Source organism: Macaca mulatta, chromosome 1, assembly GCF_049350105.2.
Source record: "Macaca mulatta isolate MMU2019108-1 chromosome 1, T2T-MMU8v2.0, whole genome shotgun sequence".
In the NCBI taxonomy this organism is placed as follows: domain Eukaryota; kingdom Metazoa; phylum Chordata; class Mammalia; order Primates; family Cercopithecidae; genus Macaca; species Macaca mulatta.
In genome coordinates this window covers 97,891,149-98,035,327 of record NC_133406.1, presented here as the reverse complement: position 1 = coordinate 98,035,327, position 144,179 = coordinate 97,891,149, and positions in this window count along the sequence as shown.

Below are 144,179 nucleotides of genomic sequence, written 5' to 3'. Positions count from 1 at the left end.
AAAGGAAATATCCTCCGATAACAAAGAGAACGAAGCTTTCTGAGAAACTTCTTTGTGTTCTGTGAAATCATCTCACAGAATTACAGCTTTCCCCTCAAGAAGCCTTTCGCTAAGACAGTTTTTGTGGAATTGGCAAAGTCATATTTGGAAGCCCATAGAGTGCTATGGTGAAAAAGGAAATATCCTCAGATGAAATCTGGAAAGAAGCTTTCTGAGAAACTGCTTAGTGTTCTGTAAATTCATCTCACAGAGTTACATCTGTATTTCGTGGATGTATTTGCTAGCCTTATTTCTGTGGAATCTGAGAACAGATAATTCGGATCCCTTTGAAGACTATAGGGCCAAAGGAAATATCCTCCGATCACAAAGAGAAAGAAGCTTTCTTAGAAACTTCTTTGTGTTCTGTGAAATCATCTCACAGAGTTACAGCATTCCCCTCAAGAAGCCTTTCGCTAAGACAGTTCTTGTGGAATTGACAAAGTCATATTTGGAAGCCCATAGAGGGCTATGGTGAAAAAGGAAATATCCTCAGATGAAATCAGGAAAGAAGCTTTCTGAGAAACTGCTTAGTGTTCTGTTAATTCATCTCACAGAGTTACATCTGTATTTCGTGGATCTCTTTGCTAGCCTTATTTCTGTGGAATCTGAGAACAGATATTTCAGATCCCTTTGAAGGCTATAGGGCCAAAGGTAATATCCTCCGATAACAAAGAAAAAGAAGCTTTCTGGGAAACTTCTTTGTGTTCTGTGAAATCATCTCACAGAGTTACAGCTTTTCCCTCAAGAAACCTTTCGCTAAGACAGTTCTTGTGGAATTGGCAAAGTGATATTTGGAAGCCCATAGAGGGCTATGGTGAAAAAGGAAATATCCTCAGATGAAATCTGGAAAGAAGCTTTCTGAGAAACTGCTTAGTGTTCTGTTAATTCATCTCACAGAGTTACATCTGTATTTCGTGGATCTCTTTGCTAGCCTTATTTCTGTGGAATCTGAGAACAGATATTTCGGATCCCTTTGAAGACTATAGGGCCAAAGGAAATATCCTCAGATAACAAAGAGAAAGAAGCTTTCTGAGAAACTTCTTTGTGTTCTGTGAAATCATCTCACAGAGTTACAGCTTTCCCCTCAAGAAGTCTTTCGCTAAGACAGTTCTTGTGGAATTGGCAAAGTCATATTTGGAAACCCGTAGAGTGCTATGGTGAAAAAGGAAATATCCTCAGATGAAATCTGGGAACAAGCTTTCTGAGAAACTGCTTAGAGTTCTGTTAATTCTTCTCACAGAGTTACATCTGTATTTCGTGGATCTCTTTGCTAGCCTTATTTCTGTGGAATCTGAGAACAGATATTTCGGATCCCTTTGAAGACTATAGGGCCAAAGGAAATAGCCTCCCATAACAAAGAGAAAGAAGCTTTCTGAGAAACTTCTTTGTGTTCTGTGAAATCATCTCACATAGTTACAGCTTTCCCCTCAAGAAGCCTTTCGCTAAGACAGTTCTTGTGGAATTGGCAAAGTGATATTTGGAAGCCCATAGAGGGCTACGGTGAAAAAGGAAATATCCTCAGATGAAATCTGGAAAGAAGCTTTCTGAGAAACTGCTTAGTGTTCTGTTAATTCATCTCACAGAGTTACATCTGTATTTCGTGGATCTCTTTGCTAGCCTTATTTCTGTGGAATCTGAGAACAGATATTTCGGATCCCTTTGATGACTATAGGGCCAAAGGAAATATCCTCCGATAACAAAGAGAAAGAAGCTTTCTGAGAAACTTCTTTGTGTTCTGCGAAATCATCTCACAGAGTTACAGCTTTCCGCTCAAGAAGCCTTTCGCTAAAACAGTTCTTGTGGAATTGGAAAAGTGATATTTGGAAGCCCGTAGAGGGCTATGGTGAAACAGGAAATAGCCTCAGATGAAATCTGGAAAGGAGCTGTCTGAGAAACTGCTCTGTGATGTCTGACTTCCACTCACAGAGTTACATCTGTATTTCGTGGATCTCTTTGCTAGCCTTATTTCTGTGGAATCTGAGAACAGATATTTCGGATCCTTTGAAGACTATAGCGCCAAAGGAAATATCCTCTGATAACAAAGAGAAAGAAGCTTTCTGAGAAACTTCTTTGTGTTCTGTGAAATCATCTCACAGAGTTAGAGCTTTCCCTTCAAGAAGCCTTTCGCTAAGACAGTTCTTGTGGCATTGGCAAAGTGATATTTGGAAGCCCATAGAGGGCTATGGTGAAAAAGGAAATATCCTCATATGAAATCTAGAAAGAAGCTTTCTGAGAAACTGCTTAGTGTTCTGTTTATTCATCTCACAGAGTTACATCTGTATTTCGTGGATCTCTTTGCTAGCCTTATTTCTGTGGAATCTGAGAACAGATATTTCGGATCCCTTTGAAGACTATAGGGCCAAAGGAAATATCCTCCGATAACAAAGAGAAAGAAGCTTTCTGAGAAACTTCTTTGTGTTCTGTGAAATCATCTCACAGAGTTACAGCTTTCCCCTCAAGAAGCCTTTCGCTAAGACAGTTCTTGTGGAATTGGTAAAGTCAAATTTGGAAGCCCATAGAGTGCTATGGTGAAAAAGGAAATATCCTCAGATGAAATCTGGAAATAAGCTTTCTGAGAAACTGCTTAGTGTTCTGTAAATTCATCTCACAGAGTTACATCTGTATTTCGTGGATCTCTTTGCTAGCCTTATTTCTGTGGAATCTGAGAACAGATATTTCGGATCCCTTTGAAGACTATAGGGCCAAAGGAAATATCCTCCGATAACAAAGAGAAAGAAGCTTTCTGAGAAACTTCTTTGTGTTCTGTGAAATCATCTCACAGAGTTACAGCTTTCCCCTCAAGAAGCCTTTCGCTAAGATAGTTCTTGTGGAATTGGCAAAGTGATATTTGGAAGCCCATAGAGGGCTATGGTGAAAAAGGAAATATCCTCAGATGAAATCTGGAAAGAAGCTTCTGAGAAACTGCTCTGTGATGTGTGACTTCCACTCACAGAGTTACATCTGTATTTCGTGGATCTCTTTGCTAGCCTTATTTCTGTGGAATCTGAGAACAGATATTTCGGATCCCTTTGAATACTATAGGGCGAAAGGAAATATCCTCCGATAACAAAGAGAAAGAAGCTTTCTGAGAAACTTCTTTGTGTTCTGTGAAATCATCACACAGAGTTACAGCTTTCCCCTCAAGAAGCCTTTCGCTAAGACAGTTCTTGTGGAATTGGCAAAGTGATATTTGGAAGCCCTTAGAGGGCTATGGTGAAAAAGGAAATATCTTCAGATGAAATCTGGAAAGAAGCTTTCTGAGAAACTGCTTTGTGTTCTGTTAATTCATCTCACAGAGTTTCATCTGCATTTCGTTGATCTCTTTGCTAGCCTTATTTCTGTGGAATCTGAGAACAGATATTTCGGATCCCTTTGAAGACTATAGGGCCAAAGGAAATATCCTCCGATAACAAAGAGAAAGAAGCTTTCTGAGAAACTTCTTTGTGTTCTGTGAAATCATCTCACAGAGTTACAGCTTTCCCCTCAAGAAGCCTTTCGCTAAGACAGTTCTTCTGGAATTGGCAAAGTCATATTTGGAAGCCCATAGAGTGCTATGGTGAAAAAGGAAATATCCTCAGATGAAATCTGGAAACAAGCTTTCTGAGAAACTGCTTAGTCTTCTGTAAATTCATCTCACAGAGTTACATCTGTATTTCGTGGATCTCTTTGCTAGCCTTATTTCTGTGGAATCTGAGAACAGATATTTCTGATCCCTTTGAAGACTATAGGGCCAAAGGAAATAGCCTCCGATAACAAAGAGAAAGAAGCTTTCTGAGAAACTTCTTTGTGTTCTGTGAAATCATCTCGCAGAGTTACAGCTTTCCCCTCAAGAAGCCTTTCGCTAAGACAGTTCTTTTGGTATTGGCAAAGTGATATTTGGAAGCCCTTAGAGGGCTATGGTGAAAAAGGAAATATCCTCAGATGAAATCTGGAAAGAAGCTTTCTGAGAAACTGCTTAGTGTTCTGTTAATTCATCTCACAGAGTTACATCTGTATTTCGTGGATCTCTTTGCTAGCCTTATTTCTGTGGAATCTGAGAACAGATATTTCGGATCCCTTTGAAGACTATAGGGCCAAAGGAAATATCCTCCGATAACAAAGAGAAAGAAGCTTTCTGAGAAACTTCTTTGTATTCTGTGAAATCATCTCACAGAGTTACAGCTTTCCCCTCAAGAAGCCTTTCGCTAAGACAGTTCTTGTGGAATTGGCAAAGTGATATTTGGAAGCCCTTAGAGGGCTATGGTGAAAAAGGAAATATCCTCAGATGAAATCTGGAGAGAAGCTTTCTGAGAAACTGCTTAGTGTTCTGTTAATTCATCTCACAGAGTTACATCTGTATTTCGTGGATCCCTTTGCTAGCCTTATTTCTGTGGAATCTGAGAACAGATATTTCGGATCCCTTTGAAGACTATAGGGCCAAAGGAAATATCCTCCGATAACAAAGAGAAAGAAGCTTTCTGAGAAACTTCTTTGTGTTCTGTGAAATCATCTCACAGAGTTACAGCTTTCCCCTCAAGAAGCCTTTCGCTAAGACAGTTCTTGTGGAATTGGCAAAGTGATATTTGGAAGCCCTTAGAGGGCTATGGTGAAAAAGGAAATATCCTCAGATGAAATCTGGAAAGAAGCTTTCTGAGAAACTGCTTAGTGTTCTGTTAATTCATCTCAAAGAGTTATATCTGTATTTCGTGGATCTCTTTGCTAGCCTTATTTCTGTGGAATTTGAGAACAGATATTTCGGATCCCTTTGAAGACTATAGGGCCAAAGGAAATATCCTCCGATAACAAAGAGAAAGAAGCTTTCTGAGAAACTTCTTTGTGTTCTGTGAAATCACCTCACAGAGTTACAGCTTTCCCCTCAAGAAGCCTTTCGGTAAGACAGTTCTTGTGGAATTGGCAAAGTGATATTTGGAAGGCCTTAGAGGGCTATGGTGAAAAAGGAAATATCTTCAGATGAAATCTGGAAAGAAGCTTTCTGAGAAACTGCTTAGTGTTCTGTTAATTCGTCTCACAGAGTTTCATCTGCATTTCGTGTATCTCTTTGCTAGCCTTATTTCTGTGGAATCTGAGAACAGATATTTCGGATCCCTTTGACGACTATAGGGCCAAAGGAAATATCCTCCGATAACAAAGAGAAAGAAGCTTTCTGAGAAACTTCTTTGTGTTCTGTGAAATCATCTCACAGAGTTACAGCTTTCCCCTCAAGAAGCCTTTCGCTAAGACAGTCTTGTGGAATTGGCAAAGTGATATTTGGAAGCCCGCAGAGGGCTATGGTGAAAAAGGAAATATCCTCAGAAGAAATCTGGAAAGAAGCTCTGAGAAACTGCTCTGTGATGTGTGACTTCCACTCACGGAGTTACATCTGTATTTCGTGGATCTCTTTGCTAGCCTTATTTCTGTGGAATCTGAGAACAGATATTTCGGATCCCTTTGAAGACTATAGGGCCAAAGGAAATATCCTCCGATAACAAAGAGAAAGAAGCTTTCTGAGAAACTTCTGTGTGTTCTGTGAAATCATCTCACAGAGTTACAGCTTTCCCCTCAAGAAGCCTTTCGCTAAGACAGTTCTGTGGCATTGGCAAAGTGATATTTGGAAGCCCATAGAGGGCTATGGTGAAAAAGGAAATATCCTCAGATGAAATCTGGAAACAAGCTTTCTGAGAAACTGCTTAGTGTTCTGTTAATTCATCTCACAGAGTTACATCTGTATTTCGTGGATCTCTTTGCTAGCCTTATTTCTGTGGAATCTGAGAACAGATATTTCGGATCCTTTAAAGACTATAGGGCCAAAGGAAATATCCTCTGATGACAAAGAGAAAGAAGCTTTCTGAGAAATTTCTTTGTGTTCTGTGAAATCATCTCACAGAGTTACAGCTTTCCCTTCAAGAAGCCTTTCGCTAAGACAGTTCTTGTGGCATTGGCAAAGTGATATTTGGAAGCCCATAGAGGGCTATGGTGAAAAAGGAAATATCCTCAGATGAAATCTGGGAAGAAGCTCTCTGAGAAACTGCTTAGTGTTCTGTTAATTCATCTCACAGAGTTACATCTGTATTTCGTGGATCTCTTTGCTAGCCTTATTTCTGTGGAATCTGAGAACAGATATTTCGGATCCCTTTGAAGACTATAGGGCCAAAGGAAATATCCTCCGATAACAAAGAGAAAGAAGCTTTCTGAGAAACTTCTTTGTGTTCTGTGAAATCATCTCACAGAGTTACAGCTTTCCCCTCAAGAAGCCTTTCGCTAAGACAGTTCTTGTGGAATTGGCAAAGTGATATTTGGAAGCCCTTAGAGGTCTATGGTGAAAAAGGAAATATCTTCAGATGAAATCTGGAAAGAAGCTTTCTGAGAAACTGCTTTGTGTTCTGTTAATTCATCTCACAGAGTTTCATCTGCATTTCGTGGATCTCTTTGCTAGCCTTATTTCTGTGGAATCTGAGAACAGATATTTCGGATCCCTTTGACGACTATAGGGCCAAAGGAAATATCCTCCGATAACAAAGAGAAAGAAGCTTTCTGAGAAACTTCTTTGTGTTCTGTGAAATCATCTCACAGAGTTACAGCTTTCCCCTCAAGAAGCCTTTCGCTAAGACAGTCTTGTGGAATTGGAAAAGTGATATTTGGAAGCCTGCAGAGGGCTATGGTGAAAAAGGAAATATCCTCAGAAGAAATCTGGAAAGAAGCTTTCTGAGAAACTGCTCTGTGATGTGTGACTTCCACTCACAGAGTTACATCTGTATTTCGTGGATCTCTTTGCTAGCCTTATTTCTGTGGAATCTGAGAACAGATATTTCGGATCCCTTTGAAGACTATAGGGCCAAAGGAAATATCCTCCGATAACAAAGAGAAAGAAGCTTTCTGAGAAACTTCTGTGTGTTCTGTGAAATCATCTCACAGAGTTACAGCTTTCCCCTCAAGAAGCCTTTCGCTAAGACAGTTCTGTGGCATTGGCAAAGTGATATTTGGAAGCCCATAGAGGGCTATGGTGAAAAAGGAAATATCCTCAGATGAAATCTGGAAAGAAGCTTTCTGAGAAACTGCTTAGTGTTCTGTTAATTCATCTCACAGAGTTACATCTGTATTTCGTGGATCTCTTTGCTAGCCTTATTTCTGTGGAATCCGAGAACAGATATTTCGGATCCCTTTGAAGACTATAGGGCCAAAGGAAATATCCTCCGATAACAAAGAGAAAGAAGGTTTCGGAGAAACTTCTTTGTGTTCTGTGAAATCATCTCACAGAGTTACAGCTTTCCCCTCAAGAAGGCTTTCGCTAAGACAGTTCTTGTGGAATTGGCAAAGTCATATTTGGAAGCCTATAGAGTGCTATGGTGAAAAAGGAAATATCCTCAGATGAAATCTGGAAACAAGCTTTCTGAGAAACTGCTTAGTGTTCTGTAAATTCATCTCACAGAGTTACATCTGTATTTCGTGGATCTCTTTGCTAGCCTTATTTCTGTGGAATCTGAGAACAGATATTTCGGATCCCTTTGAAGACTATAGGGCCAAAGGAAATATCCTCCGATAACAAAGAGAAAGAAGCTTTCTGAGAAACTTCTTTGTGTTCTGTGAAATCATCTCACAGAGTTACAGCTTTCCCCTCAAGAAGCCTTTCGCTAAGACAGTCTTCTGGAATTGGCAAAGGGATATTTGGAAGCCCGTAGAGGGCTATGGTGAAAAAGGAAATATCCTCAGATGAAATCTGGAAAGCAGCTTTCTGAGAAACTGCTTAGTGTTCTGTTAATTCATCTCACAGAGTTACATCTGTATTTCGTGGATCTCTTTGCTAGCCTTATTTCTGTGGAATCTGAGAACAGATATTTCGGATCCTTTGAAGACTATAGGGCCAAAGGAAATATCCTCTGATGACAAAGAGAAAGAAGCTTTCTGAGAAATTTCTTTGTGTTCTGTGAAATCATCTCACAGAGTTACAGCTTTCCCTTCAAGAAGCCTTTCGCTAAGACAGTTCTTGTGGCATTGGCAAAGTGATATTTGGAAGCCCATAGAGGTCTATGGTGAAAAAGGAAATATCCTCAGATGAAATCTGGGAAGAAGCTCTCTGAGAAACTGCTTAGTGTTCTGTTAATTCATCTCACAGAGTTACATCTGTATTTCGTGGCTCTCTTTGCTAGCCTTATTTCTGTGGAATCTGAGAACAGATATTTCGGATCCCTTTGAAGACTATAGGGCCAAAGGAAATATCCTCCGATAACAAAGAGAAAGAAGCTTTCTGAGAAACTTCTTTGTGTTCTGTGAAATCATCTCACAGAGTTACAGCTTTCCCCCCAAGAAGCCTTTCGCTAAGACAGTTCTTGTGGAATTGGTAAAGTCATATTTGGAAGCCCATAGAGTGCTATGGTGAAAAAGGAAATATCCTCAGATGAAATCTGGAAACAAGCTTTCTGAGAAACTGCTTAGTGTTCTGTAAATTCATCTCACAGAGTTACATCTGCATTTCGTGGATCTCTTTGCTAGCCTTATTTCTGTGGAATCTGAGAACAGATATTTCGGATCCCTTTGAAGACTATAGGGCCAAAGGAAATATCCTCCGATAACAAAGAGAAAGAAGCTTTCTGAGAAACTTCTTTGTGTTCTGTGAAATCATCTCACAGAGTTACAGCTTTCCCCTCAAGAAGCCTTTCGCTAAGACAGTTCTTGTGGAATTGGCAAAGTGATATTTGGAAGCCCTTAGAGGTCTGTGGTGAAAAAGGAAATATCTTCAGATGAAATCTGGAAAGAAGCTTTCTGAGAAACTGCTTTGTGTTCTGTTAATTCATCTCACAGAGTTTCATCTGCATTTCGTGGATCTCTTTGCTAGCCTTATTTCTGTGGAATCTGAGAACAGATATTTCGGATCCCTTTGACGACTATAGGGCCAAAGGAAATATCCTCCGATAACAAAGAGAAAGAAGCTTTCTGAGAAACCTCTTTGTGTTCTGTGAAATCATCTCACAGAGTTACAGCTTTCCCCTCAAGAAGCCTTTCGCTAAGACAGTCTTGTGGAATTGGAAAAGTGATATTTGGAAGCCTGCAGAGGGCAATGGTGAAAAAGGAAATATCCTCAGAAGAAATCTGGAAAGAAGCTTTCTGAGAAACTGCTCTGTGATGTGTGACTTCCACTCACAGAGTTACATCTGTATTTCGTGGATCTCTTTGCTAGCCTTATTTCTGTGGAATCTGAGAACAGATATTTCGGATCCCTTTGAAGACTATAGGGCCAAAGGAAATATCCTCCGATAACAAAGAGAAAGAAGCTTTCTGAGAAACTTCTGTGTGTTCTGTGAAATCATCTCACAGAGTTACAACTTTCCCCTCAAGAAGCCTTTCGCTAAGACAGTTCTTGTGGCATTGGCAAAGTGATATTTGGAAGTCCATAGAGGGCTATGGTGAAAAAGGAAATATCCTCAGATGAAATCTGGAAACAAGCTTTCTGAGAAACTGCTTAGTGTTCTGTAAATTCATCTCACAGAGTTACATCTGTATTTCGTGGATCTCTTTGCTAGCTTTATTTCTGTGGAATCTGAGAACAGATATTTCGGATCCCTTTGAAGACTATAGGGCCAAATGAAATATCCTCCGATAACAAAGAGAAAGAAGCTTTCTGAGAAACTTCTTTGTGTTCTGTGAAATCATCTCACAGAGTTACAGCTTTCCCCTCAAGAAGCCTTTCGCTAAGACAGTTCTTCTGGAATTGGCAAAGTCATATTTGGAAGCCCATAGAGTGCTATGGTGAAAAAGGAAATATCCTCAGATGAAATCTGGAAACAAGCTTTCTGAGAAACTGCTTAGTCTTCTGTAAATTCATCTCACAGAGTTACATCTGTATTTCGTGGATCTCTTTGCTAGCCTTATTTCTGTGGAATCTGAGAACAGATATTTCTGATCCCTTTGAAGACTATAGGGCCAAAGGAAATAGCCTCCGATAACAAAGAGAAAGAAGCTTTCTGAGAAACTTCTTTGTGTTCTGTGAAATCATCTCGCAGAGTTACAGCTTTCCCCTCAAGAAGCCTTTCGCTAAGACAGTTCTTTTGGTATTGGCAAAGTGATATTTGGAAGCCCTTAGAGGGCTATGGTGAAAAAGGAAATATCCTCAGATGAAATCTGGAAAGAAGCTTTCTGAGAAACTGCTTAGTGTTCTGTTAATTCATCTCACAGAGTTACATCTGTATTTCGTGGATCTCTTTGCTAGCCTTATTTCTGTGGAATCTGAGAACAGATATTTCGGATCCCTTTGAAGACTATAGGGCCAAAGGAAATATCCTCCGATAACAAAGAGAAAGAAGCTTTCTGAGAAACTTCTTTGTATTCTGTGAAATCATCTCACAGAGTTACAGCTTTCCCCTCAAGAAGCCTTTCGCTAAGACAGTTCTTGTGGAATTGGCAAAGTGATATTTGGAAGCCCTTAGAGGGCTATGGTGAAAAAGGAAATATCCTCAGATGAAATCTGGAGAGAAGCTTTCTGAGAAACTGCTTAGTGTTCTGTTAATTCATCTCACAGAGTTACATCTGTATTTCGTGGATTTCTTTGCTAGCCTTATTTCTGTGGAATCTGAGAACAGATATTTCGGATCCCTTTGAAGACTATAGGGCCAAAGGAAATATCCTCCGATAACAAAGAGAAAGAAGCTTTCTGAGAAACTTCTTTGTGTTCTGTGAAATCATCTCACAGAGTTACAGCTTTCCCCTCAAGAAGCCTTTCGCTAAGACAGTTCTTGTGGAATTGGCAAAGTGATATTTGGAAGCCCTTAGAGGGCTATGGTGAAAAAGGAAATATCCTCAGATGAAATCTGGAAAGAAGCTTTCTGAGAAACTGCTTAGTGTTCTGTCAATTCATCTCAAAGAGTCATATCTGTATTTCGTGGATCTCTTTGCTAGCCTTATTTCTGTGGAATTTGAGAACAGATATTTCGGATCCCTTTGAAGACTATAGGGCCAAAGGAAATATCCTCCGATAACAAAGAGAAAGAAGCTTTCTGAGAAACTTCTTTGTGTTCTGTGAAATCATCTCACAGAGTTACAGCTTTCCCCTCAAGAAGCCTTTCGCTAAGACAGTTCTTGTGGAATTGGCAAAGTGATATTTGGAAGCCCTTAGAGGGCTATGGTGAAAAAGGAAATATCTTCAGATGAAATCTGGAAACAAGCTTTCTGAGAAACTGCTTTGTGTTCTGTTAATTCGTCTCACAGAGTTTCATCTGCATTTCGTGGATCTCTTTGCTAGCCTTATTTCTGTGGAATCTGAGAACAGATATTTCGGATCCCTTTGACGACTATAGGGCCAAAGGAAATATCCTCCGATAACAAAGAGAAAGAAGCTTTCTCAGAAACTTCTTTGTGTTCTGTGAAATCATCTCACAGAGTTACAGCTTTCCCCTCAAGAAGCCTTTCGCTAAGACAGTCTTGTGGAATTGGCAAAGTGATATTTGGAAGCCCGCAGAGGGCTATGGTGAAAAAGGAAATATCCTCAGAAGAAATCTGGAAAGAAGCTTTCTGAGAAACTGCTCTGTGATGTGTGACTTCCACTCACGGAGTTACATCTGTATTTCGTGGATCTCTTTGCTAGCCTTATTTCTGTGGAATCTGAGAACAGATATTTCGGATCCCTTTGACGACTATAGGGCCAAAGGAAATATCCTCCGATAACAAAGAGAAAGAAGCTTTCGGAGAAACTTCTGTGTGTTCTGTGAAATCATCTCACAGAGTTACAGCTTTCCCCTCAAGAAGCCTTTCGCTAAGACAGTTCTGTGGCATTGGCAAAGTGATATTTGGAAGCCCATAGAGGGCTATGGTGAAAAAGGAAATATCCTCAGATGAAATCTGGAAACAAGCTTTCTGAGAAACTGCTTAGTGTTCTGTTAATTCATCTCACAGAGTTACATCTGTATTTCGTGGATCTCTTTGCTAGCCTTATTTCTGTGGAATCTGAGAACAGATATTTCGGATCCTTTGAAGACTATAGGGCCAAAGGAAATATCCTCTGATGACAAAGAGAAAGAAGCTTTCTGAGAAATTTCTTTGTGTTCTGTGAAATCATCTCACAGAGTTACAGCTTTCCCTTCAAGAAGCCTTTCGCTAAGACAGTTCTTGTGGCATTGGCAAAGTGATATTTGGAAGCCCATAGAGGGCTATGGTGAAAAAGGAAATATCCTCAGATGAAATCTGGGAAGAAGCTCTCTGAGAAACTGCTTAGTGTTCTGTTAATTCATCTCACAGAGTTACATCTGTATTTCGTGGATCTCTTTGCTAGCCTTATTTCTGTGGAATCTGAGAACAGATATTTCGGATCCCTTTGAAGACTATAGGGCCAAAGGAAATATCCTCCGATAACAAAGAGAAAGAAGCTTTCTGAGAAACTTCTTTGTGTTCTGTGAAATCATCTCACAGAGTTACAGCTTTCCCCTCAAGAAGCCTTTCGCTAAGACAGTTCTTGTGGAATTGGCAAAGTGATATTTGGAAGCCCTTAGAGGTCTATGGTGAAAAAGGAAATATCTTCAGATGAAATCTGGAAAGAAGCTTTCTGAGAAACTGCTTTGTGTTCTGTTAATTCATCTCACAGAGTTTCATCTGCATTTCGTGGATCTCTTTGCTAGCCTTATTTCTGTGGAATCTGAGAACAGATATTTCGGATCCCTTTGACGACTATAGGGCCAAAGGAAATATCCTCCGATAACAAAGAGAAAGAAGCTTTCTGAGAAACTTCTTTGTGTTCTGTGAAATCATCTCACAGAGTTACAGCTTTCCCCTCAAGAAGCCTTTCGCTAAGACAGTCTTGTGGAATTGGAAAAGTGATATTTGGAAGCCTGCAGAGGGCTATGGTGAAAAAGGAAATATCCTCAGAAGAAATCTGGAAAGAAGCTTTCTGAGAAACTGCTCTGTGATGTGTGACTTCCACTCACAGAGTTACATCTGTATTTCGTGGATCTCTTTGCTAGCCTTATTTCTGTGGAATCTGAGAACAGATATTTCGGATCCCTTTGAAGACTATAGGGCCAAAGGAAATATCCTTCGATAACAAAGAGAAAGAAGCTTTCTGAGAAACTTCTGTGTGTTCTGTGAAATCATCTCACAGAGTTACAGCTTTCCCCTCAAGAAGCCTTTCGCTAAGACAGTTCTGTGGCATTGGCAAAGTGATATTTGGAAGCCCATAGAGTGCTATGGTGAAAAAGGAAATATCCTCAGATGAAATCTGGAAACAAGCTTTCTGAGAAACTGCTTAGTGTTCTGTAAATTCATCTCACAGAGTTACATCTGTATTTCGTGGATCTCTTTGCTAGCCTTATTTCTGTGGAATCTGAGAACAGATATTTCGGATCCCTTTGAAGACTATAGGGCCAAAGGAAATATCCTCCGATAACAAAGAGAAAGAAGCTTTCTGAGAAACTTCTTTGTGTTCTGTGAAATCATCTCACAGGGTTACAGCTTTCCCCTCAAGAAGCCTTTCGCTAAGACAGTCTTCTGGAATTGGCAAAGGGATATTTGGAAGCCCGTAGAGGGCTATGGTGAAAAAGGAAATATCCTCAGATGAAATCTGGAAAGCAGCTTTCTGAGAAACTGCTTAGTGTTCTGTTAATTCATCTCACAGAGTTACATCTGTATTTCGTGGATCTCTTTGCTAGCCTTATTTCTGTGGAATCTGAGAACAGATATTTCGGATCCTTTGAAGACTATAGGGCCAAAGGAAATATCCTCTGATGACAAAGAGAAAGAAGCTTTCTGAGAAATTTCTTTGTGTTCTGTGAAATCATCTCACAGAGTTACAGCTTTCCCTTCAAGAAGCCTTTCGCTAAGACAGTTCTTGTGGCATTGGCAAAGTGATATTTGGAAGCCCATAGAGGTCTATGGTGAAAAAGGAAATATCCTCAGATGAAATCTGGGAAGAAGCTCTCTGAGAAACTGCTTAGTGTTCTGTTAATTCATCTCACAGAGTTACATCTGTTTTTCGTGGCTCTCTTTGCTAGCCTTATTTCTGTGGAATCTGAGAACAGATATTTCGGATCCCTTTGAAGACTATAGGGCCAAAGGAAATATCCTCCGATAACAAAGAGAAAGAAGCTTTCTGAGAAACTTCTTTGTGTTCTGTGAAATCATCTCACAGAGTTACAGCTTTCCCCTCAAGAAGCCTTTCGCTAAGACAGTTCTTGTGGAATTGGCAAAGTCATATTTGGAAGCCCATAGAGTGCTATGGTGAAAAAGGAAATATCCTCAGATGAAATCTGGAAAGAAGCTTTCTGAGAAACTGCTTAGTGTTCTGTAAATTCATCTCACAGAGTTACATCTGTATTTCGTGGATCTCTTTGCTAGCCTTATTTCTGTGGAATCTGAGAACAGATATTTCGGATCCCTTTGAAGACTATAGGGCCAAAGGAAATAGCCTCCGATAACAAAGAGAAAGAAGCTTTCTGAGAAACTTCTTTGTATTCTGTGAAATCATCTCACAGAGTTACAGCTTTCCCCTCAAGAAGCCTTTCGCTAAGACAGTTCTTGTGGAATTGGCAAAGTGATATTTGGAAGCCCTTAGAGGGCTATGGTGAAAAAGGAAATATCCTCAGATGAAATCTGGAAAGAAGCTTTCTGAGAAACTGCTTAGTGTTCTGTTAATTCATCTCACAGAGTTTCATCTGCATTTCGTGGATCTCTTTGCTAGCCTTATTTCTGTGGAATCTGAGAACAGATATTTCGGATCCCTTTGAAGACTATAGGGCCAAAGGAAATATCCTCCGATAACAAAGAGAAAGAAGCTTTCTGAGAAACTTCTTTGTGTTCTGTGAAATCATCTCACAGAGTTACAGCTTTCCCCTCAAGAAGCCTTTCGCTAAGACAGTTCTTGTGGCACTGGCAAAGTGATATTTGGAAGTCCATAGAGGGCTATGGTGAAAAAGGAAATATCCTCAGATGAAATCTGGAAAGAAGCTTTCTGAGAAACTGCTTACTGTTCTGTTAATTCATCTCACAGAGTTACATCTGTAAATCGTGGATCTCTTTGCTAGCCTTATTTCTGTGGAATCTGAGAACAGATATTTCGGATCCCTTTGAAGACTATAGGGCCAAAGGAAATATCCTCCGATAACAAAGAGAAAGAAGCTTTCTGAGAAACTTCTTTGTGTTCTGGGAAATCATCTCACAGAGTTACAGCTTTCCCCTCAAGAAGCCTTTCGCTAAGACAGTTCTTGTGGAATTGGCAAAGTCATATTTGGAAGCCCATAGAGTGCTATGGTGAAAAAGGAAATATCCTCAGATGAAATCTGGAAACAAGCTTTCTGAGAAACTGCTTAGTGTTCTGTAAATTCATCTCACAGAGTTACATCTGTATTTCGTGGATCTCTTTGCTAGCTTTATTTCTGTGGAATCTGAGAACAGATATTTCGGATCCCTTTGAAGACTATAGGGCCAAAGGAAATATCCTCCGATAACAAAGAGAAAGAAGCTTTCTGAGAAAGTTCTTTGTGTTCTGTGAAATCATCTCACAGAGTTAAAGCTTTCCCCTCAAGAAGCCTTTCGCTAAGACAGTTCTTGTGGAATTGGCAAAGTGATACTTGGAAGCCCTTAGAGGGCTATGGTGAAAAAGGAAATATCCTCAGATGAAATCTGGAAAGAAGTTTTCTGAGAAACTGCTTAGTGTTCTGTTAATTCATCACACAGAGTTACATCTGTATTTCGTGGATCTCTTTGCTAGCCTTATTTCTGTGGAATCTGAAAACAGATATTTCGGATACCTTTGAAGACTATAGGGCCAAAGGAAATAGCCTCCGATAACAAAGAGAAAGAAGCTTTCTGAGAAACTTCTTTGTGTTCTGTGAAATCATCTCACAGAGTTACAGCTTTCCGCTCAAGAAGCCTTTCGCTAAGACAGTTCTTGTGGAATTGGCAAAGTGATATTTGGAAGCCCATAGAGGGGTATGGTGAAAAAGGAAATAGCCTCAGATGAAATCTGGAATGAAGCTTTCTGAGAAACTGCTCTGTGATGTCTGACTTCCACTCACAGAGTTACATCTGTATTTCGTGGATCTCTTTGCTAGCCTTATTTCTGTGGAATCTGAGAACAGATATTTCGGATCCCTTTTAAGACTATAGGGCCAAAGGAACTATCCTCCGATAACATAGAGAAAGAAGCTTTCTGAGAAACTTCTTTGTGTTCTGTGAAATCATCTCACAGAGTTACAGCTTTCCCCTCAAGAAGCCTTTCGCTAAGACAGTTCTTGTGGAATTGGCAAAGTGATATTTGGAAGCCCATAGAGGGCTATGGTGAAAAAGGAAATATCCTCAGATGAAATCTGGAAACAAGCTTTCTGAGAAACTGCTTAGTGTTCTGTTAATTCATCTCACAGAGTTACATCCGTATTTCGTGGATCTCTTTGCTAGCCTTATTTCTGTGGAATATGAGAACAGATATTTCGGATCCCTTTGAAGACTATAGGGCCAAAGGAAATATCCTCCGATAACAAAGAGAAAGAAGCTTTCTGAGAAACTTCTTTGTGTTCTGTGAAATCATCTCACAGAGTTACAGCTTTCCCCTCAAGAAGCCTTTCGCTAAGACAGTTCTTGTGGAATTGGCAAAGTCATATTTGGAAGCCCATAGAGTGCTATGGTGAAAAAGGAAATATCCTCAGATGAAATCTGGAAACAAGCTTTCTGAGAAACTGCTTAGTGTTCTGTAAATTCATCTCACAGAGTTACATCTGTATTTCGTGGATCTCTTTGCTAGCCTTATTTCTGTGGAATCTGAGAACAGATATTTCGGATCCCTTTGAAGACTATAGGGCCAAAGGAAATAGCCTCCGATAACAAAGAGAAAGAAGCTTTCTGAGAAACTTCTTTGTATTCTGTGAAATCATCTCACAGAGTTACAGCTTTCCCCTCAAGAAGCCTTTCGCTAAGACAGTTCTTGTGGAATTGGCAAAGTGATATTTGGAAGCCCTTAGAGGGCTATGGTGAAAAAGGAAATATCCTCAGATGAAATCTGGAAAGAAGCTTTCTGAGAAACTGCTTAGTGTTCTGTTAATTCATCTCACAGAGTTTCATCTGCATTTCGTGGATCTCTTTGCTAGCCTTATTTCTGTGGAATCTGAGAACAGATATTTCGGATCCCTTTGAAGACTATAGGGCCAAAGGAAATATCCTCCGATAACAAAGAGAAAGAAGCTTTCTGAGAAACTTCTTTGTGTTCTGTTAATTCATCTCACAGAGTTACATCTTTCCCCCCAAGAAGCCTTTCGCTAAGACAGTTCTTGTGGAATTGGTAAAGTCATATTTGGAAGCCCATAGAGTCCTATGGTGAAAAAGGAAATATCCTCAGATGAAATCTGGAAAGAAGCTTTCTGAGAAACTGCTTAGTGTTCTGTAAATTCATCTCACGGAGTTACATGTGTATTTCGTGGATCTCTTTGCTAGCCTTATTTCTGTGGAATCTGAGAACAGATATTTCGGTTCCCTTTGAAGACTATAGGGCCAAAGGAAATATCCTCCGATAACAAAGAGAAAGAAGCTTTCTGAGAAACTTCTTTGTGTTCTGTGAAATCATCTCACAGAGTTACAGCTTTCCCCTCAAGAAGCCTTTTGCTAAGACAGTTCTTGTGGAATTGGCAAAGTGATATTTGGAAGCCCTTAGAGGGCTATGGTGAAAAAGGAAATATCTTCAGATGAAATCTGGAAAGAAGCTTTCTGAGAAACTGCTTTGTGTTCTGTTAATTCATCTCACAGAGTTTCATCTGCATTTCGTTGATCTCTTTGCTAGCCTTATTTCTGTGGAATCTGAGAACAGATATTTCGGATCCCTTTGACGACTATAGGGCCAAAGGAAATATCCTCCGATAACAAAGAGAAAGAAGCTTTCTGAGAAACTTCTTTGTGTTCTGTGAAATCATCTCACAGAGTTACAGCTTTCCCCTCAAGAAGCCTTTCGCTAAGACAGTCTTGTGGAATTGGAAAAGTGATATTTGGAAGCCCGCAGAGGGCTATGGTGAAAAAGGAAATATCCTCAGAAGAAATCTGGAAAGAAGCTTTCTGAGAAACTGCTCTGTGATGTGTGACTTCCACTCACAGAGTTACATCTGTATTTCGTAGATCTCTTTGCTAGCCTTATTTCTGTGGAATCTGAGAACAGATATTTCGGATCCCTTTGAAGACTATAGGGCCAAAGGAAATATCCTCCGATAACAAAGAGAAAGAAGCTTTCTGAGAAACTTCTGTGTGTTCTGTGAAATCATCTCACAGAGTTACAGCTTTCCCCTCAAGAAGCCTTTCGCTAAGACAGTTCTTGTGGCACTGGCAAAGTGATATTTGGAAGTCCATAGAGGGCTATGGTGAAAAAGGAAATATCCTCAGATGAAATCTGGAAAGAAGCTTTCTGAGAAGCTGCTTAGTGTTCTGTTAATTCATCTCACAGAGTTACATCTGTATTTCGTGGATCTCTTTGCTAGCCTTATTTCTGTGGAATCTGAGAACAGATATTTCGGATCCTTTGAAGACTATAGGGCCATAGGAAATATCCTGCGATAACAAGGAGAAAGAAGCTTTCTGAGAAACTTCTTTGTGTTCTGTGAAATCATCTCACAGAGTTACAGCTTTCCCCTCAAGAAGCCTTTCGCTAAGACAGTTCTTGTGGAATTGGCAAAGTGATATTTGGAAGCCCATAGAGGGCTATGGTGAAAAAGGAAATAGCCTCAGATGAAATCTGGAAAGAAGCTTTCTGAGAAACTGCTCTGTGATGTCTGACTTCCACTCACAGAGTTACATCTGTATTTCGTGGATCTCTTTGCTAGTCTTATTTCTGTGGAATCTGAGAACAGATATTTCGGATCCTTTGAAGACTATAGGGCCAAAGGAAATATCCTCTGATAACAAAGAGAAAGAAGCTTTCTGAGAATCTTCTTTGTGTTCTGTGAAATCATCTCATAGAGTTACAGCTTTCCCTTCAAGAAGCCTTTCGCTAAGACAGTTCTTGTGGCATTGGCAAAGTGATATTTGGAAGCCCATAAAGGGCTATGGTGAAAAAGGAAATATCCTCATATGAAATCTGGAAAGCAGCTTTCTGAGAAACTGCTTAGTGTTCTGTAAATTCATCTCACAGAGTTACATCTGTATTTCGTGGATCTCTTTGCTAGCCTTATTTCTGTGGAATCTGAGAACAGATATTTCGGATCCCTTTGAAGACTATACTGCCAAAGGAAGTATCCTCCGATAACAAAGAGAAAGAAGCTTTCTGAGAAACTTCTTTGTGTTCTGTGAAATCATCTCACAGAGTTACAGCTTTTCCCTCAAGAAGCCTTTCGCTAAGACAGTTCTTGTGGAATTGGCAAAGTGATATTTGGAAGCCCATAGAGGGCTATGGTGAAAAAGGAAATATCCTCAGATGAAATCTGGAAAGAAGCTTTCTGAGGAACTGCTTAGTGTTCTGTTAATTCATCTCACAGAGTTTCATCTGCATTTCGTGGATCTCTTTGCTAGCCTTATTTCTGTGGAATCTCAGAACAGATATTTCGGATCCCTTTGAAGACTATAGGGCCAAAGGAAATATCCTCCGATAACAAAGAGAAAGAAGCTATCTGAGAAACTTCTGTGTGTTCTGTGAAATCATCTCACAGAGTTACAGCTTTCCCCTCAAGAAGCCTTTCGCTAAGACAGTTCTTGTGGCACTGGCAAAGTGATATTTGGAAGTCCATAGAGGGCTATGGTGAAAAAGGAAATATCCTCAGATGAAATCTGGAAAGAAGCTTTCTGAGAAACTGCTTAGTGTTCTGTTAATTCATCTCACAGAGTTACATCTGTAAATCGTGGATCTCTTTGCTAGCCTTATTTCTGTGGAATCTGAGAACAGATATTTCGGATCCCTTTGAAGACTATAGGGCCAAAGGAAATATCCTCCGATAACAAAGAGAAAGAAGCTTTCTGAGAAACTTCTTTGTGTTCTGTGAAATCATCTCACAGAGTTACAGCTTTCCCCTCAAGAAGCCTTTCGCTAAGACAGTTCTTGTGGAATTGGCAAAGTCATATTTGGAAGCCCATAGAGTGCTATGGTGAAAAAGGAAATATCCTCAGATGAAATCTGGAAACAAGCTTTCTGAGAAACTGCTTAGTGTTCTGTAAATTCATCTCACAGAGTTACATCTGTATTTCGTGGATCTCTTTGCTAGCTTTATTTCTGTGGAATCTGAGAACAGATATTTCGGATCCCTTTGAAGACTATAGGGCCAAAGGAAATATCCTCCGATAACAAAGAGAAAGAAGCTTTCTGAGAAAGTTCTTTGTGTTCTGTGAAATCATCTCACAGAGTTAAAGCTTTCCCCTCAAGAAGCCTTTCGCTAAGACAGTTCTTGTGGAATTGGCAAAGTGATACTTGGAAGCCCTTAGAGGGCTATGGTGAAAAAGGAAATATCCTCAGTTGAAATCTGGAAAGAAGTTTTCTGAGAAACTGCTTAGTGTTCTGTTAATTCATCACACAGAGTTACATCTGTATTTCGTGGATCTCTTTGCTAGCCTTATTTCTGTGGAATCTGAAAACAGATATTTCGGATCCCTTTGAAGACTATAGGGCCAAAGGAAATAGCCTCCGATAACAAAGAGAAAGAAGCTTTCTGAGAAACTTCTTTGTGTTCTGTGAAATCATCTCACAGAGTTACAGCTTTCCGCTCAAGAAGCCTTTCGCTACGACAGTTCTTGTGGAATTGGCAAAGTGATATTTGGAAGCCCATAGAGGGGTATGGTGAAAAAGGAAATAGCCTCAGATGAAATCTGGAATGAAGCTTTCTGAGAAACTGCTCTGTGATGTCTGACTTCCACTCACAGAGTTACATCTGTATTTCGTGGATCTCTTTGCTAGCCTTATTTCTGTGGAATCTGAGAACAGATATTTCGGATCCCTTTGAAGACTATAGGGCCAAAGGAACTATCCTCCGATAACATAGAGAAAGAAGCTTTCTGAGAAACTTCTTTGTGTTCTGTGAAATCATCTCACAGAGTTACAGCTTTCCCCTCAAGAAGCCTTTCGCTAAGACAGTTTTTGTGGAATTGGCAAAGAGATATTTGGAAGCCCATAGAGGGCTATGGTGAAAAAGGAAATATCCTCACATGAAATCTGGAAAGAAGCTTTCTGAGAAACTGCTTAGTGTTCTGTTAATTCATCTCACAGAGTTACATCCGTATTTCGTGGATCTCTTTGCTAGCCTTATTTCTGTGGAATATGAGAACAGATATTTCGGATCCCTTTGAAGACTATAGGGCCAAAGGAAATATCCTCCGATAACAAAGAGAAAGAAGCTTTCTGAGAAACTTCTTTGTGTTCTGTGAAATCATCTCACAGAGTTACAGCTTTCCCCTCAAGAAGCCTTTCGCTAAGACAGTTCTTGTGGAATTGGCAAAGTCATATTTGGAAGCCCATAGAGTGCTATGGTGAAAAAGGAAATATCCTCAGATGAAATCTGGAAACAAGCTTTCTGAGAAACTGCTTAGTGTTCTGTAAATTCATCTCACAGAGTTACATCTGTATTTCGTGGATCTCTTTGCTAGCCTTATTTCTGTGGAATCTGAGAACAGATATTTCGGATCCCTTTGAAGACTATAGGGCCAAAGGAAATAGCCTCCGATAACAAAGAGAAAGAAACTTTCTGAGAAACTTCTTTGTATTCTGTGAAATCATCTCACAGAGTTACAGCTTTCCCCTCAAGAAGCCTTTCGCTAAGACAGTTCTTGTGGAATTGGCAAAGTGATATTTGGAAGCCCTTAGAGGGCTATGGTGAAAAAGGAAATATCCTCAGATGAAATCTGGAAAGAAGCTTTCTGAGAAACTGCTTAGTGTTCTGTTAATTCATCTCACAGAGTTTCATCTGCATTTCGTGGATCTCTTTGCTAGCCTTATTTCTGTGGAATCTGAGAACAGATATTTCGGTTCCCTTTGAAGACTATAGGGCCAAAGGAAATATCCTCCGATAACAAAGAGAAAGAAGCTTTCTGAGAAACTTCTTTGTGTTCTGTGAAATCATCTCACAGAGTTACAGCTTTCCCCTCAAGAAGCCTTTTGCTAAGACAGTTCTTGTGGAATTGGCAAAGTGATATTTGGAAGCCCTTAGAGGGCTATGGTGAAAAAGGAAATATCTTCAGATGAAATCTGGAAAGAAGCTTTCTGAGAAACTGCTTTGTGTTCTGTTAATTCATCTCACAGAGTTTCATCTGCATTTCGTTGATCTCTTTGCTAGCCTTATTTCTGTGGAATCTGAGAACAGATATTTCGGATCCCTTTGACGACTATAGGGCCAAAGGAAATATCCTCCGATAACAAAGAGAAAGAAGCTTTCTGAGAAACTTCTTTGTGTTCTGTGAAATCATCTCACAGAGTTACAGCTTTCCCCTCAAGAAGCCTTTCGCTAAGACAGTCTTGTGGAATTGGAAAAGTGATATTTGGAAGCCCGCAGAGGGCTATGGTGAAAAAGGAAATATCCTCAGAAGAAATCTGGAAAGAAGCTTTCTGAGAAACTGCTCTGTGATGTGTGACTTCCACTCACAGAGTTACATCTGTATTTCGTAGATCTCTTTGCTAGCCTTATTTCTGTGGAATCTGAGAACAGATATTTCGGATCCCTTTGAAGACTATAGGGCCAAAGGAAATATCCTCCGATAACAAAGAGAAAGAAGCTTTCTGAGAAACTTCTGTGTGTTCTGTGAAATCATCTCACAGAGTTACAGCTTTCCCCTAAAGAAGCCTTTCGCTAAGACAGTTCTTGTGGCACTGGCAAAGTGATATTTGGAAGTCCATAGAGGGCTATGGTGAAAAAGGAAATATCCTCAGATGAAATCTGGAAAGAAGCTTTCTGAGAAACTGCTTAGTGTTCTGTTAATTCATCTCACAGAGTTACATCTGTAAATCGTGGATCTCTTTGCTAGCCTTATTTCTGTGGAATCTGAGAACAGATATTTCGGATCCCTTTGAAGACTATAGGGCCAAAGGAAATATCCTCAGATAACAAAGAGAAAGAAGCTTTCTGAGAAACTTCTTTGTGTTCTGTGAAATCATCTCACAGAGTTACAGCTTTCCCCTCAAGAAGCCTTTCGCTAAGACAGTTCTTGTGGAATTGGCAAAGTCATATTTGGAAGCCCATAGAGTGCTATGGTGAAAAAGGAAATATCCTCAGATGAAATCTGGAAACAAGCTTTCTGAGAAACTGCTTAGTGTTCTGTAAATTCATCTCACAGAGTTACATCTGTATTTCGTGGATCTCTTTGCTAGCCTTATTTCTGTGGAATCTGAGAACAGATATTTCGGATCACTTTGAAGACTATAGGGCCAAAGGAAATATCCTCCGATAACAAAGAGAAAGAAGCTTTCTGAGAAAGTTCTTTGTGTTCTGTGAAATCAACTCACAGAGTTAAAGCTTTCCCCTCAAGAAGCCTTTCGCTAAGACAGTTCTTGTGGAATTGGCAAAGTGATACTTGGAAGCCCTTAGAGGGCTATGGTGAAAAAGGAAATATCCTCAGATGAAATCTGGAAAGAAGCTTTCTGAGAAGCTGCTTAGTGTTCTGTTAATTCATCTCACAGAGTTACATCTGTATTTCGTGGATCTCTTTGCTAGCCTTATTTCTGTGGAATCTGAGAACAGATATTTCGGATCCTTTGAAGACTATAGGGCCATAGGAAATATCCTGCGATAATAAGGAGAAAGAAGCTTTCTGAGAAACTTCTTTGTGTTCTGTGAAATCATCTCACAGAGTTACAGCTTTCCCCTCAAGAAGCCTTTCGCTAAGACAGTTCTTGTGGAATTGGCAAAGTGATATTTGGAAGCCCATAGAGGGCTATGGTGAAAAAGGAAATATCCTCAGATGAAATCTGGAAAGAAGCTTTCTGAGAAGCTGCTTAGTGTTCTGTTAATTCACTTCACAGAGTTACATCTGTATTTCGGGGATCTCTTTGCTAGCCTTATTTCTGTGGAATCTGAGAACAGATATTTCGGATCCCTTTGAAGACTATAGGGCCAAAGGAAATATCCTCCGATAACAAAGAGAAAGAAGCTTTCTGAGAAACTTCTTTGTGTTCTGTGAAATCATCTCACAGAGTTACAGCTTTCCCCTCAAGAAGTCTTTCGCTAAGACAGTTCTTGTGGAATTGGCAAAGTCATATTTGGAAGCCCATAGATGCTATGGTGAAAAAGGAAATATCCTCAGATGAAATCTGGAAACAAGCTTTCTGAGAAACTGCTTAGTGTTCTGTAAATTCATCTCACAGAGTTACATCTGTATTTCGTGGATCTCTTTGCTAGCCTTATTTCTGTGGAATCTGAGAACAGATATTTCGGACCCCTTTGAAGACTATAGGGCCAAAGGAAATATCCTCCGATAACAAAGAGAAAGAAGCTTTCTGAGAAAGTTCTTTGTGTTCTGTGAAATCATCTCACAGAGTTAAAGCTTTCCCCTCAAGAAGCCTTTCGCTAAGAGTTCTTGTGGAATTGGCAAAGTGATACTTGGAAGCCCTTAGAGGGCTATGGTGAAAAAGGAAATATCCTCAGATGAAATCTGGAAAGAAGATTTCTGAGAAACTGCTTAGTGTTCTGTTAATTCATCTCACAGAGTTACATCTGTATTTCGTGGATCTCTTTGCTAGCCTTATTTCTGTGGAATCTGAGAACAGATATTTCGGATCCCTTTGAAGACTATAGGGCCAAAGGAAATATCCTCCGATAACAAAGAGAAAGAAGGTTTCTGAGAAACTTCTTTGTGTTCTGTGAAATCATCTCACAGAGTTACAGCTTTCCCCTCAAGAAGCCTTTCGCTAAGACAGTTCTTGTGGAATTGGCAAAGTGATATTTGGAAGCCCTTAGAGGGCTATGGTGAAAAAGGAAATATCTTCAGATGAAATCTGGAAAGAAGCTTTCTGAGAAACTGCTTAGTGTTCTGTTAATTCATCTCACAGAGTTTCATCTGCATTTCGTGGATCTCTTTGCTAGCCTTATTTCTGTGGAATCTGAGAACAGATATTTCGGATCCCTTTGACGACTATAGGGCCAAAGGAAATATCCTCCGATAACAAAGAGAAAGAAGCTATCTGAGAAACTTCTTTTTGTTCTGTTAAATCATCTCACAGAGTTACAGCTTTCCCCTCAAGAAGCCTTTCGCTAAGACAGTCTTGTGGAATTGGCAAAGTGATATTTGGAAGCACGCAGAGGGCTATGGTGAAAAAGGAAATATCCTCAGAAGAAATCTGGAAAGAAGATTTCTGAGAAACTGCTCTGTGATTTGTGACTTCCACTCACAGAGTTACATCTGTATTTCGTGGATCTCTTTGCTAGCCTTATTTCTGTGGAATCTGAGAACAGATATTTCGGATCCCTTTGAAGACTATAGGGCCAAAGGAAATATCCTCCGATAACAAAGAGAAAGAAGCTTTCTGAGAAACTTCTCTGTGCTCTGTGAAATCATCTCACAGAGTTACAGCTTTCCCCTCAAGAAGCCTTTCGCTAAGACAGTTCTTGTGGAATTGGCAAAGTGATACTTGGAAGCCCTTAGAGGGCTATGGTGAAAAAGGAAATATCCTCAGATGAAATCTGGAAAGAAGTTTTCTGAGAAACTGCTTAGTGTTCTGTTAATTCATCTCACAGAGTTACATCTGTATTTCGTGGATCTCCTTGCTAGCCTTATTTCTGTGGAATCTGAGAACAGATATTTCGGATCCCTTTGAAGACTATAGGGCCAAAGGAAGTATCCTCCGATAACAAAGAGAAAGAAGCTTTCTGAGAAACTTCTTTGTGTTCTGTGAAATCATCTCACAGAGTTACAGCTTTTCCCTCAAGAAGCCTTTCGCTAAGACAGTTCTTGTGGAATTGGCAAAGTGATATTTGGAAGCCCATAGAGGGCTATGGTGAAAAAGGAAATATCCTCAGATGAAATCTGGAAAGAAGCTTTCTGAGGAACTGCTTAGTGTTCTGTTAATTCATCTCACAGAGTTACATCTGTATTTTGTGGATCTCTTTGCTAGCCTTCTTTCTGTGGAATCTGAGAACAGATATTTCGGATCCCTTTGAAGCCTATAGGGCCAAAGGAAATATCCTCCGATAACAAAGAGAAAGAAGCTTTCTGAGAAAGTTCTTTGTGTTCTGGAAATCATCTCACAGAGTTACAGCTTTCCCCTCAAGAAGTCTTTCGCTAAGACAGTTCTTGTGGAATTGGCAAAGTGATATTTGGAAGCCCATAGAGGGCTATGGTGAAAAAGGAAATTTCCTCAGATGAAATCTGGAAAGAAGCTTTCTGAGAAACTGCTTAGTGTTCTGTTAATTCATCTCACAGAGTTACATCTGTATTTCGTGGATCTCTTTGCTAGCCTTATATCTGAGGAATCTGAGAACAGATATTTCGGATCCCTTTTAAGACTATAGGGCCATAGGAAATATCCTCAGATAACAAAGAGAAAGAAGCTTTCTGAGAAACTTCTTTGTGTTCTGTGATATCATCTCACAGAGTTACAGCTTTCCCCTCAAGAAGTCTTTCGTTAAGACAGTTCTTGTGGAATTGGCAAAGTCATATTTGGAAGCCCATAGAGTGCTATGGTGAAAAAGGAAATATCCTCAGATGAAATCTGGAAACAAGCTTTCTGAGAAACTGCTTAGTGTTCTGTAAATTCATCTCACAGAGTTACACCTGCATTTCGTGGATCTCTTTGCTAGCCTTATTTCTGTGGAATCTGAGAACAGATATTTCGGATCCCTTTGAAGACTATAGGGCCAAAGGAAATATCCTCCGATAACAAAGAGAAAGAAGCTTTCTGAGAAAGTTCTTTGTGTTCTGTGAAATCATCTCACAGAGTTAAAGCTTTCCCCTCAAGAAGCCTTTCGCTAAGACAGTTCTTGTGGAATTGGCAAAGTGATACTTGGAAGCCCTTAGAGGGCTATGGTGAAAAAGGAAATATCCTCAGATGAAATCTGGAAAGAAGTTTTCTGAGAAACTGCTAAGTGTTCTGTTAATTCATCTCACAGAGTTACATCTGTATTTCGTGGATCTCTTTGCTAGCCTTATTTCTGTGGAATCTGAGAACAGATATTTCGGATCCCTTTGAAGACTATAGGGCCAAAGGAAATATCCTCCGATAACAAAGAGAAAGAAGCTTTCTGAGAAACTTCTTTGTGTTCTGTGAAATCATCTCACAGAGTTACAGCTTTCCCCTCAAGAAGCCTTTCGCTAAGACAGTTCTTGTGGAATTGGCAAAGTGATATTTGGAAGCCCATAGAGGGCTATGGTGAAAAAGGAAATATCCTCTGATGAAATCTGGAAAGAAGCTTTCTGAGAAACTGCTTACCGTTCTGTGAATTCATCTCACAGAGTTACATCTGTATTTCGTGGATCTCTTTGCTAGCCTTATTTCTGTGGAATCTGAGAACAGATATTTCGGATCCCTTTGAAGACTATAGGGCCAAAGGAAATATCCTCCGATAACAAAGAGAAAGAAGCTTTCTGAGAAACTTCTTTGTGTTCTGTGAAATCATCTCACAGAGTTACAGCTATCCGCTCAAGAAGCCTTTCGCTAAGACAGTTCTTGTGGAATTGGCAAAGTGATATTTGGAAGCCCATAGAGGGCTATGGTGAAAAAGGAAATAGCCTCAGATGAAATCTGGAAAGAAGCTTTCTGAGAAACTGCTCTGTGATGTCTGACTTCCACTCACAGAGTTACATCTGTATTTCGTGGATCTCTTTGCTAGCCTTATTTCTGTGGAATCTGAGAACAGATATTTCGGATCCTTTGAAGACTATAGGGCCAAAGGAAATATCCTCGATAACAAAGAGAAAGAAGCTTTCTGAGAAACTTCTTTGTGTTCTGTGAAATCATCTCACAGAGTTACAGCTTTCCCTTCAAGAAGCCTTTCGCTAAGACAGTTCTTGTGGCATTGGCAAACTGATATTTGGAAGCCCATAGAGGGCTATGGTGAAAAAGGAAATATCCTCATATGAAATCTAGAAAGAAGCTTTCTGAGAAACTGCTTAGTGTTCTGTTAATTCATCTCACAGAGTTACATCTGTATTTCGTGGATCTCTTTGCTAGCCTTATTTCTGTGGAATCTGAGAACAGATATTTCGGATCCCTTTGAAGACTATAGGGCCAAAGGAAATATCCTCCGATAACAAAGAGAAAGAAGCTTTCTGAGAAACTTCTTTGTGTTCTGTGAAATCATCTCACAGAGTTACAGCTTTCCCCTCAAGAAGCCTTTCGCTAAGACAGTTCTTGTGGAATTGGTAAAGTCATATTTGGAAGCCCATAGAGTGCAATGGTGAAAAAGGAAATATCCTCAGATGAAATCTGGAAATAAGCTTTCTGAGAAACTGCTTAGTGTTCTGTTAATTCATCTCACAGAGTTACATCTGTATTTCGTGGATCTCTTTGCTAGCCTTATTTCTGTGGAATCTGAGAACAGATATTTCGGATCCCTTTGAAGACTATAGGGCCAAAGGAAATAAACTGCGATAACAAAGAGAAAGATGCTTTCTGAGAAACTTCTTTGTGTTCTGTGAAATCATCTCACAGAGTTAAAGCTTTCCCCTCAAGAAGTCTTTCGCTAAGACAGTTCTTGTGGAATTGGCAAAGTGATATTTGGAAGCCCATAGAGGGCTATGGTGAAAAAGGAAATATCCTCAGATGAAATCTGGAAAGAAGCTTTCTGAGAAACTGCTTAGTGTTCTGTTAATTCATCTCACAGAGTTACATCTGTATTTCGTGGATCTCTTTGCTAGCCTTATTTCTGTGGAATCTGAGAACAGATATTTCGGATCCCTTTTAAGACTATAGGGCCATAGGAAATATCCTCAGATAACAAAGAGAAAGAAGCTTTCTGAGAAACTTCTTTGTGTTCTGTGATATCATCTCACAGAGTTACAGCTTTCTCCTGAAGAAGTCTTTCGCTAAGACAGTTCTTGTGGAATTGGCAAAGTCATATTTGGAAGCCCATAGAGTGCTATGGTGAAAAAGGAAATATCCTCAGATGAAATCTGGAAACAAGCTTTCTGAGAAACTGCTTAGTGTTCTGTAAATTCATCTCACAGAGTTACATCTGCATTTCGTGGATCTCTTTGCTAGCCTTATTTCTGTGGAATCTGAGAACAGATATTTCGGATCCCTTTGAAGACTATAGGGCCAAAGGAAATATCCTCCGATAACAAAGAGAAAGAAGCTTTCTGAGAAAGTTCTTTGTGTTCTGTGAAATCATCTCACAGAGTTAAAGCTTTCCCCTCAAGAAGCCTTTCGCTAAGACAGTTCTTGTGGAATTGGCAAAGTGATACTTGGAAGCCCTTAGAGGGCTATGGTGAAAAAGGAAATATCCTCAGATGAAATCTGGAAAGAAGTTTTCTGAGAAACTGCTAAGTGTTCTGTTAATTCATCTCACAGAGTTACATCTGTATTTCGTGGATCTCTTTGCTAGCCTTATTTCTGTGGAATCTGAGAACAGATATTTCGGATCCCTTTGAAGACTATAGGGCCAAAGGAAATAGCCTCCGATAACAAAGAGAAAGAAGCTTTCTGAGAAACTTCTTTGTGTTCTGTGAAATCATCTCACAGAGTTACAGCTTTCCCCTCAAGAAGCCTTTCGCTAAGACAGTTCTTGTGGAATTGGCAAAGTGATATTTGGAAGCCCATAGAGGGCTATGGTGAAAAAGGAAATATCCTCAGATGAAATCTGGAAAGAAGCTTTCTGAGAAACTGCTTACCGTTCTGTGAATTCATCTCACAGAGTTACATCTGTATTTCGTGGATCTCTTTGCTAGCCTAATTTCTGTGGAATCTGAGAACAGATATTTCGGATCCCTTTGAAGACTATAGGGCCAAAGGAAATATCCTCCGATAACAAAGAGAAAGAAGCTTTCTGAGAAACTTCTAAGTGTTCTGTGAAATCATCTCACAGAGTTACAGCTTTCCGCTCAAGAAGCCTTTCGCTAAGACAGTTCTTGTGGAATTGGCAAAGTGATATTTGGAAGCCCATAGAGGGCTATGGTGAAAAAGGAAATAGCCTCAGATGAAATCTGGAAAGAAGCTTTCTGAGAAACTGCTCTGTGATGTCTGACTTCCACTCACAGAGTTACATCTGTATTTCGTGGATCTCTTTGCTAGCCTTATTTCTGTGGAATCTGAGAACAGATATTTCGGATCCTTTGAAGACTATAGGGCCAAAGGAAATATCCTCGATAACAAAGAGAAAGAAGCTTTCTGAGAAACTTCTTTGTGTTCTGTGAAATCATCTCACATAGTTACAGCTTTCCCTTCAATAAGCCTTTCGCTAAGACAGTTCTTGTGGCATTGGCAAACTGATATTTGGAAGCCCATAGAGGGCTATGGTGAAAAAGGAAATATCCTCAGATGAAATCTAGAAAGAAGCTTTCTGAGAAACTGCTTAGTGTTCTGTTTATTCATCTCACAGAGTTACATCTGTATTTCGTGGATCTCTTTGCTAGCCTTATTTCTGTGGAATCTGAGAACAGATATTTCGGATCCCTTTGAAGACTATAGGGCCAAAGGAAATATCCTCCGATAACAAAGAGAAAGAAGCTTTCTGAGAAACTTCTTTGTGTTCTGTGAAATCATCTCACAGAGTTACAGCTTTCCCCTCAAGAAGCCTTTCGCTAAGACAGTTCTTGTGGAATTGGTAAAGTCATATTTGGAAGCCCATAGAGTGCAATGGTGAAAAAGGAAATATCCTCAGATGAAATCTGGAAATAAGCTTTCTGAGAAACTGCTTAGTGTTCTGTAAATTCATCTCACAGAGTTACATCTGTATTTCGTGGATCTCTTTGCTAGACTTATTTCTGTGGAATCTGAGAATAGATATTTCGGATCCCTTTGAAGACTATAGGGCCAAAGGAAATATCCTCCGATAACAAAGAGAAAGAAGCTTTCTGAGAAACTTCTTTGTGTTCTGTGAAATCATCTCACAGAGTTACAGGTTTCCCCTCAAGAAGCCTTTCGCTAAGATAGTTCTTGTGGAATTGGCAAAGTGATATTTGGAAGCCCATAGAGGGCTATGGTGAAAAAGGAAATATCCTCAGATGAAATCTGGAAAGAAGGTTTCTGATTAACTGCTTAGTGTTCTGTTAATTCATCTCACAGAGTTACATCTGTATTTCGTGGATCTCTTTGCTAGCCTTATTTCTGTGGAATCTGAGAACAGATATTTCGGATCCCTTTGAAGACTATACGGCCAAAGGAAATATCCTGCGATAACAAAGAGAAAGAAGCTTTCTGAGAAACTTCTTTGTGTTCTGTGAAATCATCTCACAGAGTTACAGCTTTCCCCTCAAGAAGCCTTTCGCTAAGACAGTTCTTGTGGAATTGGCAAAGTGATATTTGGAAGCCCATAGAGGGCTATGGTGAAAAAGGAAATATCCTCAGATGAAATCAGGAAAGAAGCTTTCTGAGAAACTGCTTAGTGTTCTGTTAATTCATCTCACAGAGTTACATCTGTATTTCGTGGATCTCTTTGCTAGCCTTATTTCTGTGGAATCTGAGAACAGATATTTCGGATCCCTTTGAAGACTATAGGGCCAAAGGTAATATCCTCCGATAACAAAGAGAAAGAAGCTTTCTGAGAAACTTCTTTGTGTTCTGTGAAATCATCTCACAGAGTTACAGCTTTTCCCTCAAGAAGCCTTTCGCTAAGACAGTTCTTGTGGAATTGGCAAAGTGATATTTGGAAGCCCATAGAGGGCTATGGTGAAAAAGGAAATATCCTCAGATGAAATCTGGAAAGAAGCTTTCTGAGGAACTGCTTAGTGTTCTGTTAATTCATCTCACAGAGTTACATCTGTATTTCGTGGATCTCTTTGCTAGCCTTATTTCTGTGGAATCTGAGAACAGATATTTCGGATCCCTTTGAAGACTATAGGGCCAAAGGAAATATCCTGCGATAACAAAGAGAAAGAAGCTTTCTGAGAAACTTCTTTGTGTTCTGTGAAATCATCTCACAGAGTTAAAGCTTTCCCCTCAAGAAGTCTTTCGCTAAGACAGTTCTTGTGGAATTGGCAAAGTGATATTTGGAAGCCCATAGAGGGCTATGGTGAAAAAGGAAATATCCTCAGATGAAATCTGGAAAGAAGCTTTCTGAGAAAATGCTTAGTGTTCTGTTAATTCATCTCACAGAGTTACATCTGTATTTCGTGGATCTCTTTGCTAGCCTTATTTCTGTGGAATCTGAGAACAGATATTTCGGATCCCTTTGAAGACTATAGGGCCAAAGGAAATATCCTCCGATAACAAAGAGAAAGAAGCTTTCTGAGAAACTTCTTTGTGTTCTGTGAAATCATCTCACAGAGTTACAGCTTTCCCCTCAAGAAGCCTTTCGCTAAGATAGTTCTTGTGGAATTGGCAAAGTGATATTTGGAAGCCCATAGAGGGCTATGGTGAAAAAGGAAATATCCTCAGATGAAATCTGGAAACAAGCTATCTGAGAAACTGCTTAGTGTTCTGTTAATTCATCTCACAGAGTTACATCTGTATTTCGTGGATCTCTTTGCTAGCCTTATTTCTGTGGAATCTGAGAACAGATATTTCGGATCCCTTTGAAGACTATAGGGCCAAAGGAAATATCCTCCGATAACAAAGAGAAAGAAGCTTTGTGAGAAACTTCTTTGTGTTCTGTGAAATCATCTCACAGAGTTACAGCTATCCGCTCAAGAAGCCTTTCGCTAAGACAGTTCTTGTGGAATTGGCAAAGTGATATTTGGAAGCCCATAGAGGGCTATGGTGAAAAAGGAAATAGCCTCAGATGAAATCTGGAAAGAACCTTTCTGAGAAACTGCTCTGTGATGTCTGACTTCCACTCACAGAGTTACATCTGTATTTCGTGGATCTCTTTGCTAGTCTTATTTCTGTGGAATCTGAGAACAGATATTTCGGATCCTTTGAAGACTATAGGGCCAAAGGAAATATCCTCTGATAACAAAGAGAAAGAAGCTTTCTGAGAATCTTCTTTGTGTTCTGTGAAATCATCTCATAGAGTTACAGCTTTCCCTTCAAGAAGCCTTTCGCTAAGACAGTTCTTGTGGCATTGGCAAAGTGATATTTGGAAGCCCATAGAGGGCTATGGTGAAAAAGGAAATATCCTCAGATGAAATCTGGAAAGCAGCTTTCTGAGAAACTGCTTAGTGTTCTGTAAATTCATCTCACAGAGTTACATCTGTATTTCGTGGATCTCTTTGCTAGCCTTATTTCTGTGGAATCTGAGAACAGATATTTCGGATCCCTTTGAAGACTATAGTGCCAAAGGAAATATCCTGCGATAACAAAGAGAACGAAGCTTTCTGAGAAACTTCTTTGTGTTCTGTGAAATCATCTCACAGAGTTACAGCTTTCCCCTCAAGAAGCCTTTCGCTAAGACAGTTCTTGTGCAATTGGCAAAGTGATATTTGGAAGCCCATAGAGGGCTATGGTGAAAAAGGAAATATCCTCAGATGAAATATGGAAAGAAGCTTTCTGAGAAACTGCTTAGTGTTCTGTTAATTCATCTCAAAGAGTTATATCTGTATTTCGTGGATCTCTTTGCTAGCCTTATTTCTGTGGAATCTGAGAACAGATATTTCGGATCCCTTTGAAGACTATAGGGCCAAAGGAAATATCCTGCGATAACAAAGAGAAAGAAGCTTTCTGAGAAACTTCTTTGTGTTCTGTGAAATCATCTCACAGAGTTACAGCTTTCCCCTCAAGAAGCCTTTCGCTAAGACAGTTCTTGTGGAATTGGCAAAGTGATATTTGGAAGCCCATAGAGGGCTATGGTGAAAAAGGAAATATCCTCAGATGAAATCAGGAAAGAAGCTTTCTGAGAAACTGCTTAGTGTTCTGTTAATTCATCTCACAGAGTTACATCTGTATTTCGTGGATCTCTTTGCTAGCCTTATTTCTGTGGAATGTGAGAACAGATATTTCGGATCCCTTTGAAGACTATAGGGCCAAAGGAACTATCCTCCGATAACAAAGAGAAAGAAGCTTTCTGAGAAACCACTTTGTGTTCTGTGAAATCATCTCACAGAGTTACAGCTTTTCCCTCAAGAAGCCTTTCGCTAAGACAGTTCTTGTGGAATTGGCAAAGTGATATTTGGAAGCCCATAGAGGGCTATGGTGAAAAAGGAAATATCCTCAGATGAAATCTGGAAAGAAGCTTTCTGAGGAACTGCTTAGTGTTCTGTTAATTCATCTCACAGAGTTACATCTGTATTTCGTGGATCTCTTTGCTAGCCTTATTTCTGTGGAATCTGAGAACAGATATTTCGGATCCCTTTGAAGACTATAGGGCCAAAGGAAATATCCTGCGATAACAAAGAGAAAGAAGCTTTCTGAGAAACTTCTTTGTGTTCTGTGAAATCATCTCACAGAGTTAAAGCTTTCCGCTCAAGAAGCCTTTCGCTAAGACAGTTCTTGTGGCATTGGCAAAGTGATATTTGGAAGCCCCTAGAGGGCTATGGTGAAAAAGGAAATAGCCTCAGATGAAATCTGGAAAGAAGCTTTCTGAGAAACTGCTCTGTGATGTCTGACTTCCACTCACAGAGTTACATCTGTATTTCGTGGATCTCTTTGCTAGTCTTATTTCTGTGGAATCTGAGAACAGATATTTCGGATCCTTTGAAGACTATAGGGCCAAAGGAAATATCCTCTGATAACAAAGAGAAAGAAGCTTTCTGAGAATCTTCTTTGTGTTCTGTGAAATCATCTCATAGAGTTTCAGCTTTCCCTTCAAGAAGCCTTTCGCTAAGACAGTTCTTGTGGCATTGGCAAAGTGATATTTGGAAGCCCATAGAGGGCTATGGTGAAAAAGGAAATATCCTCATATGAAATCTGGAAAGCAGCTTTCTGAGAAACTGCTTAGTGTTCTGTAAATTCATCTCACAGAGTTACATCTGTATTTCGTGGATCTCTTTGCTAGCCTTATTTCTGTGGAATCTGAGAACAGATATTTCGGATCCCTTTGAAGACTATAGTGCCAAAGGAAATATCCTGCGATAACAAAGAGAAAGAAGCTTTCTGAGAAACTTCTTTGTGTTCTGTGAAATCATCTCACAGAGTTACAGCTTTCCCCTCAAGAAGCCTTTCGCTAAGACAGTTCTTGTGCAATTGGCAAAGTGATATTTGGAAGCCCATAGAGGGCTATGGTGAAAAAGGAAATATCCTCAGATGAAATCTGGAAAGAAGCTTTCTGAGAAACTTCTTAGTGTTCTGTTAATTCATCTCAAAGAGTTATATCTGTATTTCGTGGATCTCTTTGCTAGCCTTATTTCTGTGGAATCTGAGAACAGATATTTCGGATCCCTTTGAAGACTATAGGGCCAAAGGAAATATCCTGCGATAACAAAGAGAAAGAAGCTTTCTGAGAAACTTCTTTGTGTTCTGTGAAATCATCTCACAGAGTTACAGCTTTCCCCTCAAGAAGCCTTTCGCTAAGACAGTTCTTGTGGAATTGGCAAAGTGATATTTGGAAGCCCATAGAGGGCTATGGTGAAAAAGGAAATATCCTCAGATGAAATCAGGAAAGAAGCTTTCTGAGAAACTGCTTAGTGTTCTGTTAATTCATCTCACAGAGTTACATCTGTATTTCGTGGATCTCTTTGCTAGCCTTATTTCTGTGGAATCTGAGAACAGATATTTCGGATCCCTTTGAAGACTATAGGGCCAAAGGAACTATCCTCCGATAACAAAGAGAAAGAAGCTTTCTGAGAAATCTCTTTGTGTTCTGTGAAATCATCTCACAGAGTTACAGCTTTTCCCTCAAGAAGCCTTTCGCTAAGACAGTTCTTGTGGAATTGGCAAAGTGATATTTGGAAGCCCATAGAGGGCTATGGTGAAAAAGGAAATATCCTAAGATGAAATCTGGAAAGAAGCTTTCTGAGGAACTGATTAGTGTTCTGTTAATTCATCTCACAGAGTTACATCTGTATTTCGTGGATCTCTTTGCTAGCCTTATTTCTGTGGAATCTGAGAACAGATATTTCGGATCCCTTTGAAGACTATAGGGCCAAAGGAAATATCCTGCGATAACAAAGAGAAAGAAGCTTTCTGAGAAACTTCTTTGTGTTCTGTGAAATCATCTCACAGAGTTACAGCATTCCCCTCAAGAAGCCTTTCGCTAAGACAGTTCTTGTGGCATTGGCAAAGTGATATTTGGAAGCCCATAGAGGGCTATGGTGAAAAAGGAAATAGCCTCAGATGAAATCTGGAAAGAAGCTTTCTGAGAAACTGCTTAGTGTTCTGTTAATTCATCTCACAGAGTTACATCTGTATTTCGTGGATCTCTTTGCTAGCCTTATTTCTGTGGAATCTGAGAACAGATATTTCGGATCCCTTTGAAGACTATAGGGCCAAAGGAAATATCCTCCGATAACAAAGAGAAAGAAGCTTTCTGAGAAACTTCTTTGTGTTCTGTGAAATCATCTCACAGAGTTACAGCTTTCCCCTCAAGAAGCCTTTCGCTAAGACAGTTCTTGTGGAATTGGCAAAGTCATATTTGGAAGCCCATAGAGTGCTATGGTGAAAAAGGAAATATCCTCAGATGAAATCTGGAAACAAGCTTTCTGAGAAACTGCTTAGTGTTCTGTATATTCATCTCACAGTGTTACATCTGTATTTCGTGGATCTCTTTGCTAGCCTTATTTCTGTGGAATCTGAGAACAGATATTTCGGATCCCTTTGAAGACTATAGGGCCAAAGGAAATATCCTCTGATAACAAAGAGAAAGAAGCTTTCTGAGAAAGTTCTTTGTGTTCTGTGAAATCATCTCACAGAGTTAAAGCTTTCCCCTCAAGAAGCCTTTCCTTAAGACAGTTCTTGTGGAATTGGCAAAGTGATACTTGGAAGCCCTTAGAGGGCTATGGTGAAAAAGGAAATATCCTCAGATGAAATCTGGAAAGAAGTTTTCTGGGAAACTGCTTAGTGTTCTGTTAATTCATCACACAGAGTTACATCTGTATTTCGTGGATCTCTTTGCTAGCCTTATTTCTGTGGAATCTGAAAACAGATATTTCGGATCCCTTTGAAGACTATAGGGCCTAAGGAAATAGCCTCCGATAACAAAGAGAAAGAAGCTTTCTGTGAAACTTCTTTGTGTTCTGTGAAATTATCTCACAGAGTTACAGCTTTCCCCTCAAGAAGCCTTTCGCTAAGAGAGTTCTTGTGGAATTGGCAAAGTGATATTTGGAAGCCCATAGAGGGCTATGGTGAAAAAGGAAATATCCTCAGATGAAATCTGGAAAGCAGCTTTCTGAGAAACTGCTTAGTGTTCTCGTAATTCATCTCACAGAGTTACATCTGTATTTCGTGGATCTCTTTGCTAGCCTTATTTCTGTGGAATCTGAGAACAGATATTTCGGATCCCTTTGAAGACTATAGGGCCAAAGGAAATATCCTGCGATAACAAAGAGAAAGAAGCTTTCTGAGAAACTTCTTTGTGTTCTGTGAAATCATCTCACAGAGTTACAGCTTTCCCCTCAAGAAGCCTTTCGCTAAGACAGATCTTGTGGAATTGGCAATGTGATATTTGGAAGCCCATAGAGTGCTATGGTGAAAAAGGAAATATCCTCAGATGAAATCAGGAAAGAAGCTTTCTGAGAAACTGCTTAGTGTTCTGTTAATTCATCTCACAGAGTTACATCTGTATTTCGTGGATCTCTTTGCTAGCCTTATTTCTGTGGAATCTGAGAACAGATATTTCGGATCCCTTTGAAGACTATAGGGCCAAAGGAAATATCCTCCGATAACAAAGAGAAAGAAGCTTTCTGAGAAACTTCTTTGTGTTCTGTGAAATCATCTCACAGAGTTACAGCTTTCCGCTCAAGAAGCCTTTCGATAAGACTGTTCTTGTGGCATTGGCAAAGTGATATTTGGAAGCCCCTAGAGGGCAATGGTGAAAAAGGAAATAGCCTCAGATGAAATCTGGAAAGAAGCTTTCTGAGAAACTGCTTAGTGTTCTGTTAATTCATCTCACAGAGTTACATCTGTATTTCGTGGATCTCTTTGCTAGCCTTATTTCTGTGGAATCTGAGAACAGATATTTCGGATCCCTTTGAAGACTATAGGGCCAAAGGAAATATCCTGCGATAACAAAGAGAAAGAAGCTTTCTGAGAAACTTCTTTGTGTTCTGTGAAATCATCTCACAGAGTTACAGCTTTCCCCTCAAGAAGCCTTTCGCTAAGACAGTTCTTGTGGAATTGGCAAAGTCATATTTGGAAGCCCATAGAGTGCTATGGTGAAAAAGGAAATATCCTCAGATGAAATCTGGAAACAAGCTTTCTGAGAAACTGCTTAGTGTTCTGTAAATTCATCTCACAGAGTTACATCTGTATTTCGTGGATCTCTTTGCTAGCCTTATTTCTGTGGAATCTGAGAACAGATATTTCAGATCCCTTTGAAGACTATAGGGCCAAAGGAAATATCCTCCGATAACAATGAGAAAGAAGCTTTCTGAGAAAGTTCTTTGTGTTCTGTGAAATCATCTAACAGAGTTAAAGCTTTCCCCTCAAGAAGCCTTTCGCTAAGACAGTTCTTGTGGAATTGGCAAAGTGATACTTGGAAGCCCTTAGAGGGCTATGGTGAAAAAGGAAATAACCTCAGATGAAATCTGGAAAGAAGTTTTCTGAGAAACTGCTTAGTGTTCTGTTAATTCATCACACAGAGTTACATCTGTATTTCGTGGATCTCTTTGCTAGCCTTATTTCTGTGGAATCTGAAAACAGATATTTCGGATCCCTGTGAAGACTATAGGGCCAAAGGAAATAGCCTCCGATAACAAAGAGAAAGAAGCTTTCTGAGAAACTTCTTTGTGTTCTGTGAAATCATCTCACAGAGTTACAGCTTTCCCCTCAAGAAGCCTTTCGCTAAGACAGTTCTTGTGGAATTGGCAAAGTGATATTTGGAAGCCCATAGAGGGCTATGGTGAAAAAGGAAATATCCTCAGATGAAATCTGGAAAGAAGCTTTCTGAGAAACTGCTTAGTGTTCTGTTAATTCATCTCACAGAGTTACATCTGTATTTCGTGGATCTCTTTGCCAGCCTTATTTCTGTGGAATCTGAGAACAGATATTTCGGATCCCTTTGAAGACTATAGGGCCAAAGGAAATATCCTCTGATAACAAAGAGAAAGAAGCTTTCTGAGAATCTTCTTTGTGTTCTGTGAAATCATCTCACAGAGTTACAGCTTTCCCTTCAAGGAGCCTTTCGCTAAGACAGTTCTTGTGGCATTGGCAAAGTGATATTTGGAAGCCCATAGAGGGCTATGGTGAAAAAGGAAATATCCTCATATGAAATCTGGAAAGAAGCTTTCTGAGAAACTGCTTAGTGTTCTGTTAATTCATCTCACAGAGTTACATCTGTATTTCGTGGATCTCTTTGCTAGCCTTATTTCTGTGGAATCTGAGAACAGATATTTCGGATCCCTTTGAAGACTATAGGGCCAAAGGAAATATCCTCCGATAACAAAGAGAAAGAAGCTTTCTGAGAAACTTCTTTGTGTTCTGTGAAATCATCTCACAGAGTTACAGCTTTCCCCTCAAGAAGCCTTTCGCTAAGACAGTTCTTGTGGAATTGGGAAAGTCATATTTGGAAGCCCATAGAGTGCTATGGTGAAAAAGGAAATAGCCTCAGATGAAATCTGGAAAGAAGCTTTCTGAGAAACTGCTCTGTGATGTCTGACTTCCACTCACAGAGTTACATCTGTATTTCGTGGATCTCTTTGCTAGTCTTATTTCTGTGGAATCTGAGAACAGATATTTCGGATCCTTTGAAGACTATAGGGCCAAAGGAAATATCCTCTGATAACAAAGAGAAAGAAGCTTTCTGAGAATCTTCTTTGTGTTCTGTGAAATCATCTCACAGAGTTACAGCTTTCCCTTCAAGAAGCCTTTCGCTAAGACAGTTCTTGTGGCATTGGCAAAGTGATATTTGGAAGCCCATAGAGGGCAATGGTGAAAAAGGAAATATCATCATATGAAATCTGGAAAGAAGCTTTCTGAGAAACTGCTTAGTGTTCTGTTAATTCATCTCACAGAGTTACATCTGTATTTCGTGGATCTCTTTGCTAGCCTTATTTCTGTGGAATCTGAGAACAGATATTTCGGATCCCTTTGAAGACTATAGGGCCAAAGGAAATATCCTCCGATAACAAAGAGAAAGAAGCTTTCTGAGAAACTTCTTTGTGTTCTGTGAAATCATCTCACAGAGTTACAGCTTTCCCCTCAAGAAGCCTTTCGCTAAGACAGTTCTTGTGGAATTGGGAAAGTCATATTTGGAAGCCCATAGAGTGCTATGGTGAAAAAGGAAATATCCTCAGATGAAATCTGGAAAGAAGCTTTCTGAGAAACTGCTTAGTGTTCGGTAAATTCATCTCACAGAGTTACATCTGTATTTCGTGAATCTCTTTGCTAGCCTTATTTCTGTGGAATCTGAGAACAGATATTTCGGATCCCTTTGAAGACTATAGGGCCAAAGGAAATATCCTCCGATAACAAAGAGAAAGAAGCTTTCTGAGAAACTTCTTTGTGTTCTGTGAAATCATCTCCCAGAGTTACAGCTTTCCCCTCAAGATGCCTTTCGCTAAGATAGTTCTTGTGGAATTGGCAAAGTGATATTTGGAAGCCCATAGAGGGCTATGGTGAAAAAGGAAATATCCTCAGATGAAATCTGGAAAGAAGCTTTCTGAGAAACTGCTTAGTGTTCTGTTAATTCATCTCACAGAGTTACATCTGTATTTCGTGGATCTCTTTGCTAGCCTTATTTCTGTGGAATCTGAGAACAGATATTTCGGATCCCTTTGAAGACTATAGGGCCTAAGGAACTATCCTCCGATAACAAAGAGAGAGAAGCTTTCTGAGAAAGTTCTTTGTGTTCTGTGAAATCATCTCACAGAGTTACAGCTTTCCCCTCAAGATGCCTTTCGCTAAGAGAGTTCTTGTGGAATTGGCAAAGTGATATTTGGAAGCCCATAGAGGGCTATGGTGAAAAAGGAAATATCCTCAGATGAAATCTGGATAGAAACTTTCTGAGGAAATGCTTAGTGTTCTGTTAATTCATCTCACAGAATTACATCTGTTTTTCGTGGATCTCTTTGCTAGCCTTATTTCTGTGGAATCTGAGAACAGATATTTCGGATCCCTTTGAAGCCTATAGGGCCAAAGGAACTATCCTCCGATAACAAAGAGAAAGAAGCTTTCTGAGAAAGTTCTTTGTGTTCTGTGAAATCATCTCACAGAGTTACAGCTTTCCCCTCAAGAAACCTTTCGCTAAGATAGTTCTTGTGGAATTCGCAAAGTGATATTTGGAAGCCCATAGAGGGATATGGTGAAAAAGGAAATATCCTCAGATGAAATCTGGAAAGAAGCTTTCTGAGAAACTGCTTAGTGTTCTGTTAATTCATCTCACAGAGTTACATCTGTATTTCGTGGATCTCTTTGCTAGCCTTATTTCTGTGGAATCTGAGAACAGATATTTCGGATCCCTTTGAAGACTATAGGGCCAAAGGAAATATCCTGCGATAACAAAGAGAAAGAAGCTTTCTGAGAAACTTCTTTGTGTTCTGTGAAATCATCTCACAGAGTTAAAGCTTTCCCCTCAAGAAGTCTTTCGCTAAGACAGTTCTTGTGGAATTGGCAAAGTCATATTTGGAATCCCATAGAGTGCTATGGTGAAAAAGGAAATATCCTCAGATGAAATCTGGAAACAAGCTTTCTGAGAAACTGCTTAGTGTTCTGTAAATTCATCTCACAGAGTTACATCTGTATTTCGTGGATCTCTTTGCTAGCCTTATTTCTGTGGAATCTGAGAACAGATATTTCGGATCCCTTTGAAGACTATAGGGCCAAAGGAAATATCCTCTGATAACAAAGAGAAAGAAGCTTTCTGAGAAAGTTCTTTGTGTTCTGTGAAATCATCTCACAGAGTTAAAGCTTTCCCCTCAAGAAGCCTTTCGCTAAGACAGTTCGTGTGGAATTGGCAAAGTGATACTTGGAAGCCCTTAGAGGGCTATGGTGAAAAAGGAAATATCCTCAGATGAAATCAGGAAAGAAGCTTTCTGAGAAACTGCTTAGTGTTCTGTTAATTCATCTCAAAGAGTTATATCTGTATTTCGTGGATCTCTTTGCTAGCGTTATTTCTGTGGAATCTGAGAACAGATATTTCGGATCCCTTTGAAGACTATAGGGCCAAAGGTAATATCCTCCGATAACAAAGAGAAAGAAGCTTTCTGAGAAACTTCTTTGTGTTGCGAAATCATCTCACAGAGTTACAGCTTTTCCCTCAAGAAGCCTTTCGCTAAGACAGTTCTTGTGGAATTGGCAAAGTCATATTTGGAAGCCCATAGAGTGCTATGGTGAAAAAGGAAATATCCTCAGATGAAATCTGGAAACAAGCTTTCTGAGAAACTGCTTAGTGTTCTGTAAATTCATCTCACAGAGTTACATCTGTATTTCGTGGATCTCTTTGCTAGCCTTATTTCTGTGGAATCTGAGAACAGATATTTCGGATCCTTTGAAGACTATAGGGCCAAAGGAAATATCCTCTGATAACAAAGAGAAAGAAGCTTTCTGAGAATCTTCTTTGTGTTCTATGAAATCATCTCACAGAGTTACAGCTTTCCCTTCAAGGAGCCTTTCGCTAAGACAGTTCTTGTGGCATTGGCAAAGTGATATTTGGAAGCCCATAGAGGGCTATGGTGAAAAAGGAAATATCCTCATATGAAATCTGGAAAGAAGCTTTCTGAGAGACTGCTTAGTGTTCTGTTAATTCATCTCACAGAGTTACATCTGTATTTCGTGGATCTCTTTGCTAGCCTTATTTCTGTGGAATCTGAGAACAGATATTTCGGATCCCTTTGAAGACTATAGGGCCAAAGGAAATATCCTCCGATAACAAAGAGAAAGAAGCTTTCTGAGAAACTTCTTTGTGTTCTGTGAAATCATCTCACAGAGTTACAGCTTTCCCCTCAAGAAGCCTTTCGCTAAGACAGTTCTTGTGGAATTGGGAAAGTCATATTTGGAAGCCCATAGAGTGCTATGGTGAAAAAGGAAATAGCCTCAGATGAAATCTGGAAAGAAGCTTTCTGAGAAACTGCTCTGTGATGTCTGACTTCCACTCACAGAGTTACATCTGTATTTCGTGGATCTCTTTGCTAGTCTTATTTCTGTGGAATCTGAGAACAGATATTTCGGATCCTTTGAAGACTATAGGGCCAAAGGAAATATCCTCTGATAACAAAGAGAAAGAAGCTTTCTGAGAATCTTCTTTGTGTTCTGTGAAATCATCTCACAGAGTTACAGCTTTCCCTTCAAGAAGCCTTTCGCTAAGACAGTTCTTGTGGCATTGGCAAAGTGATATTTGGAAGCCCATAGAGGGCAATGGTGAAAAAGGAAATATCCTCATATGAAATCTGGAAAGAAGCTTTCTGAGAAACTGCTTAGTGTTCTGTTAATTCATCTCACAGAGTTACATCTGTATTTCGTGGATCTCTTTGCTAGCCTTATTTCTGTGGAATCTGAGAACAGATATTTCGGATCCCTTTGAAGACTATAGGGCCAAAGGAAATATCCTCCGATAACAAAGAGAAAGAAGCTTTCTGAGAAACTTCTTTGTGTTCTGTGAAATCATCTCACAGAGTTACAGCTTTCCCCTCAAGAAGCCTTTCGCTAAGACAGTTCTTGTGGAATTGGGAAAGTCATATTTGGAAGCCCATAGAGTGCTATGGTGAAAAAGGAAATATCCTCAGATGAAATCTGGAAAGAAGCTTTCTGAGAAACTGCTTAGTGTTCGGTAAATTCATCTCACAGAGTTACATCTGTATTTCGTGAATCTCTTTGCTAGCCTTATTTCTGTGGAATCTGAGAACAGATATTTCGGATCCCTTTGAAGACTATAGGGCCAAAGGAAATATCCTCCGATAACAAAGAGAAAGAAGCTTTCTGAGAAACTTCTTTGTGTTCTGTGAAATCATCTCCCAGAGTTACAGCTTTCCCCTCAAGATGCCTTTCGCTAAGATAGTTCTTGTGGAATTGGCAAAGTGATATTTGGAAGCCCATAGAGGGCTATGGTGAAAAAGGAAATATCCTCAGATGAAATCTGGAAAGAAGCTTTCTGAGAAACTGCTTAGTGTTCTGTTAATTCATCTCACAGAGTTACATCTGTATTTCGTGGATCTCTTTGCTAGCCTTATTTCTTGGAATCTGAGAACAGATATTTCGGATCCCTTTGAAGACTATAGGGCCTAAGGAACTATCCTCCGATAACAAAGAGAGAGAAGCTTTCTGAGAAAGTTCTTTGTGTTCTGTGAAATCATCTCACAGAGTTACAGCTTTCCCCTCAAGATGCCTTTCGCTAAGAGAGTTCTTGTGGAATTGGCAAAGTGATATTTGGAAGCCCATAGAGGGCTATGGTGAAAAAGGAAATATCCTCAGATGAAATCTGGATAGAAACTTTCTGAGGAAATGCTTAGTGTTCTGTTAATTCATCTCACAGAATTACATCTGTTTTTCGTGGATCTCTTTGCTAGCCTTATTTCTGTGGAATCTGAGAACAGATATTTCGGATCCCTTTGAAGCCTATAGGGCCAAAGGAACTATCCTCCGATAACAAAGAGAAAGAAGCTTTCTGAGAAAGTTCTTTGTGTTCTGTGAAATCATCTCACAGAGTTACAGCTTTCCCCTCAAGAAACCTTTCGCTAAGATAGTTCTTGTGGAATTCGCAAAGTGATATTTGGAAGCCCATAGAGGGATATGGTGAAAAAGGAAATATCCTCAGATGAAATCTGGAAAGAAGCTTTCTGAGAAACTGCTTAGTGTTCTGTTAATTCATCTCACAGAGTTACATCTGTATTTCGTGGATCTCTTTGCTAGCCTTATTTCTGTGGAATCTGAGAACAGATATTTCGGATCCCTTTGAAGACTATAGGGCCAAAGGAAATATCCTGCGATAACAAAGAGAAAGAAGCTTTCTGAGAAACTTCTTTGTGTTCTGTGAAATCATCTCACAGAGTTAAAGCTTTCCCCTCAAGAAGTCTTTCGCTAAGACAGTTCTTGTGGAATTGGCAAAGTCATATTTGGAATCCCATAGAGTGCTATGGTGAAAAAGGAAATATCCTCAGATGAAATCTGGAAACAAGCTTTCTGAGAAACTGCTTAGTGTTCTGTAAATTCATCTCACAGAGTTACATCTGTATTTCGTGGATCTCTTTGCTAGCCTTATTTCTGTGGAATCTGAGAACAGATATTTCGGATCCCTTTGAAGACTATAGGGCCAAAGGAAATATCCTCTGATAACAAAGAGAAAGAAGCTTTCTGAGAAAGTTCTTTGTGTTCTGTGAAATCATCTCACAGAGTTAAAGCTTTCCCCTCAAGAAGCCTTTCGCTAAGACAGTTCGTGTGGAATTGGCAAAGTGATACTTGGAAGCCCTTAGAGGGCTATGGTGAAAAAGGAAATATCCTCAGATGAAATCAGGAAAGAAGCTTTCTGAGAAACTGCTTAGTGTTCTGTTAATTCATCTCAAAGAGTTATATCTGTATTTCGTGGATCTCTTTGCTAGCGTTATTTCTGTGGAATCTGAGAACAGATATTTCGGATCCCTTTGAAGACTATAGGGCCAAAGGTAATATCCTCCGATAACAAAGAGAAAGAAGCTTTCTGAGAAACTTCTTTGTGTTGCGAAATCATCTCACAGAGTTACAGCTTTTCCCTCAAGAAGCCTTTCGCTAAGACAGTTCTTGTGGAAATGGCAAAGTCATATTTGGAAGCCCATAGAGTGCTATGGTGAAAAAGGAAATATCCTCAGATGAAATCTGGAAACAAGCTTTCTGAGAAACTGCTTAGTGTTCTGTAAATTCATCTCACAGAGTTACATCTGTATTTCGTGGATCTCTTTGCTAGCCTTATTTCTGTGGAATCTGAGAACAGATATTTCGGATCCTTTGAAGACTATAGGGCCAAAGGAAATATCCTCTGATAACAAAGAGAAAGAAGCTTTCTGAGAATCTTCTTTGTGTTCTGTGAAATCATCTCACAGAGTTACAGCTTTCCCTTCAAGGAGCCTTTCGCTAAGACAGTTCTTGTGGCATTGGCAAAGTGATATTTGGAAGCCCATAGAGGGCTATGGTGAAAAAGGAAATATCCTCATATGAAATCTGGAAAGAAGCTTTCTGAGAGACTGCTTAGTGTTCTGTTAATTCATCTCACACAGTTACATCTGTATTTCGTGGATCTCTTGGCTAGCCTTATTTCTGTGGAATCTGAGAACAGATATTTCGGATCCCTTTGAAGACTATAGGGCCAAAGGAAATATCCTCCGATAACAAAGAGAAAGAAGCTTTCTGAGAAACTTCTTTGTGTTCTGTGAAATCATCTCACAGAGTTACAGCTTTCCCCTCAAGAAGCCTTTCGCTAAGACAGTTCTTGTGGAATTGGGAAAGTCATATTTGGAAGCCCATAGAGTGCTATGGTGAAAAAGGAAATAGCCTCAGATGAAATCTGGAAAGAAGCTTTCTGAGAAACTGCTCTGTGATGTCTGACTTCCACTCACAGAGTTACATCTGTATTTCGTGGATCTCTTTGCTAGTCTTATTTCTGTGGAATCTGAGAACAGATATTTCGGATCCTTTGAAGACTATAGGGCCAAAGGAAATATCCTCTGATAACAAAGAGAAAGAAGCTTTCTGAGAATCTTCTTTGTGTTCTGTGAAATCATCTCACAGAGTTACAGCTTTCCCTTCAAGAAGCCTTTCGCTAAGACAGTTCTTGTGGCATTGGCAAAGTGATATTTGGAAGCCCATAGAGGGCAATGGTGAAAAAGGAAATATCCTCATATGAAATCTGGAAAGAAGCTTTCTGAGAAACTGCTTAGTGTTCTGTTAATTCATCTCACAGAGTTACATCTGTATTTCGTGGATCTCTTTGCTAGCCTTATTTCTGTGGAATCTGAGAACAGATATTTCGGATCCCTTTGAAGACTATAGGGCCAAAGGAAATATCCTCCGATAACAAAGAGAAAGAAGCTTTCTGAGAAACTTCTTTGTGTTCTGTGAAATCATCTCACAGAGTTACAGCTTTCCCCTCAAGAAGCCTTTCGCTAAGACAGTTCTTGTGGAATTGGGAAAGTCATATTTGGAAGCCCATAGAGTGCTATGGTGAAAAAGGAAATATCCTCAGATGAAATCTGGAAAGAAGCTTTCTGAGAAACTGCTTAGTGTTCGGTAAATTCATCTCACAGAGTTACATCTGTATTTCGTGAATCTCTTTGCTAGCCTTATTTCTGTGGAATCTGAGAACAGATATTTCGGATCCCTTTGAAGACTATAGGGCCAAAGGAAATATCCTCCGATAACAAAGAGAAAGAAGCTTTCTGAGAAACTTCTTTGTGTTCTGTGAAATCATCTCCCAGAGTTACAGCTTTCCCCTCAAGATGCCTTTCGCTAAGATAGTTCTTGTGGAATTGGCAAAGTGATATTTGGAAGCCCATAGAGGGCTATGGTGAAAAAGGAAATATCCTCAGATGAAATCTGGAAAGAAGCTTTCTGAGAAACTGCTTAGTGTTCTGTTAATTCATCTCACAGAGTTACATCTGTATTTCGTGGATCTCTTTGCTAGCCTTATTTCTGTGGAATCTGAGAACAGATATTTCGGATCCCTTTGAAGACTATAGGGCCTAAGGAACTATCCTCCGATAACAAAGAGAGAGAAGCTTTCTGAGAAAGTTCTTTGTGTTCTGTGAAATCATCTCACAGAGTTACAGCTTTCACCTCAAGATGCCTTTCGCTAAGAGAGTTCTTGTGGAATTGGCAAAGTGATATTTGGAAGCCCATAGAGGGCTATGGTGAAAAAGGAAATATCCTCAGATGAAATCTGGATAGAAACTTTCTGAGGAAATGCTTAGTGTTCTGTTAATTCATCTCACAGAATTACATCTGTTTTTCGTGGATCTCTTTGCTAGCCTTATTTCTGTGGAATCTGAGAACAGATATTTCGGATCCCTTTGAAGCCTATAGGGCCAAAGGAACTATCCTCCGATAACAAAGAGAAAGAAGCTTTCTGAGAAAGTTCTTTGTGTTCTGTGAAATCATCTCACAGAGTTACAGCTTTCCCCTCAAGAAACCTTTCGCTAAGATAGTTCTTGTGGAATTCGCAAAGTGATATTTGGAAGCCCATAGAGGGATATGGTGAAAAAGGAAATATCCTCAGATGAAATCTGGAAAGAAGCTTTCTGAGAAACTGCTTAGTGTTCTGTTAATTCATCTCACAGAGTTACATCTGTATTTCGTGGATCTCTTTGCTAGCCTTATTTCTGTGGAATCTGAGAACAGATATTTCGGATCCCTTTGAAGACTATAGGGCCAAAGGAAATATCCTGCGATAACAAAGAGAAAGAAGCTTTCTGAGAAACGTCTTTGTGTTCTGTGAAATCATCTCACAGAGTTAAAGCTTTCCCCTCAAGAAGTCTTTCGCTAAGACAGTTCTTGTGGAATTGGCAAAGTCATATTTGGAATCCCATAGAGTGCTATGGTGAAAAAGGAAATATCCTCAGATGAAATCTGGAAACAAGCTTTCTGAGAAACTGCTTAGTGTTCTGTAAATTCATCTCACAGAGTTACATCTGTATTTCGTGGATCTCTTTGCTAGCCTTATTTCTGTGGAATCTGAGAACAGATATTTCGGATCCCTTTGAAGACTATAGGGCCAAAGGAAATATCCTCTGATAACAAAGAGAAAGAAGCTTTCTGAGAAAGTTCTTTGTGTTCTGTGAAATCATCTCACAGAGTTAAAGCTTTCCCCTCAAGAAGCCTTTCGCTAAGACAGTTCGTGTGGAATTGGCAAAGTGATACTTGGAAGCCCTTAGAGGGCTATGGTGAAAAAGGAAATATCCTCAGATGAAATCAGGAAAGAAGCTTTCTGAGAAACTGCTTAGTGTTCTGTTAATTCATCTCAAAGAGTTATATCTGTATTTCGTGGATCTCTTTGCTAGCGTTATTTCTGTGGAATCTGAGAACAGATATTTCGGATCCCTTTGAAGACTATAGGGCCAAAGGTAATATCCTCCGATAACAAAGAGAAAGAAGCTTTCTGAGAAACTTCTTTGTGTTCTGCGAAATCATCTCACAGAGTTACAGCTTTTCCCTCAAGAAGCCTTTCGCTAAGACAGTTCTTGTGGAATTGGCAAAGTGATATTTGGAAGCCCATAGAGGGCTATGGTGAAAAAGGAAATATCCTCAGATGAAATCTGGAAAGAAGCTTTCTGAGGAACTGCTTAGTGTTCTGTTAATTCATCTCACAGAGTTACATCTGTATTTCGTGGATCTCTTTGCTAGCCTTATATCTGAGGAATCTGAGAACAGATATTTCGGATCCCTTTGAAGCCTATAGGGCCAAAGGAACTATCCTCCGATAACAAAGAGAAAGAAGCTTTCTGAGAAACTTCTTTGTGTTCTGTGAAATCATCTCACAGAGTTACAGCTTTCCCCTCAAGAAACCTTTCGCTAAGATAGTTCTTGTGGAATTGGCAAAGTGATATTTGGAAGCCCATAGAGGGCTATGGTGAAAAAGGAAATATCCTCAGATGAAATCTGGAAAGAAGCTTTCTAAGAAACTGCTTAGTGTTCTGTTAATTCATCTCACAGAGTTACATCTGTATTTCGTGGATCTCTTTGCTAGCCTTATTTCTGTGGAATCTGAGAACAGATATTTCGGATCCCTTTGAAGACTATAGGGCCAAAGGAAATATCCTGCGATAACAAAGAGAAAGAAGATTTCTGAGAAACTTCTTTGTGTTCTGTGAAATCATCTCACAGAGTTAAAGCTTTCCCCTCAAGAAGTCTTTCTCTAAGACAGTTCTTGTGGAATTGGCAAAGTGATATTTGGAAGCCCATAGAGGGCTATGGTGAAAAAGGAAATATCCTCAGATGAAATCTGGAAAGAAGCTTTCTGAGAAAATGCTTAGTGTTCTGTTAATTCATCTCACAGAGTTACATCTGTATTTCGTGGATCTCTTTGCTAGCCTTATTTCTGTGGAATCTGAGAACAGATATTTCGGATCCCTTTGAAGACTATAGGGCCAAAGGAAATATCCTGCGATAACAAAGAGAAAGAAGCTTTCTGAGAAACTTCTTTGTGTTCTGTGAAATCATCTCACAGAGTTAAAGCTTTCCCCTCAAGAAGTCTTTCGCTAAGACAGTTCTTGTGGAATTGGCAAAGTGATATTTGGAAGCCCATAGAGGGCTATGGTGAAAAAGGAAATATCCTCAGATGAAATCTGGAAACAAGCTATCTGAGAAACTGCTTAGTGTTCTGTTAATTCATCTCACAGAGTTACATCTGTATTTCGTGGATCTCTTTGCTAGCCTTATTTCTGTGGAATCTGAGAACAGATATTTCGGATCCCTTTGAAGACTATAGGGCCAAAGGAAATATCCTCCGATAACTAAGAGAAAGAAGCTTTCTGAGAAACTTCTTTGTGTTCTGTGAAATCATCTCACAGAGTTACAGCTTTCCGCTCAAGAAGCCTTTCGCTAAGACAGTTCTTGTGGAATTGGCAAAGTGATATTTGGAAGCCCTTAGAGGGCTATGGTGAAAAAGGAAATAGCCTCAGATGAAATCTGGAAAGAAGCTTTCTGAGAAACTGCTCTGTGATGTCTGACTTCCACTCACAGAGTTACATCTGTATTTCGTGGTTCTCTTTGCTAGTCTTATTTCTGTGGAATCTGAGAACAGATATTTCGGATCCTTTGAAGACTATAGGGCCAAAGGAAATATCCTCTGATAACAAAGAGAAAGAAGCTTTCTGAGAATCTTCTTTGTGTTCTGTGAAATCATCTCACAGAGTTACAGCTTTCCCTTCAAGAAGCCTTTCGCTAAGACAGTTCTTGTGGCATTGGCAAAGTGATATTTGGAAGCCCATAGAGGGCTATGGTGAAAAAGGAAATATCCTCATATGAAATCTGGAAAGAAGCTTTCTGAGAAACTGCTTAGTGTTCTGTTAATTCATCTCACAGAGTTACATCTGTATTTCGTGGATCTCTTTGCTAGCCTTATTTCTGTGGAATCTGAGAACAGATATTTCGGATCCCTTTGAAGACTATAGGGCCAAAGGAAATATCCTCCGATAACAAAGAGAAAGAAGCTTTCTGAGAAACTTCTTTGTGTTCTGTGAAATCATCTCACAGAGTTACAGCTTTCCCCTCAAGAAGCCTTTCGCTAAGACAGTTCTTGTGGAATTGGGAAAGTCATATTTGGAAGCCCATAGAGTGCTATGGTGAAAAAGGAAATAGCCTCAGATGAAATCTGGAAAGAAGCTTTCTGAGAAACTGCTCTGTGATGTCTGACTTCCACTCACAGAGTTACATCTGTATTTCGTGGATCTCTTTGCTAGTCTTATTTCTGTGGAATCTGAGAACAGATATTTCGGATCCTTTGAAGACTATAGGGCCAAAGGAAATATCCTCTGATAACAAAGAGAAAGAAGCTTTCTGAGAATCTTCTTTGTGTTCTGTGAAATCATCTCACAGAGTTACAGCTTTCCCTTCAAGAAGCCTTTCGCTAAGACAGTTCTTGTGGCATTGGCAAAGTGATATTTGGAAGCCCATAGAGGGCAATGGTGAAAAAGGAAATATCCTCATATGAAATCTGGAAAGAAGCTTTCTGAGAAACTGCTTAGTGTTCTGTTAATTCATCTCACAGAGTTACATCTGTATTTCGTGGATCTCTTTGCTAGCCTTATTTCTGTGGAATCTGAGAACAGATATTTCGGATCCCTTTGAAGACTATAGGGCCAAAGGAAATATCCTCCGATAACAAAGAGAAAGAAGCTTTCTGAGAAACTTCTTTGTGTTCTGTGAAATCATCTCCCAGAGTTACAGCTTTCCCCTCAAGATGCCTTTCGCTAAGATAGTTCTTGTGGAATTGGCAAAGTGATATTTGGAAGCCCATAGAGGGCTATGGTGAAAAAGGAAATATCCTCAGATGAAATCTGGAAAGAAGCTTTCTGAGAAACTGCTTAGTGTTCTGTTAATTCATCTCACAGAGTTACATCTGTATTTCGTGGATCTCTTTGCTAGCCTTATTTCTGTGGAATCTGAGAACAGATATTTCGGATCCCTTTGAAGACTATAGGGCCTAAGGAACTATCCTCTGATAACAAAGAGAGAGAAGCTTTCTGAGAAAGTTCTTTGTGTTCTGTGAAATCATCTCACAGAGTTACAGCTTTCACCTCAAGATGCCTTTCGCTAAGAGAGTTCTTGTGGAATTGGCAAAGTGATATTTGGAAGCCCATAGAGGGCTATGGTGAAAAAGGAAATATCCTCAGATGAAATCTGGATAGAAACTTTCTGAGGAAATGCTTAGTGTTCTGTTAATTCATCTCACAGAATTACATCTGTTTTTCGTGGATCTCTTTGCTAGCCTTATTTCTGTGGAATCTGAGAACAGATATTTCGGATCCCTTTGAAGCCTATAGGGCCAAAGGAACTATCCTCCGATAACAAAGAGAAAGAAGCTTTCTGAGAAAGTTCTTTGTGTTCTGTGAAATCATCTCACAGAGTTACAGCTTTCCCCTCAAGAAACCTTTCGCTAAGATAGTTCTTGTGGAATTCGCAAAGTGATATTTGGAAGCCCATAGAGGGATATGGTGAAAAAGGAAATATCCTCAGATGAAATCTGGAAAGAAGCTTTCTGAGAAACTGCTTAGTGTTCTGTTAATTCATCTCACAGAGTTACATCTGTATTTCGTGGATCTCTTTGCTAGCCTTATTTCTGTGGAATCTGAGAACAGATATTTCGGATCCCTTTGAAGACTATAGGGCCAAAGGAAATATCCTGCGATAACAAAGAGAAAGAAGCTTTCTGAGAAACGTCTTTGTGTTCTGTGAAATCATCTCACAGAGTTAAAGCTTTCCCCTCAAGAAGTCTTTCGCTAAGACAGTTCTTGTGGAATTGGCAAAGTCATATTTGGAATCCCATAGAGTGCTATGGTGAAAAAGGAAATATCCTCAGATGAAATCTGGAAACAAGCTTTCTGAGAAACTGCTTAGTGTTCTGTAAATTCATCTCACAGAGTTACATCTGTATTTCGTGGATCTCTTTGCTAGCCTTATTTCTGTGGAATCTGAGAACAGATATTTCGGATCCCTTTGAAGACTATAGGGCCAAAGGAAATATCCTCTGATAACAAAGAGAAAGAAGCTTTCTGAGAAAGTTCTTTGTGTTCTGTGAAATCATCTCACAGAGTTAAAGCTTTCCCCTCAAGAAGCCTTTCGCTAAGACAGTTCGTGTGGAATTGGCAAAGTGATACTTGGAAGCCCTTAGAGGGCTATGGTGAAAAAGGAAATATCCTCAGATGAAATCAGGAAAGAAGCTTTCTGAGAAACTGCTTAGTGTTCTGTTAATTCATCTCAAAGAGTTATATCTGTATTTCGTGGATCTCTTTGCTAGCGTTATTTCTGTGGAATCTGAGAACAGATATTTCGGATCCCTTTGAAGACTATAGGGCCAAAGGTAATATCCTCCGATAACAAAGAGAAAGAAGCTTTCTGAGAAACTTCTTTGTGTTCTGCGAAATCATCTCACAGAGTTACAGCTTTTCCCTCAAGAAGCCTTTCGCTAAGACAGTTCTTGTGGAATTGGCAAAGTGATATTTGGAAGCCCATAGAGGGCTATGGTGAAAAAGGAAATATCCTCAGATGAAATCTGGAAAGAAGCTTTCTGAGGAACTGCTTAGTGTTCTGTTAATTCATCTCACAGAGTTACATCTGTATTTCGTGGATCTCTTTGCTAGCCTTATATCTGAGGAATCTGAGAACAGATATTTCGGATCCCTTTGAAGCCTATAGGGCCAAAGGAACTATCCTCCGATAACAAAGAGAAAGAAGCTTTCTGAGAAACTTCTTTGTGTTCTGTGAAATCATCTCACAGAGTTACAGCTTTCCCCTCAAGAAACCTTTCGCTAAGATAGTTCTTGTGGAATTGGCAAAGTGATATTTGGAAGCCCATAGAGGGCTATGGTGAAAAAGGAAATATCCTCAGATGAAATCTGGAAAGAAGCTTTCTAAGAAACTGCTTAGTGTTCTGTTAATTCATCTCACAGAGTTACATCTGTATTTCGTGGATCTCTTTGCTAGCCTTATTTCTGTGGAATCTGAGAACAGATATTTCGGATCCCTTTGAAGACTATAGGGCCAAAGGAAATATCCTGCGATAACAAAGAGAAAGAAGATTTCTGAGAAACTTCTTTGTGTTCTGTGAAATCATCTCACAGAGTTAAAGCTTTCCCCTCAAGAAGTCTTTCTCTAAGACAGTTCTTGTGGAATTGGCAAAGTGATATTTGGAAGCCCATAGAGGGCTATGGTGAAAAAGGAAATATCCTCAGATGAAATCTGGAAAGAAGCTTTCTGAGAAAATGCTTAGTGTTCTGTTAATTCATCTCACAGAGTTACATCTGTATTTCGTGGATCTCTTTGCTAGCCTTATTTCTGTGGAATCTGAGAACAGATATTTCGGATCCCTTTGAAGACTATAGGGCCAAAGGAAATATCCTGCGATAACAAAGAGAAAGAAGCTTTCTGAGAAACTTCTTTGTGTTCTGTGAAATCATCTCACAGAGTTAAAGCTTTCCTCTCAAGAAGTCTTTCGCTAAGACAGTTCTTGTGGAATTGGCAAAGTGATATTTGGAAGCCCATAGAGGGCTATGGTGAAAAAGGAAATATCCTCAGATGAAATCTGGAAACAAGCTATCTGAGAAACTGCTTAGTGTTCTGTTAATTCATCTCACAGAGTTACATCTGTATTTCGTGGATCTCTTTGCTAGCCTTATTTCTGTGGAATCTGAGAACAGATATTTCGGATCCCTTTGAAGACTATAGGGCCAAAGGAAATATCCTCCGATAACTAAGAGAAAGAAGCTTTCTGAGAAACTTCTTTGTGTTCTGTGAAATCATCTCACAGAGTTACAGCTTTCCGCTCAAGAAGCCTTTCGCTAAGACAGTTCTTGTGGAATTGGCAAAGTGATATTTGGAAGCCCTTAGAGGGCTATGGTGAAAAAGGAAATAGCCTCAGATGAAATCTGGAAAGAAGCTTTCTGAGAAACTGCTCTGTGATGTCTGACTTCCACTCACAGAGTTACATCTGTATTTCGTGGTTCTCTTTGCTAGTCTTATTTCTGTGGAATCTGAGAACAGATATTTCGGATCCTTTGAAGACTATAGGGCCAAAGGAAATATCCTCTGATAACAAAGAGAAAGAAGCTTTCTGAGAATCTTCTTTGTGTTCTGTGAAATCATCTCACAGAGTTACAGCTTTCCCTTCAAGAAGCCTTTCGCTAAGACAGTTCTTGTGGCATTGGCAAAGTGATATTTGGAAGCCCATAGAGGGCTATGGTGAAAAAGGAAATATCCTCATATGAAATCTGGAAAGAAGCTTTCTGAGAAACTGCTTAGTGTTCTGTTAATTCATCTCACAGAGTTACATCTGTATTTCGTGGATCTCTTTGCTAGCCTTATTTCTGTGGAATCTGAGAACAGATATTTCGGATCCCTTTGAAGACTATAGGGCCAAAGGAAATATCCTCCGATAACAAAGAGAAAGAAGCTTTCTGAGAAACTTCTTTGTGTTCTGTGAAATCATCTCACAGAGTTACAGCTTTCCCCTCAAGAAGCCTTTCGCTAAGACAGTTCTTGTGGAATTGGCAAAGTGATATTTGGAAGCCCATAGAGGGCTATGGTGAAAAAGGAAATATCCTCAGATGAAATCTGGAAACAAGCTATCTGAGAAACTGCTTAGTGTTCTGTTAATTCATCTCACAGAGTTACATCTGTATTTCGTGGATCTCTTTGCTAGCCTTATTTCTGTGGAATCTGAGAACAGATATTTCGGATCCCTTTGAAGACTATAGGGCCAAAGGAAATATCCTCCGATAACAAAGAGAAAGAAGCTTTCTGAGAAACTTCTTTGTGTTCTGTTAATTCATCTCACAGAGTTACAGCTTTCCGCTCAAGAAGCCTTTCGCTAAGACAGTTCGTGTGGAATTGGCAAAGTGATATTTGGAAGCCCTTAGAGGGCTATGGTGAAAAAGGAAATAGCCTCAGATGAAATCTGGAAAGAAGCTTTCTGAGAAACTGCTCTGTGATGTCTGACTTCCACTCACAGAGTTACATCTGTATTTCGTGGATCTCTTTGCTAGTCTTATTTCTGTGGAATCTGAGAACAGATATTTCGGATCCTTTGAAGACTATAGGGCCAAAGGAAATATCCTCTGATAACAAAGAGAAAGAAGCTTTCTGAGAATCTTCTTTGTGTTCTGTGAAATCATCTCACAGAGTTACAGCTTTCCCTTCAAGGAGCCTTTCGCTAAGACAGTTCTTGTGGCATTGGCAAAGTGATATTTGGAAGCCCATAGAGGGCTATGGTGAAAAAGGAAATATCCTCATATGAAATCTGGAAAGAAGCTTTCTGAGAAACTGCTTAGTGTTCTGTTAATTCATCTCACAGAGTTACATCTGTATTTCGTGGATCTCTTTGCTAGCCTTATTTCTGTGGAATCTGAGAACAGATATTTCGGATCCCTTTGAAGACTATAGGGCCAAAGGAAATATCCTCCGATAACAAAGAGAAAGAAGCTTTCTGAGAAACTTCTTTGTGTTCTGTGAAATCATCTCACAGAGTTACAGCTTTCCCCTCAAGAAGCCTTTCGCTAAGACAGTTCTTGTGGCATTGGTAAAGTCATATTTGGAAGCCCATAGAGGGCTAGGGTGAAAAAGGAAATATCCCCAGATGAAATCTGGAAAGATGCTTTCTGAGAAACTGCTTACTGTTCTGTAAATTCATCTCACAGAGTTACATCTGTATTTCGTGGATCTCTTTGCTAGCCTTATTTCTGTGGAATCTGAGAACAGATATTTCGGATCCCTTTGAAGACTATAGGGCCAAAGGAAATATCCTCCGATAACAAAGAGAAGGAAGCTTTCTGAGAAACTTCTTTGTGTTCTGTGAAATCATCTCACAGAGTTACAGCTTTCCCCTCAAGAAGCCTTTCGCTAAGATAGTTCTTGTGGAATTGGCATAGTGATATTTGGAAGCCCATAGAGGGCTATGGTGAAAAAGGAAATATCCTCAGATGAAATCTGGAAAGAAGCTTTCTGAGAAACTGCTTAGTGTTCTGTTAATTCATCTCACAGAGTTACATCTGTATTTCGTGGATCTCGTTGCTAGCCTTATTTCTGTGGAATCTGAGAACAGATATTTCGGATCCCTTTGAAGACTATAGGGCCAACGGAAATATCCTCCGATAACAAAGAGAAAGAAGCTTTCTGAGAAACTTCTTTGTGTTCTGTGAAATCATCTCACAGAGTTACAGCTTTTCCCTCAAGAAGCCTTTCGCTAAGACAGTTCTTGTGGAATTGGCAAAGTGATATTTGGAAGCCCATAGAGGGCTATGGTGAAAAAGGAAATATCCTCAGATGATATCTGGAAAGAAGTTTTCTGAGGAACTGCTTAGTGTTCTGTTAATTCATCTCACAGAGTTACATCTGTATTTCGTGGATCACTTTGCTATCCTTATTTCTGTGGAATCTGAGAACAGATATTTCGGATCCCTTTGAACACTATAGGGCCAAAGGAACTATCCTCCGATAACAAAGAGAAAGAAGCTTTCTGAGAAACTTCTTTGTGTTCTGTGAAATCATCTCACAGAGTTACAGCTTTCCCCTCAAGAAACCTTTCGCTATGATAGTTCTTGTGGAATTTGCAAAGTGATATTTGGAAGCCCATAGTGGGCTATGGGGAAAAAGAAAATATCCTCAGATGAAATCTGGAAAGAAGCTTTCTGAGAAACTGCTTAGTGTTCTGTTAATTCATCTCACAGAGTTACTTCTGTATTTCGTGGATCTCTTTGCTAGCCTTATTTCTGTGGAATCTGAGAACAGATATTTCGGATCCCTTTGAAGACTATAGGGCCAAAGGAAATATCCTGCGATAACAAAGAGAAAGAAGCTTTCTGAGAAACTTCTTGGTGTTCTGTGAAATCATCTCACAGAGTTACAGCTTTCCCCTCAAGAAGTCTTTCGCTAAGACAGTTCTTGTGGAATTGGCAAAGTGATATTTGGAAGCCCATAGAGGGCTACGGTGAAAAAGGAAATATCCTCAGATGAAATCTGGAAAGCAGCTTTCTGAGAAACTGCTTAGTGTTCTGTTAATTCATCTCACAGAGTTACATCTGTATTTCGTGGATCTCTTTGCTAGCCTTATTTCTGTGGAATCTGAGAACAGATATTTCGGATCCCTTTGAAGACTATAGGGCCAAAGGAAATATCCTCCGATAACAAAGAGAAAGAACCTTTCTGAGAAACTTCTTTGTGTTCTGTGAAATCATCTCACAGAGTTACAGCTTTCCCCTCAAGAAGCCTTTCGCTAAGACAGTTCTTGTGGAATTGGCAAAGTGATATTTGGAAGCCCATAGAGGGCTATGGTGAAATAGGAAATATCCTCAGATGAAATCTGGAAAGAAGCTTTCTGAGAAACTGCTTAGTGTTCTGTTAATTCATCTCAAAGAGTTATATCTGTATTTTGTGGATCTCTTTGCTAGCCTTATTTCTGTGGAATCTGAGAACAGATATTTCGGATCCCTTTGAAGACTATAGGGCCAAAGGAAATATCCTGCGATAACAAAGAGAAAGAAGCTTTCTGAGAAACTTCTTTGTGTTCTGTGAAATCATCTCACAGAGTTACAGCTTTCCCCTCAGAAGCCTTTCGCTAAGACAGTTCTTGTGGACTTGGCAAAGTGATATTTGGAAGCCCATAGAGGGCTATGGTGAAAAAGGAAATATCCTCAGATGAAATCTGGAAAGAAGCTTTCTGAGAAACTGCTCTGTGATGTGTGACTTCCACTCACAGAGTTACATCTGTATTTCGTGGATCTCTTTGCTAGCCTTATTTCTGTGGAATCTGAGAACAGATATTTCGGATCCTTTGAAGACTATAGGGCCAAAGGAAATATCCTCTGATAACAAAGAGAAAGAAGCTTTCTGAGAAACTTCTTTGTGTTCTGTGAAATCATCTCACAGAGTTACAGCTTTCCCCTCAAGAAGTCTTTCGCTAAGACAGTTCTTGTGGAATTGGCAAAGTGATATTTGGAAGCCCATAGAGGGCTACGGTGAAAAAGGAAATATCCTCAGATGAAATCTGGAAAGCAGCTTTCTGAGAAACTGCTTAGTGTTCTGTTAATTCATCTCACAGAGTTACATCTGTATTTCGTGGATCTCTTTGCTAGCCTTATTTCTGTGGAATCTGAGAACAGATATTTCGGATCCCTTTGAAGACTATAGGGCCAAAGGAAATATCCTCCGATAACAAAGAGAAAGAAGCTTTCTGAGAAACTTCTTTGTGTTCTGTGAAATCATCTCACAGAGTTACAGCTTTCCCCTCAAGAAGCCTTTCGCTAAGACAGTTCTTGTGGAATTGGCAAAGTGATATTTGGAAGCCCATAGAGGTCTATGGTGAAATAGGAAATATCCTCAGATGAAATCTGGAAAGAAGCTTTCTGAGAAACTGCTTAGTGTTCTGTTAATTCATCTCAAAGAGTTATATATGTATTTTGTGGATCTCTTTGCTAGCCTTATTTCTGTGGAATCTGAGAACAGATATTTCGGATCCCTTTGAAGACTATAGGGCCAAAGGAAATATCCTGCGATAACAAAGAGAAAGAAGCTTTCTGAGAAACTTCTTTGTGTTCTGTGAAATCATCTCACAGAGTTACAGCTTTCCCCTCAGAAGCCTTTCGCTAAGACAGTTCTTGTGGACTTGGCAAAGTGATATTTGGAAGCCCATAGAGGGCTATGGTGAAAAAGGAAATAGCCTCAGATGAAATCTGGAAAGAAGCTTTCTGAGAAACTGCTCTGTGATGTGTGAGTTCCACTCACAGAGTTACATCTGTATTTCGTGGATCTCTTTGCTAGCCTTATTTCTGTGGAATCTGAGAACAGATATTTCGGATCCTTTGAAGACTATAGGGCCAAAGGAAATATCCTCTGATAACAAAGAGAAAGAAGCTTTCTGAGAAACTTCTTTGTGTTCTGTGAAATCATCTCACAGAGTTACAGCTTTCCCCTCAAGAAGCCTTTCGTAAGACAGTTCTTGTGGAATTGGCAAAGTGATATTTGGAAGCCCATAGAGTGCTAAGGTGAAAAAGGAAATATCCTCAGATGAAATCTGGAAACAAGCTTTCTGAGAAACTGCTTAGTGTTCTGTAAATTCATCTCACAGAGTTACATCTGTATTTCGTGGATCTCTTTGCTAGCTTTATTTCTGTGGAATCTGAGAACAGATATTTAGGATCCCTTTGAAGACTATAGGGCCAAAGGAAATATCCTCCGATAACAAAGAGAAAGAAGCTTTCTGAGAAAGTTCTTTGTGTTCTGTGAAATCATCTCACAGAGTTAAAGCTTTCCCCTCAAGAAGCCTTTCGCTAAGACAGTTCTTGTGGAATTGGCAAAGTGATACTTGGAAGCCCTTAGAGGGCTATGGTGAAAAAGGAAATATCCTCAGATGAAATCTGGAAACAAGCTTTCTGAGAAACTGCTTAGTGTTCTGTAAATTCATCTCACAGAGTTACATCTGTATTTCGTGGATCTCTTTGCTAGCTTTATTTCTGTGGAATCTGAGAACAGATATTTCGGATCCCTTTGAAGACTATAGTGCCAAAGGAAATATCCTCCGATAACAAAGAGAAAGAAGCTTTCTGAGAAAGATCTTTGTGTTCTGTGAAATCATCTCACAGAGTTAAAGCTTTCCCCTCAAGAAGCCTTTCGCTAAGACAGTTCTTGTGGATTTGGCAAAGTGATACTTGGAAGCCCTTAGAGGGCTATGGTGAAAAAGGAAATGTCCTCAGATGAAATCTGGAAAGAAGTTTTCTGAGAAACTCCTTAGTGTTCTGTTAATTCATCTCACAGAGTTACATCTGTATTTCGTGGATCTCTTTGCTAGCCTTATTTCTGTTGAATCTGAAAACAGATATTTCGGATCCCTTTGAAGACTATAGGGCCAAAGGAAATAGCCTCCGATAACAAAGAGAAAGAAGCTTTCTGAGAAACTTCTTTGTGTTCTGTGAAATCATCTCACAGAGTTACAGCTTTCCCCTCAAGAAGCCTTTCGCTAAGACAGTTCTTGTGGAATTGGCAAAGTGATATTTGGAAGCCCATAGAGGGCTATGGTGAAAAAGGAAATATCCTCAGATGAAATCTGGAAAGAAGCTTTCTGAGAAACTGCTTAGTGTTCTGTTAATTCATCTCACAGAGTTACATCTGTATTTCGTGGATCTCTTTGCTAGCCTTATTTCTGTGGAATCTGAGAACAGATATTTCGGATCCCTTTGAAGACTATATGGCCAAAGGAAATATCCTCCGATAACAAAGAGAAAGAAGCTTTCTGAGAAACTTCTTTGTGTTCTGTGAAATCATCTCACAGAGTTACAGCTTTCCGCTCAAGAAGCCTTTCGCTAAGACAGTTCTTGTGGAATTGGCAAAGTGATATTTGGAAGCCCATAGAGGGCTATGGTGAAAAAGGAAATAGCCTCAGATGAAATCTGGAAAGAAGCTTTCTGAGAAACTGCTCTGTGATGTCTGACTTCCACTCACAGAGTTACATCTGTATTTCGTGGGTCTCTTTGCTAGCCTTATTTCTGTGGAATCTGAGAACAGATATTTCAGATCCTTTGAAGACTATAGGGCCAAAGGAAATATCCTCTGATAACAAAGAGAAAGAAGCTTTCTGAGAAACTTCTTTGTGTTCTGTGAAATCATCTCACAGAGTTACAGCTTTCCCTTCAAGAAGCCTTTCGCTAAGACAGTTCTTGTGGCATTGGCAAAGTGATATTTGGAAGCCCATAGAGGGCTATGGCGAAAAAGGAAATATCCTCATATGAAATCTGTAAAGAAGCTTTCTGAGAAACTGCTTAGTGTTCTGTTAATTCATCTCACAGAGTTACATCTGTATTTCGTGGATCTCTTTGCTAGCCTTATTTCTGTGGAATCTGAGAACAGATATTTCGGATCCCTTTGAAGACTATAGGGCCAAAGGAAATATCCTCCGATAACAAAGAGAAAGAAGCTTTCTGAGAAACTTCTTTGTGTTCTGTGAAATCATCTCACAGAGTTACAGCTTTCCCCTCAAGAAGCCTTTCGCTAAGACAGTTCTTGTGGAATTGGTAAAGTCATATTTGGAAGCCCATAAAGTGCTATGGTGAAAAAGGAAATATCCTCAGATGAAATCTGGAAAGAAGCTTTCTGAGAAACTGCTTAGTGTTCTGTAAATTCATCTCACAGAGTTACATCTGTATTTCGTGGATCTCTTTGCTAGCCTTATTTCTGTGGAATCTGAGAACAGATAGTTCGGATCCCTTTGAAGACTATAGGGCCAAAGGAAATATCCTCCGATAACAAAGAGAAAGAAGCTTTCTGAGAAACTTCTTTGTGTTCTGTGAAATCATCTCACAGAGTTACAGCTTTCCCCACAAGAAGCCTTTCGCTAAGATAGTTCTTGTGGAATTGGCAAAGTGATATTTGGAAGCCCATAGAGGGCTATGGTGAAAAAGGAAATATCCTCAGATGAAATCTGGAAAGCAGCTTTCTGAGAAACTGCTTAGTGTTCTGTTAATTCATCTCACAGAGTTACATCTGTATTTCGTGGATCTCTTTGCTAGCCTTATTTCTGTGGAATCTGAGAACAGATATTTCGGATCCCTTTGAAGACTATAGGGCCAAAGGAAATATCCTGCGATAACAAAGAGAAAGAAGCTTTCTGAGAAACTTCTTTGTGTTCTGTGAAATCATCTCACAGAGTTACAGCTTTTCCCTCAAGAAGCCTTTCGCTAAGACAGTTCTTGTGGAATTGGCAAAGTGATATTTGGAAGCCCATAGAGGGCTATGGTGAAAAAGGAAATATCCTCAGATGAAATCTGGAAAGAAGCTTTCTGAGGAACTGCTTAGTGTTCTGTTAATTCATCTCACAGAGTTACATCTGTATTTCGTGGATCTCTTTGCTAGCCTTATATCTGAGGAATCTGAGAACAGATATTTCGGATCCCTTTGAAGACTATAGGGCCAAAGGAAATATCCTCCGATAACAAAGAGAAAGAAGCTTTCTGAGAAACTTCTTTGTGTTCTGTGAAATCATCTCACAGAGTTACAGCTTTCCCCTCAAGAAACCTTTCGCTAAGATAGTTCTTGTGGAATTGGCAAAGTGATATTTGGAAGCCCATAGAGGGCTATGGTGAAAAAGGAAATATCCTCAGATGAAATCTGGAAAGAAGCTTTCTAAGAAACTGCTTAGTGTTCTGTTAATTCATCTCACAGAGTTACATCTGTATTTCGTGGATCTCTTTGCTAGCCTTATTTCTGTGGAATCTGAGAACAGATATTTCGGATCCCTTTGAAGACTATAGGGCCAAAGGAAATATCCTGCGATAACAAAGAGAAAGAAGATTTCTGAGAAACTTCTTTGTGTTCTGTGAAATCATCTCACAGAGTTAAAGCTTTCCCCTCAAGAAGTCTTTCTCTAAGACAGTTCTTGTGGAATTGGCAAAGTGATATTTGGAAGCCCATAGAGGGCTATGGTGAAAAAGGAAATATCCTCAGATGAAATCTGGAAAGAAGCTTTCTGAGAAAATGCTTAGTGTTCTGTTAATTCATCTCACAGAGTTACATCTGTATTTCGTGGATCTCTTTGCTAGCCTTATTTCTGTGGAATCTGAGAACAGATATTTCGGATCCCTTTGAAGACTATAGGGCCAAAGGAAATATCCTGCGATAACAAAGAGAAAGAAGCTTTCTGAGAAACTTCTTTGTGTTCTGTGAAATCATCTCACAGAGTTAAAGCTTTCCCCTCAAGAAGTCTTTCGCTAAGACAGTTCTTGTGGAATTGGCAAAGTGATATTTGGAAGCCCATAGAGGGCTATGGTGAAAAAGGAAATATCCTCAGATGAAATCTGGAAACAAGCTATCTGAGAAACTGCTTAGTGTTCTGTTAATTCATCTCACAGAGTTACATCTGTATTTCGTGGATCTCTTTGCTAGCCTTATTTCTGTGGAATCTGAGAACAGATATTTCGGATCCCTTTGAAGACTATAGGGCCAAAGGAAATATCCTCCGATAACTAAGAGAAAGAAGCTTTCTGAGAAACTTCTTTGTGTTCTGTGAAATCATCTCACAGAGTTACAGCTTTCCGCTCAAGAAGCCTTTCGCTAAGACAGTTCTTGTGGAATTGGCAAAGTGATATTTGGAAGCCCTTAGAGGGCTATGGTGAAAAAGGAAATAGCCTCAGATGAAATCTGGAAAGAAGCTTTCTGAGAAACTGCTCTGTGATGTCTGACTTCCACTCACAGAGTTACATCTGTATTTCGTGGTTCTCTTTGCTAGTCTTATTTCTGTGGAATCTGAGAACAGATATTTCGGATCCTTTGAAGACTATAGGGCCAAAGGAAATATCCTCTGATAACAAAGAGAAAGAAGCTTTCTGAGAATCTTCTTTGTGTTCTGTGAAATCATCTCACAGAGTTACAGCTTTCCCTTCAAGAAGCCTTTCGCTAAGACAGTTCTTGTGGCATTGGCAAAGTGATATTTGGAAGCCCATAGAGGGCTATGGTGAAAAAGGAAATATCCTCATATGAAATCTGGAAAGAAGCTTTCTGAGAAACTGCTTAGTGTTCTGTTAATTCATCTCACAGAGTTACATCTGTATTTCGTGGATCTCTTTGCTAGCCTTATTTCTGTGGAATCTGAGAACAGATATTTCGGATCCCTTTGAAGACTATAGGGCCAAAGGAAATATCCTCCGATAACAAAGAGAAAGAAGCTTTCTGAGAAACTTCTTTGTGTTCTGTGAAATCATCTCACAGAGTTACAGCTTTCCCCTCAAGAAGCCTTTCGCTAAGACAGTTCTTGTGGAATTGGCAAAGTGATATTTGGAAGCCCATAGAGGGCTATGGTGAAAAAGGAAATATCCTCAGATGAAATCTGGAAACAAGCTATCTGAGAAACTGCTTAGTGTTCTGTTAATTCATCTCACAGAGTTACATCTGTATTTCGTGGATCTCTTTGCTAGCCTTATTTCTGTGGAATCTGAGAACAGATATTTCGGATCCCTTTGAAGACTATAGGGCCAAAGGAAATATCCTCCGATAACAAAGAGAAAGAAGCTTTCTGAGAAACTTCTTTGTGTTCTGTTAATTCATCTCACAGAGTTACAGCTTTCCGCTCAAGAAGCCTTTCGCTAAGACAGTTCGTGTGGAATTGGCAAAGTGATATTTGGAAGCCCTTAGAGGGCTATGGTGAAAAAGGAAATAGCCTCAGATGAAATCTGGAAAGAAGCTTTCTGAGAAACTGCTCTGTGATGTCTGACTTCCACTCACAGAGTTACATCTGTATTTCGTGGATCTCTTTGCTAGTCTTATTTCTGTGGAATCTGAGAACAGATATTTCGGATCCTTTGAAGACTATAGGGCCAAAGGAAATATCCTCTGATAACAAAGAGAAAGAAGCTTTCTGAGAATCTTCTTTGTGTTCTGTGAAATCATCTCACAGAGTTACAGCTTTCCCTTCAAGGAGCCTTTCGCTAAGACAGTTCTTGTGGCATTGGCAAAGTGATATTTGGAAGCCCATAGAGGGCTATGGTGAAAAAGGAAATATCCTCATATGAAATCTGGAAAGAAGCTTTCTGAGAAACTGCTTAGTGTTCTGTTAATTCATCTCACAGAGTTACATCTGTATTTCGTGGATCTCTTTGCTAGCCTTATTTCTGTGGAATCTGAGAACAGATATTTCGGATCCCTTTGAAGACTATAGGGCCAAAGGAAATATCCTCCGATAACAAAGAGAAAGAAGCTTTCTGAGAAACTTCTTTGTGTTCTGTGAAATCATCTCACAGAGTTACAGCTTTCCCCTCAAGAAGCCTTTCGCTAAGACAGTTCTTGTGGAATTGGGAAAGTCATATTTGGAAGCCCATAGAGTGCTATGGTGAAAAAGGAAATATTCTCAGATGAAATCTGGAAATAAGCTTTCTGAGAAACTGCTTAGTGTTCGGTAAATTCATCTCACAGAGTTACATCTGTATTTCGTGGATCTCTTTGCTAGCCTTATTTCTGTGGAATCTGAGAACAGATATTTCGGATCCCTTTGAAGACTATAGGGCCAAAGGAAATATCCTCCGATAACAAAGAGAAAGAAGCTTTCTGAGAAACTTCTTTGTGTTCTGTGAAATCATCTCACAGAGTTACAGCTTTCCCCTCAAGATGCCTTTCGCTAAGATAGTTCTTGTGGAATTGGCAAAGTGATATTTGGAAGCCCATAGAGGGCTATGGTGAAAAAGGAAATATCCTCAGATGAAATCTGGAAAGAAGCTTTCTGAGAAACTGCTTAGTGTTCTGTTAATTCATCTCACAGAGTTACATCTGTATTTCGTGGATCTCTTTGCTAGCCTTATTTCTGTGGAATCTGAGAACAGATATTTCGGATCCCTTTGAAGACTATAGGGCCAAAGGAAATATCCTGCCATAACAAAGAGAAAGAAGCTTTCTGAGAAACTTCTTTGTGTTCTGTGAAATTATCTCACAGAGTTAAAGCTTTCCCCTCAAGAAGCCTTTCGCTAAGACAGTTCTTGTGGAATTGGCAAAGTGATATTTGGAAGCCCATAGAGGGCTATGGTGAAAAAGGAAATATCCTCAGATGAAATCTGGAAAGAAGCTTTCTGAGAAACTGCTTAGTGTTCTGTTAATTCATCTCAAAGAGTTATATCTGTATTTCGTGGATCTCTTTGCTAGCCTTATTTCTGTGGAATCTGAGAACAGATATTTCGGATCCCTTTGAAGACTATAGGGCCAAAGGAAATATCCTGCGATAACAAAGAGAAAGAAACTTTCTGAGAAACTTCTTTGTGTTCTGTGAAATCATCTCACAGAGTTACAGCTTTCCCCTCAAGAAGCCTTTCGCTAAGACAGTTCTTGTGGAATTGGCAAAGTGATATTTGGAAGCCCATAGAGGGCTATGGTGAAAAAGGAAATATCCTCAGATGAAATCTGGAAAGCAGCTTTCTGAGAAACTGCTTAGTGTTCTGTTAATTCATCTCACAGCCTTACTTCTGTATTTCGTGGATCTCTTTGCTAGCCTTATTTCTGTGGAATCTGAGAACAGATATTTCGGATCCCTTTGAAGACTATAGGGCCAAAGGTAATATCCTCCGATAACAAAGAGAAAGAAGCTTTCTGAGAAACTTCTTTGTGTTCTGTGAAATCATCTCACAGAGTTACAGCTTTCCCCTCAAGAAGCCTTTCGCTAAGACAGTTCTTGTGGCATTGGTAAAGTCATATTTGGAAGCCCATAGAGGGCTAGGGTGAAAAAGGAAATATCCCCAGATGAAATCTGGAAAGAAGCTTTCTGAGAAACTGCTTACTGTTCTGTAAATTCATCTCACAGAGTTACATCTGTATTTCGTGGATCTCTTTGCTAGCCTTATTTCTGTGGAATCTGAGAACAGATATTTCGGATCCCTTTGAAGACTATAGGGCCAAAGGAAATATCCTCCGATAACAAAGAGAAGGAAGCTTTCTGAGAAACTTCTTTGTGTTCTGTGAAATCATCTCACAGAGTTACAGCTTTCCCCTCAAGAAGCCTTTCGCTAAGATAGTTCTTGTGGAATTGGCATAGTGATATTTGGAAGCCCATAGAGGGCTATGGTGAAAAAGGAAATATCCTCAGATGAAATCTGGAAAGAAGCTTTCTGAGAAACTGCTTAGTGTTCTGTTAATTCATCTCACAGAGTTACATCTGTATTTCGTGGATCTCGTTGCTAGCCTTATTTCTGTGGAATCTGAGAACAGATATTTCGGATCCCTTTGAAGACTATAGGGCCAACGGAAATATCCTCCGATAACAAAGAGAAAGAAGCTTTCTGAGAAACTTCTTTGTGTTCTGTGAAATCATCTCACAGAGTTACAGCTTTTCCCTCAAGAAGCCTTTCGCTAAGACAGTTCTTGTGGAATTGGCAAAGTGATATTTGGAAGCCCATAGAGGGCTATGGTGAAAAAGGAAATATCCTCAGATGATATCTGGAAAGAAGTTTTCTGAGGAACTGCTTAGTGTTCTGTTAATTCATCTCACAGAGTTACATCTGTATTTCGTGGATCACTTTGCTATCCTTATTTCTGTGGAATCTGAGAACAGATATTTCGGATCCCTTTGAAGACTATAGGGCCAAAGGAACTATCCTCCGATAACAAAGAGAAAGAAGCTTTCTGAGAAACTTCTTTGTGTTCTGTGAAATCATCTCACAGAGTTACAGCTTTCCCCTCAAGAAACCTTTCGCTATGATAGTTCTTGTGGAATTTGCAAAGTGATATTTGGAAGCCCATAGTGGGCTATGGGGAAAAAGAAAATATCCTCAGATGAAATCTGGAAAGAAGCTTTCTGAGAAACTGCTTAGTGTTCTGTTAATTCATCTCACAGAGTTACTTCTGTATTTCGTGGATCTCTTTGCTAGCCTTATTTCTGTGGAATCTGAGAACAGATATTTCGGATCCCTTTGAAGACTATAGGGCCAAAGGAAATATCCTGCGATAACAAAGAGAAAGAAGCTTTCTGAGAAACTTCTTGGTGTTCTGTGAAATCATCTCACAGAGTTACAGCTTTCCCCTCAAGAAGTCTTTCGCTAAGACAGTTCTTGTGGAATTGGCAAAGTGATATTTGGAAGCCCATAGAGGGCTACGGTGAAAAAGGAAATATCCTCAGATGAAATCTGGAAAGCAGCTTTCTGAGAAACTGCTTAGTGTTCTGTTAATTCATCTCACAGAGTTACATCTGTATTTCGTGGATCTCTTTGCTAGCCTTATTTCTGTGGAATCTGAGAACAGATATTTCGGATCCCTTTGAAGACTATAGGGCCAAAGGAAATATCCTCCGATAACAAAGAGAAAGAACCTTTCTGAGAAACTTCTTTGTGTTCTGTGAAATCATCTCACAGAGTTACAGCTTTCCCCTCAAGAAGCCTTTCGCTAAGTCAGTTCTTGTGGCATTGGCAAAGTGATATTTGGAAGCCCATAGAGGGCTATGGTGAAAAAGGAAATATCCTCATATGAAATCTGGAAAGAAGCTTTCTGAGAAACTGCTTAGTGTTCTGTTAATTCATCTCACAGAGTTACATCTGTATTTCGTGGATCTCTTTGCTAGCCTTATTTCTGTGGAATCTGAGAACAGATATTTCGGATCCCTTTGAAGACTATAGGGCCAAAGGAAATATCCTCCGATAACAAAGAGAAAGAAGCTTTCTGAGAAACTTCTTTGTGTTCTGTGAAATCATCTCACAGAGTTACAGCTTTCCCCTCAAGAAGCCTTTCGCTAAGACAGTTCTTGTGGAATTGGCAAAGTGATATTTGGAAGCCCATAGAGGGCTATGGTGAAAAAGGAAATATCCTCAGATGAAATCTGGAAACAAGCTATCTGAGAAACTGCTTAGTGTTCTGTTAATTCATCTCACAGAGTTACATCTGTATTTCGTGGATCTCTTTGCTAGCCTTATTTCTGTGGAATCTGAGAACAGATATTTCGGATCCCTTTGAAGACTATAGGGCCAAAGGAAATATCCTCCGATAACAAAGAGAAAGAAGCTTTCTGAGAAACTTCTTTGTGTTCTGTTAATTCATCTCACAGAGTTACAGCTTTCCGCTCAAGAAGCCTTTCGCTAAGACAGTTCGTGTGGAATTGGCAAAGTGATATTTGGAAGCCCTTAGAGGGCTATGGTGAAAAAGGAAATAGCCTCAGATGAAATCTGGAAAGAAGCTTTCTGAGAAACTGCTCTGTGATGTCTGACTTCCACTCACAGAGTTACATCTGTATTTCGTGGATCTCTTTGCTAGTCTTATTTCTGTGGAATCTGAGAACAGATATTTCGGATCCTTTGAAGACTATAGGGCCAAAGGAAATATCCTCTGATAACAAAGAGAAAGAAGCTTTCTGAGAATCTTCTTTGTGTTCTGTGAAATCATCTCACAGAGTTACAGCTTTCCCTTCAAGGAGCCTTTCGCTAAGACAGTTCTTGTGGCATTGGCAAAGTGATATTTGGAAGCCCATAGAGGGCTATGGTGAAAAAGGAAATATCCTCATATGAAATCTGGAAAGAAGCTTTCTGAGAAACTGCTTAGTGTTCTGTTAATTCATCTCACAGAGTTACATCTGTATTTCGTGGATCTCTTTGCTAGCCTTATTTCTGTGGAATCTGAGAACAGATATTTCGGATCCCTTTGAAGACTATAGGGCCAAAGGAAATATCCTCCGATAACAAAGAGAAAGAAGCTTTCTGAGAAACTTCTTTGTGTTCTGTGAAATCATCTCACAGAGTTACAGCTTTCCCCTCAAGAAGCCTTTCGCTAAGACAGTTCTTGTGGAATTGGGAAAGTCATATTTGGAAGCCCATAGAGTGCTATGGTGAAAAAGGAAATATCCTCAGATGAAATCTGGAAATAAGCTTTCTGAGAAACTGCTTAGTGTTCGGTAAATTCATCTCACAGAGTTACATCTGTATTTCGTGGATCTCTTTGCTAGCCTTATTTCTGTGGAATCTGAGAACAGATATTTCGGATCCCTTTGAAGACTATAGGGCCAAAGGAAATATCCTCCGATAACAAAGAGAAAGAAGCTTTCTGAGAAACTTCTTTGTGTTCTGTGAAATCATCTCACAGAGTTACAGCTTTCCCCTCAAGATGCCTTTCGCTAAGATAGTTCTTGTGGAATTGGCAAAGTGATATTTGGAAGCCCATAGAGGGCTATGGTGAAAAAGGAAATATCCTCAGATGAAATCTGGAAAGAAGCTTTCTGAGAAACTGCTTAGTGTTCTGTTAATTCATCTCACAGAGTTACATCTGTATTTCGTGGATCTCTTTGCTAGCCTTATTTCTGTGGAATCTGAGAACAGATATTTCGGATCCCTTTGAAGACTATAGGGCCAAAGGAAATATCCTGCCATAACAAAGAGAAAGAAGCTTTCTGAGAAACTTCTTTGTGTTCTGTGAAATTATCTCACAGAGTTAAAGCTTTCCCCTCAAGAAGCCTTTCGCTAAGACAGTTCTTGTGGAATTGGCAAAGTGATATTTGGAAGCCCATAGAGGGCTATGGTGAAAAAGGAAATATCCTCAGATGAAATCTGGAAAGAAGCTTTCTGAGAAACTGCTTAGTGTTCTGTTAATTCATCTCAAAGAGTTATATCTGTATTTCGTGGATCTCTTTGCTAGCCTTATTTCTGTGGAATCTGAGAACAGATATTTCGGATCCCTTTGAAGACTATAGGGCCAAAGGAAATATCCTGCGATAACAAAGAGAAAGAAACTTTCTGAGAAACTTCTTTGTGTTCTGTGAAATCATCTCACAGAGTTACAGCTTTCCCCTCAAGAAGCCTTTCGCTAAGACAGTTCTTGTGGAATTGGCAAAGTGATATTTGGAAGCCCATAGAGGGCTATGGTGAAAAAGGAAATATCCTCAGATGAAATCTGGAAAGAAGCTTTCTGAGAAACTGCTTAGTGTTCTGTTAATTCATCTCACAGCCTTACTTCTGTATTTCGTGGATCTCTTTGCTAGCCTTATTTCTGTGGAATCTGAGAACAGATATTTCGGATCCCTTTGAAGACTATAGGGCCAAAGGTAATATCCTCCGATAACAAAGAGAAAGAAGCTTTCTGAGAAACTTCTTTGTGTTCTGTGAAATCATCTCACAGAGTTACAGCTTTCCCCTCAAGAAGCCTTTCGCTAAGACAGTTCTTGTGGCATTGGTAAAGTCATATTTGGAAGCCCATAGAGGGCTAGGGTGAAAAAGGAAATATCCCCAGATGAAATCTGGAAAGAAGCTTTCTGAGAAACTGCTTACTGTTCTGTAAATTCATCTCACAGAGTTACATCTGTATTTCGTGGATCTCTTTGCTAGCCTTATTTCTGTGGAATCTGAGAACAGATATTTCGGATCCCTTTGAAGACTATAGGGCCAAAGGAAATATCCTCCGATAACAAAGAGAAGGAAGCTTTCTGAGAAACTTCTTTGTGTTCTGTGAAATCATCTCACAGAGTTACAGCTTTCCCCTCAAGAAGCCTTTCGCTAAGATAGTTCTTGTGGAATTGGCATAGTGATATTTGGAAGCCCATAGAGGGCTATGGTGAAAAAGGAAATATCCTCAGATGAAATCTGGAAAGAAGCTTTCTGAGAAACTGCTTAGTGTTCTGTTAATTCATCTCACAGAGTTACATCTGTATTTCGTGGATCTCGTTGCTAGCCTTATTTCTGTGGAATCTGAGAACAGATATTTCGGATCCCTTTGAAGACTATAGGGCCAACGGAAATATCCTCCGATAACAAAGAGAAAGAAGCTTTCTGAGAAACTTCTTTGTGTTCTGTGAAATCATCTCACAGAGTTACAGCTTTTCCCTCAAGAAGCCTTTCGCTAAGACAGTTCTTGTGGAATTGGCAAAGTGATATTTGGAAGCCCATAGAGGGCTATGGTGAAAAAGGAAATATCCTCAGATGATATCTGGAAAGAAGTTTTCTGAGGAACTGCTTAGTGTTCTGTTAATTCATCTCACAGAGTTACATCTGTATTTCGTGGATCACTTTGCTATCCTTATTTCTGTGGAATCTGAGAACAGATATTTCGGATCCCTTTGAAGACTATAGGGCCAAAGGAACTATCCTCCGATAACAAAGAGAAAGAAGCTTTCTGAGAAACTTCTTTGTGTTCTGTGAAATCATCTCACAGAGTTACAGCTTTCCCCTCAAGAAACCTTTCGCTATGATAGTTCTTGTGGAATTTGCAAAGTGATATTTGGAAGCCCATAGTGGGCTATGGGGAAAAAGAAAATATCCTCAGATGAAATCTGGAAAGAAGCTTTCTGAGAAACTGCTTAGTGTTCTGTTAATTCATCTCACAGAGTTACTTCTGTATTTCGTGGATCTCTTTGCTAGCCTTATTTCTGTGGAATCTGAGAACAGATATTTCGGATCCCTTTGAAGACTATAGGGCCAAAGGAAATATCCTGCGATAACAAAGAGAAAGAAGCTTTCTGAGAAACTTCTTGGTGTTCTGTGAAATCATCTCACAGAGTTACAGCTTTCCCCTCAAGAAGTCTTTCGCTAAGACAGTTCTTGTGGAATTGGCAAAGTGATATTTGGAAGCCCATAGAGGGCTACGGTGAAAAAGGAAATATCCTCAGATGAAATCTGGAAAGCAGCTTTCTGAGAAACTGCTTAGTGTTCTGTTAATTCATCTCACAGAGTTACATCTGTATTTCGTGGATCTCTTTGCTAGCCTTATTTCTGTGGAATCTGAGAACAGATATTTCGGATCCCTTTGAAGACTATAGGGCCAAAGGAAATATCCTCCGATAACAAAGAGAAAGAACCTTTCTGAGAAACTTCTTTGTGTTCTGTGAAATCATCTCACAGAGTTACAGCTTTCCCCTCAAGAAGCCTTTCGCTAAGACAGTTCTTGTGGAATTGGCAAAGTGATATTTGGAAGCCCATAGAGGGCTATGGTGAAATAGGAAATATCCTCAGATGAAATCTGGAAAGAAGCTTTCTGAGAAACTGCTTAGTGTTCTGTTAATTCATCTCAAAGAGTTATATCTGTATTTTGTGGATCTCTTTGCTAGCCTTATTTCTGTGGAATCTGAGAACAGATATTTCGGATCCCTTTGAAGACTATAGGGCCAAAGGAAATATCCTGCGATAACAAAGAGAAAGAAGCTTTCTGAGAAACTTCTTTGTGTTCTGTGAAATCATCTCACAGAGTTACAGCTTTCCCCTCAGAAGCCTTTCGCTAAGACAGTTCTTGTGGACTTGGCAAAGTGATATTTGGAAGCCCATAGAGGGCTATGGTGAAAAAGGAAATATCCTCAGATGAAATCTGGAAAGAAGCTTTCTGAGAAACTGCTCTGTGATGTGTGACTTCCACTCACAGAGTTACATCTGTATTTCGTGGATCTCTTTGCTAGCCTTATTTCTGTGGAATCTGAGAACAGATATTTCGGATCCTTTGAAGACTATAGGGCCAAAGGAAATATCCTCTGATAACAAAGAGAAAGAAGCTTTCTGAGAAACTTCTTTGTGTTCTGTGAAATCATCTCACAGAGTTACAGCTTTCCCCTCAAGAAGTCTTTCGCTAAGACAGTTCTTGTGGAATTGGCAAAGTGATATTTGGAAGCCCATAGAGGGCTACGGTGAAAAAGGAAATATCCTCAGATGAAATCTGGAAAGCAGCTTTCTGAGAAACTGCTTAGTGTTCTGTTAATTCATCTCACAGAGTTACATCTGTATTTCGTGGATCTCTTTGCTAGCCTTATTTCTGTGGAATCTGAGAACAGATATTTCGGATCCCTTTGAAGACTATAGGGCCAAAGGAAATATCCTCCGATAACAAAGAGAAAGAAGCTTTCTGAGAAACTTCTTTGTGTTCTGTGAAATCATCTCACAGAGTTACAGCTTTCCCCTCAAGAAGCCTTTCGCTAAGACAGTTCTTGTGGAATTGGCAAAGTGATATTTGGAAGCCCATAGAGGTCTATGGTGAAATAGGAAATATCCTCAGATGAAATCTGGAAAGAAGCTTTCTGAGAAACTGCTTAGTGTTCTGTTAATTCATCTCAAAGAGTTATATATGTATTTTGTGGATCTCTTTGCTAGCCTTATTTCTGTGGAATCTGAGAACAGATATTTCGGATCCCTTTGAAGACTATAGGGCCAAAGGAAATATCCTGCGATAACAAAGAGAAAGAAGCTTTCTGAGAAACTTCTTTGTGTTCTGTGAAATCATCTCACAGAGTTACAGCTTTCCCCTCAGAAGCCTTTCGCTAAGACAGTTCTTGTGGACTTGGCAAAGTGATATTTGGAAGCCCATAGAGGGCTATGGTGAAAAAGGAAATAGCCTCAGATGAAATCTGGAAAGAAGCTTTCTGAGAAACTGCTCTGTGATGTGTGAGTTCCACTCACAGAGTTACATCTGTATTTCGTGGATCTCTTTGCTAGCCTTATTTCTGTGGAATCTGAGAACAGATATTTCGGATCCTTTGAAGACTATAGGGCCAAAGGAAATATCCTCTGATAACAAAGAGAAAGAAGCTTTCTGAGAAACTTCTTTGTGTTCTGTGAAATCATCTCACAGAGTTACAGCTTTCCCCTCAAGAAGCCTTTCGTAAGACAGTTCTTGTGGAATTGGCAAAGTGATATTTGGAAGCCCATAGAGTGCTAACGTGAAAAAGGAAATATCCTCAGATGAAATCTGGAAACAAGCTTTCTGAGAAACTGCTTAGTGTTCTGTAAATTCATCTCACAGAGTTACATCTGTATTTCGTGGATCTCTTTGCTAGCTTTATTTCTGTGGAATCTGAGAACAGATATTTAGGATCCCTTTGAAGACTATAGGGCCAAAGGAAATATCCTCCGATAACAAAGAGAAAGAAGCTTTCTGAGAAAGTTCTTTGTGTTCTGTGAAATCATCTCACAGAGTTAAAGCTTTCCCCTCAAGAAGCCTTTCGCTAAGACAGTTCTTGTGGAATTGGCAAAGTGATACTTGGAAGCCCTTAGAGGGCTATGGTGAAAAAGGAAATATCCTCAGATGAAATCTGGAAACAAGCTTTCTGAGAAACTGCTTAGTGTTCTGTAAATTCATCTCACAGAGTTACATCTGAATTTCGTGGATCTCTTTGCTAGCTTTATTTCTGTGGAATCTGAGAACAGATATTTCGGATCCCTTTGAAGACTATAGTGCCAAAGGAAATATCCTCCGATAACAAAGAGAAAGAAGCTTTCTGAGAAAGATCTTTGTGTTCTGTGAAATCATCTCACAGAGTTAAAGCTTTCCCCTCAAGAAGCCTTTCGCTAAGACAGTTCTTGTGGATTTGGCAAAGTGATACTTGGAAGCCCTTAGAGGGCTATGGTGAAAAAGGAAATGTCCTCAGATGAAATCTGGAAAGAAGTTTTCTGAGAAACTCCTTAGTGTTCTGTTAATTCATCTCACAGAGTTACATCTGTATTTCGTGGATCTCTTTGCTAGCCTTATTTCTGTGGAATCTGAGAACAGATATTTCAGATCCTTTGAAGACTATAGGGCCAAAGGAAATATCCTCTGATAACAAAGAGAAAGAAGCTTTCTGAGAAACTTCTTTGTGTTCTGTGAAATCATCTCACAGAGTTACAGCTTTCCCTTCAAGAAGCCTTTCGCTAAGACAGTTCTTGTGGCATTGGCAAAGTGATATTTGGAAGCCCATAGAGGGCTATGGCGAAAAAGGAAATATCCTCATATGAAATCTGTAAAGAAGCTTTCTGAGAAACTGCTTAGTGTTCTGTTAATTCATCTCACAGAGTTACATCTGTATTTCGTGGATCTCTTTGCTAGCCTTATTTCTGTGGAATCTGAGAACAGATATTTCGGATCCCTTTGAAGACTATAGGGCCAAAGGAAATATCCTCCGATAACAAAGAGAAAGAAGCTTTCTGAGAAACTTCTTTGTGTTCTGTGAAATCATCTCACAGAGTTACAGCTTTCCCCTCAAGAAGCCTTTCGCTAAGACAGTTCTTGTGGAATTGGCAAAGTGATACTTGGAAGCCCTTAGAGGGCTATGGTGAAAAAGGAAATATCCTCAGATGAAATCTGGAAACAAGCTTTCTGAGAAACTGCTTAGTGTTCTGTAAATTCATCTCACAGAGTTACATCTGTATTTCGTGGATCTCTTTGCTAGCTTTATTTCTGTGGAATCTGAGAACAGATATTTCGGATCCCTTTGAAGACTATAGTGCCAAAGGAAATATCCTCCGATAACAAAGAGAAAGAAGCTTTCTGAGAAAGATCTTTGTGTTCTGTGAAATCATCTCACAGAGTTAAAGCTTTCCCCTCAAGAAGCCTTTCGCTAAGACAGTTCTTGTGGATTTGGCAAAGTGATACTTGGAAGCCCTTAGAGGGCTATGGTGAAAAAGGAAATGTCCTCAGATGAAATCTGGAAAGAAGTTTTCTGAGAAACTCCTTAGTGTTCTGTTAATTCATCTCACAGAGTTACATCTGTATTTCGTGGATCTCTTTGCTAGCCTTATTTCTGTTGAATCTGAAAACAGATATTTCGGATCCCTTTGAAGACTATAGGGCCAAAGGAAATAGCCTCCGATAACAAAGAGAAAGAAGCTTTCTGAGAAACTTCTTTGTGTTCTGTGAAATCATCTCACAGAGTTACAGCTTTCCCCTCAAGAAGCCTTTCGCTAAGACAGTTCTTGTGGAATTGGCAAAGTGATATTTGGAAGCCCATAGAGGGCTATGGTGAAAAAGGAAATATCCTCAGATGAAATCTGGAAAGAAGCTTTCTGAGAAACTGCTTAGTGTTCTGTTAATTCATCTCACAGAGTTACATCTGTATTTCGTGGATCTCTTTGCTAGCCTTATTTCTGTGGAATCTGAGAACAGATATTTCGGATCCCTTTGAAGACTATATGGCCAAAGGAAATATCCTCCGATAACAAAGAGAAAGAAGCTTTCTGAGAAACTTCTTTGTGTTCTGTGAAATCATCTCACAGAGTTACAGCTTTCCGCTCAAGAAGCCTTTCGCTAAGACAGTTCTTGTGGAATTGGCAAAGTGATATTTGGAAGCCCATAGAGGGCTATGGTGAAAAAGGAAATAGCCTCAGATGAAATCTGGAAAGAAGCTTTCTGAGAAACTGCTCTGTGATGTCTGACTTCCACTCACAGAGTTACATCTGTATTTCGTGGGTCTCTTTGCTAGCCTTATTTCTGTGGAATCTGAGAACAGATATTTCGGATCCCTTTGAAGACTATAGGGCCAAAGGAAATATCCTCCGATAACAAAGAGAAAGAAGCTTTCTGAGAAAGTTCTTTGTGTTCTGTGAAATCATCTCACAGAGTTACAGCTTTCCCCTCAAGAAGCCTTTCGCTAAGACAGTTCTTGTGGAATTGGCAAAGTCATATTTGGAAGCCCATAGAGTGCTATGGTGAAAAAGGAAATATCCTCAGATGAAATCTGGAAAGAAGGTTTCTGAGGAACTGCTTAGTGTTCTGTAAATTCATCTCACAGAGTTACATCTGTATTTCGTGGATCTCTTTGCTAGCCTTATTTCTGTGGAATCTGAGAACAGATATTTCGGATCCCTTTGAAGACTATAGGGCCAAAGGAAATATCCTCCGATAACAAAGAGAAAGAAGCTTTCTGAGAAACTTCTTTGTGTTCTGTGAAATCATCTCACAGAGTTAAAGCTTTCCCCTCAAGAAGCCTTTCGCTAAGACAGTTCTTGTGGAATTGGCAAAGTGATATTTGGAAGCCCATAGAGGGCTATGGTGAAAAAGGAAATATCCTCAGATGAAATCTGGAAAGAAGCTTTCTGAGAAACTGCTTAGTGTTCTGTTAATTCATCTCAAAGAGTTATATCTGTATTTCGTGGATCTCTTTGCTAGCCTTATTTCTGTGGAATCTGAGAACAGATATTTCGGATCCCTTTGAAGACTATAGGGCCAAAGGAAATATCCTGCGATAACAAAGATAAAGAAGCTTTCTGAGAAACTTCTTTGTGTTCTGTGAAATCATCTCACAGAGTTACAGCTTTCCCCTCAAGAAGCCTTTCGCTAAGACAGTTCTTGTGGAATTGGCAAAGTGATATTTGGAAGCCCATAGAGGGCTATGGTGAAAAAGGAAATATCCTCAGATGAAATCTGGAAAGAAGCTTTCTGAGAAACTGCTTAGTGTTCTGTTAATTCATCTCACAGACTTACTTCTGTATTTCGTGGATCTCTTTGCTAGCCTTATTTCTGTGGAATCTGAGAACAGATATTTCGGATCCCTTTGAAGACTATAGGGCCAAAGGTAATATCCTCCGATAACAAAGAGAAAGAAGCTTTCTGAGAAACTTCTTTGTGTTCTGTGAAATCATCTCACAGAGTTACAGCTTTCCCCTCAAGAAGCCTTTCGCTAAGACAGTTCTTGTGGAATTGGCAAAGTGATATTTGGAAGCCCATAGAGGGCTATGGTGAAAAAGAAAATAGCCTCAGATGAAATCTGGAAAGAAGCTTTCTGAGAAACTGCTTAGTGTTCTGTTTATTCATCTCACAGAGTTACATCTGTATTTCGTGGATCTCTTTGCTAGCCTTATTTCTGTGGAATCTGAGAACAGATATTTCAGATCCTTTGATGACTATAGGGCCAAAGGAAATATCCTCTGATAACAAAGAGAAAGAAGCTTTCTGAGAAACTTCTTTGTGTTCTGTGAAATCATCTCACAGAGTTACAGCTTTCCCCTCAAGAAGCCTTTCGCTAAGACAGTTCTTGTGGAATTGGTAAAGTCATATTTGGAAGCCCATAGAGTGCTATGGTGAAAAAGGAAATATCCCCAGATGAAATCTGGAAAGAAGCTTTCTGAGAAACTGCTTACTGTTCTGTAAATTCATCTCACAGAGTTACATCTGTATTTCGTGGATCTCTTTGCTAGCCTTATTTATGTGGAATCTGAGAACAGATATTTCGGATCCCTTTGAAGACTATAGGGCCAAAGGAAATATCCTCCGATAACAAAGAGAAAGAAGCTTTCTGAGAAACTTCTTTGTGTTCTGAGAAATCATCTCACAGAGTTACAGCTTTCCCCTCAAGAAGCCTTTCGCTAAGATAGTTCTTGTGGAATTGGCCTAGTGATATTTGGAAGCCCATAGAGGGCTATGGTGAAAAAGGAAATATCCTCAGATGAAATCTGGAAAGAAGCTTTCTGAGAAACTGCTTAGTGTTCTGTTAATTCATCTCACAGAGTTACATCTGTATTTCGTGGATCTCGCTGCTAGCCTTATTTCTGTGGAATCTGAGAACAGATATTTCGGATCCCTTTGAAGACTATACGGCCAACGGAAATATCCTCCGATAACAAAGAGAAAGAAGCTTTCTGAGAAACTTCTTTGTGTTCTGTGAAATCATCTCACAGAGTTACAGCTTTTCCCTCAAGAAGCCTTTCGCTAAGACAGTTCTTGTGGAATTGGCAAAGTGATATTTGGAAGCCCATAGAGGGCTATGGTGAAAAAGGAAATATCCTCAGATGAAATCTGGAAAGAAGTTTTCTGAGGAACTGCTTAGTGTTCTGTTAATTCATCTCAAAGAGTTATATCTGTATTTTGTGGATCTCTTTGCTAGCCTTATTTCTGTGGAATCTGAGAACAGATATTTCGGATCCCTTTGAAGACTATAGGGCCAAAGGAAATATCCTGCGATAACAAAGAGAAAGAAGCTTTCTGAGAAACTTCTTTGTGTTCTGTGAAATCATCTCACAGAGTTACAGCTTTACCCTCAGAAGCCTTTCGCTAAGACAGTTCTTGTGGACTTGGCAAAGTGATATTTGGAAGCCCATAGAGGGCTATGGTGAAAAAGGAAATAGCCTCAGATGAAATCTGGAAAGAAGCTTTCTGAGAAACTGCTCTGTGATGTGTGACTTCCACTCACAGAGTTACATCTGTATTTCGTGGATCTCTTTGCTAGCCTTATTTCTGTGGAATCTGAGAACAGATATTTCGGATCCTTTGAAGACTATAGGGCCAAAGGAAATATCCTCTGATAACAAAGAGAAAGAAGCTTTCTGAGAAACTTCTTTGTGTTCTGTGAAATCATCTCACAGAGTTACAGCTTTCCCCTCAAAAAGCCTTTCGCTAAGACAGTTCTTGTGGAATTGGCAAAGTGATATTTGGAACCCCTAGAGTGCTATGGTGAAAAAGGAAATATCCTCAGATGAAATCTGGAAACAAGCTTTCTGAGAAACTGCTTAGTGTTCTGTAAATTCATCTCACAGAGTTACATCTGTATTTCGTGGATCTCTTTGCTAGCTTTATTTCTGTGGAATCTGAGAACAGATATTTCGGATCCCTTTGAAGACTATAGGGCCAAAGGAAATATCCTCCGATAACAAAGAGAAAGAAGCTTTCTGAGAAAGTTCTTTGTGTTCTGTGAAATCATCTCACAGAGTTAAAGCTTTCCCCTCAAGAAGCCTTTCGCTAAGACAGTTCTTGTGGAATTGGCAAAGTGATATTTGGAAGCCCATAGAGGGCCATGGTGAAAAAGGAAATAGCCTCAGATGAAATCTGGAAAGAAGCTTTCTGAGAAACTGCTTAGTGTTCTGTTAATTCATCTCAAAGAGTTATATCTGTATTTCGTGGATCTCTTTGCTAGCCTTATTTCTGTGGAATCTGAGAACAGATATTTCGGATCCCTTTGAAGACTATAGGGCCAAAGGAAATATCCTGCGATAACAAAGAGAAAGAAGCTTTCTGAGAAACTTCTTTGTGTTCTGTGAAATCATCTCACAGAGTTACAGCTTTCCCCTCAAGAAGCCTTTCGCTAAGACAGTTCTTGTGGAATTGGCAAAGTGATATTTGGAAGCCCATAGAGGGCTATGGTGAAAAAGGAAATATCCTCAGATGAAATCTGGAAAGAAGCTTTCTGAGAAACTGCTTAGTGTTCTGTTAATTCATCTCACAGACTTACTTCTGTATTTCGTGGATCTCTTTGCTAGCCTTATTTCTGTGGAATCTGAGAACAGATATTTCGGATCCCTTTGAAGACTATAGGGCCAAAGGTAATATCCTCCGATAACAAAGAGAAAGAAGCTTTCTGAGAAACTTCTTTGTGTTCTGTGAAATCATCTCACAGAGTTACAGCTTTCCCCTCAAGAAGCCTTTCGCTAAGACAGTTCTTGTGGAATTGGCAAAGTGATATTTGGAAGCCCATAGAGGGCTATGGTGAAAAAGGAAAAAGCCTCAGATGAAATCTGGAAAGAAGCTTTCTGAGAAACTGCTTAGTGTTCTGTTTATTCATCTCACAGAGTTACATCTGTATTTCGTGGATCTCTTTGCTATCCTTATTTCTGTGGAATCTGAGAACAGATATTTTTCAGATCCTTTGAAGACTATAGGGCCAAAGGAAACATCCTCTGATAACAAAGAGAAAGAAGCTTTCTGAGAAACTTCTTTGTGTTCTGTGAAATCATCTCACAGAGTTACAGCTTTCCCTTCAAGAAGCCTTTCGCTAAGACAGTTCTTGTGGCATTGGCAAAGTGATATTTGGAAGCCCATAGAGGGCTATGGTGAAAAAGGAAATATCCTCATATGAAATCTGTAAAGAAGCTTTCTGAGAAACTGCTTAGTGTTCTGTTAATTCATCTCACAGAGTTACATCTGTATTTCGTGGATCTCTTTGCTAGCCTTATTTCTGTGGAATCTGAGAACAGATATTTCGGATCCCTTTGAAGACTATAGGGCCAAAGGAAATATCCTCCGATAACAAAGAGAAAGAAGCTTTCTGAGAAACTTCTTTGTGTTCTGTGAAATCATCTCACAGAGTTACAGCTTTCCCCTCAAGAAGCCTTTCGCTAAGACAGTTCTTGTGGAATTGGTAAAGTCATATTTGGAAGCCCATAAAGTGCTATGGTGAAAAAGGAAATATCCTCAGATGAAATCTGGAAAGAAGCTTTCTGAGAAACTGCTTAGTGTTCTGTAAATTCATCTCACAGAGTTACATCTGTATTTCGTGGATCTCTTTGCTAGCCTTATTTCTGTGGAATCTGAGAACAGATAGTTCGGATCCCTTTGAAGACTATAGGGCCAAAGGAAATATCCTCCGATAACAAAGAGAAAGAAGCTTTCTGAGAAACTTCTTTGTGTTCTGTGAAATCATCTCACAGAGTTACAGCTTTCCCCACAAGAAGCCTTTCGCTAAGATAGTTCTTGTGGAATTGGCAAAGTGATATTTGGAAGCCCATAGAGGGCTATGGTGAAAAAGGAAATATCCTCAGATGAAATCTGGAAAGCAGCTTTCTGAGAAACTGCTTAGTGTTCTGTTAATTCATCTCACAGAGTTACATCTGTATTTCGTGGATCTCTTTGCTAGCCTTATTTCTGTGGAATCTGAGAACAGATATTTCGGATCCCTTTGAAGACTATAGGGCCAAAGGAAATATCCTGCGATAACAAAGAGAAAGAAGCTTTCTGAGAAACTTCTTTGTGTTCTGTGAAATCATCTCACAGAGTTACAGCTTTCCCCTCAAGAAGCCTTTCGCTAAGACAGTTCTTGTGGAATTGGCAAAGTGATATTTGGAAGCCCATAGAGGGCTATGGTAAAAAAGGAAATATCCTCAGATGAAATCTGGAAGGAAGCTTTCTGAGAAACTGCTTAGTGTTCTGTTAATTCATCTCAAAGAGTTATATCTGTATTTCGTGGATCTATTTGCTAGCCTTATTTCTGTGGAATCTGAGAACAGATATTTCGGATCCCTTTGAAGACTATAGGGCCAAAGGAAATATCCTCCGATAACAAAGAGAAAGAAGCTTTCTGAGAAACTTCTTTGTGTTCTGTGAAATCATCTCACAGAGTTACAGCTTTCCCCTCAAGAAGCCTTTCGCTAAGATAGTTCTTGTGGAATTGGCATAGTGATATTTGGAAGCCCATAGAGGGCTATGGTGAAAAAGGAAATATCCTCAGATGAAATCTGGAAAGAAGCTTTCTGAGAAACTGCTTAGTGTTCTGTTAATTCATCTCACAGAGTTACATCTGTATTTCGTGGATCTCGCTGCTAGCCTTATTTCTGTGGAATCTGAGAACAGATATTTCGGATCCCTTTGAAGACTATAGGGCCAACGGAAATATCCTCCGATAACAAAGAGAAAGAAGCTTTCTGAGAAACTTCTTTGTGTTCTGTGAAATCATCTCACAGAGTTACAGCTTTTCCCTCAAGAAGCCTTTCGCTAAGACAGTTCTTGTGGAATTGGCAAAGTGATATTTGGAAGCCCATAGAGGGCTATGGTGAAAAAGGAAATATCCTCAGATGAAATCTGGAAAGAAGCTTTCTGAGAAACTGCTTAGTGTTCTGTTAATTCATCTCACAGAGTTACATCTGTATTTCGTGGATCTCGCTGCTAGCCTTATTTCTGTGGAATCTGAGAACAGATATTTCGGATCCCTTTGAAGACTATAGGGCCAACGGAAATATCCTCCGATAACAAAGAGAAAGAAGCTTTCTGAGAAACTTCTTTGTGTTCTGTGAAATCATCTCACAGAGTTACAGCTTTTCCCTCAAGAAGCCTTTCGCTAAGACAGTTCTTGTGGAATTGGCAAAGTGATATTTGGAAGCCCATAGAGGGCTATGGTGAAAAAGGAAATATCCTCAGATGAAATCTGGAAAGAAGCTTTCTGAGAAACTGCTTAGTGTTCTGTTAATTCATCTCACAGAGTTACATCTGTATTTCGTGGATCTCGCTGCTAGCCTTATTTCTGTGGAATCTGAGAACAGATATTTCGGATCCCTTTGAAGACTATAGGGCCAACGGAAATATCCTCCGATAACAAAGAGAAAGAAGCTTTCTGAGAAACTTCTTTGTGTTCTGTGAAATCATCTCACAGAGTTACAGCTTTTCCCTCAAGAAGCCTTTCGCTAAGACAGTTCTTGTGGAATTGGCAAAGTGATATTTGGAAGCCCATAGAGGGCTATGGTGAAAAAGGAAATAGCCTCAGATGAAATCTGGAAAGAAGCTTTCTGAGAAACTGCTCTGTGATGTGTGACTTCCACTCACAGAGTTACATCTGTATTTCGTGGATCTCTTTGCTAGCCTTATTTCTGTGGAATCTGAGAACAGATATTTCGGATCCTTTGAAGACTATAGGGCCAAAGGAAATATCCTCTGATAACAAAGAGAAAGAAGCTTTCTGAGAAACTTCTTTGTGTTCTGTGAAATCATCTCACAGAGTTACAGCTTTCCCCTCAAGAAGCCTTTCGCTAAGACAGTTCTTGTGGAATTGGCAAAGTGATATTTGGAAGCCCATAGAGTGCTATGGTGAAAAAGGAAATATCCTCAGATGAAATCTGGAAACAAGCTTTCTGAGAAACTGCTTAGTGTTCTGTAAATTCATCTCACAGAGTTACATCTGTATTTCGTGGATCTCTTTGCTAGCTTTATTTCTGTGGAATCTGAGAACAGATATTTCGGATCCCTTTGAAGACTATAGGGCCAAAGGAAATATCCTCCGATAACAAAGAGAAAGAAGCTTTCTGAGAAAGTTCTTTGTGTTCTGTGAAATCATCTCACAGAGTTACAGCTTTCCCCTCAAGAAGCCTTTCGCTAAGACAGTTCTTGTGGAATTGGCAAAGTGATATTTGGAAGCCCATAGAGGGCTATGGTGAAAAAGGAAATATCCTCAGAAGAAATCTGGAAAGAAGCTTTCTGAGAAACTGCTTAGTGTTCTGTTAATTCATCTCAAAGAGTTATATCTGTATTTCGTGGATCTCTTTGCTAGCCTTATTTCTGTGGAATCTGAGAACAGATATTTCGGATCCCTTTGAAGACTATAGGGCCAAAGGAAATATCCTGCGATAACAAAGAGAAAGAAGCTTTCTGAGAAACTTCTTTGTGTTCTGTGAAATCATCTCACAGCGTTACAGCTTTCCCTTCAAGAAGCCTTTCGCTAAGACAGTTCTTGTGGCATTGGCAAAGTGATATTTGGAAGCCCATAGAGGGCTATGGTGAAAAAGGAAATATCCTCATATGAAATCTGGAAAGAAGCTTTCTGAGAAACTGCTTAGTGTTCTGTTAATTCATCTCACAGAGTTACATCTGTATTTCGTGGATCTCTTTGCTAGCCTTATTTCTGTGGAATCTGAGAACAGATATTTCGGATCCCTTTGAAGACTATAGGGCCAAAGGAAATATCCTCCGATAACAAAGAGAAAGAAGCTTTCTGAGAAACTTCTTTGTGTTCTGTGAAATCATCTCACAGAGTTACAGCTTTCCCCTCAAGAAGCCTTTCGCTAAGATAGTTCTTGTGGAATTGGCATAGTGATATTTGGAAGCCCATAGAGGGCTATGGTGAAAAAGGAAATATCCTCAGATGAAATCTGGAAAGAAGCTTTCTGAGAAACTGCTTAGTGTTCTGTTAATTCATCTCACAGAGTTACATCTGTATTTCGTGGATCTCGTTGCTAGCCTTATTTCTGTGGAATCTGAGAACAGATATTTCGGATCCCTTTGAAGACTATAGGGCCAACGGAAATATCCTCCGATAACAAAGAGAAAGAAGCTTTCTGAGAAACTTCTTTGTGTTCTGTGAAATCATCTCACAGAGTTACAGCTTTTCCCTCAAGAAGCCTTTCGCTAAGACAGTTCTTGTAGAATTGGCAAAGAGATATTTGGAAGCCCATAGAGGGCTATGGTGAAAAAGGAAATATCCTCAGATGAAATCTGGAAAGAAGTTTTCTGAGGAACTGCTTAGTGTTCTGTTAATTCATCTCACAGAGTTACATCTGTATTTCGTGGATCACTTTGCTATCCTTATTTCTGTGGAATCTGAGAACAGATATTTCCGATCCCTTTGAAGACTATAGGGCCAAAGGAACTATCCTCCGATAACAAAGAGAAAGAAGCTTTCTGAGAAACTTCTTTGTGTTCTGTGAAATCATCTCACAGAGTTACAGCTTTCCCCTCAAGAAAACTTTCGCTAAGATAGTTCTTGTGGAATTTGCAAAGTGATATTTGGAAGCCCATAGAGGGCTATGGGGAAAAAGAAAATATCCTCAGATGAAATCTGGAAAGAAGCTTTCTGGAAACTGCTTAGTGTTCTGTTAATTCATCTCACAGAGTTACATCTGTATTTCGTGGATCTCTTTGCTAGCCTTATTTCTGTGGAATCTGAGAACAGATATTTCGGATCCCTTTGAAGACTATAGGGCCAAAGGAAATATCCTGCGATAACAAAGAGAAAGAAGCTTTCTGAGAAACTTCTTTGTGTTCTGTGAAATCATCTCACAGAGTTACAGCTTTCCCCTCAAGAAGCCTTTCGCTAAGACAGTTCTTGTGGAATTGGCAAAGTGATATTTGGAAGCCCATAGAGGGCTATGGTGAAAAAGGAAATAGCCTCAGATGAAATCTGGAAAGAAGCTCTCTGAGAAACTGCTTAGTGTTCTGTTTATTCATCTCACAGAGTTACATCTGTATTTCGTGGATCTCTTTGCTAGCCTTATTTCTGTGGAATCTGAGAACAGATATTTCAGATCCTTTGAAGACTTTAGGGCCAAAGGAAATATCCTCTGATAACAAAGAGAAAGAAGCTTTTTGAGAAACTTCTTTGTGTTCTGTGAAATCATCTCACAGAGTTACAGCTTTCCCTTCAAGAAGCCTTTCGCTAAGACAGTTCTTGTGGCATTGGCAAAGTGATATTTGGAAGCCCATAGAGGGCTATGGTGAAAAAGGAAATATCCTCATATGAAATCTGGAAAGAAGCTTTCTGAGAAACTGCTTAGTGTTCTGTTAATTCATCTCACAGAGTTACATCTGTATTTCGTGGATCTCTTTGCAAGCCTTATTTCTGTGGAATCTGAGAACAGATATTTCGGATCCCTTTGAAGACTATAGGGCCAAAGGAAATATCCTCCGATAACAAAGAGAAAGAAGCTTTCTGAGAAACTTCTTTGTGTTCTGTGAAATCATCTCACAGAGTTACAGCTTTCCCCTCAAGAAGCCTTTCGCTAAGAAAGTTCTTGTGGAATTGGTAAAGTCATATTTGGAAGCCCATAGAGTGCTATGGTGAAAAAGGAAATATCCCCAGATGAAATCTGGAAAGAAGCTTTCTGAGAAACTGCTTACTGTTCTGTAAATTCATCTCACAGAGTTACATCTGTATTTCGTGGATCTCTTTGCTAGCCTTATTTCTGTGGAGTCTGAGAACAGATATTTCGGATCCCTTTGAAGACTATAGGGCCAAAGGAAATATCCTCCGATAACAAAGAGAAAGAAGCTTTCTGAGAAACTTCTTTGTGTTCTGTGAAATCATCTCACAGAGTTACAGCTTTCCCCTCAAGAAGCCTTTCGCTAAGACAGTTCTTGTGGAATTGGCAAAGTGATATTTGGAAGCCCATAGAGGGCTATGGTGAAAAAGGAAATATCCTCAGATGAAATCTGGAAAGAAGCTTTCTGAGAAACTGCTTAGTGTTCTGTTAATTCATCTCAAAGAGTTATATCTGTATTTCGTGGATCTCTTTGCTAGCCTTATTTCTGTGGAATCTGAGAACAGATATTTCGGATCCCTTTGAAGACTATAGGGCCAAAGGAAATATCCTCCGATAACAAAGAGAAAGAAGCTTTCTGAGAAACTTCTTTGTGTTCTGTGAAATCATCTCACAGAGTTACAGCTTTCCCCTCAAGAAGCCTTTCGCTAAGATCGTTCTTGTGGAATTGGCATAGTGATATTTGGAAGCCCATAGAGGGCTATGGTGAAAAAGGAAATATCCTCAGATGAAATCTGGAAAGAAGCTTTCTGAGAAACTGCTTAGTGTTCTGTTAATTCATCTCACAGAGTTACATCTGTATTTCGTGGATCTCGCTGCTAGCCTTATTTCTGTGGAATCTGAGAACAGATATTTCGGATCCCTTTGAAGACTATAGGGCCAACGGAAATATCCTCCGATAACAAAGAGAAAGAAGCTTTCTGAGAAACTTCTTTGTGTTCTGTGAAATCATCTCACAGAGTTACAGCTTTTCCCTCAAGAAGCCTTTCGCTAAGACAGTTCTTGTGGAATTGGCAAAGTGATATTTGGAAGCCCATAGAGGGCTATGGTGAAAAAGGAAATAGCCTCAGATGAAATCTGGAAAGAAGCTTTCTGAGAAACTGCTCTGTGATGTGTGAGTTCCACTCACAGAGTTACATCTGTATTTCGTGGATCTCTTTGCTAGCCTTATTTCTGTGGAATCTGAGAACAGATATTTCGGATCCCTTTGAAGACTATAGGGCCAAAGGAAATATCCTCCGATAACAAAGAGAAAGAAGCTTTCTGAGAAACTTCTTTGTATTCTGTGAAATCATCTCACAGAGTTACAGCTTTCCCCTCAAGAAGCCTTTCGCTAAGATCGTTCTTGTGGAATTGGCATAGTGATATTTGGAAGCCCATAGAGGGCTATGGTGAAAAAGGAAATATCCTCAGATGAAATCTGGAAAGAAGCTTTCTGAGAAACTGCTTAGTGTTCTGTTAATTCATCTCACAGAGTTACATCTGTATTTCGTGGATCTCGCTGCTAGCCTTATTTCTGTGGAATCTGAGAACAGATATTTCGGATCCCTTTGAAGACTATAGGGCCAACGGAAATATCCTCCGATAACAAAGAGAAAGAAGCTTTCTGAGAAACTTCTTTGTGTTCTGTGAAATCATCTCACAGAGTTACAGCTTTTCCCTCAAGAAGCCTTTCGCTAAGACAGTTCTTGTGGAATTGGCAAAGTGATATTTGGAAGCCCATAGAGGGCTATGGTGAAAAAGGAAATAGCCTCAGATGAAATCTGGAAAGAAGCTTTCTGAGAAACTGCTCTGTGATGTGTGAGTTCCACTCACAGAGTTACATCTGTATTTCGTGGATCTCTTTGCTAGCCTTATTTCTGTGGAATCTGAGAACAGATATTTCGGATCCTTTGAAGACTATAGGGCCAAAGGAAATATCCTCTGATAACAAAGAGAAAGAAGCTTTCTGAGAAACTTCTTTGTGTTCTGTGAAATCATCTCACAGAGTTACAGCTTTCCCCTCAAGAAGCCTTTCGCTAAGACAGTTCTTGTGGAATTGGCAAAGTGATATTTGGAAGCCCATAGAGGGCTATGGTGAAAAAGGAAATAGCCTCAGATGAAATCTGGAAAGAAGCTCTCTGAGAAACTGCTTAGTGTTCTGTTTATTCATCTCACAGAGTTACATCTGTATTTCGTGGATCTCTTTGCTAGCCTTATTTCCGTGGAATCTGAGAACAGATATTTCAGATCCTTTGAAGACTATAGGGCCAAAGGAAATATCCTCTGATAACAAAGAGAAAGAAGCTTTCTGAGAAACTTCTTTGTGTTCTGTGAAATCATCTCACAGAGTTACAGCTTTCCCTTCAAGAAGCCTTTCGCTAAGACAGTTCTTGTGGCATTGGCAAAGTGATATTTGGAAGCCCATAGAGGGCTATGGTGAAAAAGGAAATATCCTCATATGAAATCTGGAAAGAAGCTTTCTGAGAAACTGCTTAGTGTTCTGTTAATTCATCTCACAGAGTTACATCTGTATTTCGTGGATCTCTTTGCAAGCCTTATTTCTGTGGAATCTGAGAACAGATATTTCGGATCCCTTTGAAGACTATAGGGCCAAAGGAAATATCCTCCGATAACAAAGAGAAAGAAGCTTTCTGAGAAACTTCTTTGTGTTCTGTGAAATCATCTCACAGAGTTACAGCTTTCCCCTCAAGAAGCCTTTCGCTAAGACAGTTCTTGTGGAATTGGTAAAGTCATATTTGGAAGCCCATAGAGTGCTATGGTGAAAAAGGAAATATCCCCAGATGAAATCTGGAAAGAAGCTTTCTGAGAAACTGCTTACTGTTCTGTAAATTCATCTCACAGAGTTACATCTGTATTTCGTGGATCTCTTTGCTAGCCTTATTTCTGTGGAATCTGAGAACAGATATTTCGGATCCCTTTGAAGACTATAGGGCCAAAGGAAATATCCTCCGATAACAAAGAGAAAGAAGCTTTCTGAGAAACTTCTTTGTGTTCTGTGAAATCATCTCACAGAGTTACAGCTTTCCCCTCAAGAAGCCTTTCGCTAAGATAGTTCTTGTGGAATTGGCATAGTGATATTTGGAAGCCCATAGAGGGCTATGGTGAAAAAGGAAATATCCTCAGATGAAATCTGGAAAGAAGCTTTCTGAGAAACTGCTTAGTGTTCTGTTAATTCATCTCACAGAGTTACATCTGTATTTCGTGGATCTCCTTGCTAGCCTTATTTCTGTGGAATCTGAGAACAGATATTTCGGATCCCTTTGAAGACTATAGGGCCAAAGGAAATATCCTGCGATAACAAAGAGAAAGAAGCTTTCTGAGAAACTACTTTGTGTTCTGTGAAATCATCTCACAGAGTTACAGCTTTTCCCTTAAGAAGCCTTTCGCTAAGACAGTTCTTGTGGAATTGGCAAAGTGATATTTGGATACCCATAGAGGGCTATGGTGAAAAAGGAAATATCCTCAGATGAAATCTGGAAAGAAGCTTTCTGAGAAACTGCTTAGTGTTCTGTTAATTCATCTCACAGACTTACTTCTGTATTTCGTGGATCTCTTTGCTAGCCTTATTTCTGTGGAATCTGAGAACAGATATTTCGGATCCCTTTGAAGACTATAGGGCCAAAGGTAATATCCTCCGATAACAAAGAGAAAGAAGCTTTCTGAGAATCTTCTTTGTGTTCTGTGAAATCATCTCACAGAGTTACAGCTTTCCCCTCAAGAAGCCTTTCGCTAAGACAGTTCTTGTGGAATTGGCAAAGTGATATTTGGAAGCCCATAGAGGGCTATGGTGAAAAAGGAAATAGCCTCAGATGAAATCTGGAAAGAAGCTCTCTGAGAAACTGCTTAGTGTTCTTTTTATTCATCTCACAGAGTTACATCTGTATTTCGTGGATCTCTTTGCTAGCCTTATTTCCGTGGAATCTGAGAACAGATATTTCAGATCCTTTGAAGACTATAGGGCCAAAGGAAATATCCTCTGATAACAAAGAGAAAGAAGCTTTCTGAGAAACTTCTTTGTGTTCTGTGAAATCATCTCACAGAGTTACAGCTTTCCCTTCAAGAAGCCTTTCGCTAAGACAGTTCTTGTGGCATTGGCAAAGTGATATTTGGAAGCCCATAGAGGGCTATGGTGAAAAAGGAAATATCCTCATATGAAATCTGGAAAGAAGCTTTCTGAGAAACTGCTTAGTGTTCTGTTAATTCATCTCACAGAGTTACATCTGTATTTCGTGGATCTCTTTGCAAGCCTTATTTCTGTGGAATCTGAGAACAGATATTTCGGATCCCTTTGAAGACTATAGGGCCAAAGGAAATATCCTCCGATAACAAAGAGAAAGAAGCTTTCTGAGAAACTTCTTTGTGTTCTGTGAAATCATCTCACAGAGTTACAGCTTTCCCCTCAAGAAGTCTTTCGCTAAGACAGTTCTTGTGGAATTGGTAAAGTCATATTTGGAAGCCCATAGAGTGCTATGGTGAAAAAGGAAATATCCCCAGATGAAATCTGGAAAGAAGCTTTCTGAGAAACTGCTTACTGTTCTGTAAATTCATCTCACAGAGTTACATCTGTATTTCGTGGATCTCTTTGCTAGCCTTATTTCTGTGGAATCTGAGAACAGATATTTCGGATCCCTTTGAAGACTATAGGGCCAAAGGAAATATCCTCCGATAACAAAGAGAAAGAAGCTTTCTGAGAAACTTCTTTGTGTTCTGTGAAATCATCTCACAGAGTTACAGCTTTCCCCTCAAGAAGCCTTTCGCTAAGATAGTTCTTGTGGAATTGGCATAGTGATATTTGGAAGCCCATAGAGGGCTATGGTGAAAAAGGAAATATCCTCAGATGAAATCTGGAAAGAAGCTTTCTGAGAAACTGCTTAGTGTTCTGTTAATTCATCTCACAGAGTTACATCTGTATTTCGTGGATCTCGTTGCTAGCCTTATTTCTGTGGAATCTGAGAACAGATATTTCGGATCCCTTTGAAGACTATAGGGCCAACGGAAATATCCTCCGATAACAAAGAGAAAGAAGCTTTCTGAGAAACTTCTTTGTGTTCTGTGAAATCATCTCACAGAGTTACAGCTTTTCCCTCAAGAAGCCTTTCGCTAAGACAGTTCTTGTGGAATTGGCAAAGTGATATTTGGAAGCCCATAGAGGGCTATGGTGAAAAAGGAAATATCCTCAGATGAAATCTGGAAAGAAGTTTTCTGAGGAACTGCTTAGTGTTCTGTTAATTCATCTCACAGAGTTACATCTGTATTTCGTGGATCACTTTGCTATCCTTATTTCAGTGGAATCTGAGAACAGATATTTCGGATCCCTTTGAAGACTATAGGGCCAAAGGAACTATCCTCCGATAACAAAGAGAAAGAAGCTTTCTGAGAAACTCCTTTGTGTTCTGTGAAATCATCTCACAGAGTTACAGCTTTCCCCTCAAGAAACCTTTCGCTAAGATAGTTCTTGTGGAATTTGCAAAGTGATATTTGGAAGCCCATAGAGGGCTATGGGGAAAAAGAAAATATCCTCAGATGAAATCTGGAAAGAAGCTTTCTGAGAAACTGCTTAGTGTTCTGTTAATTCATCTCACAGAGTTACATCTGTATTTCGTGGATCTCTTTGCTAGCCTTATTTCTGTGGAATCTGAGAACAGATATTTCGGATCCCTTTGAAGACTATAGGGCCAAAGGAAATATCCTCCGATAACAAAGAGAAAGAAGCTTTCTGAGAAACTTCTTTGTGTTCTGTGAAATCATCTCACAGAGTTACAGCTTTCCCCTCAAGAAGTCTTTCGCTAAGACAGTTCTTGTGGAATTGGCAAAGTGATATTTGGAAGCCCATAGAGGGCTACGGTGAAAAAGGTAATATCCTCAGATGAAATCTGGAAAGCAGCTTTCTGAGAAACTGCTTAGTGTTGTGTTAATTCATCTCACAGAGTTACATCTGTATTTCGTGGATCTCTTTGCTAGCCTTATTTCCGTGGAATCTGAGAACAGATATTTCGGATCCCTTTGAAGACTATAGGGCCAAAGGAAATATCCTCTGATAACAAAGAGAAAGAAGCTTTCTGAGAAACTTCTTTGTGTTCTGTGAAATCATCTCACAGAGTTACAGCTTTCCCCTCAAGAAGACTTTCGCTAAGACAGTTCTTGTGGAATTGGCAAAGTGATATTTGGAAGCCCATAGAGGGCTATGGTAAAATAGGAATTATCCTCAGATGAAATCTGGAAAGAAGCTTTCTGAGAAACTGCTTAGTGTTCTGTTAATTCATCTCAAAGAGTTATATCTGTATTTTGTGGATCTCTTTGCTAGCCTTATTTCTGTGGAATCTGAGAACAGATATTTCGGATCCCTTTGAAGACTATAGGGCCAAAGGAAATATCCTGCGATAACAAAGAGAAAGAAGCTTTCTGAGAAACTTCTTTGTGTTCTGTGAAATCATCTCACAGAGTTACAGCTTTCCCCTCAGAAGCCTTTCGCTAAGACAGTTCTTGTGGACTTGGCAAAGTGATATTTGGAAGCCCATAGAGGGATATGGTGAAAAAGGAAATAGCCTCAGATGAAATCTGGAAAGAAGCTTTCTGAGAAACTGCTCTGTGATGTGTGAGTTCCACTCACAGAGTTACATCTGTATTTCGTGGATCTCTTTGCTAGCCTTATTTCTGTGGAATCTGAGAACAGATATTTCAGATCCTTTGAAGACTATAGGGCCAAAGGAAATATCCTCTGATAACAAAGAGAAAGAAGCTTTCTGAGAAACTTCTTTGTGTTCTGTGAAATCATCTCACAGAGTTACAGCTTTCCCCTCAAGAAGCCTTTCGCTGAGACAGTTCTTGTGGAATTGGCAAAGTGATATTTGGAAGCCCATAGAGTGCTATGGTGAAAAAGGAAATATCCTCAGATGAAATCTGGAAACAAGCTTTCTGAGAAACTGCTTAGTGTTCTGTAAATTCATCTCACAGAGTTACATCTGTATTTCGTGCATCTCTTTGCTAGCTTTATTTCTGTGGAATCTGAGAACAGATATTTCGGATCCCTTTGAAGACTATAGGGCCAAAGGAAATATCCTCCGATAACAAAGAGAAAGAAGCTTTCTGAGAAAGTTCTTTGTGTTCTGTGAAATCATCTCACAGAGTTAAAGCTTTCCCCTCAAGAAGCCTTTCGCTAAGACAGTTCTTGTGGAATTGGCAAAGTGATATTTGGAAGCCCATAGAGGGCTATGGTGAAAAAGGAAATATCCTCAGAAGAAATCTGGAAAGAAGCTTTCTGAGAAACTGCTTAGTGTTCTGTTAATTCATCTCAAAGAGTTATATCTGTATTTCGTGGATCTCTTTGCTAGCCTTATTTCTGTGGAATCTGAGAACAGATATTTCGGATCCCTTTGAAAACTATAGGGCCAAAGGAAATATCCTGCGATAACAAAGAGAAAGAAGCTTTCTGAGAAACTTCTTTGTGTTCTGTGAAATCATCTCACAGAGTTACAGCTTTCCCCTCAAGAAGCCTTTCGCTAAGACAGTTCTTGTGGAATTGGCAAAGTGATATTTGGAAGCCCATAGAGGTCTATGGTGAAAAAGGAAATATCCTCAGATGAAATCTGGAAAGAAGCTTTCTGAGAAACTGCTTAGTGTTCTGTTAATTCATCTCACAGACTTACTTCTGTATTTCGTGGATCTCTTTGCTAGCCTTATTTCTGTGGAATCTGAGAACAGATATTTCGGATCCCTTTGAAGACTATAGGGCCAAAGGTAATATCCTCCGATAACAAAGAGAAAGAAGCTTTCTGAGAAACTTCTTTGTGTTCTGTGAAATCATCTCACAGAGTTACAGCTTTCCCCTCAAGAAGCCTTTCGCTAAGACAGTTCTTGTGGAATTGGCAAAGTGATATTTGGAAGCCCATAGAGGGCTATGGTGAAAAAGGAAATAGCCTCAGATGAAATCTGGAAAGAAGCTTTCTGAGAAACTGCTTAGTGTTCTGTTTATTCATCTCACAGAGTTACATCTGTATTTCGTGGATCTCTTTGCTAGCCTTATTTCTGTGGAATCTGAGAACAGATATTTCAGATCCTTTGAAGACTATAGGGCCAAAGGAAATATCCTCTGATAACAAAGAGAAGGAAGCTTTCTGAGAAACTTCTTTGTGTTCTGTGAAATCATCTCACAGCGTTACAGCTTTCCCTTCAAGAAGCCTTTCGCTAAGACAGTTCTTGTGGCATTGGCAAAGTGATATTTGGAAGCCCATAGAGGGCTATGGTGAAAAAGGAAATATCCTCATATGAAATCTGGAAAGAAGCTTTCTGAGAAACTGCTTAGTGTTCTGTTAATTCATCTCACAGAGTTACATCTGTATTTCGTGGATCTCTTTGCAAGCCTTATTTCTGTGGAATCTGAGAACAGATATTTCGGATCCCTTTGAAGACTATAGAGCCAAAGGAAATATCCTCCGATAACAAAGAGAAAGAAGCTTTCTGAGAAACTTCTTTGTGTTCTGTGAAATCATCTCACAGAGTTACAGCTTTCCCCTCAAGAAGCCTTTCGCTAAGACAGTTCTTGTGGAATTGGTAAAGTCATATTTGGAAGCCCATAGAGTGCTATGGTGAAAAAGGAAATATCCCCAGATGAAATCTGGAAAGAAGCTTTCTGAGAAACTGCTTACTGTTCTGTAAATTCATCTCACAGAGTTACATCTGTATTTCGTGGATCTCTTTGCTAGCCTTATTTCTGTGGAATCTGAGAACAGATATTTCGGATCCCTTTGAAGACTATAGGGCCAAAGGAAATATCCTCCGATAACAAAGAGAAAGAAGCTTTCTGAGAAACTTCTTTGTGTTCTGTGAAATCATCTCACAGAGTTACAGCTTTCCCCTCAAGAAGCCTTTCGCTAAGATAGTTCTTGTGGAATTGGCATAGTGATATTTGAAGCCCATAGAGGGCTATGGTGAAAAAGGAAATATCCTCAGATGAAATCTGGAAAGAAGCTTTCTGAGAAACTGCTTAGTGTTCTGTTAATTCATCTCACAGAGTTACATCTGTATTTCGTGGATCTCGTTGCTAGCCTTATTTCTGTGGAATCTGAGAACAGATATTTCGGATCCCTTTGAAGACTATAGGGCCAACGGAAATATCCTCCGATAACAAAGAGAAAGAAGCTTTCTGAGAAACTTCTTTGTGTTCTGTGAAATCATCTCACAGAGTTACAGCTTTTCCCTCAAGAAGCCTTTCGCTAAGACAGTTCTTGTAGAATTGGCAAAGAGATATTTGGAAGCCCATAGAGGGCTATGGTGAAAAAGGAAATATCCTCAGATGAAATCTGGAAAGAAGTTTTCTGAGGAACTGCTTAGTGTTCTGTTAATTCATCTCACAGAGTTACATCTGTATTTCGTGGATCACTTTGCTATCCTTATTTCTGTGGAATCTGAGAACAGATATTTCGGATCCCTTTGAAGACTATAGGGCCAAAGGAACTATCCTCCGATAACAAAGAGAAAGAAGCTTTCTGAGAAACTTCTTTGTGTTCTGTGAAATCATCTCACAGAGTTACAGCTTTCCCCTCAAGAAAACTTTCGCTAAGATAGTTCTTGTGGAATTTGCAAAGTGATATTTGGAAGCCCATAGAGGGCTATGGGGAAAAAGAAAATATCCTCAGATGAAATCTGGAAAGAAGCTTTCTGAGAAACTGCTCTGTGATGTGTGAGTTCCACTCACAGAGTTACATCTGTATTTCGTGGATCTCTTTGCTAGCCTTATTTCTGTGGAATCTGAGAACAGATATTTCGGATCCTTTGAAGACTATAGGGCCAAAGGAAATATCCTCAGATAACAAAGAGAAAGAAGCTTTCTGAGAAACTTCTTTGTGTTCTGTGAAATCATCTCACAGAGTTACAGCTTTCCCCTCAAGAAGCCTTTCGCTGAGACAGTTCTTGTGGAATTGGCAAAGTGATATTTGGAAGCCCATAGAGTGCTATGGTGAAAAAGGAAATATCCTCAGATGAAATCTGGAAACAAGCTTTCTGAGAAACTGCTTAGTGTTCTGTAAATTCATCTCACAGAGTTACATCTGTATTTCGTGGATCTCTTTGCTAGCTTTATTTCTGTGGAATCTGAGAACAGATATTTCGGATCCCTTTGAAGACTATAGGGCCAAAGGAAATATCCTCCGATAACAAAGAGAAAGAAGCTTTCTGAGAAAGTTCTTTGTGTTCTGTGAAATCATCTCACAGAGTTAAAGCTTTCCCCTCAAGAAGCCTTTCGCTAAGACAGTTCTTGTGGAATTGGCAAAGTGATATTTGGAAGCCCATAGAGGGCTATGGTGAAAAAGGAAATATCCTCAGAAGAAATCTGGAAAGAAGCTTTCTGAGAAACTGCTTAGTGTTCTGTTAATTCATCTCAAAGAGTTATATCTGTATTTCGTGGATCTCTTTGCTAGCCTTATTTCTGTGGAATCTGAGAACAGATATTTCGGATCCCTTTGAAGACTATAGGGCCAAAGGAAATATCCTGCGATAACAAAGAGAAAGAAGCTTTCTGAGAAACTTCTTTGTGTTCTGTGAAATCATCTCACAGAGTTACAGCTTTCCCCTCAAGAAGCCTTTCGCTAAGACAGTTCTTGTGGAATTGGCAAAGTGATATTTGGAAGCCCATAGAGGGCTATGGTGAAAAAGGAAATATCCTCAGATGAAATCTGGAAAGAAGCTTTCTGAGAAACTGCTTAGTGTTCTGTTAATTCATCTCACAGACTTACTTCTGTATTTCGTGGATCTCTTTGCTAGCCTTATTTCTGTGGAATCTGAGAACAGATATTTCGGATCCCTTTGAAGACTATAGGGCCAAAGGTAATATCCTCCGATAACAAAGAGAAAGAAGCTTTCTGAGAAACTTCTTTGTGTTCTGTGAAATCATCTCACAGAGTTACAGCTTTCCCCTCAAGAAGCCTTTCGCTAAGACAGTTCTTGTGGAATTGGCAAAGTGATATTTGGAAGCCCATAGAGGGCTATGGTGAAAAAGGAAATAGCCTCAGATGAAATCTGGAAAGAAGCTTTCTGAGAAACTGCTTAGTGTTCTGTTTATTCATCTCACAGAGTTACATCTGTATTTCGTGGATCTCTTTGCTAGCCTTATTTCTGTGGAATCTGAGAACAGATATTTCAGATCCTTTGAAGACTATAGGGCCAAAGGAAATATCCTCTGATAACAAAGAGAAAGAAGCTTTCTGAGAAACTTCTTTGTGTTCTGTGAAATCATCTCACAGAGTTACAGCTTTCCCCTCAGAAGCCTTTCGCTAAGACAGTTCTTGTGGACTTGGCAAAGTGATATTTGGAAGCCCATAGAGGGCTATGGTGAAAAGGGAAATAGCCTCAGATGAAATCTGGAAAGAAGCTTTCTGAGAAACTGCTCTGTGATGTGTGACTTCCACTCACAGAGTTACATCTGTATTTCATGGATCTCTTTGCTAGCCTTATTTCTGTGGAATCTGAGAACAGATATTTCGGATCCTTTGAAGACTATAGGGCCAAAGGAAATATCCTCTGATAACAAAGAGAAAGAAGCTTTCTGAGAAACTTCTTTGTGTTCTGTGAAATCATCTCACAGAGTTACAGCTTTCCCCTCAAGAAGCCTTTCGCTAAGACAGTTCTTGTGGAATTGGCAAAGTGATATTTGGAAGCCCATAGAGGGCTATGGTGAAAAAGGAAATATCCTCAGATGAAATCTGGAAACAAGCTTTCTGAGAAACTGCTTAGTGTTCTGTAAATTCATCTCACAGAGTTACATCTGTATTTCGTGGATCTCTTTGCTAGCTTTATTTCTGTGGAATCTGAGAACAGATATTTCGGATCCCTTTGAAGACTATAGGGCCAAAGGAAATATCCTCCGATAACAAAGAGAAAGAAGCTTTCTGAGAAAGTTCTTTGTGTTCTGTGAAATCATCTCACAGAGTTAAAGCTTTCCCCTCAAGAAGCCTTTCGCTAAGACAGTTCTTGTGGAATTCGCAAAGTGATATTTGAAAGCCCAAAGAGGGCTATGGTGAAAAAGGAAATATCCTCAGATGAAATCTGGAAAGAAGCTTTCTGAGAAACTGCTTAGTGTTCTGTTAATTCATCTCAAAGAGTTATATCTGTATTTCGTGGATCTCTTTGCTAGCCTTATTTCTGTGGAATCTGAGAACAGATATTTCGGATCCCTTTGAAGACTATAGGGCCAAAGGAAATATCCTGCGATAACAAAGAGAAAGAAGCTTTCTGAGAAACTTCTTTGTGTTCTGTGAAATCATCTCACACAGTTACAGCTTTCCCCTCAAGAAGCCTTTCGCTAAGACAGTTCTTGTGGAATTGGCAAAGTGATATTTGGAAGCCCATAGAGGGCTATGGTGAAAAAGGAAATATCCTCAGATGAAATCTGGAAAGAAGCTTTCTGAGAAACTGCTTAGTGTTCTGTTAATTCATCTCACAGACTTACTTCTGTATTTCGTGGATCTCTTTGCTAGCCTTATTTCTGTGGAATCTGAGAACAGATATTTCGGATCCCTTTGAAGACTATAGGGCCAAAGGTAATATCCTCCGATAACAAAGAGAAAGAAGCTTTCTGAGAAACTTCTTTGTGTTCTGTGAAATCATCTCACAGAGTTACAGCTTTCCCCTCAAGAAGCCTTTCGCTAAGACAGTTCTTGTGGAATTGGCAAAGTGATATTTGGAAGCCCATAGAGGGCTATGGTGAAAAAGGAAATAGCCTCAGATGAAATCTGGAAAGAAGCTTTCTGAGAAACTGCTTAGTGTTCTGTTTATTCATCTCACAGAGTTACATCTGTATTTCGTGGATCTCTTTGCTAGCCTTATTTCTGTGGAATCTGAGAACAGATATTTCAGATCCTTTGAAGACTATAGGGCCAAAGGAAATATCCTCTGATAACAAAGAGAAAGAAGCTTTCTGAGAAACTTCTTTGTGTTCTGTGAAATCATCTCACAGAGTTACAGCTTTCCCTTCGAGAAGCCTTTCGCTAAGACAGTTCTTGTGGCATTGGCAAAGTGATATTTGGAAGCCCATAGAGGGCTATGGTGAAAAAGGAAATATCCTCATATGAAATCTGGAAAGAAGCTTTCTGAGAAACTGCTTAGTGTTCTGTTAATTCATCTCAAAGAGTTACATCTGTATTTCGTGGATCTCTTTGCAAGCCTTATTTATGTGGAAACTGAGAACAGATATTTCGGATCCCTTTGAAGACTATAGGGCCAAAGGAAATATCCTCCGATAACAAAGAGAAAGAAGCTTTCTGAGAAACTTCTTTGTGTTCTGTGAAATCATCTCACAGAGTTACAGCTTTCCCCTCAAGAAGCCTTTCGCTAAGACAGTTCTTGTGGAATTGGTAAAGTCATATTTGGAAGCCCATAGAGTGCTATGGTGAAAAAGGAAATATCCCCAGATGAAATCTGGAAAGAAGCTTTCTGAGAAACTGCTTACTGTTCTGTAAATTCATCTCACAGAGTTACATCTGTATTTCGTGGATCTCTTTGCTAGCCTTATTTCTGTGGAATCTGAGAACAGATATTTCGGATCCCTTTGAAGACTATAGGGCCAAAGGAAATATCCTCCGATAACAAAGAGAAAGAAGCTTTCTGAGAAACTTCTTTGTGTTCTGTGAAATCATCTCACAGAGTTACAGCTTTCCCCTCAAGAAGCCTTTCGCTAAGATAGTTCTTGTGGAATTGGCATAGTGATATTTGGAAGCCCATAGAGGGCTCTGGTGAAAAAGGAAATATCCTCAGATGAAATCTGGAAAGAAGCTTTCTGAGAAACTGCTTAGTGTTCTGTTAATTCATCTCACAGAGTTACATCTGTATTTCGTGGATCTCGTTGCTAGCCTTATTTCTGTGGAATCTGAGAACAGATATTTCGGATCCCTTTGAAGACTATAGGGCCAACGGAAATATCCTCCGATAACAAAGAGAAAGAAGCTTTCTGAGAAACTTCTTTGTGTTCTGTGAAATCATCTCACAGAGTTACAGCTTTTCCCTCAAGAAGCCTTTCGCTAAGACAGTTCTTGTGGAATTGGCATAGTGATATTTGGAAGCCCATAGAGGGCTATGGTGAAAAAGGAAATATCCTCAGATGAAATCTGGAAAGAAGTTTTCTGAGGAACTGCTTAGTGTTCTGTTAATTCATATCACAGAGTTACATCTGTATTTCGTGGATCACTTTGCTATCCTTATTTCTGTGGAATCTGAGAACAGATATTTCGGATCCCTTTGAAGACTATAGGGCCAAAGGAACTATCCTCCGATAACAAAGAGAAAGAAGCTTTCTGAGAAACTTCTTTGTGTTCTGTGAAATCATCTCACAGAGTTACAGCTTTCCCCTCAAGAAACCTTTCGCTAAGATAGTTCTTGTGGAATTTGCAAAGTGATATTTGGAAGCCCATAGAGGGCTATGGGGAAAAAGAAAATATCCTCAGATGAAATCTGGAAAGAAACTTTCTGAGAAACTGCTTAGTGTTCTGTTAATTCATCTCACAGAGTTACATCTGTATTTCGTGGATCTCTTTGCTAGCCTTATTTCTGTGGAATCAGAGAACAGATATTTCGGATCCCTTTGAAGACTATAGGGCCAAAGGAAATATCCTGCGATAACAAAGAGAAAGAAGCTTTCTGAGAAACTTCTTTGTGTTCTGTGAAATCATCTCACAGAGTTACAGCTTTTCCCTCAAGAAGTCTTTCGCTAAGACAGTTCTTGTGGAATTGGCAAAGTGATATTTGGAAGCCCATAGAGGGCTATGGTGAAAAAGGAAATATCCTCAGATGAAATCTGGAAAGAAGTTTTCTGAGGAACTGCTTAGTGTTCTGTTAATTCATCTCACAGAGTTACATCTGTATTTCGTGGATCACTTTGCTATCCTTATTTCTGTGGAATCTGAGAACAGATATTTCGGATCCCTTTGAAGACTATAGGGCCAAAGGAACTATCCTCCGATAACAAAGAGAAAGAAGCTTTCTGAGAAACTTCTTTGTGTTCTGTGAAATCATCTCACAGAGTTACAGCTTTCCCCTCAAGAAACCTTTCGCTAAGATAGTTCTTGTGGAATTGGCAAAGTGATATTTGGAAGCCCATAGAGGGCTATGGGGAAAAAGAAAATATCCTCAGATGAAATCTGGAAAGAAACTTTCTGAGAAACTGCTTAGTGTTCTGTTAATTCATCTCACAGAGTTACATCTGTATTTCGTGGATCTCTTTGCTAGCCTTATTTCTGTGGAATCAGAGAACAGATATTTCGGATCCCTTTGAAGACTATAGGGCCAAAGGAAATATCCTGCGATAACAAAGAGAAAGAAGCTTTCTGAGAAACTTCTTTGTGTTCTGTGAAATCATCTCACAGAGTTACAGCTTTCCCCTCAAGAAGTCTTTCGCTAAGACAGTTCTTGTGGAATTGGCAAAGTGATATTTGAAAGCCCATAGAGGGCTACGGTGAAAAAGGAAATATCCTCAGATGAAATCTGGAAAGCAGCTTTCTGAGAAACTGCTTAGTGTTCTGTTAATTCATCTCACAGAGTTACATCTGTATTTCGTGGATCTCTTTGCTAGCCTTATTTCTGTGGAATCTGAGAACAGATATTTCGGATCCCTTTGAAGACTATAGGGCCAAAGGAAATATCCTCCGATAACAAAGAGAAAGAAGCTTTCTGAGAAACTTCTTTGTGTTCTGTGAAATCATCTCACAGAGTTACAGCTTTCCCCTCAAGAAGCCTTTCGCTAAGACAGTTCTTGTGGAATTGGCAAAGTGATATTTGGAAGCCCATAGAGGGCTATGGTGAAATAGGAAATATCCTCAGATGAAATCTGGAAAGAAGCTTTCTGAGAAACTGCTTAGTGTTCTGTTAATTCATCTCAAAGAGTTATATCTGTATTTTGTGGATCCCTTTGCTAGCCTTATTTCTGTGGAATCTGAGAACAGATATTTCGGATCCCTTTGAAGACTATAGGGCCAAAGGAAATATCCTGCGATAACAAAGAGAAAGAAGCTTTCTGAGAAACTTCTTTGTGTTCTGTGAAATCATCTCACAGAGTTACAGCTTTCCCCTCAGAAGCCTTTCGCTAAGACAGTTCTTGTGGACTTGGCAAAGTGATATTTGGAAGCCCATAGAGGGCTATGGTGAAAAAGGAAATAGCCTCAGATGAAATCTGGAAAGAAGCTTTCTGAGAAACTGCTCTGTGATGTGTGACTTCCACTCACAGAGTTACATCTGTTTTTCGTGGATCTCTTTGCTAGCCTTATTTCTGTGGAATCTGAGAACAGATATTTCGGATCCTTTGAAGACTATAGGGCCAAAGGAAATATCCTCTGATAACAAAGAGAAAGAAGCTTTCTGAGAAACTTCTTTGTGTTCTGTGAAATCATCTCACAGAGTTACAGCTTTCCCCTCAAGAAGCCTTTCGCTAAGACAGTTCTTGTGGAATTGGCAAAGTGATATTTGGAAGCCCATAGAGTGCTATGGTGAAAAAGGAAATATCCTCAGATGAAATCTGGAAACAAGCTTTCTGAGAAACTGCTTAGTGTTCTGTAAATTCATCTCACAGAGTTACATCTGTATTTCGTGGATCTCTTTGCTAGCTTTATTTCTGTGGAATCTGAGAACAGATATTTAGGATCCCTTTGAAGACTATAGGGCCAAAGGAAATATCTTCCGATAACAAAGAGAAAGAAGCTTTCTGAGAAAGTTCTTTGTGTTCTGTGAAATCATCTCACAGAGTTAAAGCTTTCCCCTCAAGAAGCCTTTCGCTAAGACAGTTCTTGTGGAATTGGCAAAGTGATACTTGGAAGCCCTTAGAGGGCTATGGTGAAAAAGGAAATATCCTCAGATGAAATCTGGAAACAAGCTTTCTGAGAAACTGCTTAGTTTTCTGTAAATTCATCTCACAGAGTTACATCTGTATTTCGTGGATCTCTTTGCTAGCTTTATTTCTGTGGAATCTGAGAACAGATATTTCGGATCCCTTTGAAGACTATAGTGCCAAAGGAAATATCCTCCGATAACAAAGAGAAAGAAGCTTTCTGAGAAAGTTCTTTGTGTTCTGTGAAATCATCTCACAGAGTTAAAGCTTTCCCCTCAAGAAGCCTTTCGCTAAGACAGTTCTTGTGGAATTGGCAAAGTGATACTTGGAAGCCCTTAGAGGGCTATGGTGAAAAAGGAAATGTCCTCAGATGAAATCTGGAAAGAAGTTTTCTGAGAAACTCCTTAGTGTTCTGTTAATTCATCTCACAGAGTTACATCTGTATTTCGTGGATCTCTTTGCTAGCCTTATTTCTGTTGAATCTGAAAACAGATATTTCGGATCCCTTTGAAGACTATAGGGCCAAAGGAAATAGCCTCCGATAACAAAGAGAAAGAAGCTTTCTGAGAAACTTCTTTGTGTTCTGTGAAATCATCTCACAGAGTTACAGCTTTCCCCTCAAGAAGCCTTTCGCTAAGACAGTTCTTGTGGAATTGGCAAAGTGATATTTGGAAGCCCATAGAGGGCTATGGTGAAAAAGGAAATATCCTCAGATGAAATCTGGAAAGAAGCTTTCTGAGAAACTGCTTAGTGTTCTGTTAATTCATCTCACAGAGTTACATCTGTATTTCGTGGATCTCTTTGCTAGCCTTATTTCTGTGGAATCTGAGAACAAATATTTCGGATCCCTTTGAAGACTATAGGGCCAAAGGAAATATCCTCCGATAACAAAGAGAAAGAAGCTTTCTGAGAAACTTCTTTGTGTTCTGTGAAATCATCTCACAGAGTTACAGCTTTCCGCTCAAGAAGCCTTTCGCTAAGACAGTTCTTGTGGAATTGGCAAAGTGATATTTGGAAGCCCATAGAGGGCTATGGTGAAAAAGGAAATAGCCTCAGATGAAATCTGGAAAGAAGCTTTCTGAGAAACTGCTCTGTGATGTCTGACTTCCACTCACAGAGTTACATCTGTATTTCGTGGATCTCTTTGCTAGCCTTATTTCTGTGGAATCTGAGAACAGATAGTTCGGGTCCCTTTGAAGACTATAGGGCCAAAGGAAATATCCTCCGATATCAAAGAGAAAGAAGCTTTCTGAGAAACTTCTTTGTGTTCTGTGAAATCATCTCACAGAGTTACAGCTTTCCCCACAAGAAGCCTTTCGCTAAGATAGTTCTTGTGGAATTGGCAAAGTGATATTTGGAAGCCCATAGAGGGCTATGGTGAAAAAGGAAATATCCTCAGATGAAATCTGGAAAGCAGCTTTCTGAGAAACTGCTTAGTGTTCTGTTAATTCATCTCACAGAGTTACATCTGTATTTCGTGGATCTCTTTGCTAGCCTTATTTCTGTGGAATCTGAGAACAGATATTTCGGATCCCTTTGAAGACTATAGGGCCAAAGGAAATATCCTGCGATAACAAAGAGAAAGAAGCTTTCTGAGAAACTTCTTTGTGTTCTGTGAAATCATCTCACAGAGTTACAGCTTTCCCCTCAAGAAGCCTTTCGCTAAGACAGTTCTTGTGGAATTGGCAAAGTGATATTTGGAAGCCCATAGAGGGCTATGGTAAAAAAGGAAATATCCTCAGATGAAATCTGAAAAGAAGCTTTCTGAGAAACTGCTTAGTGTTCTGTTAATTCATCTCAAAGAGTTATATCTGTATTTCGTGGATCTCTTTGCTAGCCTTATTTCTGTGGAATCTGAGAACAGATATTTCGGATCCCTTTGAAGACTATAGGGCCAAAGGAAATATCCTGCGATAACAAAGAGAAAGAAGCTTTCTGAGAAACTTCTTTGTGTTCTGTGAAATCATCTCACAGAGTTACAGCTTTCCCCTCAAGAAGCCTTTCGCTAAGACAGTTCTTGTGGAATTGGCAAAGTGATATTTGGAAGCCCATAGAGGGCTATGGTGAAAAAGGAAATATCCTCAGATGAAATCAGGAAAGAAGCTTTCTGAGAAACTGCTTAGTGTTCTGTTAATTCATCTCACAGAGTTACATCTGTATTTCGTGGATCTCTTTGCTAGCCTTATTTCTGTGGAATCTGAGAACAGATATTTCGGATCCCTTTGAAGACTATAGGGCCAAAGGTAATATCCTCCGATAACAAAGAGAAAGAAGCTTTCTGAGAAACTTCTTTGTGTTCTGTGAAATCATCTCACAGAGTTACAGCTTTTCCCTCAAGAAGCCTTTCGCTAAGACAGTTCTTGTGGAATTGGCAAAGTGATATTTGGAAGCCCATAGCGGGCTATGGTGAAAAAGGAAATATCCTCAGATGAAATCTGGAAAGAAGGTTTCTGAGGAATTGCTTAGTGTTCTGTTAATTCATCTCACAGAGTTACATCTGTATTTCGTGGATCTCTTTGCTAGCCTTATTTCTGTGGAATCTGAGAACAGATATTTCGGATCCCTTTGAAGACTATAGGGCCAAAGGAACTATCCTCCGATAACAAAGAGAAAGATGCTTTCTGAGAAACTTCTTTGTGTTCTGTGAAATCATCTCACAGAGTTACAGCTTTCCCCTCAAGAAACCTTTCGCTAAGATAGTTCTTGTGGTATTGGCAAAGTGATATTTGGAAGCCCATAGAGGGCTATGGTGAAAAAGGAAATATCCTCAGATTAAATCTGGAAAGAAGCTTTCTGAGAAACTGCTTAGTGTTCTGTTAATTCATCTAACAGAGTTACATCTGTATTTCGTGGATCTCTTTGCTACCCTTATTTCTGTGGAAACTAAGAACAGATATTTCGGATCCCTTTGGAGACTATAGGGCCAAAGGAAATATCCTGCGATAACAAAGAGAAAGAAGCTTTCTGAGAAAGTTCTTTGTGTTCTGTGAAATCATCTCACAGAGTTAAAGCTTTCCCCTCAAGAAGCCTTTCGCTAAGACAGTTCTTGTGGAATTGGCAAAGTGATACTTGGAAGCCCTTAGAGGGCTATGGTGAAAAAGGAAATATCCTCAGATGAAATCTGGAAAGAAGTTTTCTGAGAAACTGCTTAGTGTTCTGTTAATTCATCACACAGAGTTACATCTGTATTTCGTGGATCTCTTTGCTAGCCTTATTTCTGTGGAATCTTAAAACAGATACTTCGGATCCCTTTGAAGACTATAGGGCCAAAGGAAATATCCTCCGATAACAAAGAGAAAGAAGCTTTCTGAGAAACTTCTTTGTGTTCTGTGAAATTATCTCACAGAGTTAAAGCTTTCCCCTCAAGAAGCCTTTCGCTAAGACAGTTCTTGTGGAATTGGCAAAGTGATATTTGGAAGCCCATAGAGGGCTATGGTGAAAAAGGAAATATCCTCAGATGAAATCTGGAAAGCAGCTTTCTGAGAAACTGCTTAGTGTTCTTTTAATTCATCTCACAAAGTTACATCTGTATTTCGTGAATCTCTTTGCTAGCCTTATTTCTGTGGAATCTGAGAACAGATATTTCGGATCCTTTGAAGACTATAGGGCCAAAGGAAATATCCTGCGATAACAAAGAGAAAGAAGCTTTCTGAGAAACTTCTTTGTGTTCTGAGAAATCATCTCACAGAGTTACAGCTTTCCCCTCAAGAAGCCTTTCGCTAAGACAGTTCTTGTGGAATTGGCAAAGTGATATTTGGAAGCCCATAGAGGGCTACGGTGAAAAAGGAAATATCCTCAGATGAAATCTGGAAAGAAGCTTTCTGAGAAACTGCTTAGTGTTCTGTTAATTCATCTCAAAGAGTTATATCTGTATTTCGTGGATCTCTTTGATAGCCTTATTTCTGTGGAATCTGAGAACAGATATTTCGGATCCCTTTGAAGACTAGAGGGCCAAAGGAAATATCCTGCGATAACAAAGAGAAAGAAGCTTTCTGAGAAACTTCTTTGTGTTCTGTGAAATCATCTCACAGAGTTACAGCTTTCCCCTCAAGAAGCCTTTCGCTAAGACAGTTCTTGTGGAATTGGCAAAGTGATATTTGGAAGCCCATAGAGGGCTATGGTGAAAAAGGAAATATCCTCAGATGAAATCTGGAAAGAAGCTTTCTGAGAAACTGCTCTGTGATGTCTGACTTCCACTCACAGAGTTACATCTGTACTTCGTGGATCTCTTTGCTAGCCTTATTTCTGAGGAATCTGAGAACAGATATTTCGGATCCCTTTGAAGACTATAGGGTCAAAGGTAATATCCTCCGATAACAAAGAGAAAGAAGCTTTCTGAGAAACTTCTTTGTGTTCTGTGAAATCATCTCACAGAGTTACAGCTTTTCCCTCAAGAAGCCTTTCGCTAAGACAGTTCTTGTGGAATTGGCAAAGTGATATTTGGAAGCCCATAGCGGGCTATGGTGAAAAAGGAAATATCCTCAGATGAAATCTGGAAAGAAGGTTTCTGAGGAACTGCTTAGTGTTCTGTTAATTCATCTCACAGAGTTACATCTCTATTTCGTGGATCTCTTTGCTAGCCTTATTTCTGTGGAATCTGAGAACAGATATTTCGGATCCCTTTGAAGACTATAGGGCCAAAGGAACTATCCTCCGATAACAAAGAGAAAGAAGCTTTCTGAGAAACTTCTTTGTGTTCTGTGAAATCATCTCACAGAGTTACAGCTTTCCCCTCAAGAAACCTTTCGCTAAGATAGTTCTTGTGGAATTGGCAAAGTGATATTTGGAAGCCCATAGAGGGCTATGGTGAAAAAGGAAATATCCTCAGATGAAATCTGGAAAGAAGATTTCTGAGAAACTGCTTAGTGTTCTGTTAATTCATCTAACAGAGTTACATCTGTATTTCGTGGATCTCTTTGCTAGCCTTATTTCTGTGGAATCTGAGAACAGATATTTCGGATCCCTTTGAAGACTATAGGGCCAAAGGAAATATCCTGCGATAACAAAGAGAAAGAAGCTTTCTGAGAAAGTTCTTTGTGTTCTGTGAAATCACCTCACAGAGTTACAGCTTTTCCCTCAAGAAGCCTTTCGCTAAGACAGTTCTTGTGGAATTGGCAAAGTGATATTTAGAAGCCCATAGAGGGCTATGGTGAAAAAGGAAATATCCTCAGATGAAATCTGGAAAGAAGCTTTCTGAGGAACTGCTTAGTGTTCTGTTAATTCATCTCAAAGGGTTATATCTGTATTTCGTGGATCTCTTTGCTAGCCTTATTTCTGTGGAATCTGAGAACAGATATTTCGGATCCCTTTGAAAACTATAGGGCCAAAGGAAATATCCTGCGATAACAAAGAGAAAGAAGCTTTCTGAGAAACTTCTTTGTGTTCTGTGAAATCATCTCACAGAGTTACAGCTTTCCCCTCAAGAAGCCTTTCGCTAAGACAGTTCTTGTGGAATTGGCCAAGTGATATTTGGAAGCCTATAGAGGGCTATGGTGAAAAAGGAAATAGCCTCAGATGAAATCTGGAAAGAAGCTTTCTGAGAAACTGCTTAGTGTTCTGTTAATTCATCTCACAGAGTTACATCTGTATTTCGTGGATCTCTTTGCTAGCCTTATTTCTGTGGAATCTGAGAACAGATATTTCGTATCCCTTTGAAGACTATAGGGCCAAAGGAAATATCCTCCGATAACAAAGAGAAAGAAGCTTTCTGAGAAACTTCTTTGTGTTCTGTGAAATCATCTCACAGAGTTACAGCTTTCCGCTCGAGAAGCCTTTCGCTAAGACAGTTCTTGTGGCATTGGCAAAGTGATATTTGGAAGCCCCTAGAGGGCTATGGTGAAAAAGGAAATAGCCTCAGATGAAATCTGGAAAGAAGCTTTCTGAGAAACTGCTTAGTGTTCTGTTAATTCATCTCACAGAGTTACATCTGTATTTCGTGGATCTCTTTGCTAGCCTTATTTCTGTGGAATCTGAGAACAGATATTTCGGATCCCTTTGAAGACTATAGGGCCAAAGGAAATATCCTCCGATAACAAAGAGAAAGAAGCTTTCTGAGAAACTTCTTTGTGTTCTGTGAAATCATCTCACAGAGTTACAGCTTTCCCCTCAAGAAGCCTTTCGCTAAGACAGTTCTTGTGGAATTGGCAAAGTCATATTTGGAAGCCCATAGAGTGCTATGGTGAAAAAGGAAATATCCTCAGATGAAATCTGGAAAGAAGGTTTCTGAGGAACTGCTTAGTGTTCTGTAAATTCATCTCACAGAGTTACATCTGTATTTCGTGGATCTCTTTGCTAGCCTTATTTCTGTGGAATCTGAGAACAGATATTTCGGATCCCTTTGAAGACTATAGGGCCAAAGGAAATATCTTCCGATAACAATGAGAAAGAAGCTTTCTGAGAAAGTTCTTTGTGTTCTGTGAAATCATCTCACAGAGTTAAAGCTTTCCCCTCAAGAAGCCTTTCGCTAAGACAGTTCTTGTGGAATTGGCAAAGTGATATTTGGAAGCCCCTAGAGGGCTATGGTGAAAAAGGAAATATCCTCAGATGAAATCTGGAAACAAGCTTCCTGAGAAACTGCTAAGTGTTCTGTTTATTCATCTCACAGAGTTACATCTGTATTTCGTGGATCTCTTTGCTAGCCTTATTTCTGTGGAATCTGAGAACAGATATTTCGGATCCCTTTGAAGACTATAGGGCCAAAGGAAATATCTTCCGATAACAATGAGAAAGAAGCTTTCTGAGAAAGTTCTTTGTGTTCTGTGAAATCATCTCACAGAGTTAAAGCTTTCCCCTCAAGAAGCCTTTCGCTAAGACAGTTCTTGTGGAATTGGCAAAGTGATATTTGGAAGCCCCTAGAGGGCTATGGTGAAAAAGGAAATATCCTCAGATGAAATCTGGAAAGAAGCTTTCTGAGAAACTGCTAAGTGTTCTGTTTATTCATCTCACAGAGTTACATCTGTATTTCGTGGATCTCTTTGCTAGCCTTATTTCTGTGGAATCTGAGAACAGATATTTCGGATCCCTTTGAAGACTATAGGGCCAAAGGAAATATCCTCCGATAACAAAGAGAAAGAAGCTTTCTGAGAAACTTCTTTGTGTTCTGTGAAATCATCTCACAGAGTTACAGCTTTCCCCTCAAGAAGCCTTTCGCTAAGACAGTTCTTGTGGAATTGGCAAAGTCATATTTGGAAGCCCTTAGAGTGCTATGGTGAAAAAGGAAATATCGTCAGATGAAATCTGGAAAAAAGCTTTCTGAGAAACTGCTTAGTGTTCTGTAAATTCATCTCACAGAGTTACATCTGTATTTCGTGGATCTCTTTGCTAGCCTTATTTCTGTGGAATCTGAGAACAGATATTTCGGATCCCTTTGAAGACTATAGGGCCAAAGGAAATATCCTCCGATAACAAAGAGAAAGAAGCTTTCTGAGAAAGTTCTTCGTGTTCTGTGAAATCATCTCACAGAGTTAAAGCTTTCCCCTCAAGAAGCCTTTCGCTAAGACTGTTCTTGTGGAATTGGCAAAGTGATACTTGGAAGCCCTTAGAGGGCTATGGTGAAAAAGGAAATATCCTCAGAAGAAATCTGGAAAGAAGCTTTCTGAGAAACTGCTTAGTGTTCTGTTAATTCATCTCACAGAGTTACATTTGTATTTCGTGGATCTCTTTGCTAGCCTTATTTCTGTGGAATCTAAGAACAGATATTTCGGATCCTTTGAAGACTATAGGGCCAAAGGAAATATCCTTCGATAACAAAGAGAAAGAAGCTTTCTGAGAAACTTCTTTGTGTTCTGTGAAATCATCTCACAGAGTTACAGCTTTCCCCTCAAGAAGCCTTTCGCTAAGACAGTTCTTGTGGAATTGGCCAAGTGATATTTGGAAGCCTATAGAGGGCTATGGTGAAAAAGGAAATAGCCTCAGATGAAATCTGGAAAGAAGCTTTCTGAGAAACTGCTTAGTGTTCTGTTAATTCATCTCACAGAGTTACATCTGTATTTCGTGGATCTCTTTGCTAGCCTTATTTCTGTGGAATCTGAGAACAGATATTTCGTATCCCTTTGAAGACTATAGGGCCAAAGGAAATATCCTCCGATAACAAAGAGAAAGAAGCTTTCTGAGAAACTTCTTTGTGTTCTGTGAAATCATCTCACAGAGTTACAGCTTTCCGCTCGAGAAGCCTTTCGCTAAGACAGTCCTTGTGGCATTGGCAAAGTGATATTTGGAAGCCCCTAGAGGGCTATGGTGAAAAAGGAAATAGCCTCAGATGAAATCTGGAAAGAAGCTTTCTGAGAAACTGCTTAGTGTTCTGTTAATTCATCTCACAGAGTTACATCTGTATTTCGTGGATCTCTTTGCTAGCCTTATTTCTGTGGAATCTGAGAACAGATATTTCGGATCCCTTTGAAGACTATAGGGCCAAAGGAAATATCCTCCGATAACAAAGAGAAAGAAGCTTTCTGAGAAACTTCTTTGTGTTCTGTGAAATCATCTCACAGAGTTACAGCTTTCCCCTCAAGAAGCCTTTCGCTAAGACAGTTCTTGTGGAATTGGCAAAGTCATATTTGGAAGCCCATAGAGTGCTATGGTGAAAAAGGAAATATCCTCAGATGAAATCTGGAAAGAAGGTTTCTGAGGAACTGCTTAGTGTTCTGTAAATTCATCTCACAGAGTTACATCTGTATTTCGTGGATCTCTTTGCTAGCCTTATTTCTGTGGAATCTGAGAACAGATATTTCGGATCCCTTTGAAGACTATAGGGCCAAAGGAAATATCTTCCGATAACAATGAGAAAGAAGCTTTCTGAGAAAGTTCTTTGTGTTCTGTGAAATCATCTCACAGAGTTAAAGCTTTCCCCTCAAGAAGCCTTTCGCTAAGACAGTTCTTGTGGAATTGGCAAAGTGATATTTGGAAGCCCCTAGAGGGCTATGGTGAAAAAGGAAATATCCTCAGATGAAATCTGGAAAGAAGCTTTCTGAGAAACTGCTAAGTGTTCTGTTTATTCATCTCACAGAGTTACATCTGTATTTCGTGGATCTCTTTGCTAGCCTTATTTCTGTGGAATCTGAGAACAGATATTTCGGATCCCTTTGAAGACTATAGGGCCAAAGGAAATATCCTCCGATAACAAAGAGAAAGAAGCTTTCTGAGAAACTTCTTTGTGTTCTGTGAAATCATCTCACAGAGTTACAGCTTTCCCCTCAAGAAGCCTTTCGCTAAGACAGTTCTTGTGGAATTGGCAAAGTCATATTTGGAAGCCCTTAGAGTGCTATGGTGAAAAAGGAAATATCGTCAGATGAAATCTGGAAAAAAGCTTTCTGAGAAACTGCTTAGTGTTCTGTAAATTCATCTCACAGAGTTACATCTGTATTTCGTGGATCTCTTTGCTAGCCTTATTTCTGTGGAATCTGAGAACAGATATTTCGGATCCCTTTGAAGACTATAGGGCCAAAGGAAATATCCTCCGATAACAAAGAGAAAGAAGCTTTCTGAGAAAGTTCTTCGTGTTCTGTGAAATCATCTCACAGAGTTAAAGCTTTCCCCTCAAGAAGCCTTTCGCTAAGACTGTTCTTGTGGAATTGGCAAAGTGATACTTGGAAGCCCTTAGAGGGCTATGGTGAAAAAGGAAATATCCTCAGAAGAAATCTGGAAAGAAGCTTTCTGAGAAACTGCTTAGTGTTCTGTTAATTCATCTCACAGAGTTACATTTGTATTTCATGGATCTCTTTGCTAGCCTTATTTCTGTGGAATCTAAGAACAGATATTTCGGATCCTTTGAAGACTATAGGGCCAAAGGAAATATCCTGCGATAACAAAGAGAAAGAAGCTTTCTGAGAAACTTCTTTGTGTTCTGTGAAATCATCTCACAGAGTTACAGCTTTCCCCTCAAGAAGCCTTTCGCTAAGACAGTTCTTGTGGAATTGGCAAAGTGATATTTGGAAGCCCATAGAGGGCTATGGTGAAAAAGGAAATATCCTCAGATGAAATCTGGAAAGAAGCTTTCTGAGAAACTGCTCTGTGATGTGTGACTTCCACTCACAGAGTTACATCTGTATTTCGTGGATCTCTTTGCTAGCCTTATTTCTGTGGGATCTGAGAACAGATATTTCGGATCCCTTTGAAGACTATAGGGCCAAAGGAAATATCCTCCTATAAAAAAGAGAAGGAAGCTTTCTGAGAAACTTCTTTGTGTTCTGTGAAATCATCTCACAGAGTTACAGCTTTCCCCTCAAGAAGCCTTTCGCTAAGACAGTTCTTGTGGAATTGGCCAAGTGATATTTGGAAGCCTATAGAGGGCTATGGTGAAAAAGGAAATAGCCTCAGATGAAATCTGGAAAGAAGCTTTCTGAGAAACTGCTTAGTGTTCTGTTAATTCATCTCACAGAGTTACATCTGTATTTCGTGGATCTCTTTGCTAGCCTTATTTCTGTGGAATCTGAGAACAGATATTTCGTATCCCTTTGAAGACTATAGGGCCAAAGGAAATATCCTCCGATAACAAAGAGAAAGAAGCTTTCTGAGAAACTTCTTTGTGTTCTGTGAAATCATCTCACAGAGTTACAGCTTTCCGCTCGAGAAGCCTTTCGCTAAGACAGTTCTTGTGGCATTGGCAAAGTGATATTTGGAAGCCCCTAGAGGGCTATGGTGAAAAAGGAAATAGCCTCAGATGAAATCTGGAAAGAAGCTTTCAGAGAAACTGCTTAGTGTTCTGTTAATTCATCTCACAGAGTTACATCTGTATTTCGTGGATCTCTTTGCTAGCCTTATTTCTGTGGAATCTGAGAACAGATATTTCGGATCCCTTTGAAGACTATAGGGCCAAAGGAAATATCCTCCGATAACAAAGAGAAAGAAGCTTTCTGAGAAACTTCTTTGTGTTCTGTGAAATCATCTCACAGAGTTACAGCTTTCCCCTCAAGAAGCCTTTCGCTAAGACAGTTCTTGTGGAATTGGCAAAGTCATATTTGGAAGCCCATAGAGTGCTATGGTGAAAAAGGAAATATCCTCAGATGAAATCTGGAAAGAAGGTTTCTGAGGAACTGCTTAGTGTTCTGTAAATTCATCTCACAGAGTTACATCTGTATTTCGTGGATCTCTTTGCTAGCCTTATTTCTGTGGAATCTGAGAACAGATATTTCGGATCCCTTTGAAGACTATAGGGCCAAAGGAAATATCCTCCGATAACAAAGAGAAAGAAACTTTCTGAGAAACTTCTTTGTGTTCTGTGAAATGATCTCACAGAGTTACAGCTTTCCCCTCAAGAAGCCTTTCGCTAAGACAGTTCTTGTGGAATTGGCAAAGTGATATTTGGAAGCCCATAGAGGGCTAAGGTGAAAAAGGAAATATCCTCAGATGAAATCTGGAAAGAAGCTTTCTGAGACACTGCTCTGTGATGTGTGACTTCCACTCACAGAGTTACATCTGTATTTCGTGGATCTCTTTGCTAGCCTTATTTCTGTGGAATCTGAGAACAGATATTTCGGATCCCTTTGAAGACTATACGGCCGAAGGAAATGTCCTCCGATAACAAAGAGAAAGAAGCTTTCTGAGAAAGTTCTTTGTGTTCTCTGAAATCATCTCACAGAGTTACAGCTTTCCCCTCAAGAAGCCTTTCGCTAAGACAGTTCTTGTGGAATTGGCAAAGTGATATTTGGAAGCCCATAGAGGGCTATGGTGAAGAAGGAAATATCCTCAGATGAAATCTGGAAAGAAGCTTTCTGAGAAACTGCTTAGTGTTCTGTTAATTCATCTCACAGACTTACATCTGCATTTCGTGGATCTCTTTGCTAGCCTTATTTCTGTGGAATCTCAGAACAGATATTTCGGATCCCTTTGAAGACTATAGGGCCAAATGAAATATCCTCCGATAACAAAGAGAAAGAAGCTTTCTGAGAAAGTTCTTTGTGTTCTGTGAAATCATCTCACAGAGTTACAGCTTTCCCCTCAAGAAGCCTTTCGCTAAGACAGTTCTTGTGGAATTGGCAAAGTGATATTTGGAAGCCATTAGAGGGCTATGGTGAAAAAGGAAATATCCTCAGATGAAATCTGGAAAGAAGCTTTCTGAGAAACTGCTCTGTGATGTGTGACTTCCATTCACAGAGTTACATCTGTATTTCGTGGATCTCTTTGCTAGCCTTATTTCTGTGGAATCTGAGAACAGATATTTCGGATCCCTTTGAAGACTATAGGGCCAAAGGAAATATCCTCCTATAACAAAGAGAAGGATGCTTTCTGAGAAACTTCTTTGTGTTCTGTGAAATCATCTCACAGAGTTACAGCTTTCCCCTCAAGAAGACTTTCGCTAAGACAGTTCTTGTGGAATTGGCAAAGTGATATTTGGAAGCCCATAGAGGGCTATGGTGAAAAAGGAAATATCCTCAGATGAAATCTGGAAAGAAGCTTTCTGAGAAACTGCTTAGTGTTCTGTTAATTCATCTCACAGAGTTACATCTGTATTTCGTGGATCTCTTTGCTAGCCTTATTTCTGTGGAATCTGAGAACAGATATTTCGGATCCCTTTGAAGACTATAGGGCCAAAGGAAATATCCTCCGATAACAAAGAGAAAGAAGCTTTCTGAGAAACTTCTTTGTGTTCTGTGAAATCATCTCACAGAGTTACAGCTTTCCCCTCAAGAAGCCTTTCGCTAAGACAGTTCTTGTGGAATTGGCAAAGTGATATTTTGAAGCCCCTAGAGGGCTATGGTGAAAAAGGAAATATCCTCAGATGAAATCTGGAAAGAAGCTTTCTGAGAAACTGCTCTGTGATGTGTGACTTCCACTCACAGAGTTACATCTGTATTTCGTGGATCTCTTTGCTAGCCTTATTTCTGTGGAATCTGAGAACAGATATTTCGGATCCCTTTGAAGACTATAGGGCCAAAGGAAATATCCTCTGATAACAAAGAGAAAGAAGCTTTCTGAGAAACTTCTTTGTGTTCTGTGAAATCATCTCACAGAGTTACAGCTTTCCCCTCAAGAAGCCTTTCGCTAAGACATTTCTTGTGGAATTGGCAGAGTGATATTTGGAAGCCCATAGAGGGCTATGGTGAAAAAGGAAATATCCTCAGATGCAATCTGGAAAGAAGCTTTCTGAGAAACTGCTTAGTGTTCTGTTAATTCATCTCACAGAGTTACATCTGTATTTCGTGGATCTCTTTGCTAGCCTTATTTCTGTGGAATCTGAGAACAGATATTTCGGATTCCTTTGAAGACTATAGGGCCAAAGGAAATATCCTCCGATAACAAAGAGAAAGAAGCTTTCTGAGAAACTTCTTTGTGTTCTGTGAAATCATCTCACAGAGTTACAGCTTTCCCCTCAAGAAGCCTTTCGCTAAGACATTTCTTGTGGAATTGGCAGTGTGATATTTGGAAGCCCATAGAGGGCTATGGTGAAAAAGGAAATATCCTCAGATGCAATCTGGAAAGAAGCTTTCTGAGAAACTGCTTAGTGTTCTGTTAATTCATCTCACAGAGTTACATCTGTATTTCGTGGATCTCTTTGCTAGCCTTATTTCTGTGGAATCTGAGAACAGATATTTCGGATCCCTTTGAAGACTATAGGGCCAAAGGAAATATCCTCCGATAACAAAGAGAAAGAAGCTTTCTGAGAAACTTCTTTGTGTTCTGTGAAATCATCTCACAGAGTTACAGCTTTCCCCTCAAGAAGACTTTCGCTAAGACAGTTCTTGTGGAATTGGCAAAGTGATATTTGGAAGCCCATAGAGGGCTATGGTGAAAAAGGAAATATCCTCAGATGAAATCTGGAAAGAAGCTTTCTGAGAAACTACTTAGTGTTCTGTTAATTCATCTCACAGAGTTACATCTGTATTTCGTGGATCTCTTTGCTAGCCTTATTTCTGTGGAATCTGAGAACAGATATTTCGGATCCCTTTGAAGACTATAGGGCCAAAGGAAATATCTTCTGATAACAAAGATAAAGAAGATTTCTTAGAAACTTCTTTGTGTTCTGTGAAATCATCTCACAGAGTTACAGCTTTCCCCTCAAGAAGCCTTTCGCTAAGACAGTTCTTGTGGAATTGGCAAAGTGATATTTGGAAGCCCATAGAGGGCTATGGTGAAAAAGGAAATATCCTCAGATGAAATCTGGAAAGAAGCTTTCTGAGAAACTGCTCTGTGATGTGTGACTTCCACTCACAGAGTTACATCTGTATTTCATGAATCTCTTTGCTAGCCTTATTTCTGTGGAATCTGAGAACAGATATTTCGGATCCATTTGAAGACTACAGAGCCAAAGGAAATATCCTCCGATAACAAAGAGAAAGAAGCTTTCTGAGAAACTTCCTTGTGTTCTGTGAAATCATCTCACAGAGTTACAGCTTTCCCCTCAAGAAGCCATTCGCTAAGACAGTTCTTGTGGAACTGGCAAAGTGATATTTGGAAGCCCATTGAGGGCTATGGTGAAAAAGAAAATATCCTCAGATGAAATCTGGAAAGAAGCTTTCTGAGAAACTGCTTAGTGTTCTGTTAATTCATCTCACAGAGTTACATGTGTATTTCGTGGATCTCTTTGCTAGCCTTATTTCTGTGGAATCTGAGAACAGATATTTCGGATCCCTTTGAAGACTATAGGGCCAAAGGAAATATCCTCCGATAACAAAGAGAAAGCTTTCTGAGAAACTGCTTAGTGTTCTGTTAATTCATCTCACAGAGTTACATCTGTATTTCCTGGATCTCTTTGCTAGCCTTATTTCTGTGGAATCTGAGAACAGATATTTCGGATCCCTTTGAAGACTATAGGGCCAAAGGTAATATCCTCCGATAACAAAGAGAAAGAAGGTTTCTGAGAAACTTCTTTGTGTTCTGTGAAATCTACTCACAGAGTTACAGCTTTCTCCTCAAGAAGCCTTTCGCTAACACAGTTCTTGTGGAATTGGCAAAGTGATATTTGGAAGCCCATAGAGGGCTATGGTGAAAAAGGAAATATCCTCAGATGAAATCTGGAAAGAAGCTTTCTGAGAAACTGCTTAGTGTTCTGTTAATTCATCTCACAGAGTTACATGTGTATTTCGTGGATCTCTTTGCTAGCCTTATTTCTGTGGAATCTGAGAACAGATATTTCGGATCCCTTTGAAGACTATAGGGCCAAAGGAAATATCCTCCGATAACAAAGAGAAAGCTTTCTGAGAAACTGCTTAGTGTTCTGTTAATTCATCTCACAGAGTTACATCTGTATTTCCTGGATCTCTTTGCTAGCCTTATTTCTGTGGAATCTGAGAACAGATATTTCGGATCCCTTTGAAGACTATAGGACCAAAGGAAATATCCTCCGATAACAAAGAGAAAGAAGCTTTCTGAGAAACTTCTTTGTGTTCTGTGAAATCATCTCACAGAGTTACAACTTTCCCCTCAAGAAGCCTTTCGCTAAGACAGTTCTTGTGGAATTGGCAAAGTGATATTTGCAACCCCTAGAGGGCTATGGTGAAAAATTAAATATCCTCAGATGAAATCTGGAAAGAAGCTTTCTGAGAAACTGCTTAGTGTTCTGTTAATTCATCTCACAGAGTTACATCTGTATTTCGTGGATCTCTTTGCTAGCCTTATTTCTGTGGAATCTGAGAACAGATATTTCGGATCTCTTTGAAGTCTATAGGGCCAAAGGAAATATCCTCCGATAACAAAGAAAAAGAAGCTTTCTGAGAAACTTCTTTGTGTTCTGTGAAATCATCTCACAGAGTTTCAGCTTTCCCCTCAAGAAGCCTTTCGCTAAGACAGTTCTTGTGGAATTGGCAAAGTGATATTTGGAAGCCCTTAGAGGGCTATGGTGAAAAAGGAAATATCCTCAGAAGAAATCTGGAAAGAAGCTGTCTGAGAAACTGCTCTTTGATGTGTGACTTCCACTCACAGAGTTACTTGTGTATTTCGTGGATCTCTTTGCTAGCCTTATTTCTGTGGAATCTGAGAACAGATATTTCGGATCCCTTTGAAGACTATAGGGCCAAAGGAAATATCCTCTGATAACAATGAGAAAGAAACTTTCTGAGAAACTTCCTTGTGTTCTGTGAAATCATCTCACAGAGTTACAGCTTTCCCCTCAAGAAGCCTTTCTCTAAGACAGTTCTTGTGGAATTGACAAAGTGATATTTGGAAGCCCATAGAGGGCTGTGGTGAAAAAGGAAATATCCTCAGATGAAATCTGGAAAGAAGCTTTCCGAGAAACTGCTTAGTGTTCTGTTAATTCATTTCACAGAGTTACATCTGTATTTCGTGCATCTCTTTGCTAGCCTTATTTCTGTGGAATCTGAGAACAGATATTTCAGATCCCTTTGAAGACTATAGGGCCAAAGGAAATATCCTCCGATAACAAAGAGAAAGAAGCTTTCTGAGAAACTTCTTTGTGTTCTGTGAAATCATCTCACAGAGTTACACCTTTCTCCTCAAGAAGCCTTTCGCTAAGACAGTTCTTGTGGAATTGGCAAAGTGATATTTGGAAGCCCATAGAGGGCTATGGTGAAAAAGGAAATATCCTCAGATGAAATATGGAAAGAAGCTTTCTGAGAAACTGCTTAGTGTTCTGTTAATTCATCTCACAGAGTTACATCTGTATTTCGTGGATCTCTTTGCTAGCCTTATTTCTGTGGAATCTGAGAACAGATATTTCGGATCTCTTTGAAGACTGTAGGGCCAAAGGAAATATCCTTCGATAACAAAGAGAAAGAAGCTTTCTGAGAAACTACTTTGTGTTCTGTGAAATCATCTCACAGAGTTACAGCTTTCCCCTCAAGAAGCCTCTCGCTAAGACAGTTCTTGTGGAATTGGCAAAGTGATATTTGGAAGCCCATAGAGGGCTATGGTGAAAAAGGAAATATCCTCAGATGAAATCTGGAAAGAAGCTTTCTGAGAAACTACTTAGTGTTCTGTTAATTCATCTCACAGAGTTACATCTGTATTTCGTGGATCTCTTTGCTAGCCTTATTTCTGTGGAATCTGAGAACAGATATTTCGGATCCCTTTGAAGACTATAGGGCCAAAGGAAATATCCTCCGATTACAAAGAGGAAGAAGCTTTCTGAGAAACTTCCTTGTGTTCTGTGAAATCATCTCACAGAGATGCAGCTTTCCCCTCAAGAAGCCATTCGCTAAGACAGTTCTTGTGGAATTGGCAAAGTGATATTTGGAAGCCCACAGAGGGCTATGGTGAAAAAGGAAATATCCTCAGATGAAATCTGGAAAGAAGCTTTCTGAGAAACTGCTTAGTGTTCTTTTAATTCATCTCACAGAGTTACATCTGTATTTCGTGGATCTCTTTGCTAGCCTTATTTCTGTGGAATCTGAGAACAGATATTTCGGATCCCTTTGAAGACTATAGAGCCAAAGGAAATATCCTCCGATAACAAAGAGAAAGAAGCTTTCTGAGAAACTACTTTGTGTTCTGTGAAATCATCTCACAGATTTACAGCTTTCCCCTCAAGAAGCCTTTCGCTAAGACAGTTCTTGTGGAATTGGCAAAGTGATATTTGGAGGCCCCTAGAGGGCTATGGTGAAAAAGGAAATATCCTCAGATGAAATCTGGAAAGAAGCTTTCTGAGAAACTGCTTAGTGTTCTGTTAATTCATCTCACAGAGTTACATCTGTATTTCGTGGATCTCTTTGCTAGCCTTATTTCTGTGGAATCTGAGAAGAGATATTACGGATCCCTTTGAAGACTATAGGGCCAAAGGAAATATCCTCCGATAACAAAGACAAAGAAGCTTTCTGAGAAACTTCTTCGTGTTCTGTGAAATCATCTCACAGAGTTACAGCATTGCCCTCAAGAAGCCTTTCGCTAAGACAGTTCTTGTGGAATTGGCAAAGTGATATCTGGAAGCCTATAGAGGGCTATGGTGAAAAAAGAAATATCCTCAGATGAAATCTGGAAAGAAGCTTTCTGAGAAACTGCTCTGTGATGTGTGACTTCCACTCACAGAGTTACATCTGTATTCGTGGATCTCTTTGCTAGCCTTATTTCTGTGGAATCTGAGAACAGGTATTTCGGATCCCTTTGAAGACTATAGGGCCAAAGGAAATATCCTCCGATAACAAAGAGAAAGAAGCTTTCTGAGAAACTTCCTTGTGTTCTGTGAAATCATCTCACAGAGTTACAGCTTTCCCCTCAAGAAGCCATTGGCTAAGACAGTTCTTGTGGAATTGGCAAAGTGATATTTGGAAGCCCATAGAGGGCTATGGTGAAAAAGGAAATATCCTCAGATGAAATCTGGAAAGAAGGTTTCTGAGAAACTGCTCTGTGATGTGTGACTTCCACTCACAGAGTTACATCTGTATTTCGTGGATCTCTTTGCTAGCCTTATTTCTGTGGAATCTGAGAACAGATATTTCGGATCCCTTTTAAGACTATAGGGCCAAAGGAAATATCCTCCGATAACAAAGAGAAACAAGCTTTCTGAGAAACTTCTTTGTGTTCTGTGAAATCATCTCACAGAGTTACAGCTTTCCCCTCAAGAAGCCTTTCGCTAAGACAGTTCTTGTGGAACTGGCAAAGTGATATTTGGAAGCCCATAGAGGGCTATGGTGAAAAAGGAAATATCCTCAGATGAAATCTGGAAAGAAGCTTTCTGAGAAACTGCTTAGTGTTCTGTTAATTCATCTCCCAGAGTTACATGTGTATTTCGTGGATCTCTTTGCTAGCCTTATTTCTGTGGAATCTGAGAACAGATATTTCGGATGTCTTTGAAGACTATAGGGCCAAAGGAAATATCCTCCGATAACAAAGAGAAAGAAGAGTTCTGAGAAACTTCTTTGTGTTCTGTGAAATCATCTCACAGAGTTACAGCTTTCCCCTCAAGAAGCCTTTCGCTAAGAGAGTTCTTGTGGAATTGGCAATGTGATATTTGGAAGCCCATAGAGGGCTATGGTGAAAAAGGAAATATCCTCAGATGAAATCTGGAAAGAAGCTTTCTGAGAAACTGCTTAGTGTTCTGTTAATTCATCTCAGAGATTTACATCTGTATTTCGTGGATCTCTTTGCTAGCCTTATTTCTGTGGAATCTGAGAAGAGATATTTCGGATCCCTTTGAAGACTATAGGGCCAAAGGAAATATCCTCCGATAACAAAGAGAAAGAAGCTCTCTGAGAAACTTCTTTGTGTTCTGTGAAATCATCTCACAGAGTTACAGCTTTCCCCTCAAGAAGCCTTACGCTAAGACAGTTCTTGTGGATTTGGCAAAGTGATATTTTGAAGCCCTTAGAGGGCTATTGTGAAAAAGGAAATATCCTCAGATGAAATCTGGAAAGAAGCTTTCTGAGAAACTGCTTAGTGTTCTGTTAATTCATCTCACAGAGTTACATCTATATTTCGTGGATCTCATTGCTAGCCTTGTTTCTGTGGAATCTGAGAACAGATATTTCGGATCCCTTTGAAGACTATAGAGCCCAAGGAAATATCCTCTGATAACAAAGAGTAAGAAGCTTTCTGAGAAACTGCTTAGTGTTCTGTTAATTCATCTCAGAGAGTTACATCTGTATTTCGTGGATCTCTTTCCTAGCCTTATTTCTGTGGCATCTGAGAACAGATATTTCGGATCCCTTTGAAGACTATAGGGCCAAAGGAAATATCCTCCGATAACAAAGAGAAAGAAGCTTTCTGAGAAACTTCTTTGTGTTCTGTGAAATCATCTCACAGAGTTACAGCTTTCCCCTCAAGAAGCCTTTCGCTAAGACAGTTCTTGTGGAATTGGCAAAGTGATATTTGGAAGCCCATAGAGGGCTATGGTGAAAAAGGAAATATCCTCAGATGAAATCTGGAAAGAAGCTTTCTGAGGAACTGCTTAGTGTTCTGTTAATTCATCTCACAGAGTTACATCTGTATTTCGTGGATCTCTTTGCTAGCCATATTTCTGTGGAATCTGAGAACAGATATTTCGGATCCCTTTGAAGACTATAGGGCCAAAGGAAATATCCTCCGATAACAAAGAGAAAGAAGCTTTCTGAGAAACTTCTTTGTGTTCTGTGAAATCATCTCACAGAGTTACAGCTTTCCCCTCAAGAAGCCATTCGCTAAGACAGTTCTTGTGGAATTGGCAGAGTGGTATTTGGAAGCCCATAGAGGGCTATGGTGAAAAAGGAAATATCCTCAGATGAAATCTGGAAAGAAGCTTTCTGAGGAACTGCTTAGTGTTCTGTTAATTCATCTCACAGAGTTACATCTGTATTTCGTGGATCTCTTTGCTAGCCTTATTTCTGTGGAATCTGAGAACAGATATTTCGGATCCCTTTGAAGACTATAGGGCCAAAGGAAATATCCTCCGATAACAAAGAGAAAGAAGCTTTCTGAGAAACTTCTTTGTGTTCTGTGAAATCATCTCACAGAGTTACAGCTTTCCCCTCATGAAGCCTTTCGCTAAGACAGTTCTTGTGGAATTGGCAGAGTGATATTTGGAAGCCCATAGAGGGCTATGGTGAAAAAGGAAATATCCTCAGATGAAATCTGGAAAGAAGCTTTCTGAGAAACTGCTTAGTGTTCTGTTAATTCATCTCACAGAGTTACATCTGTATTTCGTGGATCTCTTTGCTAGCCTTATTTCTGTGGAATCTGAGAACAGATATTTCGGATCCCTTTGAAGACTATAGAGCCAAAGGAAATATCCTCCGATAACAAAGAGAAAGAAGCTTTCTGAGAAACTTCTTTGTGTTCTGTGAAATCATCTCACAGACTTACAGCTTTCCCCTCAAGAAGCCTTTCGCTAAGACAGTTCTTGTGGAATTGGCAAAGTGATATTTGGAAGCCCATAGAGGGCTATGGTGAAAAAGGAAATATCCTCAGATGAAATCTGGAAAGAAACTTTCTGAGAAACTGCTCTGTGATGTGTGACTTCCACTCACAGAGTTACATCTGTATTTCGTGGATCTCTTTGCTAGCCTTATTTCTGTGGAATCTGAGAGCAGATATTTCGGATCCCTTTAAAGACTATGGGGACAAAGGAAATATCCTCCGATAACAAAGAGAAAGAAGCTTTCTGAGAAACTTCTTTGTGTTCTGTGAAATCATCTCACAGAGTTACAGCTTTCCCCTCAAGAAGACTTTCGCTAAGACAGTTCTTGTGGAATTGGCAAAGTGATATTTGGAAGCCCATAGAGGGCTAGGGTGAAAAAGGAAATATCCTCAGATGAAATCTGGAAAGAAGCTTTCTGAGAAACTGCTTAGTGTTCTGTTAATTCATCTCAAAGAGTTATATCTGTATTTCGTGGATCTCTTTGCTAGCCTTATTTCTGTGGAATCTGAGAACAGATATTTCGGATCCCTTTGAAGACTATAGGGCCAAAGGAAATATCCTGCGATAACAAAGAGAAAGAAGCTTTCTGAGAAACTTCTTTGTGTTCTGTGAAATCATCTCACAGATTTACAGCTTTCCCCTCAAGAAGCCTTTCGCTAAGACAGTTCTTGTGGAATTGGCAAAGTGATATTTGGAAGCCCATAGAGGGCTATGGTTAAAAAAGGAATTATCCTCAGATGAAATCTGGAAAGAAGCTTTCTGAGAAACTGCTTAGTGTTCTGTTAATTCATCTCACAGAGTTACATCTGCATTTCGTGGATCTCTTTGCTAGCCGTATTTCTGTGGAATCTGAGAACAGATATTTCGGATCCCTTTGAAGACTATAGGGCCAAAGGAAATATCCTCCGATAACAAAGAGAAAGAAGCTTTCTGAGAAACTTCTTTGTGTTCTGTGAAATCATCTCACAGAGTTACAGCTTTCCCCTCAAGAAGCCTTTCGCTAAGACAGTTCTTGTGTAATTGGCAAAGTGATATTTGCAAGCCCATAGAGGGCTATGGTGAAAAAGGAAATATCCTCAGATGAAATCTGGAAAGAAGCTTTCTGAGAAACTGCTTAGTGTTCTGTTAATTCATCTCACAGAGTTACATCTGTATTTCGTGGATCTCTTTGCTAGCCTTATTTCTGTGGAATCTGAGAACAGATATTTCGGATCCCTTTGAAGACTATTGGGCCAAAGGAAATATCCTCCGATAACAAAGAGAAAGAAGCTTTCCGAGAAACTTCTTTGTGTTCTGTGAAATCATCTCACAGAGTTTCAGCTTTCCCCTCAAGAAGCCTTTCGCTAAGACAGTTCTTGTGGAATTGGCAAAGTGATATTTGGAAGCCTATAGAGGGCTATGGTGAAAAAGGAAATATCCTCAGATGAAATCTGGAAAGAAGCTTTCTGAGAAACTGCTTAGTGTTCTGTTAATTCATCTCACAGAGTTACATCTGTATTTCGTGGATCTCTTTGCTAGCCATATTTCTGTGGAATCTGAGAACAGATATTTCGGATCCCTTTGAAGACTATAGGGCCAAAGGAAATATCCTCCGATAACAAAGAGAAAGAAGCTTTCTGAGAAACTTCTTTGTGTTCTGTGAAATCATCTCACAGAGTTACAGCTTTCCGCTCAAGAAGCCTTTCGCTAAGACAGTTCTTGTGGAATTGGCAGAGTGATATTTGGAAGCCGATAGAGGGCTATGTTGAAAAAGGAAATATCCTCAGAAGAAATCTGGAAAGAAGCTTTCTGAGGAACTGCTTAGTGTTCTGTGAATTCATCTCACAGAGTTACATCTGTATTTCGTGGATCTCTTTGCTAGCCTTATTTCTGTGGAATCTGAGAACAGATATTTCGGATCCCTTTGAAGACTATAGGGCCAAAGGAAATATCCTCTGATAACAAAGAGAAAGAAGCTTTCTGAGAAACTTCTTTGTGTTCTGTGAAATCATCTCACAGAGTTACAGCTATCCCCTCATGAAGCCTTTCGCTAAGACAGTTCTTGTGGAATTGGCAGAGTGATATTTGGAAGCCCATAGAGGGCTATGGGGAAAAAGGAAATATCCTCAGATGAAATCTGGAAAGAAGCTTTCTGAGAAACTGCTTAGTGTTCTGTTAATTCATCTCACAGAGTTACATCTGTATTTCGTGGATCTCTTTGCTAGCCTTATTTCTGTGGAATCTGAGAACAGATATTTCGGATCCCTTTGAAGACTATAGAGCCAAAGGAAATATCCTCCGATAACAAAGAGAAAGAAGCTTTCTGAGAAACTTCTTTGTGTTCTGTAAAATCATCTCACAGACTTACAGCTTTCCCCTCAAGAAGCCTTTCGCTAAAACAGTTCTTGTGGAATTGGCAAAGTGATATTTGGAAGCCCATAGAGGGCTAGGGTGAAAAAGGAAATATCCTCAGATGAAATCTGGAAAGAAGCTTTCTGAGAAACTGCTTAGTGTTCTGTTAATTCATCTCAAAGAGTTATATCTGTATTTCGTGGATCTCTTTGCTAGCCTTATTTCTGTGGAATCTGAGAACAGATATTTCGGATCCCTTTGAAGACTATAGGGCCAAAGGAAATATCCTGCGATAACAAAGAGAAAGAAGCTTTCTGAGAAACTTCTTTGTGTTCTGTGAAATCATCTCACAGAGTTACAGCTTTCCCCTCAAGAAGCCTTTCGCTAAGACAGTTCTTGTGCAATTGGCAAAGTGATATTTGGAAGCCCATAGAGGGCTATGGTGAAAAAGGAAATATCCTCAGATGAAATCTGGAAAGAAGCTTTCTGAGAAACTGCTCTGTGATGTGTGACTTCCACTCACAGAGTTACATCTGTATTTCGTGGATCTCTTTGCTAGCCTTATTTCTGTGGAATCTGAGAACAGATATTTCGGATCCCTTTGAAGACTATAGGGCCAAAGGAAATATCCTCCGATAACAAAGAGAAAGAAGCTTTCTGAGAAACTCTTTGTGTTCTGTGAAATTATCTCACAGAGTTACAGCTTTCCCCTCAAGAAGCCTTTCGCTAAGACAGTTCTTGTGGAATTGGCAAAGTGATATTTGGAAGCCCATAGAGGGCTATGGTGAAAAAGGAAATATCCTTAGATGAAATATGGAAAGAAGCTTTCTGAGAAACTGCTTAGTGTTCTGTTAATTCATCTCACAGAGTTACATCTGTATTTCGTGGATCTCTTTGCTAGCCTTATTTCTGTGGAATCTGAGAACAGATGTTTCGGATCCCTTTGAAGACTATAGGGCCAAAGGAAATATCCTCCGATAACAAAGAGAAAGAAGCTTTCTGGGAAACTTCTTTGTGTTCTATGAAATCATCTCACAGAGTTACAGCTTTCCCCTCAAGAAGCCTTTCGCTAAGACAGTTCTTGTGGAATTGGTAAAGTGATATTTGGAAGCCCATAGAGGGCTATGGTGAAAAAGGAAATATCCTCAGATGAAATCTGGAAAGAAGCTTTCTGAGAAACTGCTTAGTGTTCTGTTAATTCATCTCAAAGAGTTATATCTGTATTTCGTGGATCTCTTTGCTAGCCTTATATCTGTGGAATCTGAGAACAGATATTTCGGATCCCTTTGAAGACTATAGGTCCAAAGGAAATATCCTCCGATAACAAAGATAAAGAAGCTTTCTGAGAAACTTCTTTGTGTTCTGTGAAATCATCTCACAGAGTTACAGCTTTCCACTCAAGAAGCCTTTCGCTAAGACAGTTCTTGTGGAATTGGCAAAGTGATATTTGGAAGCCCTTAGAGGGCTATGGTGAAAAAGGAAATATCCTCAGATGAAATCTGGAAAGAAGCTTTCTGAGAAACTGCTTAGTGTTCTGTTAATTCATCTCAAAGAGTTATATCTGTATTTCGTGGTCTCTTTGCTAGCCTTATTTCTGTGGAATCTGAGAACAGATATTTCGGATCCCTTTGAAGACTATAGGGCCAAAGGAAATATCCTGCGATAACAAAGAGAAAGAAGCTTTCTGAGTATCTTCTTTGTGTTCTGTGAAATCATCTCACAGAGTTACAGCTTTCCCCTCAAGAAGCCTTTCGCTAAGACAGTTCTTGTGGGATTGGCAAAGTGATATTTGGAAGCCCATAGAGGGCTATGGTTAAAAAAGGAATTATCCTCAGATGAAATCTGGAAAGAAGCTTGCTGAGAAACTGCTTAGTGTTCTGTTAATTCATCTCACAGAGTTACATCTGCATTTCGTGGATCTCCTTGCTAGCCTTATTTCTGTGGAATCTGAGAACAGATATTTCGGATCCCTTTGAAGACTATAGGGCCAAAGGAAATATCCTCCGATAACAAAGAGAAAGAAGCTTTCTGAGAAACTTCTTTGTGTTCTGTGAAATCATCTCACAGAGTTACAGCTTTCCCCTCAAGAAGCCTTTCGCTAAGACAGTTCTTGTGTAATTGGCAAAGTGATATTTGGAAGCCCATAGAGGGCTATGGTGAAAAAGGAAATATCCTCGGATGAAATCTGGAAAGAAGCTTTCTGAGAAACTGCTTAGTGTTCTGTTAATTCATCTCACAGAGTTACATCTGTATTTCGTGGATCTCTTTGCTAGCCTTATTTCTGTGGAATCTGAGAACAGATATTTCGGATCCCTTTGAAGACTATAGGGCCAAAGGAAATATCCTCCGATAACAAAGAGAAAGAAGCTTTCTGAGAAACTTCTTTGTGTTCTGTGAAATCATCTCACAGAGTTACAGCTTTCCCCTCAAGAAGCCTTTCGCTAAGACAGTTCTTGTGGAATTGGCAAAGTGATATTTGAAAGCCCATAGAGGGCTATGGTGAAAAAGGAAATATCCTAAGATGAAATCTGGAAAGAAGGTTTCTGAGAAACTGCTCTGTGATGTGTGACTTCCACTCACAGAGTTACATCTGTATTTCGTGGATCTCTTTGCTAGCCTTATTTCTGTGGAATCTGAGATCAGATATTTCGGATCCCTTTGAAGACTATAGGGCCAAAGGAAATATCCTCCGATAACAAAGAGAAAGAAGCTTTCTGAGAAACTTCTTTGTGTTCTGTGAAATCATCTCACAGAGTTACAGCTTTCTCCTCAAGAAGCCTTTCGCTAAGACAGTTATTGTGGAATTGGCAAAGTGATATTTGGAAGCCCATTGAGGGCTATGGTGAAAAAGAAAATATCCTCAGATGAAATCTGGAAAGAAGCTTTCTTAGAAACTGCTTAGTGTCCTGTTAATTCATCTCACAGAGTTACATCTGTATGTCGTGGATCTCTTTGCTAGCCTTATTTCTGTGGAATCTGAGAACAGATATTTCGGATCCCTTTGAAGACTATAGGGCCAAAGGAAATATCCTCCGATAACAAAGAGAAAGAAGCTTTCTGAGAAACTTCTTTGTGTTCTGTGAAATCTACACACAGAGTTACAGCTTTCCCCTCTAGAAGCTTTTCGCTAAGACAGTTCATGTGAAATTGGGAAAGTGATATTTGGAAGCCCATAGATTGCTATGGTGAAAAAGGAAATATCCTCAGATGAAATCTGGAAAGAAGCTTCTGAGAAACTGCTCTGTGATGTGTGACTTCCACTCACAGAGTTACATCTGTATTTCGTGGATCTCTTTGGTAGCCTTATTTCTGTGGAATCTGAGAACAGATATTTCGGATCCCTTTGAAGACTATAGGGCCAAAGGAAATATCCTGCGATAACAAAGAGAAAGAAGCTTTCTGAGAATCTTCTTTGTGTTCTGTGAAATCATCTCACAGAGTTACAGCTTTCCCCTCAAGAAGCCTTTCGCTAAGACAGTTCTTGTGGAATTGGCAAAGTGATATTTGGAAGCCCATAGAGGGCTATGGTTAAAAAAGGAATTATCCTCAGATGAAATCTGGAAAGAAGCTTGCTGAGAAACTGCTTAGTGTTCTGTTAATTCATCTCACAGAGTTACATCTGCATTTCGTGGATCTCTTTGCTAGCCTTATTTCTGTGGAATCTGAGAACAGATATTTCGGATCCCTTTGAAGACTATAGGGCCAAAGGAAATATCCTCCGATAACAAAGAGAAAGAAGCTTTCTGAGAAACTTCTTTGTGTTCTGTGAAATCATCTCACAGAGTAACAGCTTTCCCCTCAAGAAGCCTTTCGCTAAGACAGTTCTTGTGTAATTGGCAAAGTGATATTTGGAAGCCCATAGAGGGCTATGGTGAAAAAGGAAATATCCTCAGATGAAATCTGGAAAGAAGCTTTCTGAGAAACTGCTTAGTGTTCTGTTAATTCATCTCAAAGAGTTATATCTGTATTTCGTGGATCTCTTTGCTAGCCTTATATCTGTGGAATCTGAGAACAGATATTTCGGATCCCTTTGAAGACTATAGGTCCAAAGGAAATATCCTCCGATAACAAAGATAAAGAAGCTTTCTGAGAAACTTCTTTGTGTTCTGTGAAATCATCTCACAGAGTTACAGCTTTCCCCTCAAGAAGCCTTTCGCTAAGACAGTTCTTGTGGAATTGGCAAAGTGATATTTGGAAGCCCTTAGAGGGCTATGGTGAAAAAGGAAATATCCTCAGATGAAATCTGGAAAGAAGCTTTCTGAGAAACTGCTTAGTGTTCTGTTAATTCATCTCAAAGAGTTATATCTGTATTTCGTGGTCTCTTTGCTAGCCTTATTTCTGTGGAATCTGAGAACAGATATTTCGGATCCCTTTGAAGACTATAGGGCCAAAGGAAATATCCTGCGATAACAAAGAGAAAGAAGCTTTCTGAGAATCTTCTTTGTGTTCTGTGAAATCATCTCACAGAGTTACAGCTTTCCCCTCAAGAAGCCTTTCGCTAAGACAGTTCTTGTGGGATTGGCAAAGTGATATTTGGAAGCCCATAGAGGGCTATGGTTAAAAAAGGAATTATCCTCAGATGAAATCTGGAAAGAAGCTTGCTGAGACACTGCTTAGTGTTCTGTTAATTCATCTCACAGAGTTACATCTGCATTTCGTGGATCTCCTTGCTAGCCTTATTTCTGTGGAATCTGAGAACAGATATTTCGGATCCCTTTGAAGACTATAGGGCCAAAGGAAATATCCTCCGATAACAAAGAGAAAGAAGCTTTCTGAGAAACTTCTTTGTGTTCTGTGAAATCATCTCACAGAGTTACAGCTTTCCCCTCAAGAAGCCTTTCGCTAAGACAGTTCTTGTGTAATTGGCAAAGTGATATTTGGAAGCCCATAGAGGGCTATGGTGAAAAAGGAAATATCCTCGGATGAAATCTGGAAAGAAGCTTTCTGAGAAACTGCTTAGTGTTCTGTTAATTCATCTCACAGAGTTACATCTGTATTTCGTGGATCTCTTTGCTAGCCTTATTTCTGTGGAATCTGAGAACAGATATTTCGGATCCCTTTGAAGACTATAGGGCCAAAGGAAATATCCTCCGATAACAAAGAGAAAGAAGCTTTCTGAGAAACTTCTTTGTGTTCTGTGAAATCATCTCACAGAGTTACAGCTTTCCCCTCAAGAAGCCTTTCGCTAAGACAGTTCTTGTGGAATTGGCAAAGTGATATTTGAAAGCCCATAGAGGGCTATGGTGAAAAAGGAAATATCCTAAGATGAAATCTGGAAAGAAGGTTTCTGAGAAACTGCTCTGTGATGTGTGACTTCCACTCACAGAGTTACATCTGTATTTCGTGGATCTCTTTGCTAGCCTTATTTCTGTGGAATCTGAGATCAGATATTTCGGATCCCTTTGAAGACTATAGGGCCAAAGGAAATATCCTCCGATAACAAAGAGAAAGAAGCTTTCTGAGAAACTTCTTTGTGTTCTGTGAAATCATCTCACAGAGTTACAGCTTTCTCCTCAAGAAGCCTTTCGCTAAGACAGTTATTGTGGAATTGGCAAAGTGATATTTGGAAGCCCATTGAGGGCTATGGTGAAAAAGAAAATATCCTCAGATGAAATCTGGAAAGAAGCTTTCTTAGAAACTGCTTAGTGTCCTGTTAATTCATCTCACAGAGTTACATCTGTATGTCGTGGATCTCTTTGCTAGCCTTATTTCTGTGGAATCTGAGAACAGATATTTCGGATCCCTTTGAAGACTATAGGGCCAAAGGAAATATCCTCCGATAACAAAGAGAAAGAAGCTTTCTGAGAAACTTCTTTGTGTTCTGTGAAATCTACACACAGAGTTACAGCTTTCCCCTCTAGAAGCTTTTCGCTAAGACAGTTCATGTGAAATTGGGAAAGTGATATTTGGAAGCCCATAGAGGGCTATGGTGAAAAAGGAAATATCCTCAGATGAAATCTGGAAAGAAGCTTCTGAGAAACTGCTCTGTGATGTGTGACTTATACTCACAGAGTTACATCTGTATTTCGTGGATCTCTTTGGTAGCCTTATTTCTGTGGAATCTGAGAACAGATATTTCGGATCCCTTTGAAGACTATAGGGCCAAAGGAAATATCCTGCGATAACAAAGAGAAAGAAGCTTTCTGAGAATCTTCTTTGTGTTCTGTGAAATCATCTCACAGAGTTACAGCTTTCCCCTCAAGAAGCCTTTCGCTAAGACAGTTCTTGTAGAATTGGCAAAGTGATATTTGGAAGCCCATAGAGGGCTATGGTTAAAAAAGGAATTATCCTCAGATGAAATCTGGAAAGAAGCTTGCTGAGAAACTGCTTAGTGTTCTGTTAATTCATCTCACAGAGTTACATCTGCATTTCGTGGATCTCTTTGCTAGCCTTATTTCTGTGGAATCTGAGAACAGATATTTCGGATCCCTTTGAAGACTATAGGGCCAAAGGAAATATCCTCCGATAACAAAGAGAAAGAAGCTTTCTGAGAAACTTCTTTGTGTTCTGTGAAATCATCTCACAGAGTAACAGCTTTCCCCTCAAGAAGCCTTTCGCTAAGACAGTTCTTGTGTAATTGGCAAAGTGATATTTGGAAGCCCATAGAGGGCTATGGTGAAAAAGGAAATATCCTCAGATGAAATCTGGAAAGAAGCTTTCTGAGAAACTGCTTAGTGTTCTGTTAATTCATCTCACAGAGTTACATCTGTATTTCGTAGATCTCTTTGCTAGCCTTATTTCTGTGGAATCTGAGAACAGATATTTCGGATCCCTTTGAAGACTATAGGGCCAAAGGAAATATCCTCCGATAACAAAGAGAAAGAAGCTTTCTGAGAAACTTCTTTGTGTTCTGTGAAATCATCTCACAGAGTTACAGCTTTCCCCTCAAGAAGCCTTTCGCTAAGACAGTTCTTGTGGAATTGGCAAAGTGATATTTGGAAGCCCATAGAGGGCTATGGTGAAAAAGGAAATATCCTCAGATGAAATCTGGAAAGAAGGTTTCTGAGAAACTACTCTGTGATGCGTGACTTCCACTCACAGAGTTACATCTGTATTTCGTGGATCTCTTTGCTACCCTTATTTCTGTGGAATCTGAGAACAGATATTTCGGATCCCTTTGAAGACTATAGGGCCAAAGGAAATATCCTCCGATAACAAAGAGAAAGAAGCTTTCTGAGAAAGTTCTTTGTGTTCTGTGAAATCATCTCACAGAGTTACAGCTTTCTCCTCAAGAAGCCTTTCGCTAAGACAGTTCTTGTGGAATTGGCAAAGTGATATTTGGAAGCCCATTGAGGGCTATGGTGAAAAAGAAAATATCCTCAGATGAAATCTGGAAAGAAGGTTTCTGAGAAACTGCTCTGTGATGTGTGACTTCCACTCACAGAGTTACATCTGTATGTCGTGGATCTCTTTGCTAGCCTTATTTCTGTGGAATCTTAGAACAGATATTTCGGATCCCTTTGAAGACTATAGGGCCAAAGGAAATATCCTCCGATAACAAAGAGAAAGAAGCTTTCTGAGAAACTTCTTTGTGTTCTGTGAAATCTACACACAGAGTTACAGCTTTCCCCTCTAGAAGCTTTTCGCTAAGACAGTTCATGTGAAATTGGGAAAGTGATATTTGGAAGCCCATAGAGGGCTATGGTGAAAAAGGAAATATCCTCAGATGAAATCTGGAAAGAAGCTTCTGAGAAACTGCTCTGTGATGTGTGACTTCCACTCACAGAGTTACATCTGTATTTCGTGGATCTCTTTGGTAGCCTTATTTGTGTGGAATCTGAGAACAGATATTTCGGATCCCTTTGAAGACTATAGGGCCAAAGGAAATATCCTCTGATAACAAGGAGAAAGAAGCTTTCTGAGAAACTTCTTTGTGTTCTGTGAAATCATCTAACAGAGTTACAGCTTTCTCCTCAAGAAGCCTTTCGCTAAGAGAGTTCTTGTGGAATTGGCAAAGTGATATTTGGAAGCCCATAGAGGGCTATGGTGAAAAAGGAAATATCCTCAGAAGAAATCTGGAAAGAAGCTTTCTGAGGAACTGCTTAGTGTTCTGTTAATTCATCTCACAGATTTACATCTGTATTTCGTGGATCTCTTTGCTAGCCTTATTTCTGTGGAATCTGAGAAGAGATATTTCGGATCCCTTTGAAGACTATAGGGCCAAAGGAAATATCCTGCGATAACAAAGAGAAAGAAGCTCTCTGAGAAACTTCTTTGTGTTCTGTGAAATCATCTCACAGAGTTACAGCTTTCCCCTCAAGAAGCCCTACGCTAAGACAGTTCTTGTGGATTTGGCAAAGTGATATTTTGAAGCCCTTAGAGGGCTATTGTGAAAAAGGAAATATCCTCAGATGAAATCTGGAAAGATGCTTTCTGAGAAACTGCTTAGTGTTCTGTTAATTCATCTCACAGAGTTACACCTATATTTCGTGGATCTCTTTGCTAGCCTTGTTTCTCTGGAATCTGAGAACAGATATTTTGGATCCCTTTGAAGACTATAGGGCCAAAGGAAATATCCTCTGATAACAAAGAGAAAGAAGCTTTCTGAGAAACTTCTTTGTGTTCTGTGAAATCATCTCACAGATTTACAGCTTTCCCCTCATGAAGCCTTTCGCTAAGACGGTTCTTGTGGAATTGGCAGAGTGATATTTGGAAGCCCATAGAGGGCTATGGTGAAAAAGGAAATATCCTCAGATGAAATCTGGAAAGAAGCTTTCTGAGAAACTGCTTAGTGTTCTGTTAATTCATCTCACAGAGTTACATCTGTATTTCGTGGATCTCTTTGCTAGCCTTATTTCTGTGGAATCTGAGAACAGATATTTCGGATCCCTTTGAAGACTATAGAGCCAAAGGAAATATCCTCCGATAACAAAGAGAAAGAAGCTTTCTGAGAAACTTCTTTGTGTTCTGTGAAATCATCTCACAGACTTACAGCTTTCCCCTCAAGAAGCCTTTCGCTAAAACAGTTCTTGTGGAATTGGCAAAGTGATATTTGGAAGCCCATAGAGGGCTAGGGTGAAAAAGGAAATATCCTCAGATGAAATCTGGAAACAAGCTTTCTGAGAAACTGCTTAGTGTTCTGTTAATTCATCTCACAGAGTTACACCTATATTTCGTGGATCTCTTTGCTAGCCTTGTTTCTCTGGAATCTGAGAACAGATATTTCGGATCCCTTTGAAGACTATAGAGCCCAAGGAAATATCCTCTGATAACAAAGAGTAAGAAGCTTTCTGAGAAACTGCTTAGTGTTCTGTTAATTCATCTCAGAGAGTTACAGCTGTATTTCGTGGATCTCTTTCCTAGCCTTATTTCTGTGGCATCTGAGAACAGATATTTCGGATCCCTTTGAAGACTATAGGGCCAAAGGAAATATCCTCCGATAACAAAGAGAAAGAAGCTTTCTGAGAAACTTCTTTGTGTTCTGTGAAATCATCTCACAGAGTTACAGCTTTCCCCTCAAGAAGCCTTTCACTAAGACAGTTCTTGTGGAATTGGCAAAGTGATATTTGGAAGCCCATAGAGGGCTATGGTGAAAAAGGAAATATCCTCAGATGAAATCTGGAAAGAAGCTTTCTGAGGAACTGCTTAGTGTTCTGTTAATTCATCTCACAGAGTTACATCTGTATTTCGTGGATCTCTTTGCTAGCCATATTTCTGTGGAATCTGAGAACAGATATTTCGGATCCCTTTGAAGACTATAGGGCCAAAGGAAATATCCTCCGATAACAAAGAGAAAGAAGCTTTCTGAGAAACTTCTTTGTGTTCTGTGAAATCATCTCACAGAGTTACAGCTTTCCGCTCAAGAAGCCTTTCGCTAAGACAGTTCTTGTGGAATTGGCAGAGTGATATTTGGAAGCCCCTAGAGGGCTATGGTGAAAAAGGAAATATCCTCAGATGAAATCTGGAAAGAAGCTTTCTGAGGAACTGCTTAGTGTTCTGTTAATTCATCTCACAGAGTTACATCTGTATTTCGTGGATCTCTTTGCTAGCCTTATTTCTGTGGAATCTGAGAACAGATATTTCGGATCCCTTTGAAGACTATAGGGCCAAAGGAAATATCCTCTGATAACAAAGAGAAAGAAGCTTTCTGAGAAACTTCTTTGTGTTCTGTGAAATCATCTCACAGATTTACAGCTTTCCCCTCATGAAGCCTTTCGCTAAGACAGTTCTTGTGGAATTGGCAGAGTGATATTTGGAAGCCCATAGAGGGCTATGGTGAAAAAGGAAATATCCTCAGATGAAATCTGGAAAGAAGCTTTCTGAGAAACTGCTTAGTGTTCTGTTAATTCATCTCACAGAGTTACATCTGTATTTCGTGGATCTCTTTGCTAGCCTTATTTCTGTGGAATCTGAGAACAGATATTTCGGATCCCTTTGAAGACTATAGAGCCAAAGGAAATATCCTCCGATAACAAAGAGAAAGAAGCTTTCTGAGAAACTTCTTTGTGTTCTGTGAAATCATCTCACAGACTTACAGCTTTCCCCTCAAGAAGCCTTTCGCTAAAACAGTTCTTGTGGAATTGGCAAAGTGATATTTGGAAGCCCATAGAGGGCTAGGGTGAAAAAGGAAATATCCTCAGATGAAATCTGGAAACAAGCTTTCTGAGAAACTGCTTAGTGTTCTGTTAATTCATCTCACAGAGTTACACCTATATTTCGTGGATCTCTTTGCTAGCCTTGTTTCTCTGGAATCTGAGAACAGATATTTCGGATCCCTTTGAAGACTATAGAGCCCAAGGAAATATCCTCTGATAACAAAGAGTAAGAAGCTTTCTGAGAAACTGCTTAGTGTTCTGTTAATTCATCTCAGAGAGTTACAGCTGTATTTCGTGGATCTCTTTCCTAGCCTTATTTCTGTGGCATCTGAGAACAGATATTTCGGATCCCTTTGAAGACTATAGGGCCAAAGGAAATATCCTCCGATAACAAAGAGAAAGAAGCTTTCTGAGAAACTTCTTTGTGTTCTGTGAAATCATCTCACAGAGTTACAGCTTTCCCCTCAAGAAGCCTTTCGCTAAGACAGTTCTTGTGGAATTGGCAAAGTGATATTTGGAAGCCCATAGAGGGCTATGGTGAAAAAGGAAATATCCTCAGGTGAAATCTGGAAAGAAGCTTTCTGAGGAACTGCTTAGTGTTCTGTTAATTCATCTCACAGAGTTACATCTGTATTTCGTGGATCTCTTTGCTAGCCATATTTCTGTGGAATCTGAGAACAGATATTTCGGATCCCTTTGAAGACTATAGGGCCAAAGGAAATATCCTCCGATAACAAAGAGAAAGAAGCTTTCTGAGAAACTTCTTTGTGTTCTGTGAAATCATCTCACAGAGTTACAGCTTTCCGCTCAAGAAGCCTTTCGCTAAGACAGTTCTTGTGGAATTGGCAGAGTGATATTTGGAAGCCCCTAGAGGGCTATGGTGAAAAAGGAAATATCCTCAGATGAAACCTGGAAAGAAGCTTTCTGAGGAACTGCTTAGTGTTCTGTTAATTCATCTCACAGAGTTACATCTGTATTTCGTGGATCTCTTTGCTAGCCTTATTTCTGTGGAATCTGAGAACAGATATTTCGGATCCCTTTGAAGACTATAGGGCCAAAGGAAATATCCTCTGATAACAAAGAGAAAAAAGCTTTCTGAGAAACTTCTTTGTGTTCTGTGAAATCATCTCACAGATTTACAGCTTTCCCCTCATGAAGCCTTTCGCTAAGACAGTTCTTGTGGAATTGGCAGAGTGATATTTGGAAGCCCATAGAGGGCTATGGTGAAAAAGGAAATATCCTCAGATGAAATCTGGAAAGAAGCTTTCTGAGAAACTGCTTAGTGTTCTGTTAATTCATCTCACAGAGTTACATCTGTATTTCGTGGATCTCTTTGCTAGCCTTATTTCTGTGGAATCTGAGAACAGATATTTCGGATCCCTTTGAAGACTATAGAGCCAAAGGAAATATCCTCCGATAACAAAGAGAAAGAAGCTTTCTGAGAAACTTCTTTGTGTTCTGTGAAATCATCTCACAGACTTACAGCTTTCCCCTCAAGAAGCCTTTCGCTAAAACAGTTCTTGTGGAATTGGCAAAGTGATATTTGGAAGCCCATAGAGGGCTAGGGTGAAAAAGGAAATATCCTCAGATGAAATCTGGAAAGAAGCTTTCTGAGAAACTGCTTAGTGTTCTGTTAATTCATCTCACAGAGTTACATCTGTATTTCGTGGATCTCTTTGCTAGCCTTATTTCTGTGGAATCTGAGAACAGATATTTCGGATCCCTTTGAAGACTATAGAGCCAAAGGAAATATCCTGCGATAACAAAGAGAAAGAAGCTTTCTGAGAAACTTCTTTGTGTTCTGTGAAATCATCTCACAGAGTTACAGCTTTCCCCTCAAGAAGCCTTTCGCTAAGACAGTTCTTGTGCAATTGGCAAAGTGATATTTGGAAGCCCATAGAGGGCTATGGTGAAAAAGGAAATATCCTCAGATGAAATCTGGAAAGAAGCTTTCTGAGAAACTGCTCTGTGATGTGTGACTTCCACTCACAGAGTTACATCTGTATTTCGTGGATCTCTTTGCTAGCCTTATTTCTGTGGAATCTGAGAACAGATATTTCGGATCCCTTTGAAGACTATAGGGCCAAAGGAAATATCCTCCGATAACAAAGAGAAAGAAGCTTTCTGAGAAACTCTTTGTGTTCTGTGAAATTATCTCACAGAGTTACAGCTTTCCCCTCAAGAAGCCTTTCGCTAAGACAGTTCTTGTGGAATTGGCAAAGTGATATTTGGAAGCCCATAGAGGGCTATGGTGAAAAAGGAAATATCCTTAGATGAAATATGGAAAGAAGCTTTCTGAGAAACTGCTTAGTGTTCTGTTAATTCATCTCACAGAGTTACATCTGTATTTCGTGGATCTCTTTGCTAGCCTTATTTCTGTGGAATCTGAGAACAGATGTTTCGGATCCCTTTGAAGACTATAGGGCCAAAGGAAATATCCTCCGATAACAAAGAGAAAGAAGCTTTCTGGGAAACTTCTTTGTGTTCTGTGAAATCATCTCACAGAGTTACAGCTTTCCCCTCAAGAAGCCTTTCGCTAAGACAGTTCTTGTGGAATTGGCAAAGTGATATTTGGAAGCCCATAGAGGGCTATGGTGAAAAAGGAAATATCCTCAGATGAAATCTGGAAATAAGCTTTCTGAGAAACTGCTCTGTGATGTGTGACTTCCACTCACAGAGTTACATCTGTATTTCGTGGATCTCTTTGCTAGCCTTATTTCTGTGGAATCTGAGAACAGATATTTCGGATCCCTTTGAAGACTATAGGTCCAAAGGAAATATCCTCCGATAACAAAGAGAAAGAAGCTTTCTGAGAAACTTCTTTGTGTTCTGTGAAATCATCTCACAGAGTTACAGCATTCCCCTCAAGAAGCCTTTCGCTAAGACAGTTCTTGTGGAATTGGCAAAGTGATATTTGGAAGCCCATAGAGGGCGATGGTGAAAAAGGAAATATCCTCAGATGAAATCTGGAAAGAAGCTTTCTGAGAAACTGCTCTGTGATGTGTGACTTCCACTCACAGAGTTACATCTGTATTTCATGAATCTCTTTGCTAGCCTTATTTCTGTGGAATCTGAGAACAGATATTTCGGATCCATTTGAAGACTACAGGGCCAAAGGAAATATCCTCCGATAACAAAGAGAAAGAAGCTTTCTGAGAAACTTCTTTGTGTTCTGTGAAATCTACTCACAGAGTTACACTTTCCCCTCTAGAAACTTTTCTCTAAGACAGTTCTTGTGAAATTGGGAAAGTGATATTTGGAAGCCCATAGAGGGCTATGGTGAAAAACGAAATATCCTCAGATGAAGTCTGAAAAGAAGCTTTCTGAGAAACTGCTTAGTGTTCTGTTAATTCATCTCACAGAGTTACATTTGTATTTCGTGGATCTCTTTGCTAGCCTTATTTCTGTGGAATCTGAGAACAGATATTTCGGATCCCTTTGAAGACTATAGGGCCAAAGGAAATATCCTCCGATAACAAAGAGAAAGAAGCTTTCTGAGAAACTTCCTTGTGTTCTGTGAAATCATCTCACAGAGTTACAGCTTTCCCCTCAAGAAGCCATTCGCGAAGACAGTTCCTGTGGAATTGGCAAAGTGATATTTGGAAGCCCATAGAGGGCTAAGGTGAAAAAGGAAATATCCTCACATGAAATCTGGAAAGAAGCTTTCTGAGAAACTGCTTAGTGTTCTGTTAATTCATCTCACAGAGTTACATCTGTATTTCGTGGATCTCTTTGCTGGCCTTATTTCTGTGGAATCTGAGAACAGATATTTCGGATCCCTTTGAAGACTATAGGGCCAAAGGAAATATCCTCCGATAACAAAGAGAAAGAAGCTTTCTGAGAAACTTCCTTGTGTTCTGTGAAGTCATCTCCCAGAGTTACAGCTTTCCCCTCAAGAAGCCTTTCACTAAGACAGTTCTTGTGGAATTGGCAAAGTGATATTTGGAAGCCCATAGAGGGCTATGGTGAAAAAGGAAATATCCTCAGATGAAATCTGGAAAGAATCTTTCTGAGAAACTGCTTAGTGTTCTGTTAATTCATCTCTCAGAGTTACATCTGTATTTCGTGGATCTCTTTGCTAGCCTTATTTCTGTGGAATCTGAGAACAGATATTTCGGATCCCTTTGAAGACTAAAGGGCCAAAGGAAATATCCACCGATAACAAAGAGAAAGAAGCTTTCTGAGAAACTTCTTTGTGTTCTGTGAAACCATCTCACAGAGTTACAGCTTTCCCCTCAAGAAGCCTTTCGCTAAGACAGTTCTTGTGGAATTGGCAAAGTGATATTTGGAAGCACTTAGAGGGCTATGGTGAAAAAGGAAATATCCTCAGATGAAATCTGGAAAGAAGCTTTCTGAGAAACTGCTTAGTGTTCTGTTAATTCATCTCACAGAGTTACATTTGTATTTCGTGGATCTCTTTGCTAGCCTTATTTCTGTGGAATCTGAGAACAGATATTTCGGATCCCTTTGAAGACTATAGGGCCAAAGGAAATATCCTCCGATAACAAAGAGAAAGAAGTTTTCTGAGAAACTTCTTTGTGTTCTGTGAAATCATCTCACAGAGTTACAGCTTTCCCCTCAAGAAGCCTTTCGCTAAGACAGTTCTTGTGGAATTGGCAAAGTGATATTTGGAAGCCCATAGAGGGCTATGGTGAAAAAGGAAATATCCTCAGATGAAATCTGGAAAGAAGCTTTCTGAGAAACTGCTTAGTGTTCTGTTAATTCATCTCACAGAGTTACATGTGTATTTCGTGGATCTCTTTGCTAGCCTTATTTCTGTGGAATCTGAGAACAGATATTTCGCATCCCTTTGAAGACTATAGGGCCAAAGGAAATATCCTCCGATAACAAAGAGAAAGCTTTCTGAGAAACTGCTTAGTGTTCTGTTAATTCATCTCACAGAGTTACATCTGTATTTCGTGGATCTCTTTGCTAGCCTTTTTTCTGTGGAATCTGTGAACAGATATTTCGGATCCCTTTGAAGACTATAGGGCCAAAGGAAATATCCTCCGATAACAAAGAGAAAGAAGCTTTCTGAGAAACTTCTTTGTGTTCTGTGAAATCATCTCACAGAGTTACAGCTTTCTCCTCAAGAAGCCTTTCGCTAAGACAGTTCTTGTGGAATTGGCAAAGTGATATTTGGAAGCCCATAGAGGGCTATGGTGAAAAAGGAAATATCCTCAGATGAAATCTGGAAAGAAGCTTTCTGAGAAACTACTTCGTGTTCTGTTAATTCATCTCACAGAGTTACATCTGTATTTCGTGGATCTCTTTGCTAGCCTTATTTCTGTGGAATCTGAGAACAGATATTTCGGATCCCTTTGAAGACTATAGGGCCAAAGGAAATATCCTCCGATTACAAAGAGAAAGAAGCTTTCTGAGAAACTTCCTTGTGTTCTGTGAAATCATCTCACAGAGATGCAGCTTTCCCCTCAAGAAGCCATTCGCTAAGACAGTTCTTGTGGAATTGGCAAAGTGATATTTGGAAGCCCACAGAGGGCTATGGTGAAAAAGGAAATATCCTCAGATGAAATCTGGAAAGAAGCTTTCTGAGAAACTGCTTAGTGTTCTGTTAATTCATCTCACAGAGTTACATCTGTATTTCGTGGATCTCTTTGCTACCCTTATTTCTGTGGAATCTGAGAACAGATATTTCGGATCCCTTTGAAGACTATAGGGCCAAAGGAAATATCCTCCGATAACAAAGAGAAAGAAGCTTTCTGAGAAACTACTTTGTGTTCTGTGAAATCATCTCACAGATTTACAGCTTTCCCCTCAAGAAGCCTTTCGCTAAGACAGTTCTTGTGGAATTGGCAAAGTGATATTTGGAAGCCCCTAGAGGGCTATGGTGAAAAAGGAAATATCCTCAGATGAAATCTGGAAAGAAGATTTCTGAGAAACTGCTTAGTGTTCTGTTAATTCATCTCACAGAGTTACATCTGTATTTCGTGGATCTCTTTGCTAGCCTTATTTCTGTGGAATCTGAGAACAGATATTACGGATCCCTTTGAAGATCATAGGGCCAAAGGAAATATCCTCCGATAACAAAGACAAAGAAGCTTTCTGAGAAACTTCTTCGTGTTCTGTGAAATCATCTCACAGAGTTACAGCATTGCCCTCAAGAAGCCTTTCGCTAAGACAGTTCTTGTGGAATTGGCAAAGTGATATTTGGAAGCCCATAGAGGGCTATGGTGAAAAAGGAAATATCCTCAGATGAAATCTGGAAAGAAGCTTTCTGAGAAACTGC